This window comes from Monodon monoceros, unplaced genomic scaffold (genome assembly GCF_005190385.1).
Source record: "Monodon monoceros isolate NGI ecotype Baffin Bay Population unplaced genomic scaffold, NGI_Narwhal_1 Super_Scaffold_5, whole genome shotgun sequence".
Classification (NCBI taxonomy): Eukaryota; Metazoa; Chordata; class Mammalia; order Artiodactyla; family Monodontidae; genus Monodon; species Monodon monoceros.
Genome location: NW_021703782.1, coordinates 74197072 through 74341250, shown reverse-complemented (window position 1 = coordinate 74341250; position 144179 = coordinate 74197072).

Genomic DNA, 144179 nt, shown 5'->3' with positions numbered 1-144179 from the left:
TCTAACTGTAGTTAGTAGTGCTGAATATGGAAATATTTCTTTAGCTGGAAAGTTAGGGATGACTTTGTGGAGAAGACACCCTTTGAGCTCCTCCATTGTGAATAGGAATTAGGTGGCCCTGGGTTGGGAAGGGCAGGGGAAAACCAAAGTATGGGAAAATTAAGCAGATTAGGAAGTATTTGAATGGCTCAAGAATTGCACATGGTTCCATTTGACTACTGTTAATGGTGCACAGAGTTCAACAGCTGGATTGTTAGTGCAAGGCTGGCTCCCACAGGGTCTTTGATGTCAGGCAGAAGAACCTGGACTTTAATACAAAAGCATTAGGAGGGTTTCAAAAGGTTTTGATGAAAAAAGAAAAACCAGAGCCACTCTAAAGAAAGTCAGTCTGGTAGTATTGGAGAAACTTGGTTGGAAAAGGCAGATGCTGTTATCTAACAGTCATTTGGATCATATTGTGAAGGGCTGGGTGAGAGGTACAGAAGGCTTCCCCTTGGTGGTAGGAAAGGAAAGGAGACCCAAGTATGGCATTAATGTACTGAATTTACAGAACTCGTCAACTGGAAGAATTTGAGCAGTGGGGGAAAGGGAGAAACCAAACTACTGTGGAAGTTTTGAGCTGGGTTAGCCATAGGGATAAAAGTTGCACTGACAGAAATATACAACATGGAGGAAGAACAGGAGATTCTTTCAGCGGGAAGCTGGGCTTGATGAATTAAAGTGTCTATAGGACATTAAGGAAGAATTGTCTTACTTGCTTTGGGATATAGGACTGTAGACTGGGAGGGAAGTCAGGGGTTGAGGTGCAGATTTGGGTGTCTCTGAAATATAAGTGGTAGGTGAGTCACATAATTGGATGAGATTGACAAAGGAGGGAACATAGAAGAGAGACAAGGGACAGATCCAAGTACACTGGCATTTAGAACAGGGATTGACACACTACAGCCTGTGGGTCATAGGTAGCTTACCTCCTTTTTGTGTAAATAAAGTTTTATTGGAACACAGCCATGCTCTTGTATTTACATACTGTCAGTGCTGCATTTGCACTACAAGGACAGAGTCCAGTATTTGTGAAAGCAGACACTGAGTGGCCCTCAATGTCTAAAATATTTCCTATCTACCCTTTACAGGAAACATTGACTAAGCTCTGATTTAGACAGTGGGGAAAGGAAGGAATTAGAATCCAGAGAAAGACTAGTCAAATATTAGAAGTTAAAAAAAAAAAGATGTGTCACGAAAGGCAAAGACGAGTTTCTGAGGGAAAACCGAAGAAATCAACAATATCAAATCCAGTAACAGCATTTCCCGAAAGATATGCCGAGAAAATGAGTTATAGGTATTTGAAGAGATATTGATCTCCTTAGCCTGTCCCAGGCCAGAGTGGGCCTGGGGTGACCAGAGTCTTCAGGATTTCGAGTGGGGTTGCCAGGTTTAGCAAATAATAATACATGATACTCAATTAAATTTGAATTTCATATAAAAAACAAATACATATTTTTAGTACAAGTAAGTTCCCTGCAATGTTTGGGACATAGTTTTTCTTAAAAGTGGTTTGTTCTTTATCTGAAATTGAAATTTAACTGGGTGTCCTGCATTTTTTCTGGCAAAGTGAGCTCGAGCAAGCTCATCTAGGGCTTGCAGGGGACTGCCTGGCGAGGGGGTCTGATCATTAATCCAGTAGTCAAAACAGGTAGCAAAGGTGGTGGGCATAACTGGGCATTTGCCATTCTACTGGGAATCTCTGACCACTGCTAAGAAGGGGCCTTATCGTTGAGCAGCTGTCTCACGTGCCATGTCTGAGTTGCTGAAAGGGTTCATGTTCCATGAGCCTAAAGAGGGTGCAGCAGGTCAGGGGTGGGGTCTTCTGACTAGTGCAGCTATCAGGGTCCGCCCTGAACCTCTGATTTCACACCAAAGACTTTTATCCTTTGTGCAGCTGCTGTTTACTTTTAGTAATGCTGAATTGAGCTAATGATGACAGCTCCAACAATATGTGTGCAGTCTGTAAATAATTATTTGCAATTATTTGTAAATTATTGTAATTATTATTTTTCAATTATTTAGAAAGAATTATCTGATTGGATACAAAATATTTCATAAGCTATTTCAATATTACTTACAGAAATGAAAGAAAAGGAAAAGGTACCTTTTTAAAATTAATTAATTAATTTTTGGTTGCTTTGTGCCTTCATTTCTGCACACGGTCTTTCTCTAGTTGTGGCGAGCGGGGGCTTGCCTTCGTTGCGGTGTGTGGGCTTCTCATTGTGGTGGCTTCTCTTGTCGCAGAGCAGGGGCTCTAGGCGCACGGGCTTCAGTAGTTGTGGCATGCCGGCTCAGTAGTTGTGGTTCGCGGGCTCTAGAGCGTAGGTTCAGTAGTTGTGGCACACGGGCTTAGTTGCCCCGTGGCACGTGGGATCTTCTGGGTCCAGGGCTCGAACCTGTGTCCCCTGCAGTGGCACACGATTCTTAACCACTACGCCACCAGGGAAGTCCCATACTCTTTTTCTAAAAAGCAGATTTTTCAACCGTTGCACATTTTTGGATGGTGGTAAAATTTGGTTTAAAAAATTTTATTCCCGTATATGAACAAAGTGTCTTGTAGATGGGGATCCACAAGTATTTGAAGGGCTAATTATTAAAGTCTGATAAAAAATTACAAGTAGCCATCTCAAACAAAAACCATGATAGAAAAGTTGAAATCAAAAAGGTGATACAAGGAAATCAAACTCAAGTTTCTTAATTAAACATTTTGAAAAGGTTGTTTGGAAGTTTCATGCAAGTGAGTTTTGAATACTGTTGCAGGTTTGGTTCCTCAGAAACAGTCGCAGAAATGGAGTTTGGGGGCAGGGTATTTATTAGGGATCCACCCCTGTGGAGAGAAGTGGGTGGAGGTGGGATTGGGCAGCGGTGATTGTATTATGATGAATTCAGAGTCTGGGCCAAGGTCCCTCTTCCCCCACAGGCAGCTCTGGAGCGTTCAAGGCCCCACAGAGGTGTTCCCTGTCGGGCCAATATGGTTGGGTCCTTAGACTCTTACCTGATTGGTTACTCCATACGGGCTGTCCCACAACAGGTGAGTTCTTGGGCAAGGTAAGGCGATCCCTGTAGGGCTGAGGGATTGGAATGTGCATTCCCTGCCCCTACAGACACTACATTGAAACTCTGTTTTATTTTTACTTTCAAATTATTTGATGTGAAGAAAATGTAATGCATTTTTTTCACCATGTCTATACAGAGGGTCCTAAATCCCCTGCCATTTATTCAGTGTGCTGTACAAACATAATCATTTCCTAGGTGTGCCAGTGATACATACATGGCACTGTGGGCTACAGCAGTTGAGAAGGAAAGACCATGAATCATTTTAGTTTTTATCCTTTCAGTGTCCTGCTAGAAGTAGATATGACTTGGAGTGCATACATTTGATCTCATAGAAATATGAATTCCAAAGGACCCTTGCTGTTTGTTTTGGTGTTATTCTGATGCTTAAAAGCCACTAGTGACACGTATATTCATGGCTTCCTCTTACTTTGGTGGTTCTTGGCAGTAGCAAAAAGTGTTAAAAACAGTTGAGTTTCAAACGAAAGCAACAGGTTTCCAGCGTTGCTCTTACTTGGCTGCAACTTTTACTGGGTTTATGTAACTCTGACCTGCTATTATTCAAAGCATTTTTCTCATCACCTGTGTTTTAGAATCTGACACCTGGATATTGAAAAGTGCCAGTTGTTTTAAGATTGTAAATCATTATTTTCTAAACGTGGGTAAATATCAAAATTACCTTGGGGTGTGTGTGTATGTGTGACCTGTTAAACGGTTGGAACCTGTTCGAAGAAGGTCATAAGTGACAATCATAGAGCATTTACTTCCCCATCCCTTCCCCCTCCCCAGATTTATTAAGTTAGAATCTCCAGGATGAAACTTGTATTTTTATCAAATGCCCAGATTTGGAAAACGCTGACTAGTGTAGCATTTAAAGGTTTTTATAGTCTTCCTTATCCTGTGCGTCCGGCCAGATTTCCCACTGTTTACCTTTAATGCATTCCTTACTAGCAAATCGAGCTGCTCACCACACAGAGCCCTTGGGGGCTGAGCTGGGACTTGGGCAGAGGGCATCCCTCTACGAGACAAGGCAGGAGGAAAAGGCATCTCACTTTGGTCATCCTCCCAGCCTCTCAGGTCCTGGAGAGTTCTGCATAGGGCAAGCTGATGTTTCTAGTTTATTGAGTCCCATGACTCGTCTGTCTCCGGGTGGTCGCTCTTTTTAGGGTGTTTATTTTTAATAAAGAATTCTGTTTCATAGTCGTAGGTTTGAGGACTGTTAAACTGATCCATGCTCTTTTGTTTGTTCTTTATCTGCTATTCTTAGCTCATTTCAGCACTTTGCTAACTTTTCAAGTTTCCTGCATCTAATGTCTTCCTGTATTTCCTGAAAATTGTATTTATGTTATCTTCTAATTCTTGTCCCTAATATTTTATCCTGTTAACTCTCATTAGCTTCTTTGTTTTTTATTTTGCCAGTTTTACCTTTTATCATTTATATTAATTGCTCATTTTTTATTTATAATTCAAAAACTCTTCTCTTCCTAACTTCTTACTTTGAAATCTAGGTTTATTTTTATGAATTTATATTGTCCTTACTATGAACTTACTTTGAATTTTATTATCTGTATTATCTTAAACATATTTAATTTCTGTTAAGGTCATTTTTTATATTCATGCTTTACGTTTAAAATTATTTATTGTTTTTAAAGACTTTCTTGATTGTTCGGCATTTATATTTAAAATATTTATTGTTTTTAAAGGCTTTGTTACTTGTTTTTTGTTAATGTTAATAAAAATTTATATTTCCTTTTTTACTACATATTTTTATCCATGCATAATTTAAAAATACCTATTATGTACCTTTTTTTTAACATCTTTATTGGAGTGTAATTACTTTACAATGGTGTGTTAGTTTCTGCTTTATAACAAGGTGAATCAGCTATACATATACATGTATCCCCATATCTCCTCCCTCTTGCGTCTCCCTCCCACCCTCCCTATCCCACCCCACTAGGTGGTCACAAAGTACTGAGCTGATCTCCCTGTGCTATGTGGCTGCTTCCCACTAGCTATCTATTTTACATGTGATAGTGTATATATGTCCATGCCACTCTCACTTCGTCCCAGTTTACCCTTCCCCCTCCCCGTGTCAAGTCCATTCTCTATGTCTGCATCTTTCTTCTTGTCCTGCCCCTAGGTTCTTCAGAGCCATTTTTTTTTTTTTTTTTTAGATTCCATATATATGTGTTAGCATACGGTATTTGTTTTTCTCTTTCTGACTTACTTCACTCCGTATGACAGACTCTAGGTCCATCCACCTCACTACAAATAACTCAGTTTCATTTCTTTTTATGGCTGAGTAATATTCTATTGTATATAGGTGCCATATCTTCTTTATCCATTCATCTGTCGATGGACACTTAGGTTGCTTCCATGTCCTGGCTGTTGTAAATAGAGCTGCAGTGGACATTGTGGTACATGACTCTATTATGTACTTTTAATAACAACTTTCATTAGATTTTTGTAGTTGTTGTTTTAGGTTAGTCCTTGATTTTTGTATAATGGCTGGCAAGAATGGATGCAGCAGAGGGGAAGCTCATCATAAACAGGGGAAACCCTGTTCACCGCCCCCTACACACATTTAATCTCAGATTGTAAGAAGATATATATGAGAAGCCTTCCAACATCAATAATGATTTTATCTGGAGAAAAGCATACTTGTTCCGTGAGAATATTTCCTTTGATGTCATGCACTATGCAGTCCTAATATGCCTGTTATATAATCCATTCTATAGCCGTTAGGTTTGTACTCTTTACATCACTCCACTTTTCTTAGAGACAGTCTTAAGACTGCTCATTTGGCTGATTAAATTAGTGTGTTTAACTTGAACCCCAAAGTCAGAAGACACTTCCACTTTTTAGGACTGGTATAATATGTGCTATATTCTTGACTCTGGGTGAGGGCGATTCGCCAGATATGGGGAAACATGCCAAAGAGACATCATGCCAAACACCTCCAATGGTTAAGATATTTTAAATTTATTTATTTTTAAAGATTTTCTTTTTTGATGTGGACCACTTTTCTAAAGCCTTTACTGAATTTGTTACAATATTGCTTCTGTTTTATGTTTTCTCGTTTTTTGGCCGTGAGGCACGTGGGATCTTAGCTCCCTAACCAGGGACCGAACCCGCACCCCCTGCGCTGGAAGGCAAAGTCCTAACCATTGGACCGCCAGGGAAGTCCCGGTTAAGATTTTAGATTAGCCAATGTTTCATTGTTTTAGAGCTGGCAAATGCCTTGAAGTGGACCTAAGTTTCCTCTCTGGGATGTTGCTAGAGGGAGTATAAAAGCCCAAGCTTTTCTGATGGGTTTAATATCCAGTCTGCAGAAGAAATGCATTTTATTTTTTTAATATTTGAAATATTTTTCGTCTCCTTAATTTTAAGCAACAAACCAAAAGCTTTGAACAGGCTGTAGTGGATTGGCTGCCCAGTGTGGGTTGTGTGAAGAGGGCCTGGTTTTCCCAGTTTTGCCTCAGTTAGCTTCAGGTTCGGTGTGATTTGCTTCAACATATTTATCTTTATTGAGGCACATGCTTTCCGCTTGGGTATCAGTTTTCATTTTGAAAATCTTCTTTAACTTGGATTTGCTCAAAGCATAGTAATTATTCCTAGGGACCCATAGACGAGATTGAAAATAAAATTGCTAGAAATCTTTGTGGAATGATTGAGAAGTGGCATGGTTGGCTTTCTGTAGACCAGGGCTCAGCAAACTGTTGCTGTAAAGGGTCAGATAGTAAACATTTTAATTTTCGAAGGCCATGAAGCCTATTGCAATTATTTAACTCTGCCCTTAAAGCAGAAAAGCAGCCATAGGCAGGCAATATGTAAATGAATGGGTACTTCTGTGTTCCAGTATAACTATTTACAAAAGCAAAGGCGGATTAGGCCTGCTGGTTTTATTTTGCTTAGGCATAGTTTGCTGACCCCTGATGTAGACCATTGCTTTAGGTAAAGATGTGTCACCTAATTAGAAACTTTTGTACAGCTCTGAAGGATTAAGGATGGCTACAGATTTTTGCTGCTTCTGCCATTAACAGATGGGGACTAATTCTCCTCCTCTTGAATCTAGGCTGGGCTTAATGACTTACTTGTCCACTAGAAGGAGGTGGAAGTGAAATTTTGTGTCTTTTGAAGTTAGTTCTTAAGAAGCTTTGCAGTTTCCACCTGGGCTTCTGGGAACATTCTGTAAGCCCCAAGCTACCATGTAAGAAACCCATCCATTGTGATTCCATGGTACGTTCAAAGTCATTTCTTCGCTTTGTTCAAATCTCTGCTCAAAAATTGTCTTTTCAGGGACTTCCCTGGTGGTGCAGAATCCACCTGCCAATGCAGGGGGCGTGGGTTCGAGCCCTGGTCCGGGAAGATCCCACATGCCGCGGAGCAACTAAGCCCGTGTGCCACAACCACTGAGCCTGTGCTCTAGAGCCTGCAAGCCAGAACTACTGAGCCCGTGTGCCACAACTGCTGAAGCCCGTGTGCCTAGAGCCCGTACTCTGCAACAAGAGAAGCCACTGCAATGAGAAGCCCGTGCACTGTAGAGTAGCCCCCGCTCACTGCAACTAGTGAAAGCCTGCGTGCAGTAACAAAGACCCAACGCAGCCAAAAATAAAATAAATTAATTAATTAAAAAAAATTGCCTTTTCAGAAAGGAGTTCTTTGACCAATGTATCTGAAGTAGGGTAGGGAAGGGGAAAAAACTTTTCCTCTGCTCTCCTCAGTTCTCTAGCTGGGGCCATGCAATTAGACTGACAAAAGGCAGACTAACAGGAGAAAAGGTATGCAAACGTTATCTGATGTTAATTTTTTACTTGACATCTTGGCCTACCTAGAAATGAAATGAAGACCAAAGAAGCAGTTAGGCCTGAGGGCTTATATACAATACCATTTTTTTTTAGACTTTTCAAAAAATATATTTTTATTTATTTAGTCTGCGCTGGGTCTTAGTTGCAGCACGCAGAGATCTTCGTTGTGTCATGTGAACTTCTTAGTTGTGGCACGTGGATTCTTAGTTGCAGCACGTGGGCTTCTTAGTTGCAGCGTGTATGCAGGATCTAGTTCCCTGACCAGGGATCGAAGCTGGGCCCCCTGCATTGGGAACGTGGAGTCTTACCCACTGGACCACCAGGGAAGTCCCTACAATACCATTTTTAAGAAAGAGAAGTAAATTGTGGAAATGTGACAAGACAAAGGAAAAGGGTTTCAGGATTCCAAGTGTGGCAAACTATGGGAAGGTAAGTATATGGGGGAAACTGATGGAAGATAAGGGTCATTTTAGTATGATTTGTTTGTGCATGTCTATCTTGATGCCAACTTCCCGTCTTCTTCATGATCGTAAAACTTTCCTGGGAGAGGAGATTTATGGCAGTCCTCTTTCTCAGAAGTTTCTGCTTTTAGCCAGATATGGGAAACTCCAGGAAGACTCCTTTCTGTATCTCTTGATTCTCAGTTGCCTTCAACTCAAAATAATCTATATGTAAAGGTGCCATATTTGGGGGTAGCATCTTCTGATCCCCTTCACTAGTAGTCTTCTTTCTTTTTTCCTGCTTTCTATTTTTTCACAGCATTACAGATTTATTTTTCTATGTTTATTTTTCTTTGTTGAGTCTCTCATACTAGATTGTAAACCCCACGAAGGCAGGGATTTGTTTTTTTCCTACTAGCCTGGCACATGTGAGGTACTCAATAAACCTTTATTTTTAAATGCATAAATCTTCTAATTCTTGTTTTATTAATTTCATGTGCATTTATTTGAATTACCTCTAGTATTTTAGAGAATGAGTTGATGTATGAATAACAAATAAATGAATTTACAACTTCTATTAAGTATCTCTTATTTCTCTGTTGCAGACATTTTTGTAAGGTAAGAGTATTATTTTCCCTTCTCTTCCTATAACCTCTGTTTCTGGACCCCTAAATGCTTATCACTAGAGTGAATACCACCTCCTCCTTGAACTTGACTCTGATTCATTTCAGGAATCCTTTACATTGTTCCCTTGTGCTCTCAGGAAATATTCCCCCCCCCACACACACCCCGGAGCCATGGAAAAATCTCATTTATATCCCACCTTCTAAAAAATCTGTGTTAAAATCAATTATCAACACTTCTTATTTCCCTTACTGCAGTAATACATGACTTGAAGGTAAAAACCTATATCTATGGGAAGGTTTTACAGCCATGAAGGAGATGGAAAGTTGGCACCAAGATAGACATGCACAAACAAACCTTACCAAAATGACCTTTATCTTCCATCAGTTTCCCCCATATACTTACCTTCCCATAGTTTGCCACCCTTGGAAGCCTGAAACCCTTTTCATTTTGTTTTGTCTCATTTCCACAATTTATCTGTGTGTGTGTGTGTGTGTGTGTGTGTGTGTGTATGTGTGTATGAAAACTGGAAAAAATGCAGGCATGTATTAATAAATGCAAAACAGAGTCTTGAAAATAGGCTGAAAATTTGTTGGCTTTTCAGTATACTTTATTTCTTGTTGCCTCTAAATTTCTTCCTTTCTGGTACTCCAAGATATGAAAATCATCTTCCAAGAAATAGAGTAAAAAATATTTCAGTGAAAAATTTATGCAAATTAGGCCAAAGAATAAAGGGTTAAAAAAAATCCTAGCATCATCATTTACTTTCTTATCTACTCTGATATTTTGTGGACCTGCTGGTTGATTTCTGATAGATTCATCCTGATTTTTTTTTTTTTTTTTTTGGTCAGACTCAAATAGTTTTTATTTTATGAGCATATGGAATGGCCCTCTTGCACTGTAGATATTCATTCCACAACCTTACCATGGCACACATATTTTCTGCAATAAGATTATGTTCTACAGTGGATCTGATTGTTCAAAATTTTTCGTAGATCTATGCTAAATCTGGGGAAAGTGTAAATCATTATCAAAAATTAATTTTCTCCTTTGTGTGAAAAAAAATGAAATCATTATAATTCCAATAGTGTTGTGTTATCAGTGTCAACAGAAAAATCATTATTGAGATTACTTTAAATTCATTAACGAAAGGAAATTTATTATGAAGGTAGTCTGGTCTTAGCCATATTGAAAATAATGTGCCCATGCTTTTATTCTCTAATTAGAGTTTTAACCACCAATGCAGGCAGGTTGGAGAAAGCAATATCAAGAAAAGAAAGAGGGGATAAAAACTTAATATTAATCTCTGAGCCAAAATATTAAAAATAATCTGAAATAAATGAGGTTTTGAACCTTCTGAAATTAAACTAAAACAGAATGTTAAAATCATTTATATTGTGCAACTTTTTGAGCCTGACTTCCATTTGTACTCTCCTGACAGCATGAGTGTATAGCTAGGAGTGAGAGAACTAAGGTGTCACCCACAGGAGAATTCTGGGACCATGGATACGGGAGCATGTGGTCTTTTACTGACAATGTTTTATGCTGAATTCAGAATTTACCAGGGCTGGAAAACAACAGATACTTTCCATGGACTTCCTCATTGGGAACCTTATAGCAGTGGTCATTCATTGTCAGTCAGACAGTCCACAAGTAGTATTTAGCCTTCGTTTGCCTGAAGAACCCCATGCTTGATATGATACTTCAGGCTGCTTGAGTACAAAAGGAATTGGAGTAGTTACTTCCTTGAGGAGTTTACAGTCTTCTTAAGGACCTAGAAACGAATGAAAAACTCTGGGGACGGTGATGGGTTAAGGAAAAGCCAAAAAGACCCTAGAGATGAGGTGACATTTAAACCAAAGAACAAGAAGTAATCAATTGGGGCAGGTGGAGAAGGGGAGAAAAAATATTTTGGGTTAAAGGTCTGGTACTTAGTAAAGCATAGGAAGTAAATATGTATTATTTGTATCCCACTGTATTTCACATTGCGTTGAACAATGCTCCTAGGAACAACTGTAATGTGGTAGTTGTTTTTTGGAAAAACTAAAGAATTAGTGAAAATTAAAATGTGGATAAAATAATAGATGAATGCAAGTTTGAGGTTAGAACAAGAAAGCTGCCAAGTGCAAGGCAACCTCTGTTCATAGGGAGATCAGCCAACTCTCCAGAAATAAGCCAACAAAACCCCCAAAAACCCAGAAAAAGAAAAGAGGCTTTGAGTGGTTGCAGTAGTTGTCAGAAAAGCACGACACTAAAGTCTCTCCATTTCACATCTTGTGAAAACCTTCCACGTATGTTCTGTATGATATGATAGCCGCTTGCCACATGTGACTGTTGAGTACTTGAAATGTGACTAGCCTGGGTGAGTCATCATGTAAAACACACACTGTTTTGAAGACTATGGAAAAATGACTGAAAAATATCTCATTAAAAGTTTTATAATGATTATATGTTGAAATGATAGCATTTTGGATATATTGGGTTAAATTATTAAAATTAATTTCTACTGTTTCCTTTTTTAAGTAGCTAGTAGAAAATTTAAAATTCCATATTTGGCTCACATCGCATCTTTACTGGACAGTACTGCTTCAGACTCTCTTATGACCTATTTTATCCTTATTCTTCACACAAATCTAACATGTTCATACATATTTAAAAATTGCCCAGCAATTAGAATCACCAAAAAAAGAAGGTTGGTATTGGGATAAGTATAGTGTTGGGGGTCTGGTAGAGACTTCCATGTTGATAGTAGTGATAATTTATTGTTCTTGAGAAGTTTATAATCAGTCAGTGAGATGAAACCTAAAGATTTGAGGGCACTGTGTTATTTAGCTACTGCTACAAGAAAGTTGCGTTAACAACCCCCAATCTAATGGCTTCTAAATATAATCATTTATTTTTAACTTACCCTTCTGCATGTTGGTTTGGGTTCAGCTGACCTCAGCCATGTTTGGCTCCAAGGCGCTCGTTGGGTAAAGGTTTGCACCTTGTTTGTCTCGTCCTCACTGGACTAGTGGCTACCTGGATCTTTTTCTTTACAGAGTCAAGTGAACAGGTTGAGCTGCACTAGTCCATTTCAAACCTCTGCTTGCAGAATTCTGCTAATATCCCACTAGCCAAAGAAGATCATGTGGTGACATTGAAAGTCACAGGGTGGGAAGTACCTCCTCCACCGTGAGGCCGTGGCAGGGACATGTGTGCATATCCTCTAGTGAAGACTTGAGACAAAGAATATAATCTACCTTAAGCACCTACACAGCAATACACAAACAGGCAGCTGGTACTTGGGCATGAAAGAGAAAATAGAAAATCATTAAAAAACAGACACCAAAGCAAACCAAGAAGACAATTCTAGAGCTATTTGGTATAAACATAAATAGTTCTGAATACCTCAGGAGCATCTGAAACCTTACAATAATACTTTCTGTTTTTATTGATAGTCTTTTAAATGTTTTAATAGGCCCAGCGCAGGAATGGATCATGTGACCAAGACCTAATCAATCACTATATCATGTCTTCTAGTTATCTTTTTTTTTTAATGATATAAGCACTGTCTTTATAGTCTTAATGAGCATTTCTGGGAAGAAAACATATTGCTCTGCTTTTCAGATTAACATTCTATAGCCTCAGAGGAGTTAAGAAACATGTTCAGGGTCACAAAGCCACAAGGAGTTCCAGAATGCCACTCAGGCCTGTATGGCTCTGAATCCTGTATTCTTTGTTTTCCAACACTGTTTCTATGAAAATGAAGAAGTAAGTAGTCGGAGCTAATCTATATTGTCATATTAATTGGTGTTCCTAGTGATGACCTTGTTTTTAGGAAAAGATTAAATTATATTTTCTATGGGTAAAGCATACTTTGGAAAGATGTTTGAAGGGAATCAGGCTGTGCTATGCCAAACAGGCCACTTTGGCATGTGGATTATTTGTGCTGAAGACAATTGAGAACCAACAGATGCAGGAAGAGTTCTCTGCCCTCCCCTTTTCTGCCTAAAAGCAGGACATAAATTTCCCTTTGTGAAAGTGATCTTCCCCTGTACCGAGAAAAGAAGCGTGACTCTCACCACAGAGGCAGGTAGTCAGCACTGAGATGAGTATGCATAAACAAACCACTAAAATAACCCTACCTTCCATTAGTTTCCCCAATATATTTTCTAGCCACTTGCCCACGATATATCATCCTTTGAAGCCCAAACCCCCTTTCCTTTGTTAGAATGGTATATAAGCTTATGAGTTTAGCGACTTTGAGTTTCACTTCTTTTCTGGGGACTCCTGTACATATAGTACATTAATAAAAATTGTGTGTCTTTTCTCTTGTTAATCTCTTTTCTTTCTTTTTTTTTTTTTTAAATGTTTCCATGTTTTACTTATACTCAAACCAGAATTATAATTTTATTTCCCTGGCTTTAATGGAAGCAAACTCATGAATAATATTTTCAAAACGTGCTTCTTTGCTTAGTTCATTTTCTATTGATAGATTGAATGTTTGACAATTTCTCTTGACCAAGTGACATTCTTAAGTAATTTTTAAATGCAGCTTACTGAGACTTCTATTGCAGGATGCCACCATAACTAGTACAGCTAAAAATTTTTTTCAAGGCTGTTCCCAAATTTGGATACGATTCCACTAAGCAAACTTTGTGAATCAACTTTAGAAGATCCAAACACAATGCAGATTTTATATTACAAAGCATCAGTGTTACATGTTTCTTGAAACCGTCAGTTGGAATTTCTATATGACTTAAAATTTCAGAATATGTAACAGGCAAGTCAGTGGCTGCTTTTGACAAATCAGATGTATTCATAGAACGTAACTTTTCTCCAGTTAATTCAAAATCCGAAGACTCTTTGTTTAAATTTTTATACCTCCATTTTAGACGTGAAATTAGGACACCTATAATCTGCTTAGTATCTATTTGATATGCACTTTCCCATAGTAACTGATATTCCCATTAGGTGGTTTGTATGTTTCCAATTTCTCTCTCTCATTTTGTTGGTCCGAAAATGTATTTACTTTCCTTTTTTTTTTTAACATCTTTATTGGAGTATAATTGCTTTACAGTGGTGTGTTAGTTTCTGCTTTATAACAAAGTGAACCCGTTATACATATACACGTATCTCCATATCTCTTCCCTCTTGCGTCTCCCTCCCTCCCACCCTCCCTATCCCACCCCTCTAGCTGGTCACAAAGCGCCGAGCTGATCTCCCTGTGCTATGTGACTGCGTCCCACTAGCTATCTGTTTTACATTTGGTAGTGTATATATGTCCATGCCACTCTCTCGCTTTGTCCCAGCTTACCCTTCCCCCTCCCTGTATCCTCAAGTCCATTCTCCGGTAGGTCTGCGTCTTTATTCCCGTCTTGCCCCTAGGTTCTTCATGCCCATTTTTTTTTGTTTGTTTTTTAGATTCCATATATATGTGTTAGCATACGGCATTTGTTTTTCTCTTTCTGACTTACTTCACTCTGTATGACAGACTCTAGGTCCATCCACCTCACTACAGATAACTCAGTTTTGTTTCTTTTTATGGCTGAATCTCTCTTTTCTTAGTCTAATTCACAGGTCCCCAGTCAGTGAACATAAGAGAGTAGTGCCACAGTTTTTCCTCCCTGGCATTTTCTTCTCAAGAAGTTAAAATAACATTGTTTTATTTCTGCTTAAAAGAATAAGATTTGATATAATTTGTGTATTCCTTTGGGGTCCTTTTTCCCTTGGTATAGCACAGAAATGATTTTTTAATTGATTAATGAAAAAATTAATTTAGAAATTTCAGTTCTATGACCTCCCATCTCCCAGGTCACCATAAAAATGAGTTGTCTATAAAACTGTGTAGGTGTTGAGTAAAGTAGCTATGGTAGGTATTAATTAGTAAAGAGATTCTGGGAGGAGATGAGTTTTTTGTTTGAGAGTTTGTTTTCCTAGAGAGAAGGGACAGGGACTGATAGGAAGAAGGAGGAGTATCCTGTTTATAGAAATATATAAGTGGGAAGTGAGTTCTGTTTGGAGATTTCAAGATCACCTATTTCGAGCAAGGAACCCTGTTTTGGATTTTTGAGACAAGAATTACTGAAATGGTAGAGACATAACCTTAACTCCCATTTACCTTGAGATGGCCCAAATTTGGATCACACTTAGAGCATTTTGGGATTCCCTAAGGATCTGATGGACTTCAGGTTCTTTATCACGTGGCATTAGAATAAAGACAGGCAGTGCCTTTACTTCCTTGGCTTGTGACAGGAGTAATATGGAAACGTTTCCAGGCACTAGAACGTGGGAGCTCATGAAAAAACAACAGGCTTGGTGCATCTCCTTCCATTCCCACTAAGGTGTTATAGACATGCTGAGCTCCAATTCTGAGATCCGGGAAAAATGGCTCTGCTCCCCCTTGTTTTTCTTTCTTCCTCTGTTTTTGTCTACTTATGACCTAGTACCGTGAAGGAAATGAGGCACTGTACTCTTATAGAATAAGATGAGATGAAGTTGGGCCATGAAGGAGGAAGTATGCCCTCCCCTGCCAGAGGTCACCCATAGCTCTCCATGCATCTATCGACTTTTCCTAGAAATATGCCACCTGCTGCCCCCCACTTCTTACTGTGTTCATTTTTATCAGACTGCTCTTCTTTTCTCCCTATTTCTCTTTTTAAAGATAGAGCCAGTGTTTTTCTCTGGTGATGAATATAGGGTGAAAGATGTGAAACCTTAAAACCAAAAAAGATATATATGTATGTTTTTTTGGTTTTAAACCCAATGTAACTGTGGAAATGCCTGCTTTTTAAAAATGAATAAGGGAATAATAGGAACGGAAACCCAGGCAACAACATAGGGTCAGAGTTTGGTTAAGCATTGTGTTTTTAAAGGAATAGTGAGCTGTTGTTGACTGAGTTTCTAGAGACATTGGGTCCTTCAGGGACTTGCCTCTGGATACTCTGAATTTTTAGTTTAGCACATTTTTTATACTGTTGTCTAGTTATTGTAGAAATGATGGCTGAAGGGAAAGAAGGGAGGTTAGATGTGAAAACCTGACTGAATGTGACTGACACAGAAAAAGCAGCTCCTCTAAGCAGATGTTTTCATGCCAGCATCTCACACTTGCTCTCATACAGGTGCTTTTTGAACTGCCCACCAATTTATTTATTTTTGTAACTTGCGTCCAATAAAGTTCACTTTTTTTGATGATACAGATCTATGAGTTTTAACGAATGCAGAGTTGTAAAAGTATCACCATGAAATAGATACAGAACTGTTTCTTCACCCCTAAAATTCTTTTGTGCTCTTTTCTTGGTAATTAACCCTTTCTCCACCCATACCGCTGATCTCTTTTCTCTCCCTGTAGTATTGCCTTTTCCAAAATGTCATACAAACATAATTGTAAAGTATGTACCATTTTGAATTTAGCTTCCTTCACTTAACATAATACATTCATGCTTCACCCATTTGTTGCATACATCAGTAGTTCATTTTTTAAAAATTTTTTATTGGAGTAGAGTTGATTTACAATGTTGTGTTAGTTTCTGCTGTACAGCAAAGCGAATCAGTTATACGTATACAAATATCCACTCATTTTTAGATTCTTTTCCCATATAGGTCATTACAGAGTATTTAGCAAAGTTACCTGTGCTATACAGTAGGTCCTTATTAGTTATCTGTTTTATATATGGTAGTGTGTATATGTCAATCCCAATCTCCCAATTTATTCCTCTCATTTTTTGATGGGTAGTATTCCATTGAGTTCCATACTATCCAGTTAATTTATTCATTTGCCAGTTGAAGAACATTCAGGATGTTTTCAGTGTTTGCAATAATGATTAAACCTGCCATAAACATTTGAATACAGGTTTTTCTGTATCAGTTTTCATTTTTCTTCAGTAAAATATCTGGAAGTGGGATTGCTAGGTTATTAGATTTCTCTTGCTGTAACTAATTACTACAGATTTAGTCTCGTAAAACAACATAATGATATAGATTTATTCTCTTACAGTTCTGGAGGTCAGAAGTCTAGACTGGGTTGGCAGGGCTGTGTTTCTTCCAGAGGCTCTAGGGAAGAATCCACTTCCTTGCCTGTTCCAGCTTCTAGAAGCCAACCATCTTCCTTAGCCAGTGGTCCTGCATCATTCTGACCTCTGCTTCTGTGGTCACATCTCCTTCTGTGACTCTGTCCTTGCCTCCCTTATAATTACAGTGGGCCCACGTGGATAATATCCCCATCTCAAGATCCTTAACTTAATCACAGCTTCAAGTTTCCTTCCAAGTCCTCTTTTACCAGATAAGGTAATATTACTCACAGGTTCTGGGGATTTGGATGTGGATGTCTTTGGAGTGGGGCAGGGGTGGGGCATCATCCTGCCTACCAAAACTGGGACATATAACAAGTGTATATTTAACTTTATAAGAAATTGCCAAAATGATGCTTTCAAAAGTATTATCATGCTATAAAGTTTTGCTAATATTTCCAGTTGGGTTAATACAGTGAGCTTGTTAATCAGGGTATGTTTCTGCGTCTGTTTGAATTTTTCTGCTGTATGTCAGAGAAAACCTAACACAAATCGGCTTACAGAAAAAGGAAAGTTATTGGCTTACATAAATAAAAGGTCTAAGGCTGAAGTTGTGCTCTTGGCATTTCTGAATTCAGGACTCAAACATTGTCATCATTATTTAGTTTTTCTCTCTCTATTGGATTTGCATCATTTACAGGCTCCATGCAGTGGCAAGGAGATGACAGTAGCTCCAGATCTTATATTTTCTTTGGCTCAAGTCCCAGGGAACAAATGCCCAATTATGTCTCAGTATTTTCAGCAAAGGTCTGGCTGCTTCTTATTGTTGCCAGTGGATCACAAGACAATCCTGTGAACCAATCACTGTGGCCAGAGGATAGGATATGCAGACTGGTCTTGGTTACATGATCTCTGGAGCAGGGCAAGGAGCTTAATCTGAGGACTGTGGACTGAAAATGAGAGAGGGATGGAGCCCAAACATAAAACAGAGGCTCTTTCTAGAAGAAGATATGGATGTTGGAGACACATTCTACAAATGTCCATTTTAATTTCTTGAACTTTAACTAGAGCTCTAGAATTAATTCTCCTCTAAGGAGGTTACTCTTTTGAGTGTAACGCACTTTTGCACAATAAGGAAAGTAAGGAACCATGTTAACTGCAGTTATACCACCAGGGATTGCTTATAGACTCAACAGGGAGACAGGGAACTAGGGCTATGCTAAAACCAACCTGTTCTGGCTCACACGCACTCCTCTTGTATGGATCTCTTCCCAGTGCTACATCTGGTCATTTCATGTTGATAGCTTGAAAGAGGCCATGGTGAAGTATTTACACCACAGAAATTGGCAAATGTTACATATCAGGGCTTTATCCTCTAGAGTGCAGGTTGCTAAATATTTACCAGTACATCACTGCTGGCAGCCAATAGATAGCTGTATACAATACATATGATGGCACTGTGTGACAATTTTAAATTAATTCAGGCTTTAATTGCAACAGGAGTTGAGAGAAGGGAAGTATCACTGTGTGTGTGTGTGTGTGTGTGTGTGTGTGTGTGTGTGTGTGTGTATGCCCGCCCGCCAAAAAAAAGAGACTTCGTGGAGAAGAGGAGAGCTTCAATTGGACATTGCATTGGAGAGAATACACTTAAGTTTGAGTCTGTGGCTTGTGCTTTCATGGTTTGTACTTTGGTCTCCTATCCAAGAAAAATTTTCATTTTTCACAAAATATTCTGTTTTCTTCAAAAAACATCATAGTTTCTTAAATTAACTTTTGGGTATGGTGTGAGCTATAGGCCGAGGTTCATTTTTTTTTCTCCAATGCCTTGAGAATATCAAGAACTCTCTTCTGACTATCATCAAGACATTATCACTGAATACTGCATATTCCCCATTCCTTTTTTTTCTCTGGTTCTCAATTCCCAGCACTAGTTCTTTTAAATTCGTGAGGCTTCAGCCTACATAAGAACAGAGGTCTAATGTTCAAAACCACCTGCGAGTCTGGTCTGACGGTGAATCTTGCTCTGTAGTCTGTTCTACCACGAGCTGCTCTGATCTGGGCACCATTTCCCCCATGAGGGACATGTAGGCGCTCCTGAAATATTAGCTGAACAAGAAGCATTCATTTTAACTTCAGCAGATTCTATGCAGATGTTCAATGTTTTTAATATATCTTGCTGTCACTCCTGCTGCACCAAAACCCTACCTCAGTTCCTCAGGTTGTCATCTGCAGGTTTATTCCACCCCTTCTCTTCATGGGGTCAGCTGAAGATGAAAGATGATGTTCTTCCCAAGAAGAACTTCAGTGTCTTGAGCCTCATAACTTCTTGTGTAATTTCCTGTCCGTTTTCTCTTAGGGCACAGACTCCAAGAGCTCATTGATGTGGATAAGTTTCCTGCAGTTGAGATGCTCACTAACAAGTTGCTGCCCAGCTCTACCGTATTCTTTTCACTTGAGTTTTCAGGGGAAAAGATCTTTTTCTTGAGCTTACTTGCACTCTAATGATTTCTTTCTGGTGAAGCCTATTTGAAAAAATAATTTCATGGTTAGAATAAAAATGCACATTTTAATTTAAAACACAGGTCTTTTTTTCCTGATTATGAGCCCACTTTTACATGCTAGAGTTCTAGATAGGTCTGGGGGGACACTTTGAAGACAAGTCGTAGGCATTTGGCATCTTAAGGGATAAAATAAGAGTAGTCTTTGAGAAGATTTAGCCTTCATTTTATGTACTTTCAGGCCACATACTGCAGTTTATATGGAAGTTCAGTGAAAACATTAAGTGCCGGCGCTAAGGGTTTTTAAGGATGTTTTTCAAGGAAGGTTAAAAACACCATTGCTTAGAGTGCTTTAATAGTAGAGTAACCATTTGTGTGAAGTGGGTTAAAAGCTTTTGGTCTGGAGTTGAGCGAAGATCTTCAGAGGAGAGAAATCCTGGAATAGGGGAATAGGCCTAATTTTTCAGGCCATATAAATCTAGGTCTGAATTCTGACGTTGCTTGTGACGTATGCATTTGACTTACACTCTTTGGGTCTCAGACTTTATTTGTCAAATGGACATACTGAAGCTACCTCAAGGTGTCATTATTATGAATGAAATGAAATGAATGAAATAAAGGTATGTGAAGTTGTTAGCCTGTTGCCTGGTACTCAACAAATATTGCTCATTATCCTTTTTCCTTAAGAGGAAGACAGTAGGTATGGGAAAAGTTTGGAAAAATTCCCAAATGGGGCTTGTTATGCCCTAATAGGACTAAGTAACACCTTTTTTTCTTTTGGGGGAACTGATGGGACTAATGTTACGATGCCTCTTCCATCTGCCCAGTCATGGAGGGAATAACACATGCTGTGACGCTCAGGGATGCTTAGACTATGGAAGAGTCTCATAGAGGATGAAAGTAGGCCAGGCTAAATGTAGATATATTGGCATATTGGCATTAAATTTTAGAGGATAAATACTACGTGAAATTCTCTCTTTGTGTTTAACATTTCCATGTCATTACAATCAAACAACTCAAAGAAAGACCTGACAGAGAAAGAAGAAACCCAAAGTTTCCGAAGACCTGAAAAAAGGCCCCCACTTTACAAAGGAATCCTATCTATAGCAGACCCAGTGGATCTGCTTGAACAAATTTGGTTACAAGGAGTAGACCACCCTTAAGGCATCCTATTTCATTTCTGAACAGCTGTAACTATTAGAAATGCCTTTATATTTAGTCAAACCCAACACCTTTGTGCTGCAATGTTTGTAGCACTTTTGCACAATGTGCTACAAATGTGCTGCAAATGTGCACAGTGTTTGCACACAACCCCTTTGAGCTGCATTTCAGTACTAGAGTCAATTTCAACTGTCTTCTATTTCTTTTTCTCCCCAAGTTTTACTGAGATATGATTGGCATATAACATTGCATTAGTTAAGGGGTACAACATAGTGAATATTATATATATTATATATATATATATATATATATATAAATGATTAACACAGTTTAGTTAGCATTCATCACCTCACAGACTTATAATTTTTTCCTTGTGATGAGAACTTTTAAGATCTACTCTCAGCAACTTAAAAATATAGAATACAGTATTAACTAAATTCACCAAGCTGTACATTACATCCCCAGAGCTTATTTATCTTATACCTGGAAGTTTGTACCTTTTGCTCACCTTCACCCATTTTGCCCACCCCTCATTTCTGGCAACCACCAATCCTCTGTGTAATTGGGTTCATTTTTTTTAGATTCCACATATTAAGTGAGATCATACATAATTTGTCTTTCTCTGACTTACCTCATTTAGCATAATGCCCTCAAAGGGCATCCATGTCACAAATGGCAGGATTTCATTCTTTTCTGTGGCTGAATAATATTCCATTATATATATGTATATGTGTATAATATATATTTTAATATAATATAATATATCACATTTTCTTTGTTTATCCCTTGATGGACACTTTAAGTTGTTTGCATATATGGCTATGGTAACTAATGCTGCTATGAACATGGGGGCGCAGATATCTTTTTGAGACAGTGATTTCATTTTCCTTCTGATAAATACCCAGAAATAGAATTTCTGGATCATATGGTAGTTCTATTTTTAATTTTTTGAAGAACCTCCATACGATTTTCCATAGTGGCTGCACCAATTTACATTCCCACCGACAGTGCACAAGTGTTCTCTTTTCTCCACACCCTCATCATCACTTGTTATTTCTTGTCTTGATAATAGCCATCCTAACAGGTATAAGGTGAGAGCTCATTGTAATTTGATTTGCATTTTCCTCATGATTAGTGATGTTGAGCACCTTTTCACGTAATACCTTGATCACGTTTCATGGCCATATGTATGTTTTTCTTCGAAAGATATCCATTCAGTTTCTTTGCCCATTTTTCAGTCGGATTATTTGTTTTTATTTGTTTTTGTTTCATTTTTTGCTGTTGAGTTGTATGTCTTCTTTATTTATTTTACACATTAACCAGATATATGACTTGCAGATATTTTCTTCCATTCCATAGGTTGCCTTTTCATTTTGTTGATAGTTTCCTTTGCTGTGCAGAAGCTTCTTAGTTGGATGTAGTCCCATTTGTTTAGTTTTGCTTTTGTCGCCTCAACTGTCTTGTATTTCTTCAGAGGAGTGCCCAGGGAATGTTTGTAGGCTTAATTCCCCTTTGCATGCACCAGAAAGAACTCTTTCATGACCGTGGGCTGTTGTCCTGAGCAACAGTGTTGTACAGAGTATTTTGCAGTTAACGTGAGTATGAGGATGGGGCAGAGGGATAACGAGGCAGCCCTGGGAAGCTCATTCAGTACAAAGTCATCACCACTATTGGAATAGCTACGCAAAGTCCAGGCAGCCCACTTGGTAGCTTGAACACCTAATTCTTTCGAAGCACCTAAGATTCAGTGATATTTTCTCAGAAGATCTCAGTAGAGGTAACTTTTTTTTTCAGTTAATTATCTGTAGGAGAATATGGTAATTGCATTTCCGAAGGTCTCCTGTATTTCTGCATTTAGATCCTTGATGTTGCTCTTTGAAACTTCAAATACTGATAAAGGAAATGTGCTCGAAAGAAATGCCGTTTGAATTGGGGCCTGTTAAAAGCCTGGCTGTGAGAGGACTAACTCTTCAAATAATACTGATTTATTAATGTACTGTATCTGTTACCTGCCCTTTGTCAGAAGTCCCAAAAGGAAGCAGGAATCTTAAGGAAATGTTTGCAGCTTACTTAATAAAAACAAAAATAATAAAAGTCATCTTTCTGAGGACAAAGTTTTCTGAGAAGCAAATTTATTAAATGCCACTCTTGAATGGGTGCTGAATTTTGACCCTCGCTAGTTGGGGGAGGCACTTCCAATGGTTTTTTTCCATAAAATAATTAGCTTCAAATGTAATTAAGTTTTATAATTGGAAGGAACCTTAAAGATAGTTTTGTTCAATCTCCTTCATTTTCCAGGTAAGAAAACTAAAATAATTTTTTAATGGGTAATTGTTGCATGACTATTGTATTCCAGGCACTGTGGTAGGAACTGGGGATGTTGTGGACAAGGCAAGGTTGACTAGTTGACTAATAAGAGAAGTCATGGATTAGTTAGTGCAGACAGAGCTAGACTGGCCCTCAACCCGCAGTTGCCTTGCCCATTGGTCTTGCCTCCAACCCTCACCAACTCCTCCAACATCTTGAGTTGCTTATTCCCATTTGCTTTTCCACCCTCTCACTTCTGCTTTCATATTGTCTGAGAAGAACGGTGGTTCTCAACACTTGGTCTTCTCTCCTCTCCCTCAAATGCACATGCGAGTGCACACATGTGATTTTCCCTGCCATCTCAGGGCATGTACAGTGCTCTTGAAGTCCACAGGCATCAGAACAGGAAACTCTGTATCTTGGTGATATATGCTAGAACAGTAGCCAAACAAAGAGAACTTTATGGGCCATCTGCTTTGTACTGGGGAATTTTGTGGGGTCTGCCGTAGTTTTACTACTGGTGAGAATTTTATCAATCACTCAATAAATCAGTCAAATCAAGAAGTAATTGACAAACCATTTTCCAAGCACTGTGCAAAGATACAGAATTTTAAAATATGGTCCTTGTTTTACTTATGAGGAAATTACGTTTTAGAGATGTTAAAGAGATGTAAGTAACAAGTGCCCACAGCCTCTAGGTAGGGAGACCAGGGTTTGAACCCAGGGTTTCAAACTCTACTTCTAGGGCTTTTCCCTCCGCACAGTAGGTACTTTGAAGTGTCAGAAATACCTCCAGAGTGGAGACACTTTTTTTTTTAAACTAACAGGCCACAGGTGTTTTAGGAGTCTGGAAGTGAGGGAGATATCAGTAAGGGCTGGAGAACACAGAGGGAACTTCCCACATAGACAGTCCATCAAAGGATGAGTAAGATGTAGATAAGTGGAATAGGATCAAAATGGTTAATATTAATTTCACTCAGATGTTTTTAGAAGGATAGGAATTAGTTTGAAGCAGAAAGAGCAACTTGCTAATATAATAATTTCTGTGACTTCAAACCCAGTTTTAAATACAGGTGTGTTTATTTAGGTAATCAGTGATTTTCTTTTCTGCTTACATCTGATATTTTAAGATGGAGAAAAAAAGATATCTGGTCAATTCACCACACATTTAATTATTTGTTACTTAGAAATAATAGAGGATAATTAACAATAAATAGTCCTTACTCTCAGGAAACTTAGATTCTGATTGGGGAACAGTGATTTCAGCTATACCTGAAGAATTTAAAATAGAAAAATTCTTGACAATTTTTGATCCTTTTAATACTTTTTTTTTTCAGACTTTGGTTAGGAAGTAAAATAAGCAAAATTAAACCACTATTTTTACAATGGCTCCCAAATACATTTTCACTTAAAACAGGCAAATATCACTCAGAAATTTTAAGAGGCTAACAGCATGGTATACATCTTTTAAGGTGCTATACTATATGCGGTTCTTATTTTATCTGAAGCAATTAAATTGGTCTATAACTTATGATGATCCCACTGAGAGAACTTTTAAGCTCTTAACTTGCCTTGATCCGAAGCGCTGTTGCCTGAATGTTCAGGGTATAAAAAATAATTAGAGCCTATGCTGGAGTACCATGCTAAGTGCTTTATAAGAAGTATCTTGTTTGATCTATATAATGGTGGTATGCTGCACTGCTATTGCTCCTGTTCTACAGATGAGAAAATCAAGAAAGGAAGCTGTTAGGATAGTCGCGTTAGGGGCAAAAAGGCTTGAGGAATTTTACGCTCCAGATATTCAAGTACAGAGAGTTTGTAGTAATGACAAATAATTTCATCTTACCATTTAATCTAATAATCTTTTATTTGCTCATAATTAAAAGAAAGAAGAATTGAAATTGCCGCAGTGCCTTTGGTTCACCCTTACATTTGAACCTACAAATCTAGAACTTCTAAGCTAGAAATTCTAGTATGTCCGTGTTTTTGCAGATTGTAGACTCTATGATAAGAAGCCATTCCACTATATAATAATTAAAAAATAATAATTAAAATACATTGTAATATTTTGTATCTTAATTACTCGCAATATTATATGCACTGTGTGGAAATGCATTATATACATTATATGGAAACTATGCATTGCATTGTCATCACACTTTGTTAGCTAGTTGTGAACCTGTTTCCCTCGTTTGAATGCAGCTTGCTTTCTTGGCAGCTCAGAGAGGTTAAATAAGTTGCTCAACTTGACACACTGGTTAGTGAAGAACCAGGATTCAAATCCAGGCCTGAATGACTCCAGAAGCATATGCCCTTCACTGTGCTTTGCTTTTCACCCTGACTCAAAATTTACTTTTTATCCCACTAGTTTTATCCAAGTTTGAATTGTAAATATTACAAATACGTTGGAATCATTGTATATGTAAGACCATAAAGAGCATACCTTGGGAAGTTATGGGCCAGAATAAACTGTATGTACATGACTTACCATCATTAGCTAGAGAACCATCACCCTGTGCTGTGGTCATATGAAATTATTTATGGAAACTCAGCCAAACAGAACACAGCAGAAGCTATCCATTGTGTATGCAATAACATGTTAAATGAGATAATCTGTTTTGTTTTGGTCAAATACTCAAGAAAACTGAAGGCTCAAATTCTCACTTTCCAAAGTGAGGTTGGAATCTACTTAACCTGAACCACTAAAGAAGAAGGTCAAAAAACCGACTGGAGTCTTCATCTTCCTGCCAAGATGGAATAACAGGTGTTAGTTTTACTCTCCCTCCTGGGAGGCTGGAAATAGTGCTGTTCCCACCAACCACCTTGAAAAACTTCATGATATACGAGACTTTAAATAGAGCCTTCCGAAGGGTTTAGTCTCAGTATTGGGGAATGATTAGCCGGAGACTGACTACTACCCTGGTCCCATCTTTAAAAAAATTTTTTTTTCTATTGAAGTATAGTTGATTTACGATGTGTTTCAGGTGTACAGCAAAGTGATTCAGTTATACATACATATATATTTATTTTTTTCAGATTCTTTTCCCTTAGAGGTTATTACAAAATATTGAGTATAGCTCCTTGTGCTATACAGTAGGTCCTTGTTGGTTATCTATTTTATATATAGTATTGTGTGTATGTTAATCCCAAACTCCTAATTTATCCCTTCCTCCCTTTCCCCTTTGGTAGCCGTAAGTTCCCACCTAACAAATCTTAAAAGTAAGACCTGAAAGCGTTAAACTGTTTCTAAGTGATTTAACCACAGTGAGATGCCACTATACAACTATTTGAGTTGCTAGAAGAAATATCTGACCATACCAGGTATTAGCAAGGATGTGTAGGAACTGGAGTGCTCATATACCATAGGCGGGAATGTAAGATGCTATACCCACTTTGAAAAACAGGCAGTTTCTTATAAAGTTAAACATAGCCCAGTCATTCCACCCCTAGGCACTTGCCCAGGAGAGATGGAAAGTTGTCTTTACAAAGATTTGTACATGAATATTCACAGCAGCTTTATTTACAAACAGCCTCAAACTGGTAGCAATCAAACTGTCCGTCAGTAGGTGAATAAACAAATCATGGGATAGCCATACAATGGAAAGTATGGTGATACTAAAGGAGTGAACTATTGCACATGAGTGAATCTCAAAACACTATGCTGAATGAAAGAAGTCAAAAAAGAGCACACACGTCGCACAACAATGTGCGTGTACACTCAGAAAGGGTTAAAATGGTAAATTTTATGTCATGCTTATTTTGCCACAAAAGGTACATACTCTGTGATTCTTTCATACAAAAGTCTAGAAAATCACCTAATCTATAGTGACAGAAAGCAGACCAGTGGTTTCTGAAGGGGTCAGGCGGGAGAAGGAATGATTACAAAGGGGGATGAGCACACTTTTGGGAGTGATAGACACCAATCCCATTTCTCCAACAGCATATGCTCACTCTGTGTCTTTGTGTCCCATTTTGGTAATTCTCACAATATTTCAGATGATTTCATTATTACTGTACTTGTTTGGTGATCTGTGATCAGTCAGTGACTTTTGATGTCGCTATTGCAAACAAGATTGACTCGCTGAAGGCTCAGATGATGGTTAGGATTTTTTAGCAATGAAGTTTGTTTTTTTTTTTTTTTTTTTTGCAGTACGCGGGCCTCTCACTGCTGTGGCCTCTCCCGTTGCGGAGCACAGGCTCCGGACGCGCAGGCTCAGCAGCCATGGCTCATGGGCCCAGCCGCTCTGCGGCATGTGGGATCTTCCCAGACCGGGGCACAAACCCGTGTCCCCTGCATCGGCAGGCGGACTCCCAACCACTGCGCCACCAGGGAAGCCCGATAAAGTATTTTTTATTTAAGGTATGTACCCTTTTTAAGACAAAATGCTATTGCACACTTAATAGACTACAGCATAGTGTAAACCTAGCTTTTATATGCACTGGGAAATCAAAAACTTTGTGCGACTCTATTGTGATATTTGCTTAATTGCGGTGGTTTGGAACCAAACCTGCATTATCGCTGAGGTATGCCTATATTAACTGCTTTAAAATGTGTTCAGGATTTGTTTTAATCAGGCTTGGTAAGGCATGCAGACATGGAAAATGTTGTCATGAAGGAAGAAATGTTTGTACTCACAGATCCCTGGAAACAGAAGGCATGTTATGCCTCACAGGGTGACATGGGAAAGCAACTGAGTCAATCAGAAGGCAGAGAGAGTGAGGGGAAAACGTGGGCAAGAGCCTTTTTGGTGATTTCTGTGGGAAAAGCAAGGCAAGGCAGAGAAGATGGGTTTAGGATTAGCTAGTTTGAATAATCTCAACAGGCTCTGGGGTGTAAGGGCTTCTCCTACTTGTCTGATACCTGGCACTGGGGTGATTAGGACAGGTGGAGAGTGGCTTGGCATATGAGAGCACTGTGAGGGTCCGATAAAGGAGATGGTGGTGGAGGTAGGGGTTCTGGATTGGCTGGTTTGCTTTTGAAGAGCATGCTCTTGGGCACATGTTCGCTGCTCTAGGAATTAGCCAACCTTGGGAGGGGTAGTCCCTTCCTGTGTCAGCAAGACCTCAAGATGTCAAAACAGCAGGAAATACAGAAAATGAAAACCATGACTGATACAGTAACTAAGAGTGAGAAGATGAATCATGTATCTTGCCCAGGGTTTAGACTAAGCCCAGGGATAGAATGGACCATGGAGCAGGTTTAATGGGCAGTAGTGCTTTTGGGATAATTAAAACATAGATTTTTATAAGATAGGGTCTCTGAAATTTTCCTGTGCATACAGATCACCAGGGATTTTGTTAAACTGCAGATTCTCATTTCAAAAGTCTGGAGTGAGACCTGAGAACCTGCATTTCTAATATGCTACAGTGCTGCTGGTGTAAGGTAACCCATTATACAGCAAGGTAGTAAGTGGTTGAATGAACAATGGGTAGGGATCTGGGTTGAAGTTTTGGTTCTGCTACTTGGTAGTTGGATGATTCTGGATAGAGTTACTTAAGATGTGGAAGCCTTATACTCCTTACACATAAGTTGGGAGTAATAATAATATCTACCTCAGAAGATTGTTGTGTTGGTTAAATGAAGTATTACTTAATGGTGCGTAATGAAAGGCAGTCAAAAGTAAGAAGAGTGGGGGTGGATTTCTAAGATAATTTAGTGTTTCCTAAGTTGCGAGAGTGGGACAATTTACAGATCTTATTCTTGCAAGGATCTCCTTTGCCATCTGTCTGATGAGAAGATTTTTAGCTTCTGTGTTTGCAGGGATGGGAAGAATTCACTTGGAGGCCATTTTGTTTGTAGACTGCTCTGTTCATTTCAAAGGATTTCTGCTATTTGGAGATAAAATTAGCTGCTATCAAGTAGTTACAGGTCTGTCCCCTGAGGCAACACAAAAGAAGAAATCTTCACCCTTCCGATCCCCTCTCACTTTTCTGATACCTCCAGAGTTTCCCACTTAACCAAGCCCACTCAGTTATGCACAATTTCCTTGTTTCCTGTGGTTGATACAACCTTGTGTGATAAGAGGTAAGTGTCTGTTATAGTTCATCCCCCCCACCAAACTCATTACAGTGAGACACTCAGACAGAAGTATAAACACATTTTTAACCAAGCATGCACAAAAACAGTCACACAGTCTACAGCAAACTCAATACATTCTTGACTCTCAGTCCTTGTAAGGGCTCCAACAGCACTTTGTATGAAAGAGTCACTTAGTAAGGACAGTATCCCAGTGGTAGGAATCATTTAATCTTCTAGGTAAAGACTAATTCCTCTGAGAAGCAGCCAGGACACAGAGGATGAGAAGTCTGTGCCCAGGATGCTGTTCTGAAGAGTGTAGGCTCTTGAGCTCTTATATCTTGTTTCCTCCTACAAAGGGAGCAGGATTTAAAAATATTCATGAATTTGAATAAAGCTTTGGTTGGTTGTTCATAAGGAACAGAACTTCCCCACTCAGTTTAGGTGAGGGAAGATAAAGGATCAGGGAACAGGGATGTTTCATAGAATTCAAGGGCAGAAATCACAGCTAAGGCTGATGAGAGACTGGAGCTGGAAGTGTAACCTTCAGTGACCAAGGCCTTCCCATCTCCCTTGGTCTGGTATCCTACGACCTCTTGCCTACCCTTCCCTGAAGTTTGCTTCACATTTTCCTTTTTCTATAGAATATATCTTCCATTTCGCTGTCGTAAGACCCATCCTGGTCATCTTCAAACTCTGCCTTCAGCCCCTGGGTCTGTGTTACTTCGAGACCAAGATACTCAGCCTACCAACTATGGTCTCTATCCCAGTTCCAAGTTGTGAGTACAGAAGTGGATTGACCCAGCCTGAATCAGCTGTCTCCCCTTGCTCCAACCAGCAGTGGGTAGGGCAAAGGGACTCGAATAGCCCCAGGGCCAGTTCCCAGTTGGTAAGAGCACAGTACATGGGCAGGAAATTTTTTTCTTTTTGTATAGACTTTATTTTTTTTAACATCTTTATTGGAGTATAATTGCTTTACAATGGTGTGTTAGTTTCTGTTTTATAACAAAGTGAATCAGCTATACATATACATATATCCCCATAAACCCTCCCTCTTGCTTTTCCCTCCCACCCTCCCTATCCCACCCCTCTAGGTGGTCACAAAGCACCGAGCTGATCTCCCTGTGCTGTGTGGTTGCTTCCCACTAGCTATCTATTTTACATTCAGTAGTGTATATACGTCCATGCCACTCTCTCACTTCGTCCCAGCTTCCCCTTCCCCCTCCCCGTGTCCTCAAGTCCATTGTCTACCTCTGTGTCTTTATTCCTGTCCTGATGGGCAGGAAATTTGAATGCCGTGTCTGCTCTGGTTGTGCCACTAATCTATCAACCATCAGCACTGTTTTGTTAACCAAGAAACTCAGTGAGCATACATTTTGTGTGTTCCTCACAAACAGCTGGTAAGTATGAATCAGGACTTTGGCAGAGGGGGCCCTCTTGTTTGTCATTGATTGATTGCAGTTGATGCCTCTTAATCAGTCATCTTTGAAGGGGGCTGTAGAGTCATCTGTAAATTATACTATCTGTATCCTTACCCACGTATTTCTACTTTGTCTATAAAGCTCTAATGAATGTCACTGATACTCTCTCTCTTTTTAAAAACATTATTTATGTATTTATTTACTTATTTTTGGCTGCATTGGGTCTTCGTTGCTGCACGTGGGCTTTCTCTAGTTGCGGGGAGCGGGGGCTGCTCTTCGTTGTGGTGCGTGGCCTTCTCATTGTGGTGGCTTCTCTTGTCGCGGAGCACGGGTTCTAGACGTGGGACTTAAGTAGTTGTGGTGCACGGGCTCAGTAGTTGTGGCTCGCGGACTCTAGAGCGCAGGCTCAGTAGTCGTGGTGCACGGGCTTAGTTGATCCGCGGCATGTGGGATCTTCCCAGACCAGGGCTCGAACCCGTGTCCCCTGCATTGGCAGGCGGATTTTTTTAACCAGTGTGCCACCAGGGAAGTCCCAGTGATACGCTCTTAGTGTTAAAGTCATGTGGAAAAGAAAATTAGATCAACAGGTGTGAGCATCAGAAAGAGTCCTTGGAACAACAGAATGAACCCTGTGTTTAAAATCAAGTCTCTTTCTCTCTGACACTTATTGGGTAGTTGACCTTCTTATACTCTCTTCCAGTCTAATTTTTAAATCTGTAAACCAGGAATTATAGTTCTTATTTCCAAGTCATAGATATTAAATGAGATAGTTATGAGGTTATTTATGTCTTCTAAGGTGAACTCTTAAAGTAGGAAACTGAAGAAATTGAGTATGGTCTTACTGGGGTTTCTTCCATCACATTCACTCCTCTTTTGTGGACTGTGACGCTGAGATATGCAAAAAGATGTTGAAGAAATTATATTCCCTCCCACCACCATATCTCTCCAGGGACACAGACTCTTCCAGGGATGGGGAAGGCCACATTCTATTTAATTTTTTGATCTTTCACATTTTTAGCTTATAAATTGTGTGGGATTTTTTAAGAGGAGAGCAAAATGGTGTGTTTTGGGTAAAGCGGGACATCAAGGGAGTCTGAGAAAGGGGCTACAGTTGGGATGACGGTGATTGATTTTATGTGCTCAGAATCTCCGAGGGCCTTAGCGCAACTGCTAAAAAACAGATCCCAAAGCAAGGTCCTAATATTTCCCATATTTTGTTCTTGAAAGACTGATAAAATTACCTCAAGGTGAGGTGTTTTCATTGTTTTCCCTGAATTGAAGCTCTTACACCTTCAATCTTGTACATGTCATAGACAACAAAGACCATTAGTTTAAATGTTACAAAAACTACATGCCATTTAAAGCAAGCACTTGGACTTGAAATGAGCTCCATTGCATTTAATGCATCTTTTCTAGAGACATTTTATTGACCAGACAGCCAGGTTTGTAAAGTAATGTCAAGAAGATCTGCCTTATATGTCCTCTCTTAATAGCCCTACTACTCCATTAAATTTGCTCTTTTTTTTTTAAACATCTTTATTAGAGTATAATTGCTTTACAATGGTGTGTTCATTTCTGCTGTATAACAAAGTGAATCAGCTATACATATACGTATATCCCCACATCTCCTCCCTCTTGCGTCTCCCTCCCACCCTCCCTGTCCCACACCTCTAGGTGGTCACAGGAGTTACTGCTTACATGGAGAGAACAGGAATTCATATATTGCACGTATAGAACCGTTGCTTTCAAGCCTATCTTCCAGAATACTTAAAGGCATAGCAGGTGTCAACATAGCTCTTTGATAAAGCCATTTTCTTTAGTCAGTCCTCTCCTTTCTAGAACTCCGGTATTTGAACAGGGTATTATTGGGCCATCTTGAAAATCTGCCTGAATCATTTGGAAAGGAAACGTGTTTCAGCACTGACTTCAATAGAAACGCAAAGTTCCTACATGAAGGGCTTTTGCTGTTAGCTTGCACAGCCATAGGGAGACTGAAACGGTGGCTGATTACTCTCAGAGCTGGTAGAGCATTCAAAGGATATCTGTCAAAAAAGCAGGCAGTGTGTTTGGGTGTGTGATGTCACCTGGGGTAGCCTTGTTCGGCATCCCGGATATTGAGTCCTTTACCTCTGCCCTCTGCTGCAGGCTCCAGAGCCTGGCGCACAAAGTGTTTGGCCCAAGGTCTTCAGCCTTTTTAACAAGCAGCAACTGAATGAGAAGAGATGCTGCTGGAGGTGTGATGTTTTAAGATTCTTCGGTGGCAGGTTTCAGAAAATACCTACTGAAATGACTTTGTGTTAGTTCAGGTAAAGCTTGATGTTGTGTCACTTAGAGCCTGTAAAGTCTTAACATAAGAGAAATCTATTTCTTGAGTTTGTAAAGTCTGCTTGGTGAGCGTGGCATGGCTGCTCCAAACGTTCTTTCAGGACCTTAGGCTGAGGAGGTGCTGACATCTTCAACACATTACTTTCACCATTGTCCCTGGTGTTGACCTTTAACTGGCCTATGAGGAGAGAGAACTAGTGGAGAATCATATGGGAGGTTTTTTTAGCCAAGTCTGAAAGTAGAGAATATCACTTCCTCTCATCTTATTGGTCAAGGCCCAGTCACATGACCACAGCTAACTGCAGTGAAGCCTGGGGATGTAGTTTGGCTGTGTGCCCAGAAGGAAGGGGAATGGCTTGGTAAACATCTGGCCAGTCTGCCACCTAGCTTAAACCAAATGGCGTTTATGACAAGAGCATGGGGGTTCTCACAGAATCCTAGGCCTTCAGGAAGGGAGTGAGCCTAGAAATAGGACAGTACTCTCTGTCTCTGTCTCTCTTTCTCTTGATATCTTTCTTTTTGTTTTTGTGCCACTGCTTCATTCCACTCTCTCTGTGTCTCTCTGTGCACTTTTTAAAAGGCTGCTCCTTTATCCACAAAGCAGAATATGGCTGTCCCACAGCCCAGTTCTCACATTATGGTCTTGACTGCACGCAGAGCTTAACTACCTTCTGAATTCCAATTACAAATTTCTAGGCAAGAGAATTTGATTGGCCCAGGCTACCTCAGTTCCACTAACTGAGACCAACAGTCAGGGACCGAAAGTGCAGACCTGGCTTCTAGATCCCCAGCCCACTACCACTGTGACCCTGTGGAAGAAGGAGATGGTGTTCAGAAGTGGATGGTTTTGAGCTGGACCACTCAGACTATCCACATGTTAAAATGGCAGGTTTCAGAAGTGACTCAGGAGTTTGTAGCCACAGACTGCACTGCAAGAAGGCAAGAGGTGACATTCTCTTGGCTGACCTCTGATATCTCCACTTCTCTATCACCCATATCTTTGCATTTGTCATTTTGTGACATTATATACATCCCAGCTAAGCTAGTCATACCACCACTTCTCTGTCTTGGGAAGGAAAGAGTCACTTCCATGTATATAGACATGCAGCCGGCCTAGTTTTTATTTAGAGGGTTTTTCATTTTCTATAGGACCGGCTCCTTCAGGCCTATAAAACCAGTGACCTAAATATCAAATTAACGAAGCATGCAAGAGAATGGAGAAGGTAGGAAGGATTTCCCTTATCCTGGAGTCTGTGGTATTCTGTCACTGTTATGGAATGTTCTGTTCTAAGATTCATCATGTTTTTAAGGTGAAGGAAAAATACATCTAGATATAAGTCTGACTCATTTTGGTTTTCACTGTGGTCTTACAAAGTGCTTATTGTAGGTTGGAGAATCAAGGCTCAGTATGGTGATTCACTTAATGCCTTTGAGCCTCCCTCATTTGTAAAATGGAGATAATAATACATTACTCAGGGATGCTGGGAAGATTAAATACAATAATCGATGTTAAAAAGCTTTGTAGAGTCTTCAGCATAGAATGGAATTAGCATATGAATTAGCATATGACCCAGCAATTCCACTCCTAGATATGTACCCAAATTAGTAGAAAACAAGTGTTCAAACAAAAACTTGTACGTGAATGTTTGGCTATTCACAATAGCCAAAAGTGGAAACAACCCAAATGTCCATCAAGTGATAAGTAAATAAATTATGATATATCCATACTATACAATATTGTCCAGCCCTGAAAACAAATGAAGTGCTAATACATGGATAAGTCTTGAAAACATGCTAAATGAAAGAAGCCAGAATTATATCATCTGGGCCACATATTATATCATCCCATTTCTGTGAAATATCCAAAATAGGAAAATCCATAGGGATAGAAGGAAGATTAGGGTTTTCAGGGGATGGGGAGGGGAAATGGGCAGTGATTGCTTAATGGATAGAGGGTTCCATTTGGGTTGATGAAAAAGTTCTGAAACTAGATAGTGGTGGGATTGTTCAGTATCTTGAGGGTACTTAATACTACTACATTGTACACTTTAAGATGGTTGAAGTAGTAAATTTTATGTTACTTCTATCTTATCACAATAAAAAAGATCACCTAATGGCCCCACTCCCTTTTAAAAAAAGCTTTGTAAGTGCTAAAGTGCTATACAAGATTAGATCACCCATGGGTTTTTTTGTTTGTTTTTTTTTGCCTTTTATTAAGGTGGCTGTCTTTGGTGGCTCCAAGCATTTCATTTCTCCATGATGCTTGTTTTCTCATAACTTCTCAACGCCCCAGTCAAGGACCAGTTCCAATCCTTAACTCAAGGTTTTTCTCCTTGGTCCTATGAGGAAATGTTCATCATAGTAGTTTATTCAAGAAGGAAGAGAGGTAGATAGATGCTGCTTCTAAGTTTTCCAAGAAATAATCAATGAATCTTTCTTCAGCTGGTGGCTACCTAGCTTTCTGCAAAGTAATCTAAAGATTAGGTTGCACAGTAAAAAGAAACAAAGCAAGGAAAGGTTTAGATTCTGGATAGTGGCGGGGTTCATTAGTGCTGGTTACCCATTTCCAGTTTTTCTCTTCTTTGTGGGCACATAGGAAGGCTAGACTTCCCAGCTCCCTTCGTGCCTAGGTAGGTTGATTTGACTAATGCTAACAAATGACATGGAGACATTTAAGAGACAGTGTGCCACCTCCTGCTCCCTTTTCCTCTGCTGCAATGACCCTTCCACGGGGTACCAAAGGGGAACGGAAAAGCCTTGCTAGTGTAGGGATATCAAGGGGAGTGATTTAGACTGATCTTTGAGCCTGAGCAGAAAAGAAGGGGTCTGCCTGTCTAGGACCAAACAGGATCCCTAGGGGAGAAGGCTTCCAGGAGATTCTAGTATCCAGACCACCCCTTTCCCCAACCTCCTTGGAACCTTCATCCCTGTTAAGACCAGTCAGTTGGAGGTGGTGCATTGCTAGACAGGTCACTGGCGACCAAAGAATGAATAGCACAGTCTCTGCCATCAGGAAGCACACAATCCAGTGGAAGAGACAGAAAAGGGAGAGGTGCTTATAATACAGCGGCTAAGTGTGGCAACAGAGGTAAATCCAGAGAGCTGTGGAGGGCAAAGGTGGACCCTGCAACCCAGTCTGATGAGCAGGGGGTTAGGGAAGGCTTCTAGAGAGAGATGGCTACTGAGCTGAGACTGGGATGGGTTGGGCTGTGAGGAATTTGGAAGAGAGGTTTTGTTCTCACTCTAGAGATGACATCAGAAAAACGTGGGGCTTGGGCATTTCGATGTGGAAATCAATTCATTTCTCATCACACATCCTTATATGTGGTGAAAGCTCTAGTCCTGTTGGGAGGGTAGTTTTCTTAGTAGTAATTCTAAGAGAGGGTAGAGCATGGTGCTTATTAGTTCTGCTACAGGATCAGAGAGCCCCTTCAATGTTGGCTTAGTCTTTTTTTAACTGTGTGACTTTGGGAAAATTACTTCTTTATGTCTCAGCATTTGCTTTTTTTTTTTTTAATATGAAAATGTGGGTAATAATCTGTTGTTAGGATTGAAGATTAATCCTCAAAGCTTGTTAGCGTTTACAATGATATGGTTAAATGCATGACGGCAAGTTGTTTTAAGACCTTAAGTAACATACTGACACAGTTTTACTGGAAAAGTACTTTCCAATTCCAAATGACTGACCCAAAAGAAACATGGGGGGACCCAAACTACTTAGGTGGGAGACTACAACTTCATTTTAGCAGTGTTAAATTTTTATGGTCATTTTCTGGCTCCCACTGAAGAGGAAGCTTGTCAGTGGGATACAAGGTATGCTTTGTAGATAGGGATATAGAGCTTCTCTTATAGGCCTCTGTCCTCATTTACCCTGTTTAGAAATTCATAACCAGTTGAGTTACATCTGTCCTCTGTCTTTGATCTTTGGCTTTGACTAATAGGAACATCCTTGGGACGTAGTTCCGGATAAGGATTCTGTGCACATGGTTCCTTCATGGGCCTCTCCGTGGAGCCCTCCTCTTCTGTCCAGTCCTCAGAAGCCCTTGTGGAGAGGTGACACTGGGCAGACACCCAGGTGCTCCTGGAGAGGAAGCTTAAGGGCAGAAACTGTTGCTTCTAGAACTTGTATGCAGGGGCTGAGAACTGACTGTCCTTAAATCCGAAACCTCTGTACCTCTGGGTATTAGACAGGATATTGCAATGGGCAGGGGGAGGGAGATTCTACTCCTGAGACTCCCAGGACTCAAGAATCTTCCAAAACTGTATAATCAAGCCCTTCAATAAGCTCTTAATGAGGCTGTCAATCTGTAGACCACATACCTTGGCAGAAATTGGGACACGCTAAGTGGAAGGAATTAATCAAGGTTTGTGGACTGGATGGTGGGTCACTTGCCTCCTAATGTTTGAAAAGGAATGGGGCGCTGAAAGTATCTTTTGAATTACTTTGGTATCAAGGTAAGTGGATATTAAAATGTGGGACCCTCCTTGACAGCTTCAGGCTGCTTTTCAGAGAGCTAAACTTACAGGATGGCATGTAATTAACGTCAGGAAGCTGTTATAAGTTGACATCATTCTGAAAAGCACAGAGTCTGAAAGGACTGAGTATATTTCTGGGAAAGATATTTTTCAGGAGGTTATAGTGGGCTGAGGTGTTCTTTCCGGGTGGTGATTTATGATGTCACATTAATCAAGCAGGGTCATTGTGCATCCACAAGTGTGAGGACAGTCAGTTGCAGGTCTGTCCTCTCCTCCCTGGTAGAGCCCTGGGCATAAGGAACATGCAAGTGTCTAGTGAATTCCAACTACAGAAAGGCATCCCAGGTTGGTTGTTAAGGTGGTGCTTACAAAATAGATGACAGAAGGTGTGTAATACTTCAGTCTTCAGTGTTCTTAGGTTTTAATTTCTGAAAGGGAAAAAACTAATCCAGTCAGTGACAGAATGAAGTCCTATGTTTACATTTTCAAATTAAGAAATAAGTAACGCTTTCTTTTTTAGAACTCTTGAACTTCTTCTTCAATTCTTTTTCTTTTTTTCCTCTTCCCAGCCCCTTTTTGCCTTACCCTCCAGTGACTTCTTAATGAGGAGAAGAAAACCTAGTCCAGTCCCTGCCTCCTGGCTTCTTTAGTGCCCAAGCTCATAATTACCCAGACTTTCTTCCTCCCTCTGCTTTGCCGGAGCTCTGGCAGTAGATGTTCTGGGCACAAGTGCAGATCCCATTTTCAGTCAGTATACTCCCTGTTGCTTCAAGTGCCGAGACTAATGGTAAACATCAGCCAGCCTGCTCAAGGGGACTGCCTGCTCCCTATTCAGAATCCTGGGGTTGATACCCTTTCCATCTGATGCTGATGCTGGTAGAGGGTACAAAGCTTCTCCTCCCGGCCTTAAGGCGGGACAGTGCTGGATTCGGCCATGACTAGTCATTACCTAAAAGCCTTTCTTTTTTTTTTTTTTTTGCGGTACGCGGGTCTCTCACTGTTGTGGCCTCTCCCGTTGCGGAGCACAGGCTCCGGACGCGCAGGCTCAGCGGCCATGGCTCACGGGCCCAGCCGCTCCGCGGCATGTGGGATCCTCCCGGACCGGGGCACAAACCCGCGTCCCCTGCATCGGCAGGCGGACTCTCAACCACTGCGCCACCAGGGAAGCCCTAAAAGCCTTTCTTTTCTTGCTTATTCTGCTTCCCTCACTCCTTTGTAGGGCTCTCCTGAGAAACACATCCTCACAGAATTACATGTGTCTGAGGCTCTCACCTGTTTCTGGGGAACTCAACCTAAACAAGTCTGTGGTCCAATTGGGTCTTTTGAGAATATTTATCTCAGTAAAGTGATCTCACATAAATAAGAGTTCACAATTCACTTTAAAAGAAGCTGCTTATCAGCAGCTGTTCCTCCCAAATTGGTGAAATTTCATTTATTACAATAACAGACTAAACATTTTTAGACAGTGTGGAAGATAATTCTCAGGGGAATTGTTATGATCCTACTTATCTTTTTAGAGCAACCGATTATATGCTTTGTTGAGGCCACAAAACGGTTGATGCCATAAGTATGTGTATCATAAAAATTTTAAAAAGAAAAGAATTCTTAAAAGGCACAAGAGAATGTAGTTATGAGGAATTATCCTTTAAGACCCTAGGGCAGGTTAATGCTCACTATGTAATAAAGATAATCTTGCTCCCAGGTGAGGACTAGGTGGGGTTTCCCATCAGTCTCTGGCAGTCTGTCCTTTGTAAATCATATGCAGCATTGCAAAGTTACTGCTGGTTGTTCAATGGAAAACAACAATGATCACAATAGGAATGAGAAATATGCCATATGAAAAAAGATAGCGTGACAATTAAATAACAGTTTTCACAGACAAATGTAGTTTTCAATGTTATGGTCAGTGTTGGAACATGTACTTTTTGCAACACAAGAAACTTAGATGAACCATATGGAATGGTAGTTTATCATTAAATCGGATGACTGAGGGAACGTTCCTTTTTTTTTTCCTATTAGACAAAAGAACAGAATTGTTAAAAAAAGGATGCAAACAATTTAGAAGACTAAAAAAGTAAAATCAGAAAACGTCCTTGCCTTTTACTTCCTATGCCTACTCTGATTTTCCAGAGATAAGCACCATTTGCTGTATACATTATATATACTTCCAAATATTATTCTTCGTACTCAGAAATATATAATTATATGTATATATTTTCACATTACCACAAAGGCACATTTAAAGATTTTCTAAACCTCTAAATGGAAGCATTGTAATTTTGTTCTTCAACAACATTCTTTCTTTACTCAACACTGTATCATTTATGTTCTTCTGTGTTAGTACATACAGAGCTACCAACTTATATTTTAAATTGCTGTATACAGCATTACAGAATAATGTACCATTATTTAACCATTTGGAAGGGGAGGTACTGATTTATGTTTCTGTGAAGGTCTTTGGCAATAGGAAAGTGGTTATTGGCTAACTTAATTAAAATCTTAGTCATATTTCTAGAGAGAGTCAGCACAGAAACCAAATTACCAACTCAACTTACAAATGTTTGTTCTTTGTTGCAAAGCACCAGATGACATTCAAAGGGGTTTGTTTGTTTTCATGTTTTTCTAAAATCGTGTTCTCTAATCTAAACTGGAGATCAGTATTTACCTGCACTGCGCAATATTCTACAAAATTTGAGAAAGTAATAAGAATCGTAGAGTCAGACTAGACCAGACTCTAAATCCTGGTTCTATCTATTTTGAACTATATGATCTTGGCAAATTATGTAAACCCCTTTAGCCTCAGTTCCTTTGTTTGTAAAATGGAGACAACAATCCTTAACGCATTAGACTATCTTCACTATTTTTTTTTAAATAAACATCAGAGTAGACTCTTAGGATTCTAGCCTAAACATATACACTAACAATAGGGTAGATATTTTTCAGTTGTGCAAATACGGTTCCTTTAAGCTATCTTGTGAAATAAATGACACAAACTCATCAATTATCAGCTATTACCTCTATTATTCTCACTTTTCAGAATTTTTCTCTTATTGAAGGAACCACAGAGAAGTAGTTCATAAGGATTATTTAGAAATACAGACATAGCAGATTTTATTTCTGGCTATTATTGTCCCGAACTTCAAAACAAGGCATATTTTTCCTACATGAGAAAGAAAGAACAATTTACCTCTTCTTTATGCAGAGGTCCCACTAGCATGGGAATATTTAATTTAGGGTTAAATTAGATTGGTTTCAGCAGCTGTACTTGTGATACTTAAGGACCTGACTTTCAGAAAAGATCTCCTTGCCTAGTCACATGTGTCCTGTTATTATTATTATTTTTAATGTTTATTTAAAATTTGCTCTGCAAACCAGTTCATCTGTACCATTTTCTAGGTTCCACATACATGCGTTAATATACGGTATTTGTTTTTCTCTTTCTGACTTACTTCACACTGTATGACACTCTCTAGATGCATCCACGTCTCTAAAAATGACCCAATTTCATTCCTTTTTATGGCTTGAGTAATATTCCATTGTATATATGTACCATATCTTCTTTATCCATTCGTCTGTCGATGGGCATTTAGGTTGCTTCCATGACCTGGCTATTGTAAATAGTGCTGCAGTGAACATTGGGGTGCATGTGTCTTTTTGAATTATGGTTTTCTCTGGGTATATGCCCAGTAGTGGGATTGCTGTGTCTATGGTAATTCCAATTTTAGTTCTTTAAGGAACCTACATAGTGTTCTCCATAGTGGCTGTATCAATTTACATTCCCAGCAACAGTGCAAGAGGGTTGCCTTTTCTCCACGCTCTCTCCAGCATTTGTTGTTTGTAGATTTTCTGATGATGCCCATTCTAACTGGTGTGAGGTGATACCTCATTGTAGTTTTGATTTGCATTTCTCTAATAATTAGTGATGTTGAGCAGCTTTTCATGTGCTTCTTGGCTATCTGTATGTCCTCTTTGGAGAAATGTCTATTTAGATCTTCTGCCCATTTTTGGATTGGGTTGTTTGTTTTTCTAATATTGAGCTGCATGAGCTATTTATATATTTTGGAGATTAATTCTTTGTCCGTTGATTCATTTGCAAATATTTTTTCCCTTTCTGACGGTTGTCTTTTCATCTTGTTTTTAGTTTCCTTTGCTTTGCAAAAGCTTTTAAGTTTCATTAGGTCCCATTTGTTTATTTTGGTTTTTATTTCCATTACTCTCGGAGGTGGATCAAAAAAGATTGTGCTGTGATTTATGTCATGGATTGTTCTGCCTATGTGTTCCTCTAAGAGTTTTATGGTGTCTGGTCTTACATTTAGGTCTCAAATCCATTTTGAGTTTATTTTTGTGCATGGTGTTAGGGAGTGTTCTAATTTCATTCTTTTACATGTAGCTGTCCAGTTTTCCCAGCACCACTTATTGAAGAGACTGTCTTTTCTCCATTGTAAATCCTTGCCTCCTTTGTCATAGATTAGTTGACCATAGGTGCGTGGATTTATCTCTGGGCTTGCTATCCTGTTCCATTGATCTATATTTCTGTTTTTGTGCCAGTACCACACAGTCTTGATTACTGTAGCTTTGTAGTATAGTCTGAAGTCAGGGAGCCTGATTCCTCCAGCTCTGTTTGTTTCCCTCAAGACTGCTTTGGCTATTTGGGGTCTTTTGTGTCTCCATACACATTTTTAGATTTTTTGTTCTAATTCTGTAAAAAATGCCATTGGTAATTTGATAGGGATTGCATTGAATCTGTAGATTGCTTTGGGTAGTATAGTCATTTTCACAATATTGTTCCAATCTCAGAACATGGTATATCTCTCCATCTGTTGGTATCATCTTTAATTTCTTTCATCAGTGTCTTATAGTTTTCTGCATACAGGTCTTTTGTCTCCCTAGGTAGGCTTATTCCTAGGTATTTTATTCTTTTTGTTGCAGTGACAAATGGGAGTGTTTCCTTAATTTATCTTTCAGATTTTTCATCATTAGTATATACGAATGCAAGAGATTTCTGTGCATTAATTTTGTATCCTGCAACTTTACCAAATTCATTGATTAGTTCTCGTAGTTTTCTGGTGGCATCTTTAGGGTTCTCTATGTATAGTGTCATGTCATCTGCAAACAGTGACAGTTTTACTTCTTTTCCAATTTGTATTCCTTTTATTTCTTTTTCTTCTCTGATTGCTGTGGCTAGGACTTACAAAACATTTTGAATAATAGTGGTGAGAATGGACATCCTTGTCTTGTTCCTGATCTTAGAGGAAATGCTTTCCAGTTTTTCACCATTGAGAATGATGTTGGATGTGGGTTTGTTGTATATGGCCTTTATTATGTTGAAGTAAGTTCTCTCTATGCCCACTTTCTGAGAGTTTTTATCATAAATGGGTGTTGAATTTTGCCAGAAGCTTTTTCTGCATCTATTGAGATAATCATATGTTTTTTCTTCTTCAATTTGTTAATATGGTGTATCACATTGATTGATTTGCATATATTGAAGAATCCTTGCATCCCTGGGATAAATCCCACCTGATCATGGTGTATGATCCTTTTAATGTGTTGTTGGATTCTGTGTGCTAGTATTTTGTTGAGGATTTCTGTATCTATATTCATTAGTGATATTGGTCTGTAATTTTCTTTTTTTGTAGTATCTTTGTCTGGTTTTTGTATCAGGGTGATGGTGGCCTCATAGAATGAGTTTGGGAGTGTTCCTTCCTCTGCAATTTTTTGGAAGAGTTTGAGAAGGATGGGTGTTAGCTCTTCTCTAAATGTTTGATAGAATTCACCTGTGAAGCCATCTGGCCCTGGACTTTTATTTGTTGGAAGATTTTTAAACACAGCTTCAATTTCATTACTTGTGATTGGTCTGTTCATATTTTCTATTTCTTCCTGGTTCAGTCTTGGAAGGTTATACCTTTCTAAGAATTTGTCCATTTCTTCCAGGTTGTCCATTTTATTGGCATAGAGTTGCTTGTAGTAGTCTCTTAGGATTCTTTGTATTTCTGTGGTGTCTGTTGTAATTTCTCCTTTTTCATTTCTAATTTTATTGATTTTAGTCCTTTCCCTGTTTTTTGTGATGAGTCTGGCTAATGGTTTATCAATTTTGTTTATCTTCTCAAAGAACCAGGTTTTAGTTTTGTTGATCTTTGCTATTGTTTTATTTATTTTTATTTCATTTATTTCTCCCTTGATCTTTATGATTTCTTTCCTTCTGCTAACTTTGGGTTTTGTTTGTTCTTTTTTCACTAGTTCCTTTAGGTGTAAGGTTAGATTGTTTATTTGAGATTTTTCTTGTTTCTTGAGGTAGGCTTGTATAGCTATAAATTCCCTCTTAGAACTGCTTTTGCTGCATCCCATAGGTTTTGGATCGTCGTGTTTTCATTGTCATTTGTCTCTAGGTATTTTTTGATTTCCTCTTTGATTTCTTCAGTGATCTCTTGGTTATTTAGTAATGTATTGTTTAGCCTCCATGTGTTTGTCTTTTTTACGTTGTTTTCCCTGTAATTAATTTCTAATCTCATAGCGTTGTGGTCAGAAAAGATGCTTGATATAATTTCAGTTTTCTTAAATTTACTGAAGCTTGATTTGTGACCCGAGATGTGGTCTATCCTGGAGAATGTTCTGTGTGCACCTGAGAAGAAAGTGTTCTCTGCTGTTTTTGGATGGAATGTCCTATAAATATCAGTTAAATCTCTCTGGTCTATTGTGTCATTTACAGCTTGCGTTTCCTTGTTAATTTTCGGTTTGGATGATCTGTCCATTGGTGTAAGTGAGGTGTTAAAGTCCCCCACTATTATTGTGTTACTGTCAATTTCCTGTTTTATAGCTGTTAGCAGTTGCCTTATGTATTGAGGTGCTCCTATGTTGGGTGCATATATATTTATAATTGTTATATCTTCTTGGGTTGATCCCTTGATCATTATGTAGAGTCCTTCCTTGTCTCTTGTAACATTCTTTATTTTAAAGTCTGTTTTATCTGTTATGAGTATTGCTACTCCAGCTTTCTTTTGATTTCCATTTGTATGGGATATCTTTTTCCATTCCCTCACTTTCAGTCTGTATATGTCCCTAGGTCTGAAATGGGTCTCTTGTAGGCAGCATGTATATGGGTCTTGTTTTTGTATCCATTCAGCAAGCCTGTGTCTTTTGGTTGGAGCATTTAATCCATTCATGTTTAAGGTAATTATCGATATGCATGTTCCTTTGACCATTTCCTGAATTGTTTGGGGTTTGTTTTTGTAGGTCCTTTTCTTCTCTTGTGTTTCCCAGTTAGAGAAGTTCCTTTAGCATTTGTTGTAGAGCTGGTTTGGTGGTTCTCAATTCTCTTAGCTTTTACTTATCTGTAAAGCCTTTTGGTTTCTCCATTGAATCTGAATGAGATCCTTGCTGGGTAGAGTAATCTTGGTTGTACATTCTTCCCTTTCATCACTTTAAGTATATCATGCCACTCCCTTCTGGCTTGTAGAGTTTCTGCTGAGAAATCAGCTGTTAACCTTACGGGAGTTCCCTTGTATGTTATTTGTCATTTTTCCCTTGCTGCTTTCGATAATTTTTCTTTGTCTTTAATTTTTGCCAATTTGATTACTATGTGTCTTGGCGTGTTTCTCCTTGGGTTTATCCTTTATGGGACTCTCTGTGCTTCCTGAACTTGTGTGGCTATTTCCTTTCCCACGTTAGGGAAGTTTTCGACTATAATCTGTTCAGATATTTTCTCTGGTCCGTTATCTCTCTCTTCTCCTACTGGGACCCCTATAATGCGAACTTCGTTGCGTTTAATGTTGTCCCAGAGGTCTCTTAGGCTGTCTTCATTTCTTTTCATTCTTTTTTCTTTGTTCTATTCCGCAGCAGTGAATTCCACCTTTCTGTCTTCCAGGTCACTTATCTGTTCTTCTGCCTCAGTTATTCTGCTGTTGATTCCTTCTAGTGTAGTTTTCATTTCAGTTATTGTATTCTTCATCTCTGTTTGTTTGTTCTTTAATTCTTCTAGATCTTTGGTAAACATTTCTTGCATCTTTTCCATCTTTGCCTACATTCTTTTTCCGAGGTCGTGGATCATCTTCACTCTCATTATTCTGAATTCTTTTTCTGGGAGGTTGCAAATCTCCATTTCATTTAGTTTTTTTTCTGGGGTTATATCTTGTTTTTTTCATCTGGTACGTAGCCCTCTGCCTTTATCTTGTCTGTCTTTCTGTGAATGTGGTTTCTGTTCCACAGGCTGCAGGATTGTAGATCTTCTTGCTTCTGCTGTCGGCCCTCTGGTGGATGAAGCTATATAAGAGGCTTGTTGAAGTTTCCTGATGGGAGGGACTGGTGGTGGATAGAGCTGGCTGTTGTTCTGGTGGGCAGAACTCAGTAAAACTTTAATCCACTTGTCTGCTGATGGGTGTGGCTGTGTTCCCTCCCTGCTGGTTGTTTGGCCTGAGGCGACCCAACACTGGAGCCTACCGGGGCTCTTTGGTGGGGCTAATGGTGGACTGTGGGAGGGCGCACGCCAAGGAGTACTTCCCAGAACTTGTGCTGCGAGTGTCCTTGTCCCTTGCTGAGCCACAGCTGCCCCCTGCCTCTGCAGGAGACCTTCCAACACTAGGAGGTAGGTCTGTTCAGCCTCCTATGGGATCACTGCTCCTTTTCCTGGGTCCTGATGCGCACACTTCTTTGTGTGTGCCCTCCAGGAGTGGAGTCTCTGTTTCCCCCAGTCCTGCTGAAGTCCTGCAATCAAATCAAATCCCACTACCCTTCAAAGTCTGATTCTCCAGGAATTACTCCACCCGCTGCCAGACCCCCGGGTTGGGAAGCCTGATGTGTGGCTCAGAACTTTCACTCCAGTGGGTGGACCTCTGTGGTATAAGTGTTTGTGAGTCATCCACCCAGCAGTTATGGGATTTGATTTTGTTGTGATAGCGCCCCTCCTACTGTCTCATTGCGGCTTCTCCTTTGTCTTTGCATGTGGAGTATCTTTTTTGGTGAGTTCCAGTGTCTTACTGTCGATGATTTTTCAGCAGTTAGTCGTGATTCTGGTGTTCTTGAAAGAGGGAGTGAGAGCATGTCCTTCTGCTCCACCATCTTGAACCAATCTCTCTATCTTCACTATTAAATGAAACACTGTATATGACAATAGCATGTCTTATTGTAGGTGTTCAGTAGAGTTTTAATTAAGTAACATTTATATATTAGGTTGAAAAAATGAAGTAGTTGATGTTTAATCTTTTTACTTACAAAAAAGGCAATTTCATATAGTTTAACATTATATATTGATCATTCACTTCAAAGAATATTCATTGATGAGACAATATACTTAGATACATTCTTGAATGGCTTTTTAAAGGCTAAATGATCAATATGAGACATGACTCTGTGAGAAATTATAATATGGAGAAATAAATGTTGGGTGCAATAATTTGGGATGACTTAATGGAGGTGTGAGATCTGATATTGACCTTGAAAGATGGGTAGGATTGGATGACTGGAGAAGCAATAGAATATTCCAAAAGTTCAGATTGATTAAACTTTCTCTTTCAGAGATAGATGAGTGACATAGTCAACATTTAGAATTTTGAATTTAATTTCAGGTGGGACCTGTAAAAATTTAGTTCAACCATTTGATATTACAGATAAGGAAAGAGGCCTACAGGATTTAAATGACTAGCCCAACATCATAGAAGTGATTAGCTACAAAACCGCTGGAAAAAAATGACAGGTACCATTATTACTCACAAGAAAGAAGTGGGGATAATTTTAGAGTTATGAATAAATGCTCATCAAGATTATTGTTAAAACTTTGAAGAATAATATTTTAAAAAACACTGCCAATGGAATCAATCTTTTAAAGAATATGGGCTGTGATGATTGAGAACAAATAAGACATGTCGATGGAAGTAAAGGATGCAGAGGGAAATGGCAAGCATTTGAACAAAAATTAATATATGCCCAGGGGCTATGCAAATCATTGAATGATAAACACAATACAGGCTTTACAGAGACCATGTAAATGAAGGAGCAGGGCTGAGAGTAATCAGGGTTGAACAAGAGGCATATGCAAGATAGAAAACATTTGGGACAGAAGAGGCTGGAAAAGATTAAAGAATAAATTTAGAGAGTGTACAAAAGCTCAGGCAAATCAAAGATGGAAAATGAAGGGAAGATTGCACAAGAGGATTGATAATAAGATGTGTTTCAAGTACATGGAAACAAGATGTCTCTACAGAAGGCAAGAGTTATCACAGGTGGCAAGGGTTATTTACTGAGAGAAGACGTAGAATTTCTGAATAAGATAATTAAATGACTCAGATTTCCTAAGCATTAGTGATGTCAGGAGTGGACATATCTAGTAGGAAAAACAGAGAAATCTGGCTGGTATTAGCATAGCTGGAAAGGAAATGGAGTGAGGAGTTTGGTGAATTATTTAAGGCTGAATGAAGCACGATTGCTATATGGAGATCTGACAAGCTTCGTGGTATTGAGTTGGTTGTTGAACTTCTCAAGATCTCAGATTTCTTAGCTGTAAATTGAAGGGTTTGGACAAAATGAGCTTTAAGGCAGTTTTACTCGAAGTGTGGCCCATGGACCAGCAGGTCCGGTACTGTTTGTTACCAGTTTGTGGAAATACTTTGTACAGACTTCGAGAATGTTTAGGAACTTTTATAGCAGTTTGACATTGCTACAACATCTAGGCATGTGATTTTTGTATTTTACAAATTATTGGTTTACAATGAACTTGAAATTAAAGAAAAAAAGGGTCCTTCACTGTGGGTAACTTGAGAATTATTGTTATAAGGTATTTTGGAACTTTAAAGTTATGATTACATATTTTCAGTGATTAAAATTTCTCTGGGCTATGGATAGGTCTGATTCATCCTTGTGTTAGCTTGCTAGGGCTGCCATAACAAAATACCACAAACTTGGTGGCTTAAACACAGAAATTTATTTTCTCACAGTTCTGGGGACTAAAAGTTCAAGACAGGTGTCAGCAGGTTTGGTTCCTCCAGAGGCCTCTCTCCGTGGCTTACAAACAGTAGCCTTCTTGCTGTGTCCTCACGTGGTCTTTCCTCTGTGTCTGTGCATCCGTGGTGTCTCCACATGTTCTAGTCTCTTCTTCCTCTAAGGATTCCAGTTGCATTGGGTTTGAGCCCACCTTAAGCCTCATTTTAACTTATTCACGTCTTCAAAGGCCCTATCTCCAAATACAGTTACATGCTGAGGTATGAGGCATTAGGGCTTCAACATATGAATTTGGGAAAAACAATTCAGCCCATAATCATGCTAGAGAAAGCTTGTTTTTCAAAGCATCATTTTATGACAACCTAACCAACTGATGGGTATTTTGGGGTTTGGTTTGTATGTTTGTTTTTGTCAAATGACCACAAATATAAGAATTAGTTACAGTATATTTTCACTTGATTTTAGTGTATGTACATTTCCCCCCAAATAATTCCCTTATTCCAATCAGTTAAGATCAAAATAAATAAATTTCAGTTGTTGGAATCTCAGAAGTGTTTGGATGAGCAAGTAGCAGTGCTATAACAGATGATTCAATAAATCCATGAACCTTCCTCCATTTCTGAACTATCTTTTTTTTTTTTTTTTAAGATATTGGGGGGTAGGAGTTTATTTATTTATTTTTGCTGTGTTGGGTCTTCGTTTCTGTGCGAGGGCTTTCTCTAGTTGTGGCAAGCGGAGGCCACTCTTCATTGCGGTGCGCAGGCCTCTCACTATCGCGGCCTCTCTTGTTGCGGAGCACAGGCTCCAGACGCGCAGGCTCAGTAGTTGTGGCTCACGGGCCTAGTTGCTCCGCGGCATGTGGGATCCTCCAAGACCAGGGCTCGAACCCGTGTCCCCTGCATTAGCAGGCAGATTCTCAACCACTGCACCACCAGGGAAGCCCCTGAACTATCATTTAAAAAAAGTTATTAAAGTCACAGTAAACTCTTAGAAACTTAATAGGACATAAAGCAATCTTTATTCAAATTTTTACCTAAAATTTGTACCTAAAATTTTTTACTGAAAATTTTTGATGCATTTGATTTTTTTCCATGGCTCCCGTTATATAAAAGTTTACCTGTGTGCTGTTATTCAGATGCCCTGTATCCTGTCATTTTTTCTTCTTTAATTTAAGTCAATCTTTGGACATAATGCAGATTAATCCCTTGGGTTAAATTTCTAGAATTACACCTACTGGGTGAAGAAATAGAGTATTTCTAAGGCTCTTCTTATCTACTGCCAAGTTGCTCTCCGTCAGAAGTATAAATTGCCCTTGTCACTAGTAGTGTGGGAGAATATTTGTTTTGCTGTATTCTTGCCGGAATTTATGATTATCATTAAGCAAATTCTTTTGTAAGTTTGAAACATGAAATGTGATACGTTATTTTCCTTTGTATGTTTTCTTATTACAGATGAAGTTGCATCGTTTTTCACGTTATTGGCCACCTGTATTTCTTTGTGAACTGCCATTCAGTTGAGCATGATGTTCTTTGAAAGACAGCAGAGGACGTACTGCCTTATAATAATTTCACTTCGTATTCAGAAATGGGCATAAATTCAAAGTACTGTAAAGCTTTACAGACTTGTTTTCATTCTTTTTCCTCCCCAACCTTCCCTGCTTTCCATTAGTCTGCTTTATTAAATAACTTCTCTGTATTTGCCCATGGAGGTGCTAGAATGCAGTGTGTTGAGGAACTCAGAGTTTGATACCCACTCTATTTTCAGTCTAGATCCAAAAGGAAACAAATTTCTAAGTTCATCAGAAAGAATAGGAACTGAACCAGAATTTTCACTTTGCTCAAATCTTACCTGTACGGTGCAGATAATATGTCTCTGTGTTAACATTTTTGCTCATCAAGAAATAGACATGGAGGCCCAGAAACTCAGAGGACCAAGGTTGAAATGTGCCTTGATTTTCTTTGGCTTCTTATATATTTTGCCTGTGTGGTAATTAATACTTTAGTTTACCTTGCACAGTCTGTCTTGTGCATGATTTTATGTCAGGCAGATGGACTGAAACTGCCTTTTCTTGCATTGCCAGGCCTTCAGAGGCTGCTCTGTGAAACTACACATAAACCTCCACTTTCCTGAAAAGCCAGCACTGAATCTGTCTTACGTTACACAAAGGAGGGCTGAATTTCTGAGGACGTTTTTCATTATGTGAATAAACTACTTCTTCACATATGACCAGGAGAACTTTGTGCAGAGGGTAGAGAGGGGAAGGATTAAAGGTTTGGTAGAAGTAAGAGGGAGGAAAAAGGAGGAGCTGGAGCCTAATTACAGGTAGAGAGTTATTTAAATAATAGATGGTAAATTCACAGTTCTCTGCCTGAATTCATATTGTAAATATTTTTGGACAGCAAGGTTTCCATTTTTAACATTTTTTAAATTGTTATAAAATATACATAATATAAAATTTACCCATTGTGACCATTTTCAAGTTCAGTGGTATTAAGTACATTCATATGGTTGTGCAACCATCACCACCCTTCATCTCTAGAAGTTTTTTCATCATGCAAAACTGAAATTCTATAGCCATTAAACAATATTTCCCAATTCCCCACCCCCTCCAGCCCCTGTAAGCTACCATTCTTTCTGTCTATAATTTTGACTACTCTAGGTCCTTCACGTAAGTGGAATCATAATATATTATTCTTTTTTGTAATGGCTTATTTCAATTAGCATAAAGTCCTCAGGGTTTATCGATGCTGTAGCATATGTCAGAATTTCCTTCTCTTTTATGACTGAATAATATTCCATTTTGCTTATCAAGTCTTCTGTCAGTGAACACTTATGTTCCTTCCATGTTTTAGCTACTGTGAATAATACTGCTATGAATATGGGTATACAAATATTTCTTTGAGACCCTGCTTTCAAGTTTGGGTATATACCCAGAAGTGGAATCACTAGATCATATTTTCAGTTTTTCAGTTTTTCGAAACTATCATGCTGGTTTCCACAGCAGCTGTATCATTTTACATTCCTACCAACCATGTCCAAGGGTTCCAGTTTCTCTACATCCTTGCTAACATTTGTTATTTCTGTTTTTTCTTTTTTTTTTTTTTTTAAAGTAGCCATCCTAATGGTTGTGAGGTGATATCGCACTGTGGTTTTGATTTGATTTTCCTAATGATCAATGATTTGAGCAGTTTTTTCATGTGCTTATTTTCCATTCATATATCTTCTTTAGAGAAATGTCTATTTAAGTCCTTTGCCCATTTTTAAATTGAATTGATTTTTTTTGTTGGTGACTTTCAGGAGTTCTCTGTATATTCTGGATATTAATCCCTTATCAGATATCTGCAAATATGTTCTTCCATTCTGTGGGTTACTTTTTCACTCTGTTGATAATGTCCTTTGAATGCACAAAATTTAAAAATTTTCATGAAGTCCAATTTGTCTATTTTTTCTTGTGCTGCCTGTGCCTTTGTTGTCATATCCAAGAAATCTTTGCTAAATCCAGTGTTCTGAAGTATCTGCCTTAAGCCTTCTTCTAAGTGTTTTATAGTTTTAGCTCTTATGTTTAAATGTTTGATCCATTTTGAGTTAACTTTTGTATATGGTGTTAGGTTAAGGCCAACTTCATTCTTTTGCATGTAGATATTAAGTTTTTCCAGCACCACTTGCTAAAAAGACTGTTCTTTTCCCACACTGAATGGCTTTGGCACCCTTGTAAAAAATAATTTGCCCATATATGCAAATGTTTGTTTCTGGGCGTAGTTGTAAGCAGTTAGTGATCTTTTAGTGAAAAACTGCTGTGTCATGGCAGAAGAGCTGTTAACAGATTTATAAGCTATCAATTATTAATATTTCTCTAGTGGTTGGAGTTGCCTGATGTATTTTTCTTCTGCCATGTAAACTGAAATGGTCACTGGGTTTCTTAGTGTTAAAAATAATCAGTTTCTTCAAAAAGTCAATATCTTCTTGTTCTTTAATTGTAGGATATTCGCCATATATTCCACAACATATAATATGATGTAAAGATATGTTTGATTGGTGTTCTGAAAAAATTGTGTTTTTGATCCAGAAACTGATTGGTATTTGCAACATGAGAATGAGTTTCCTTCTTTTGGCTTGATAGTGAATTTTTCTGAATGTGTGTAATGTGTGAATGCATGCACGTGTCATGTGTGAGCCAAATAGGCATATGTAATTAAGGTAGCACAGGGTCATCTGGTTGTGGGGAAGGGCACACAAGTACATTCCCAAAGTAACAGAAGCTTATACACTTAAATGCCCAAATCTTGGACATGTAAAGGCATTTACTTTCTCAAACGCATCACAGTTGATTTGAATTTCTTTAACTGAAATATTAAACCACAAGTTTTACTGTTTTTTGGGGATATTTCAGCATTTTCTTTAAGTGTAAAGTGTTATGTTCCCTCAATATTCCTTTTTTTTTGAATTCTTAAATTTGAGTTTTTTCAAGTATTTTTCTGACGTCTTTGCTCAGGCTCTAAGTGACTGTTTTTCCCCAGCAGGTATCATCTCCTAATGGTACACATTCCTCTTTCTAATTTGTTGCATTTACTCTGCTATGGGCCAGCTTAGAATTGTGTGTAAAATAAAAGTAACCTTCCTTCTCTAAAAAAAAAGTGGAAAGAGTTCTCTCAAAAATTTAAAGACTTTCGACTTTGGAATATGTGCTTTATGAGAGAATATGACTCCTATTACTGTAGTATCGGTTGTATTCTGAATGATTTAGGTTAGAACTGCTTTTTGTGTTTAAATTTGATTTGTTATTAATTAAAGGCTCTTTAATTACCGCCAGGAGGAATTTATTGGTTAACTGCAGTTTGTACAGATTTTTCCTGTGCTGTGTGTATAGTCTGCTAAATACTCAATGTGAAGAGAGATGTCCCGTTTTCAGTCATTACGTGTTAGCCTGACTTGTTTGCCTCAAGACTTAACACAAGGTTACTGCTCAATCCAGTTTTGAAAGTTGTACTTTAGGGGTGTTAGTAAGCTAATTTTCATCCCTTTTAGTTATAATTGCCCACATTTCAACTTACTGTATATCAGTTCCTTGGAAATTCTGCTTTTAATCCTTTGCAGATGTCTGCTGGGAGGAATAGTACTGCTGTTAGTATTGGTTGATTAGCTGTGACAGCGCTCCTTCATTGGTTATTTTTACTCAAAAGAAACTTTTGTCTTTTATATTTTCCCTCATATTAACTATTCATAATGCCTTTTTTTCCTTTCTGTATATTCGAGTATCCATCTAGTATCATTTCCCTTCAGCCTAAAGTTCTCCCTTTGAAATTGTGGCAAATTTTATCAGATGTCATTTTCCCAAAAATGCCTTTATTCACCATCTTTTCTGAAAGATGAGTTCACTGGAGAAAGAGTTTTTGGTTGGTGGTTTTCATTACCTTTCAGCATTTTAAAGATGCAAATCCATTTTTATCTGACTTTCATTGTATCTGATGAGAAGACTTAGAAAATTTATATCATTGTCACCTATATACAGTGTGTCATTTTTCTCTGGCTGCTTTCAGGATTTCCTTCTTTACCTTCAGTTTTCAGCAGTTTGACTAAGATGTGTTTAGGAAAGGGTTGCCTAGCAGGCCTAGGCTGCTCAAACCCCACACATTCCCAAGAGAGACCTATCTTCAGAACTGCCCCTTGGCTGGTTTCTGGGAGGTAAGATAACTGACCATGCGTGTAACAACTTTTGTGAGTCCTGTGAGTCCTCTCAGCCAATCACTGAGCCTGAAGGTGGCCTTGGGGACTCCTGACACAGTGTGCTAGGTGTGGTTTGTATTGAAACTATTTGGATTTTTCTGAGTTTTTTGAATCTGCAGGTTGACATTTCTACAACAAATATTGGAAATTTTCAATAATTATTCAACAAAATTTGCCCCCATTTTTGTTTCTCTGGTGATCTGATTATACATTCATTAGATTGCTTAAAGTTATTCCACAAGTCACTAATGCTCTCTCTCTCTTTTTTTGTTTTTTTTTTTTTACCGTGTACCTGATTTTATTTTTTTAACATCTTAATTGGAGTATAATTGCTTTACAGTGTTGTGTTAGGTTCTGCGGTATAGCAAAGTGAATCAGCTACATGTATACATATATCCCCATATCCCTCCTTCTTGAGTCTCCCTCCCACCCTCCCTATCCCACCCCTCTAGCTGGTCACAAAGTAGGAGCCAATCTCCCTGTGCTATGCAGCTGCTTCCCACTAGCTATCTATTTTACGTTTGGTAGTGTATATATGTCCATGTCACTCTCTCACTTTGTCCCAGCTTCCCCTTCCCCCTTCCCTGTGTCCTCAAGTCCATTCTCTACGTCTGTGTCTTTATTCCTGTCCTGCCCCTAGGTTCTTGAGAATCATCTATTTTCTTTAGATTCCATATATATGCGTTAGCATATGGTATTTGTTTTTCTCTTTCTCACTTACTTCACTCTGTATGACAGACTCTAGGTCCATCCACCTCACTACAGATAACTCAATTTCGTTTCTTTTTATGGCTGAGTAATATTCCATTGTGTATATGTGCCACATCTTCTTTATCCATTCATCTGTCGATGGACACTTAGGTTGCTTCCATGTCCTGGCTATTGTAAATAGTGCTGCAGTGAACATTGTGGTACATGAGTCTTTTTGAATTATGGTTTTCTCAGGGTATATGTCCAGTAGTGGGATTGCTGGGTGGTATGGTAGTTCTAATTTTACTTTTTAAGGAACCTCCATACTGTTCTCCATAGTGGCTGTATCAATTTACATTCCCACCAACAGTGCAAGAGGGTTCCCTTTTCACCACACCCTCTTCAGCATTTATTGTCTGTAGAGGTTTTGATGATGGCCATTCTGACTGGTGTGAGGTGATACCTCATTGTGGTTTTGATTTGCATTTCTCTAATGATTAGTAATATTGAGCATCCTTTCAGGTGTTTGTTGGCAATCTGTATATCTTCTTTGGGGAAGTGTCTATTTAGGTCTTCTGCCCATTTTTGGATTGGGTTGTTTGTTTCTTTTGATACGGAGCTGCATGAGCTGCTTGTATATTTTGGAGATTAATCCTTTGTCAGTTGCTTCATTTGCAAATATTTTCTCCCATTATGAGGGTTATCTTTTCTTCTTGTTTATGGTTTCCTTTGCTGTGCAAAAACTTTTAAGTTTCATTAGGTCCCATTTGTTTATTTTTGCTTTTATTTCCATTTCTCTAGGAGGTGGGTCAAAAAGGATCTTGCTGTGATTTATGTCATAGATTGTTCTGCCTATGTTTTCCTCTAAGAGTTTTATGGTGTCCGGTCTTAAATTTAGGTCTCAAATCCATTTTGAGTTTATTTTCGTGCATGGTGTTGGGGAATGTTCTAATTTCATTCTTTTACATGTAGCTGTCCCGTTTTCCCAGCATCACTTATTGAAGAGGCTGTCTTTCCTCCGTTGTATATTCTTGCCCCTTTATCAAATATAAGGTAGCCGTATATGCATGGGTTTATCTCTGGGCTTTCTGTCCTGTTCCGTTTATCTACATTTCTGTTTTTGTGCCAGTACCATTACTGTCTTGATTACTGTAGCTTTGTAGTATAGTCTGAAGTCAGGGAGCCTGATTCCTCCAGCTCCGTTTTTTGTTCTCAAGATTGCTTTGGCTATTCGGGGTCTTTTGTGTTTCCATACAAATTGTGAAATTTTTTGTTCTAGTTCTGTGAAAAATGCCAGTGGTAGTTTGATAGGGCTTGCATTGAATCTCTAGATTGCTTTGGGTAGTAGAGTCATTTTCACAATGTTGATTCTTCCAATCCCAGAACATGGTATATCTCTCCATCTGTTTGTGTCATCTTTAATTTCTTTCATCAGTGTCTTATAGCTTTCTGCATACAGGTCTTTTGTCTCCCTAGGTAGGTTTATTCCTAGGTATTTTGTTCTTTTTGTTGCACTGGTAAGTGGGAGGGTTTACTTAGTTTCTCTTTCAGATTTTTCATCATTAGTGTATAGGAATGCAGGAGATTTCTGTGCATTAATTTTGTATCCTGCTACTCTACCAAATTCATTGATTAGCTCTAGTAGTTTTCTGGTAGCATCTTTAGGATTCTCTATGTATAGTGTCATGTCATCTGCAAACAGTGACAGCTTTACTTCTTCTTTTCCAATTTTGATTCCTTTCATTTCTTTTTCTTCTCTGATTGCTGTGGCTGAAACTTCCAAAACTATGTTGAATAATAGTGGTGAGAGTGTGCAACCTTGCCTTTTTCCTGATCTTAGTGGAAATAGTTTTCAGTTTTTCACCACAGAGAGCGATGTTGGCTGTGGGTTTGTCATATATGGCCTTTATTATGTTGAGGTAGGTTCCTTCTATGCCTTCTTTCTGGAAGGTGTTTATTGTAAATGTGTTGAATTTTGTTAAAAGCTTTTTCTGCATCTATTGAGATTACCATATGGTTTTTATCCTTCAATTTGTTAATATGGTGTATCACATTAATTGATCTGTGTATACTGAAGATTCCTTGCTTTCCCAGGACAAACTCCACTTAGTCATGGTGTATGATTCTATTAATGTGCTGTTGGATTCTGTTTGCTAGTATTTTGTTGAGGATTTTTGCATGTATGTTCATCAGGGATATTGGCCTGTAGTTTTCTATTTTTGTGACTTCTTTGGTTTTGCTGTCAGGGTGATGGTAGCCTTGTAGAATGAATTTGGGAGTGTTCCTCCCTCTGCTATATTTTGGAAGAGTTTGAGAAGGATAGGTGTTAGCTCTTCTCTAAATGTTTGATAGAATTCGCCTGTGAAGCCATCTTGTCTTGGGCTTTTGTTTGTTGGAAGATTTTTAATCAGTTTCAATTTCAGTGCTTGTGATTGGTGTGTTTATATTTTCTATTTCTTCCTAATTCAGTCTCAGAAGGTTGTGCTTTTCTAAGTATTTGTCCGTTTCTTCCAGGTCGTCCATTTTATTGGCACAGAGTTGCCTGTAGAAATGTCTCATGAGCCTTTATATTCCTGCAGTTTCAGTTGTTACTTCTTTTTCATTTCTAATTCTGTTGATTTGAGTCTTTTCCCTTTTTTTCTTGATGAGTCTGGCTAATGGTTTATCAATTTTGTTTATCTTCTCACCGAAACAGCTTTTAGTTTTATTCATCTTTGCTATTGTTTTTTTCATTTCTTTTTCATTTATTTCTGATCTGATCTTTATGATTTCTTTTCTTCTGCTAACTTTGGGGGGGTTTTTTGTTCCTCTTTAATTGCCCTAGTTGTAAGGTTAGGTTGTTTATTTGAGATGTTTCTTGTTTCTTGAAGTAGGATTGTATTGCTATAAACTTCCCTCTTAGAACTGCTTTTGCTGCATCCCATAGGTTTTGGGTCGTTGTGTTTTCATTGTCATTTATTTCTAGGTATTTTTTCATTTCCTCTTTGATTTCTTAAGTGATCTCTTGGTTATTTAGTAGTGTATCGTTTAGCTTCCATGTGTTTGTACTTTTTTACAGTTTTTTCCTGTAATTGATACCTAGTCTCATAGTGTTGTGGTCGGAAAAGATACTTTATACAATTTCAGTTTTCTTAAATTTACCAAGGCTTGATTTGTGACCCAGGATATGATCTGTCCTGGAGAATGTTCCATGAGCACTTGAGAAGAAAGTGTATTCTATTGTTTTTGGATGGAATGTCCTATAAATATCAATTAAGTCCATCTTGTTTAATGTGTCATTGAAAGTCTGTGTTTCCTTATTTATTTTCACTTTGGATGATCTATCCATTGGTGAAAGTAGGGTGTTAAAGTCCCCTACTATTATCGTGTTACTGTCGATTTCTCTCTTTTTTTTAATTGAAGTATGCTTAATTTACAAAATTGTGTTAGTCTATTGTGTGTAACAGAGTGATTCAGTTATACATATTATATTCTTTCTCAGATTCTTTCCCATTATAGTTTATTGTAAGATATTGAATATAGTTCCCTATGCTATACAGTGGGACCTTGTTATTTATCTATTTTATACATGGTAGTTTGTATCTGCTAATTCCAAACTCGAATTTATCCCTCCCCCCACCCCATCCCTTTCCCCTTTGGGAACCATAGTTTGTTTTCAAAGTCTGTGAGCCTGTTTCTCTCTTGTAGATACGTTCATTTGTATCGTTTTTTTAAGATTCCACGTATAAGTGTTATCATATGATGTTTGTCTTTGTCTGTCTGTCTTCACTTAGTATGATAATCTCTAGGTCCACCCATGCTGTTTCAAATGGCATTATTTCATTCTTAATACTATATGTAAATTTGGATCCATACAAAAGAATAAAGTGCATTTGAACTAGTAAATATGAGGGTAAATATGAAAGCTTTTTTTCTCATTGCTTTCAAGCTCCTTGAAAGATTTTGAGTATTTAAAGCAAAAATAATAATAATGTGGGTGTTATAATATACATAGAGAAAAAGTGTATGATTACAGTACCACAAAGAAAGGAAGTGGGATAAAATAAGTTTACTGTTCAACACTTCCTATACTTACCATATGATGTCATATAACTTTTGAAGATAGACAAGTTAAGAACACATTTGTAAATCCTAGAGAAACATCTAAAAAATGTCAAAACAAAGAAGTATAACTAGTAAGAAAATAATGGAGAGAAAATAGAAAAATAAAATTACATAGTTGATTCCAAAGAAGGCAGACAAAAGAACAAAGAACAGATGGGATGCAGAAAAAACAGTAACACATGGTAGATTTAAACTCAATCTTAATTACATATAAGTGGTCTAGACATTCCAATAAAAAGACAGAGATTGCCATATGAAGATTCTTCTATATGCTGTCTAAAAGCAAGCCATTTTTAAATGTAAAGACCCAGGTAGGATTGAAGTAAAAAAAAAAAAATGGTTAAAGATATACAAACACCGATCAAATGAAAGTTAGTCTGGCTATATTTATAACAAATTTCAAAGCAAAGAATATTACTAGGCATAAAGAGAGAATTTGTGTATGCACCCAATTACAGAATTTCAAAATACATGAAATAAACCAGATAGAACTGAAAGGAGAAATAGAAAAATGTATAATTATTTAAAATTCAACATTTCTTTTTTAGTAATTGAGTTAAGCATAAAGAAAATATGTAAAGATATAGAAAACTTGAACAACATCAAGTAATCTGACCTAACTGACATTTACGTAACACTCTGCTTACAAACAACGGAATACATAATTCTTTTCAAATGTATATGTAACATTTACCAAGATATAAAGGCCATAAAGCAAGTTTCAGTAAAGGCATGGATTGAAATGGTACAACATATTTCTTTTATTAAAATAAATAAATTAGAAATAAATTATAGATATCTGGAAAATCCCAAATACTTTGAAATTTAATAACTCTCTTCTAAATAACCATGGATCAAAGATGGACTTACAAGAGAACTTAGAAAATATTTTGAACCTCATAAAAATCTAAATAGTAAAATATCAAAATTTGTGGCAAATGGCTAAAGCAGTGCCTAGAAGGAAAAATTTATAGCATTGATTATGTTATTAAAAAAAAAAATATCCCAAACGCATAATCTAGATGGTGCTGAAATAATTTGATTCCATATGCAAAAAAAACCCCAAAGAATATGAACACTTCTTTAAACTACTATATAAATTTTGTATAAATAAACATTAACTCAAAATTGATCAAGAACCTAAATGGAAGAGCTATAAATATAATATTTTTTAAATAAGAGAAAATATTTATAACCTTGTGTTAGGCAGAGATTTCTTAAATTGAACATAAAAAATATGAACTGTAAAAGAAAAAAACGGGTGAATTATGCTTCATCAAAACTGTAAACCTTTGGGACTTTCCTGGTGGTCCAGTGGTAAAGAATCTGCCTTCCAATGCAGGGGATGCAGGTTCGATCCCTGGTCGGGGAACTAAGATTCCACAGGCCGTGGGGCAACTAAGCCCACGCGCCAAAGCTACTGAGCTTGCGTGCTCTCAGCTAGAGAGCCCAAGTGCCACAAACTACAGAGCCAACGTGCTCTGGAGCCCACACGCCATAACTAGAGAAGAGAAAACCCGCATGCCGCAATTAGAGAGAAGCCCACATGCTGCATTGAAAGATCCTGTGTGCCCCAACGAAGATCCTGCTTATGGCAACTAAGACCTGATGCAGCCAAAAAAATTTTTTTAATAAATTAAAAAAAAAAAAAAAACCCCAAAACTGTCTAAAAAAGGGGGGGGGGGGGGAACACCCCCCCCCCCAAAAAAATATAAAGGTTTGCTCTTCAAAAGACTTACCAAAAAAAAAATGTCAAAGCACTGGAGGAAAGCAAATATTTTACAAAACATACATCTGATCAAAGCTTATGTCCGGAGTATATAAAGAACAGTTACAACTCCATAATAAAAAGAAAGCTTATTAAAAAAACAATGGGGCAAAGAAATGTGGGGAGGGAGGGAAGATGGCGGAAGAGTAAGACACGGAGATCACCTTCCTCCCCACAGATATATCAGAAATACATCTACACGTTGAACAACTCCTACAGAACACCTACTGAATGCTGGCAGAAGACGTCAGACCTCTCAAAAGGCAAGAAACCCCCCATGTAACTGGGTAGGGCAAAGGAAAAAAGAATAAACAGAGACAAAAGAATAGGGATGGGAACTGCACCAGTGGGAGGAAGCTGTGAAGGAGGAAAGGTTTCCACACACTAGGAAGCCCCTTCGTGGGTGGAGACGGGTGCAGAGGGCAAAGCGGAGAGATTTCCGCACAGAGGATCAGTGCCGACCAGCACTCACCAGCCTGAGAGGCTTGTTTGCTCACCCACTGGGGCGGGCGGGGCTGGGAGCTGAGGCTCGGGCTTTGGTCGGATCAGGAAGAGGACTGGCGGCGTGAACACATCCTGAAGGGGTTAGTGCACCACGCCTAGCCGTGAGGGAGTCTAGGAAAAAGTCTGAACCTGCCAAAGAGGCAAGAGACTTTTCTTCCCTCTGTTTCCTGGTGTGTGAGGAGAGGGGATTAAGAGCGCTGCTTAAAGGAGCTCCAGAGACGGGTGCGAGCCGCGGCTAAAAGCGTGGACCCCAGAGACGGGCATGAGACGCTAAGGCTGCTGCCGCTGCCACCAAGAAGTCTGTGTGTGAGCATAGGTAACTCTCCACACCACCCTTCCGGGGAGGCTGTGCAGCCTGCCCCTGCCAGTGTCCCGGGATCCAGGGACAACTTCCCTGGGAGAACGCACAGTGCGCCTCAGGCTGGTGCAACGTCATGCTGGCCTCTGCTGCTGCAGGCTCGCCCCGCACTCCGTGCCCCTCCCTCCCCCCGGCGTGAGTGAGCCAGAGCCCCTGAATCAGCGGCTCCTTTAACCCCGACCTGTCTGAGCGAAGAACAGACACCGGCGACCTACGCGCAGAGGAGGGGCCAAATCCAAAGCTGAGTCCCGGGAGCTGTGCGAACAAACCAGAGGAAGGGAAATCTCTCCCAGGAGGCTCAGGAGCAGCGGATTAAAGCTCCACAGTCAACTTCATGTACCCTGCATCTGTAGAATACATGAATAGACAACGAATCATCCCAAATTGAGGAGGTGGCCTTCGAGAGCAAGATAGATTATTTTTTCCTCTTTTTGTGAGTGTGTATGTGTATGCTTCTGTGTGAGATTTTGTCTGTATAGCTTTGCTTTCACCATTTGTCCTAGGGTTCTATCTGTCTGTTTTGGTTTTTTTACTTTTTTAAAAAATTTTTTTCTTAATAATTATTTTTTTATTTTAATAACGTTATTTTATTTTAACTTACTTTATTTTATTTTATCGTCTTTCTTTCTTTCTACTTTTTCTCCCTGTTATTCTTGGCAGTGTGGATGAAAGGTTCTTGGTGCTGCAGCCAGGAGTCAGTGCTGTGCCTCTGAGGTGGGAGAGCCAACTTCAGGACACTGGTCCACAAGAGACCTCCCAGCTCCATGTAATATCAAACAGCAAAAATCTCTGAGAGATCTCCATCTCAACACCAACACCCAGCTTCACTCAACGACCAGGAAGCTACAGTGCTGGACACCCTATGCCAAACAACTAGCAAGACAGGACAACAACCCCACCCATTAGCAGAGAGCGTGCCTAAAACCATAATAAGTCCACAGACACCTCAAAACACACCACCAGACGTGGACCTGCCCACCAGAAAGACAAGATCCAGCTTCATCCACCAGAACACAAGCACTAGTCCCCTCCACCAGGAAGCCTACGCAACCCGCTGAACCAATTTTAGCCACTGGGGACAGACACCAAAAACAACGGGAACTACGAACCTGCAGCCTGCAAAAAGGAGACCCCAAACACAGTAAGAAAAGCAAAATGAGAAGACAGAAAAACACACAGCAAATGAAGGAGCAAGATGAAAACCCACCAGACCTAACAAATGAAGAGGAAATAGGCAGTCTACCTGAAAAAGAATTCAGAATAACGATAGTAAAGATGATCCAAAATCTTGGAAATAGAATAGATAAAATGCAATAAACATTTAATAAGGACCTAGAAAAACTAAAGATGAAACAAGCAACGATGAACAGCACAATAAATGAAATTAAAAATACTCTAGAAGGGATCAATAGCAGAATATCTAAGGCAGAAGAACGGATAAGTGACCTGGAAGATAAAATAGTGGAAATAACTACTGCAGAGCAGAATAAAGAAAAAAGAATGAAAAGAACTGAGGACAGTCTCAAAGACCTCTGGGACAACATTAAATGCACCAACATTTGAATTATAGGGGTTCCAGAAGAAGAAGAGAAAAGGAAAGGGACTGAGGAAATATTTGAAGAGATTATAGTTGAAAACTTCCCTAATACGGGAAAGGAAATAGTTAATCAAGTCCAGGAAGCACAGAGAGTCCCATACAGGATAAATCCAAGGAGAAACACGCCAAGACACATATTAATCAAACTGTCAAAAATTAAATACAAAGAAAACATTAAAAGCAGCATGGGAAAAACAACAAATAACACACAAGGGAATCCCCATAAGGTTAACAGCTGATCTTTCAGCAGAAACGCTGCAAGCCAGAAGGGACTGGCAGGACATTTAAAGTGATGAAGGAGAAAAACCTACAACCAAGTTTACTCTACGCAGCAAGAATCTCATTCAGATTTGATGGAGGAATTAAAACCTTTACAGACAAGCAAAAGCTGAGAGAGTTCAGCACCACCGAACCAGCTTTACAACAAATGCTAAAGGATCTTCTCTAGGCAAGAAACACAAGAGGAGGAAAAGACCTATAATAACAAACCCAAAACAATTAAGAAAATGGGAATAGGAGCATACATATCGATAATTACCCTAAATGTAAATGGATTAAATGCTCCCACCAAAAGACACAGACTGGCTGAATGGATACAAAAACAAGACCCAAATATATGCTGTCTACAAGAGACCCACTTCAGACCTAGAGACACATACAGACTGAAAGTGAGGGGATGGAAAAAGATATTCCATGCAAATGGAAACCAAAAGAAAGCTGGAGTAGCAATTTTCATATCAGACAAAATAGACTTTAAAGACTATTAGAAGAGACAAAGGACACTTCATAATGATCAAGGGATTGATCCAAGAAGAAGATACAACAATTGTAAATATGCACCTAACATAGGAGCACCTCAATACATAAGGCAAATACTAATAGCCATAAAAGGGGAAATCGACAGTAACACATTCATAGTAGGGGACTTTAACACCCCACTTTCACAAATGGACAAATCATCCAAAATAAAATAAATAAGGAAACACAAGCTTTAAATGATACATTAAACAAGATGGACTTAATATTTATAGGACATTGCATCCAAAAACAACAGAATACACATTTTTCTCAAGTGCTCATGGAACATTCTCCAAGATAGATCATATCTTGGGTCACAAATCAAGCCTTGGTAAATTTAAGAAAATTGAAATTGTATCAAGTATCTTTTCTGACCACAATGCTATGAGACTAGATATCAATTACAGGAAAAGATCTGTAAAAAATACCAACACAGGGAGGCTAAACAATACACTACTTAATAACGAAGTGATCACTGAAGAAATCAAAGAGGAAGTAAAAAAATACCTAGAAACAAATGACAATGGAGACACGATGACCCAAAACCTATGGGATGCAGCAAAAGCAGTTCTAAGAGGGAAGTTTATAGCAATACAATCCTACCTTAAGAAATAGGAAACATTTCAGATAAACAGCCTAACGTTGCACCTAAAGCAATTAGAGAAAGAAGAACAAAAACACCCCAAAGTTAGCAGAAGGAAAGAAATCATAAAGATTAGATCAGAAATAAATGAAAAAGAAATGAAGGAAACGATAGCAAAGATCAATAAAACTAAAAGCTGGTTCTTTGAGAAGATAAACAAAATTGATAAACCATTAGCCAGACTCATCAAGAAAAATAGGGAAAAGACTCAAATCAGTAGAATTAGAAATGAAAAAGGAGAAGTAACAACTGACACTGCAGAAATACAAAAGATCATGAGAGATTACTACAAGCAACTCTATGCCAATCAAATGGACAACCTGGAAGAAATGGACAAATTCTTAGAAATGCACAACCTGCCAAGACTGAATCAGGAAGAAATAGAAAATATGAAGAGACCAATCACAAGCACTGAAATTGAAACTGTGATTAAAAATCTTCCAACAAACAAAAGCCAGATGGCTTCACAGGCGAATTCTATCAAACATTTAGAGAAGAGCTAACACCTATCCTTCTCAAACTCTTCCAAAATATAGCAGAGGGAGGAACACTCCCAAACTCATTCTACGAGGCCACCATCACCCTGATACCAAAACCAGACAAGGATGTCACACAAAGAAAACTACAGGCCAATATCACTGATGAACATAGATGCAAAAATCCTCAACAAAATACTAGCAAACAGAATCCAATAGCACGTTAAAAGGATCATACACCATGATCAAGTGGGGTTTATTCCAGGAATGCAAGGATTCTTCAATATACGCAAATCAATCAATGTGAAGCACCATATTAACAAATTGAAGGAGAAAAACCATATGGTCATCTCAATGGATGCAGAGAAAGCTTTCGACAAAATTCAATACCCATTTATGATAAAAACCCTGCAGAAAGTAGGCATAGAGGGAACTTTCCTCAACATAATAAAGGCCATATATGACAAACCCACAGCCAACATCGTCCTCAATGGTGACAAACTGAAAGCATTTCCACTAAGATCAGGAACAAGACAAGGATGTCCACTCTCACCACTCTTATTCAACATAGTTTTGGAAGCTTTAGCCACAGCGATCAGATAAGAAAAGGAAAAAAAAGGAATACAAATCGGAAAAGAATAAGTAAAGCTGTCACTGTTTGCAGATGACATGACACTATACATAGAGAACCCTAAAGATGCTACCAGAAAACTACTAGAGCTAATCAATGAATTTGGTAAAGTAGCAGGATACAAAATTAATGCACAGAAATCTCCTGCATTCCTATACACTAATGATGAAAAATCTGAAAGTGAAATCAAGAAAACACTCCCATTTACCATTGCAACAAAAAGAATAAAATATCTAGGAATAAACTTACCTAAGGAGACAAAAGACCTGTCTGCAGAAAATTATAAGACACTGATGAAAGAAATTAAAGATGATACAAATAGATGGAGAGATATACTATGTTATTGGTTTGGAAGAATCAACATTGTGAAAATGACTCTTCTACCGAAAGCAATCTACAGATTCAATGCAATCCCTGTCAAGCTACTGCTGGCATTTTTCACAGAACTAGAACAAAAAATCTTTAAATTTGTATGGAAACACAAAAGACCCTGAATAGCCAAAGCAATCTTGAGAACGAAAAATGGAGCTGGAGGAATCAGGCTCCCTGACTTCAGACTATACTACAAAGCTACAGTAATCAAGACAGTAATGGTACTGGCACAAAAACAGAAATATAGATCAATGGAACAGTATAGAAAGCCCAGAGGTAAACCCACGCACATATGGTCACCTTATCTTTGATAAAGGAGGCAGGAATGTACAGTGGAGAAAGGACAGCCTCTTCAATAAGTGGTGCTGCAGGGAGATCAGCTCGGTGCTTTGTGACCGCCTGGAGGGGTGGGATAGGGAGGGTGGGAGGGAGGGAGACACAGAGGGAAGAGGTATGGGAACATATGTATATGTATAACTGACTCACTTTGTTATAAAGCAGAAACTAACACACCATTTTAAAGCAATTATACTCCAATAAAGATGTAAAAAAAAAAACAATGTGGCAAAAGTTTGCACAGACATTTTATAGATGGCCAAAAACATATAAAAGAATGCTCACCATCATGAATCAATAAGAAAATGCAAATAAAAACCCACAGTGAGATAGCTCTGTACACGTACCAGAATAGCTTCTATCTGAAAGACTGACAGTGCCAAGTATTGGTGAGGAGGTATAACAACCTCATACACTGCTAGTGGGAATGAAGAATAATACAGTTGCTTTGGAAAACAGTGTGGCAGTTTCTTATAAACCTACGACCCAGCAATCCTCCTAGAGTTTTACCCAAAAGAAATAAAAACATACATCTGTCCAAAAAACCAGGAGAGAAATGTTCATAGCAGTTTTATTTACAATAGTTTCAAACTTGGAGTAAATCAGATTTTCATCAAAAGGCAAATGGATAAACAGATTGTGGTATGACCAGACAGTTGATGCTACTCATTAATAAAAGGAATAAACTAACACATACAACATGGATGAAGCTAAAAGCACTTTTCCTAGCGAAAGAGGCCAGTCATAAAGGAATACATGCTATATGCATCCATTTGTATGAACTTCATCAAAGGGCAAAACTAGAGTGGTAGCAATCAGATGTATTTACTGCAAAGGAATAAAGTGTGGGTAGAGTAAAGGAAATCATGCTTGTTCCATACCATGCTTGTGGTGGTGGTACACATTTGTCAAAACTCATTGAAATGTGTATTTCAAATTGGTGACTTTTACTGTATACAAATTATGCGTCAGCAAAACTGACAAAAATCAACCACCCATACTGGGGTAATTTTTCTCAGGAAGCAAAAAATAATCTTTTTGTTATTTTGCCTTTCTTCCTTTTCACTGACATTAATGCTAGTGTTGTATCTTATTCATGTTTTGTTGAAATCTAACATTCACCAGTAGTGAAGAGGAGGAACATGTTAATAAACAGAAACACTCTTTGGGAGGATGGTGTAAGCTTCTATTGGTAGAATGAAGTGACAGGAAAAGTAAATAATAATCAGTCATAACCTCATTAATTGCTAAGTGGTAGAACGCAATGTGAAAAACTCCATGGAGTTGAGGACAACTCCTTTGGCTTAAAAGTGCTTTAATGCCTCTTGAATCCCCGGTGTGGAAAGAAAGAGGAAGAAGGAAAAAAAAAATCCATCAGCAAAGCTTTCAGATACTTTGGGTCTTCGGCTGTTAGAAAGAAAGGTCATTGCTGCCGTTTCCAAAATGCTCACAGTAATCTTTCTTAGGCAGTAGCAGTAGTTCTGTTATCAGCTGAGCAAGTGCCAATGTCAGTGATTGACAGGGTTTCCACCTCCAGATTTCTTTCACAGCTGTGCTTAACAACTCAGGGCTTGCAATCTCCTGCTCGCGACAAGGACTCAGCAGGGCTCAGGGAGGCAGAATCCCAGCATGGGATTCATGTGGCACACACTCCGTCTCGTTGCACTTCGCTGTGGGATGTTCTGATTAGCCAGGCAGGCTGCCGAAGACAGTGAGAAGTTTGGAACTAGGCATATGCTCAGCATGGCCCAAACACTGCTCAGCCCTAATGTGGCAGTCTGCCGCAAGTCCAGTGTGAGTGGATGATGACATCTGCATCTGAAAGGGAATATGAGGAGGTAGGTTGAAAGTCTGTTTTGATAGAAACGTGGGAAATCAACATGGTTCTGTCAGCTTGTAATGAGATGGCTCAGAGGACTTCACCTGCAAGCCATGAGCTCATATTGTGAGAGCGGGAACCGGTCAATCAGGTACAGGGGTGCGTGGCTCAGTAGGGTCCATGGTTGGTTGAATGCTCTGGTGTTACCATCTTGAAATTATTGATAGTTTTATCTTTGAACTTGTGTTTGGTAAGTGAAACCTAATTAGCCAGTGGGACGCCACTGTCTGCCATTATGTCCACATGGCAGGTATGTATCTGCCATTTGTTGTTGCCCCATTCATGTATAATGTACACAAGTGGCCCATGAGCACAGAATTCCAGTGGACCCTCAATGCACAGGAGTTCAGGGAGACTTAACAGTGAGCACGTAGTAAGCGTGTTATGTCTAAGATGGAGTAAGTGGTCCATAGACAGTCCCCAGGGACCATGCTTTCCATTTGCTTCAAAAATAGCAAGAAGGCAATGACATTCTAAGGGTGAGGAACAACCAAGAAACCTTATCATATGCTTTCTTGCTTATGTTACTTGCTTGTATACAACCACTTACGCTGAAAAATATGAGGAAAAAGGAAAGATAGAGCAACTCATAGTTATTTTTGACTTTTCGTCCTTTATTATTCATCAGTAAGCTGAAAATAGAGCATGTTGGTAGAATCTGTACATACCAAAAATTGAAATGAAAACAGTTGAGTTAGTTTTGTTCTTTGTTTCCCGTTTTGGTAAGAATGAAATACATAGGCATGTATGAGTTACAAAGTACAGATTGTGTAATTTTTTTTTTTTTTTTTTTTTTTGCGGTACGCGGGCCTCTCACTGTTGTGGCCTCTCCCGTTGCGGAGCACAGGCTCCGGACGCGCAGGCTCAGCGGCCATGGCTCACGGGCCCAGCCGCTCCGCGGCACGTGGGATCCTCCCGGGCCGGGGCACGAACCCGTGTCCCCTGCATCGGCAGGCGGACTCTCAACCACTGCGCCACCAGGGAAGCCCCCAGATTGTGTAATTTTGATGATTTTACTTGAGTTAAATTCTTTTATACCTGCACTCAAAACTAGCCTTGCACAGTATAATGATAAATGGTAAAATTTATTCCAATAATTAAAAATTTTCAGTTTTCTTTACTTGGAATTATATTAAAAAGCAAATAAAAAACACCATGGTGAATAGAGAAAGGCTGCAGAAGAAAAGAAAAAGCTTTATATTTTAGTACTTTTAGTGGCACTTTTTTTTCCTGCTTTTGAACAAGGGGCACCACCTTGTCATTTTGAGCTGGGCCTCACAAACTGTGTCGTCAGGGCCCTGCTGGCAAAACTGGTTTCTCTCCCGAGTGAAATGCATTAGTGCTATCTTGCATGTCAAAAATTGGCTATTAAAGGTGGCCACCCCTTTTATTAATTTTGTGCCTCTTACTACTCTGCCTTCTAACATATGCTGAGCGATCAAATAGACTTTTTCTACATATTTTAGGTAAGGCTGTGTTGTTCTATTTAGTGCATCAGGCAGTCCATCAGGTAATTATGAAATACCTACTAGATGCCACTTACTTATTATAAAACTTTATAACTTAGTTGAGGGAACAGATATTTACATAGCAAAGTGATGTGTGCTATCTAACACAGACATGAAAACACACAGGTGAGAGTGATGTAATTGTGCCTGGCAGGACAGTAGGGGATGACACATCAGACTTTACTGAGCTGTATTGTTTCAGCTCAGTTGTTGAGAAAAGAGTTTTTGTAGGTAGTTGAATTGATGGGAGGACATTCCAGGCTGAGGAATATTTTATTCCCATAACTAAATTCACTGCAGTGCACTCTGCTTTTGTGCTTTAGAATTGGTTGTTTGCATCCCTTTTTTTCCTGTTGAGTTTAAAATTGTGAATACACTGACATATTTTTTACACTGACATATTGTTAGAGTTTTTTGGGTTTTTTTTTTTGGATAAGGTAGGGCTAATTTTTTGTTTGTGGCAATGTACGTGTACATTTCTTTTTAAATTTTGGTTCCTTTTTTCCCTTGTTGGGGTATGAAGTGATATTTTTTAAGTTAAATGTGTTGCCATTATCTCACCCATCATGGTTTTGAAAAAGTGTTTTTTTATTTTGAAAAATAACCTGGAACATTTTGCCTTCTTTCTTACCATCACCAGTGAGAGAAGGTGTATAAGAGTTGTGGTGATGGTAGCGGGGAGAAAAAAACATCACTCAGGAGTCCTGGAGAAATTCACTGAGGACATGGCTCCATGAGTAACACCACCAACAAAATGAGGGGATTAGGGTTACAACTCAAGATCTGCTTAACACCTGGGATGCTTTTGAAATCTGATGTGATGATGACATGCCAGTGTATCAATGGGGAGCAATATCCCATAGGAATCAAAGAACACATCTGAAATTTCCTTAAAGCTATTGTAATGATGTTTGTGGTAACTGCAAATCCTTCTCAACCCTTGCAGGGTGGGTGGGACGTGATGGAGGTCACTATTTTGTCACTATTTTGACTAAATGGGAAGATAGGTACTGGAATGCAGGGCAACATGATTTTATAGTCTGTGCCACTTTTCTATTCCCTGTGATAGCAAGAGAATTATGGAAGTGAGGTGGAGAAATCTGTCAGGAGTGTGGTGTGGCTGAAGGGCAGTAGTACAGACAGCAGTTTCAGGCTCTCATTTTCTACCTCCCTTTTTCCATCGATTCAAATGACTATGAGCCTGGCCCTCCCTTCTCACCTGGGGAAGAAGTACTGGCCACAGAGCAGGAATCAATGCTCACCACTGAAGAATGGGAAATGAAAGTCTGCCTGGAGCTCCGGTGGCTAAAGGTTATAGTTAAACCATGTTTACCTATAAACCTATCCATTTTGGAGGCCAAGGTATGCGCTTTGAGAGATTGTTTTCCTCCAGAGATAAATGTCTTGTAGACACTCAGTCCCATCCTGACACTCTCTAAAGAGGCTTTTATAAATGATGTTCTCTCACTTGCCTTTGTTTGGCTTTTAGCAGCAGGAAGCCAAGAAAAGGCCCAACTCTGGTTTTGAGGGCCCTGGGGAAGAGTTGCAAAAATAACACCTGCAGGTGTGGAAAGCTGTTCAGTGACCCCCAGTGTGCAGAAGGCCATGAAGAAATTATGAGATTAGAGGATCAGGAGAGTGACAGCAGCTGCCTTTCAGCAGCTTTCTGCTGTTGCCTTGAGGAAGAGTCAACTCTAGCGGACTTATTTAGGGCCTGGGAAAATAGTGCAAAGTGAAGAAAGAGCTAGAAATGATAGTTGTCCACCTTCGGGTGAGAAGAGATGTTTGAGCTTGCCCCAGGATGTTGAGAAGTGGAATGACAAAGCAAGTCATGTTAAAGGAGTAAGAGAACACACTCTTCTGTTGTGCATTTTCGTAGGAGAAAAAATGGCTCTATCTAAATACTGAGAACATCTTAGATGATTTACAGGGAGCATTAGTAAAGCCAGGAAAGCTTGTGATCCAGACTAATCCTCCAAGTCGTAATAGTGAGCAGAGAATACAGTGAAGAAATAATAAATGAAGATTAAGCAGCTTTCAGTTTAAAATTGCATCAGGCTAACAGTCCCTTATACAACCTCTTTTAACTTTCTGTTGAACTGCCATTGAAGACAGAGAAAGACCCAAACTCGTAACACAACCAAAATTGGAAGTTTCAACGTATTTCCATAATCTTGGCAGTTATGATTACTGGAAGTGTATTGAAAAGTGTACTTAAATGTTTCCCCCAGCTTTGTTGAGATATAATTGAATATAATATGGAGTAAGTTTAAGTTACACAACATGATGATTTGATAGATGTATATGTTGTGAAATGATTACCACATAAGTTTAGTTAACACATCCGTCACTTCACATATTTACCTTTCTTGTTGCGAGAACGTTTAAGATCTACTCTTAGCAACTTTGTGCACTGTTGGTGGGAATGTAAATTTGTGCGGCCACTATGGAAAACAGTATTGAAGTTCCTTAAAAAATTAAAAATAGAACTACTATACAATTTAGCGATCCTACTTCTGATACTTATTATCAAAAAGACAAGAGATAACCGTGCTGTGCTGGCCATTTGTTTCTTCAGTGGTGAAAGCTGCTGGGGTGATCTGCAGAGCAGGTCCCTGGGAACCACCACTTTTCCCATTGTATGGTTAATGCTGGTAGCTCCTGTTCATCTTCTTTGTTTCTCACCATCTCCATACACCTCAACTTGGCTGGACTCTGGGAGGGGTGAAACTGAGGTGAGTCCTTACTGTGGTGCCTCAAAAGGCTTGGGAAGCTTGTTGCTCACCCTGTTCTCTCTTCCCCTGTGAGGAGAACTCTTTCTAGTTGTGGGTTCCCTTTTGATGCTGAGCAGAGCAGGCCTGGGGGATGGGTTGTTGTAGGCAAAGTGAAGCTGTTTTCCTTCTCTTTTCGTGCAGTTATTCTCAGGTTTTTCCTTCCACTGTGCTGCTGCTTAAGTTTCTTAAGTGGACCCCTGAGCGCTCCCTGAGCTATTTTTTGTTCATGGATAGCTGTCTAGTTGTTGGTTTTTGTAGGGGGATGGTGGCTGGGATCTTTTACTTCACCATCTTCACCTTTTGTGAGCTTTTCAAGAGCCCAGTCCTCTGAGGGTAGGTTCTTCTGTCCATCAGTGACTCATCTCGGTTTAGAAATGCCAAGTTGTCACCAACCAAATAAATGCAGAGGCCAACTTACTACTTTAGGGTCGCTGCTGTTTTAAGTAAGTAGAGTTTCATTTTCCTTTCTTCCTCATGTCCTGTCAAGAGCCTTTCTCCTACACCCACTTAGAGACCACAATTCCGAAACAAAATCCAACAAACAAATTAGCAGGAGGGAGGAAGGAAGGAGTGATTCAGGAAACTGAATTGTATCCTGGAGGGGTAGTCAGCGAGTGCCATGGTAGGGAGTATGGTGAGGAGGATCCCTGGCAGCATTTCATCTGTTTATAATGTTAGAACGATAGGCTGTGGGAGTTGGGAAAGATCTCATATTAGTCTGCAAGAGCCACAGTAGGTAGGAGAAGGAATGTCGTTGAACTATTTAGATTTGATATGCACCACTTCACTTGTTACTTTGATGTCTTCTTTTTACTGGGGAATGGTATCTAAAACACCAGTTTGGGGCTGTAGGTTTGCTTATCGCTAAAGGGTCCTTTTAGTGGACAGTGCTAGAAAAAAGTATGTGTGTGTGTATCCATGCACACACATCCATGCATATAATAAAGGAATCAGGAGTTTATACTGATACTTCAACTGCTATCCTATAGGAATCCTTATTGCCTCTCTTTCTCCATATTACTGTATTGTGAGAATTGGGATTCTCAACATCAATATATTTATTCATTTGTTCAATCCTGTAATATACCCAAAATAATTTTAGAATTTTTATATCTATACTATTAAAAAATAAACCTACTAATAATGGTTCACTATATATTTTCAGTTTTTGTTTCCTTAGACTGAGTATATAGTCAAATTATACTGTTCAAAAGTGCTTGGGTAAATTGTTTTCTGCCCTTCAGTTGAAATACAGATGTGTTTATTTCTCTTGGCATTCAGTTTTAGAGTTCCTTCTATTTTTGTGGTTTAAATTTAGTTTTTGCATATGTAGAGCATTAATATAATTCCAAGTGTTAAAAGTATATACTCCTTCCCTTATCCCTCCCTGTCCCCCACCCCAGGTAATCAAATTCATTAGTTTCTGATTCAAACTTGAAGTGTGTCTGTTTGCAAAAATAAGCAAATACCCCTATGGGTTCTGTACAAAAGGTAGCATACTATATATAGGATTTTGCACTTTTTTTTTACTTAACAATATATCCTAGAAGTTATTTCACATCCGCAGGGCCAAATATACCTCCAAAAGGTAGAGTGAATATCAAAATAGGATTTGTAACAGAAAAAAAGCAAGAACCATGAATAACAATATTCTAAAGCCACAGTTTTCCCAACTTGAAATTAAAGGAGACACGAATATGTAACTGGGGCCACAATGTGTTTTAATTAATTAATTTTTGGCTGTGTTGGGTCTTTGTTGCTGTGTGCAGGCTTTTCTCTAGTTGCAGCGAGTGGGGGCTACTGTTTGTTGCAGTGCGTGGGCTTCTCATTGTGGTGGCTTCTCTTGTTGCGGAGCATGGGCTCTAGGCACATGGGCTTCAGTAGTTGTGGCACGCAGGCTCAGTAGTTGTGGCACATGGGCATAGTTGCTCCACGGCTTGTGTGATCTTCCCGGACCAGCACTCGAACCTATGCCCCCTGCATTGACAGGTGGATTCTTAACCACTGCACCACCAAGGAAGTCCCCACAATGCGTTTTAAAAGGAAAAAAAATCATCAAGGATGATCAACATGAAAACTTAAGCTGATAAAACTTATACAGTTGAAAGAAAAGGAAAGAACCCTATGGTTATCCAGGGAGATGATAAAAAGTCATCTTTATGAAAGGAAAATAAGGCTGGCTAAGCATCCTTCAGTACCAGAAGACAGTGAAGCAAGATCTATAGATTTTGGAAGAGAAAATACAGGACCAAAGACTATTATACCCAACTAAGATGTCATCCTCCAGAAAGGCAACAGAGAGATTTTCAAATGTGCAGGAACTCAAGGACTACAGCATACATGAAATGCCTTTGAATCTATTACTTGTTAATAAAATCAAGTCAACCAAGAGAATAATCACAACAAGGAACACAGGAATGTGAAAGGCATTATATGAAAAGAATCGTGATTATTGAACCTAATTAAATGTAGAACCGAAGCTAAACAATTTTGGAATTATTGCTGTGCAACAAAATTTCAATGTTACAAATGTTGAAAGAAATCTACATCACATAAAACAATATTAATTATAATGGACTAACACAAAAGTCCCATTGTGATAATTTTTTTACCTTCAAAAAAGTGAGTCAGTTGATCCTAGTTCACTTTTAAAGTTGGTGAAAAGAAATGGGGGTGTGAAGGTTAAGTTTAATAACTGAATATATGCTTTATAAATTTGGGGGAGAGAGTAAGAGGAAGGAAGTTGCATACCAGAGATCAAATAATAAAATTATAGAACACAGCAAGAAAAAAATAAAATGCCAAATTAAGCCAAGCATGCTATTGCAACAGTGATTAATGGGATAAGATTTTAATTTTTAATCAACCAAATGATTTATCATGAGAAAATAGCAAATCAGAAATATTATCATCCTGTATCTCTCATCATATGGCAACCTACATAGAAATTATAAAAAGAATAGCAACAAAAACATCATAAATATTTTGTAATTTACAAAATCTCCTCTGTTTAATTACTTTTAGATAATTAAAAAAGTAGAGTTAAAAACGAAAATTACAAAGTAATAAGGAAATAATCATAATGAAAATAGTACTTTCAAGACCTATGGCGTGTGGGCAAAGCTTTGATTAGAGAAAAATGCAAAACCTTTAATATTTATCTTGCTGAACAAAAAATGATAAAATAAGTGAATTACGTTTTACATGAGAAATTAGGAAACGAACAACAAACCAAAGGAAAGTGGAAGGAAGGAAATAAGATAAAAGCAGAAAATAATTTAACTCAATGTCAAAATTGATAATCCATGAAGGGACTCTTTAGGGGAAAAGTCAATAAAATAAATAATCCATTAGCTAGCTCAATAAAGAAAATCCACAGAGAGCACAATATACTAAATCAAAAGGAAAGATGATGAAATAACCAGAGATACAATTTTTTTCCTGCATAACTCTATTAAGATACATTTGAGATCCTGGAATGAATGATTTTCTGGGAAAATAGAAATTACCAAATTGTAGAAAGGGCAAATCTAAACAGGTCAGTAACCATGAAAAAAAAAATGATAGAATTATAAACAACATTTCTTCCCAGACAGCATCAAGCTTGGATCGTTTAACGAGGGCATTCTTTAAAATAGGTTAAAATTATTGTTCTTGGGAGGCTCGAGAAAGGAGGAGAGCTTTAAGTTAGATGTTAAAGGGTGGTAGGGAAGAATTCTGAACAAAGACACAGAGCTTGAATATCCTGAGGTGTCACTGAGGGACAGTGACTGGATGTCTTGGAATCTCATTAACAATATGAGTATCGACTACATGAATATATGCACTTTGGCTTTCCTGGGAAACTTCACACGTACTCGTCACCGGACACTGGCAAGGTCTTGGGTCTCTCTTCAGCTGCAGGCAGTCCCTGAAGAGAGACTCAGCTGAGAGCTGTCAGCTGCTACTCTCAGCAGCTGAGAAAAGCAATGCTTGAATCTCAGAGTGGGGAGGTCTCCACAGCACTCCACAGCATCGATTGCAGTCTACACCTTGCACTGCTTGGATCCACTTTTTTTTTTTGCTAAAAATTCTGGGAGAATCTCTTCCTGGATTTTGGTGGACCTCTTTTATTTTATTTTTAAATTATAGTACAGTTGATTTACAATGTTGTGTTAATGTCTGCTGTACAGCAAAGTGGTTCAGTTATATACATATTCTTTTTTATATTCTTTTCCATTATGATGTATCACAGGATATTGAATATAGTTCTCTGTGCTATACAGTAGAACCTTGTTCTTTGTCTATTCTATATATATATACTAGTCGGCATCTGCTAATCCCCAAACTCCTACTCAATCCCTCCCTCACCTCCCCTCCCCCTTGGCAACCACAAGCTGTTCTCTATGTCCATGAGTCTATTTCTGTTTTGTAGATAAGTTAGTGTCATATTTTAGATTCCATGTATAGTGATACCATACAGTATTTGTCTTTTTCTGACTTCACTTAGTATGGTAATCTCTAGGTCCATCTATGTTGCTGCAAATGGCATTATTTCATTCTTCTTTATGGCTGCATAGTATTCCAGTGTGCGTGTGTGTGTGTGTGTGTGTGTGTGTGTGTGTGTGTGTAGCAGTTGTCCATTTTCAGTTTGCATCCACATACTGGGCTAAGGAGCCCATGTTCCAAGCTTGAACGTTTTACTCCTCCTTCAGCTGATCATAAGAGTGACGTAGAATAAGAGGTGCTGGTTCAATAGTAATGGATGATAGGGGATCTGGCCATCTGCTTATGCAGCTAACTTTTGCCGTTTGGCGCTGCTTATGCCCAAATCTGGATCTGCCACTTTCATCTTACAATGGATAGGTATTAGGCTCACCTGACCTTGTGTCTTGGTGAGTCTGATAGGACCCTGATCATGATCAACAGTTCTGGTCAGCTTCCTTATCATCTACACTAGATTTCCTTTGTTGTACTCAAGACTGAGTAACACGTTTGTTGGTTGCCCGTGGCTCTTTCTCCTATCAGATTAGACTCCACTTCCTGGCATCCAAACTTGCTGCTCATTTTAATAATTATACCACCTCGTTTCTGAGGACTGAGTTGCTGCCACCTGGCCTCTTTTATATTTGCAATCCTAGAATCCCCCATTGCTGTCAGAGGGCCAAGTTCTGTAATGGTATCTTCTTCTGTCAGCCTTGGTCTTCAAAGGAGAGCTACCACCGGGCTTTTCAGTGTTGCTGGTGCCCCTCTCACCTGCACATTCCTTATTGCTCTGGTAAATGGAGCACCTCTGGGTCTGCCCTTGAAACATGGTAATCGGGTGGCTTTCTGGCCTTAAGTAGTATTTCCATCTCAGCAAGCCCACTTCTCTTCTTCCACCATCTGGCAATTTTGACATTTCTGCCTCACTCAGTATGGGCTACTGCTTTTGCCAAGCTATTAAGAGCAACATGCTATCATCTTTTCATAAAGTCCTTATAAGGTTTTAAGCCTTGTCACATGAAGATTTCACATATCCATACACTCTCCCTGTTTCAACTTAATGTTTTACCCCTTTGATCCAGCACCCTTAAGATCTAGTCATATAACCGCTCTCCCAGATCCTGCCTTAGCATATTAATTCCATCCTGCAGCAATTTTTAAGACACAGTCCCTTTCCTCTCATAGTGGTCCCAGCACGTCCATGGCCAGATTATGTTGTGCCTTAAATTTAATACCTAAGCCACTTTTTGACATTTGTTGTTAAAAGACTTTCGAAGTGATGCTAATTTTTTTTCTTTGTAGGTAACAGATTTTCCCCCATGGAAGCTTGTTAATTTCTCCTCCCTCCCTCCCTCCCTCCCTCCCTCCCTCCCTCCCTCCCTCTCTCCCTCTCTCCCTCTCTCCCTCTCTCCCTCTCTCCTCTTCTCTCCCACTTCCCTCTCTCCCTCCCTCCCTTACTCCTCCCTCCCTTCTTTCTTTCTTTTTTTTCATTGAGTAAATAATATATTCTCATTGTAAAAATTTGAATGGTAGCAAAAAGTACAAAATGAAATCAGGAATTCTCCGTACCACTGGTCACTACCATGTGCTCTATCTTATTGCTCAAAAGTAAGCATTGTTAATAATTTCTTATGAATTCCAAAGGATATTTTTTCCATGTAATCTCCCTATCTATCTATCTGTCTATTCATTTGTTGTTTATATGTGCACAGATGATATCATAGTCTTTGTACAGTCCTATAAATTACTTTTTTTTCCCCATCAGGGTATTTTGTGTTTATTTCCATGCTACCATGTTTCCTGATGCTAGCTTCACTGACTCTGTAGTTGAAGTAATAATGCCATATTTATTTTATAGGAAGTTGAGAATGAAAGAAGTAATTTGATTAAAATACTAAGATATAGGGACCTAAGTAAATCAGGCAAGTAATATTTCATGCTATTTCAACTATATTAATGATTCCTGAACAGAATTCTCTATAATAATGGCACATGACTATAAACATAGTACCAGAGAGAGAGAGTCAAACGCTCTGATTATGTTCATAGAGATAAATGCCATTTCCACATTTAGGCATATGACTCACCTTTAAAGCTGATGGTTTTCTTTTTCCTGTCCTCACATTTAAATCTCGCCTTGCTCTTTTAGACTAGCTTAATCATCTAACCTACTGATATTTTAGAAATTCTGTGTTGTATTTAACATTTTTCTTTCCCTATTAGACTTTTCATTAGTCCTCTGTTTCAAATTGTATATGTAATTCAAATTATATATATAATTTGAATTACATATATAATTTGATTTTTTTTAAGTTTAGGACCAGAAGGTTCTTTTTTATCTTAGACTCTTAAAATAGCTTTGATTTGCAATTTGCTTTTTCACAGGACTTCTCTTTTGACATCATTTTCATAACATTATTGTTAGAAATGATTTTCTTTCTTCTTTATTTTCAATTTTTTTTTTTTTACCTATTATCCAGTTTTCTTTTGACATATTCTGAGGAAGATAACATGAATATTTTATTTGTTTCTTTCTGATTACAAGTAAAATGAACTAGACCCAGGCAAGTTGTTCCAGTGTCTACAGATAAAATGTCTTTGCAGAGAGAGAGTATCATCCATGATATACCTTAGTGCTAGAGGACGTGAATGGGTATAGTGTTACGTTCAGTTGATTTATTCATATACAAAATTTTAAATGAGTGAGTACTGCATGTGAGATACTAGGGAATTCTAGGACATATTTGTGTTGGGGGTCACCAAGACCACCACTGGATTTGGTGATTTGCTAAAAGGACCAACAGGACTTAGAAGTCATTATGTGAACATTTATGGTATACTAGAGTTAAAGGATACAGAGCAAAGTCAACAAAATGAAAAAGCGCATAGGGAGGAAAACAGGGAAAACCAGGCAACAAGGGTGTTGCATTTGTGTACAGCATACTGCAACATGAAACTCTTATATTTTATATATTACACATATTATGTATTATAGGCAGGAAGATTTTTAAGCATTTGGTCACCAAGGTTAATATTTATACAGTGATCAGTCTGCCAGGAGTTGTACACCACATGGTTTGATGACCATCAGAGAGTAATTCCTGGAAATTCCTTCCTAAATGATATCTTACGTAGTAGATATACTTGAAAAGTAAGGATCAAAAGAGACTAACACATTACCAGAGTTCCTTTCAGTTGTTAACAATTGGTGCTACTCATCATCATAGCCTATGACCAGAATGTATCCCATTGTGATGCCACTCCAGTTTTCACGTTTCCACTCAGCATTGTCAGTTTCTGAAAGTGGAGGTGGTCTTGGCAAACATACAGCTTCACCATTTGGTCTAATTATGCTAAGAGATAAAAATTATCCTCTTGCTCTGAGCCTCTCTCAGGGCAGCAGTGTAATGTGTTTTCCTCATTGCATAACCCATTTTTTCATTCCTTTACTTTCAGCTACTATTTTCTTTTCTTTTTTTTTCTTTTCATTGTATTAGTTTACTTTTTTAATAGCCTTACTATTTTGCAAAGACTCATAGATGCTTGTTACAAATAAAATTAAGCAGTATAGAAAATTATAAAGAAGGTAAAAAATATCACCCTAAATTCCACTACCCAGAGATAACCATTATTAATATTTTAATAAATACGTCTTATATCTCTCCATTTGTATAATTTGCCTAAATGGTATCATACTGTTCCTGCCTATAATATATATGATGAGCATGATTGCTTTTTGTTGAAAACATCAGCTCCTATTCCTCTTTTTCTCAACTTGTCTTTGATCTTAACTCACACTGTCCCACTTTTGGAAGGGGTGTCAGATTTAGCTCTAGTGTTGGCCCAGGTTTCCGACAGCAGTAAGCAGTATGAGTCTAGCAAGTGCCTCATTCCCCTTCACTCCCTTCCCATTTATCTAGGGCACAAAGATACAAAACTAGTGAGCTGTCTCGGCCACTGAGCAATACAGCTGCAGTCACTAGGAATCCCAATTTTGCAAAGAACCCATATATTGTATGATTCTATTTATGTGAAATTTCCAGATTAGGTAATCTGGAAATCTACAGAAAGTAGATTGGTGGTTGCCTAGGGCTGAGAGGGTTGGGGATAATGAGGAGTGACTGCTAATGGATACGGAGTTTCTTTTGGGGGTGATGAAAATGTTCTAAAATTGATTGTGGTGATGGTTTCTTTTGTTGCATGTGCTTTTGATGTCTTACCTAAGAAATCATTGCTTAAATCAAGGTCATGAAGATGTATGCCTACAATTTTTTCCTTAAGAATTTCGTTCTTTTAGCTTCTACATTTAGATCTTTGATTCCAATTTGAGTTAATTTTTACATATGATGTGATGTAGGGGGTCCAACTTTTTTTTTCTTTTGCATGTGGATGGGCAGTTGTCATAACACCATTTATTGTAAAGATTTTCTTTCCCCATTTAATTGTCATGGCACACTTGTTGAAAATCAATTGACCATAAAATCAATTGAGGAGTACTGCCATCTTAACAATAGCGAGTCTTCCTATCCATGAACATGAGATGTCTTCCATATGTCAGGTCTTCTCTACTTTTTCTCAACAATATTTTTTAGTTTTCAGAGTATAAGTTTTACACTACTTTTGTTAAATCAGTGGTTATCTTTCTGTTGTTGCTTTCATTAAAAAAATATTTTTGTGATTCTTTTCTATTGTTTGTTGTCCTGTTTCATTAATTCCTATGTTTATTAATTCTTTTCTATTACTTTCCTTAGGTTTACTTTTTATTTACTTTTCAAACTTCTTGTGTTGGTAATTTAATATTTAATCTTATTAATATGTATTATCAAAATTATAAATATTCTGCTAAATATGACTTTAGCTCCTTCCCACAAATTTTGATATTACTCCCATTGTAATTCAGTAGTGTGTTTCATAATTCACAATATAACTTATTCTGACATATCCATGCAGGTGGGGGTTATTTTAGTGGCAAGCTCTTCATAGTGGTTCTATTTCAAGTCTAATCATTCCTTTATTATATTGTCCTAATCTTATGCTTTCTATTTTTTCATTTATCTCTTGTTTTTTAACATCTTTATTGGAGTATAATTGCTTTACAGTGGTGTGTTAGTTTCTGCTTTATAACAGTGAATCAGTTATACATATACATATGTCTGCATATCTCTTCCCTCTTGCATCTCCCTCCCTCACACCCTTCCTATCCCACCCTCCCTATCCCACCCCTCTAGGTGGTCACAAAGCACCGAGCTGATCTCCCTGTGCTATGTGGCTGCTTCCCACTAGCTATCTATTTTACGTTTGGTAGTGTATATATGTCCATGCCATTCTCTCACTTTGTCCCAGCTTACCCTTCCCCCTCCCCATGTCCTCAAGTCCATTTTCTAGTAGGTCTGTGTCTTTATTCCCATCTTGCCCCTAGGTTCTTCATGACCATTTTTTTTTTTTAGATTCCATATATATGTGTTAGCATATGGTATTTGTTTTTCTCTTTCTGACTTACTTCACTCTGTAGGACAGTCTCTAGGTCCATCCACCTTATTACAAATAACTCAGTTTCATTCCTTTTTATGGCTGAGTAATATTCCATTGTATATATGTGCCACATCTTCTTTATCTATTCATCTGTTGATGGACACTTAGGTTGCTTCCATGTCCTGGCTATTGTAAATAGAGCTGCAATGAACATTTTGGTACATGACTTTTTGAATTATGGGTTTTTTCTCAGGGTATATCTACCTATATATCTTTACAATCACTTTTCCAATTACTCTTTTTTTCAAATACTTGAGGGTACTTATTTTTCTGTTTTAGGTATTGACTGATGTTCCCTCATAGTGCTTTTCCTTGGTAGTTTGTAAATTTTTATTGATTACAATTCTGCAAGTGGGGTAACAATTCTGGAGGAATCCCATGAACTCTAAGATGTGAAAGGGTTTCTCCAGAGAAGGTTGGTTTTGCTTTTGTCAGGACTGCAGGCATTCCAATGGCCCTGGACAAAGTGTTATGTTAATGTTACAGCTTGTTTTTTTTTTTTTTTTTTTTTTTTGCGGTACACGGGCCTCTCACCGTTGTGGCCTCTCCTGTTGCGGAGCACAGGCTGTGGACACGCAGGCTCAGTGGCCATGGCTCATGGGCCCAGCCGCTCCACAGCATGTGGGATCTTCCCAGACCAGGGCATGAACCCGTGTCCCCTGCATCAGCAGGTGGACTCTCAACCACTGCGTCACCAGAGAAGCCCTACAGCTTGTATTTTACAGAGCGAATGAGTGTTGTAAATTCAAACTTAATTCCCAAACTGGGAATAGACTTTGGGTTTTGATTAATCCCTGAAGATTTTTCCTCATTCCATTCCTAAGATAAATGGCCTTTTTTTTTTTGCTGCTTTAGGCTAGTGTCAAGGAGAATTTTTGTATACCTCCTCTTAAATGATATTTAAAAATTGGATATAATTTGTAGATGTAACTCTCTTCATTTCAGAAACAGAGAAACTAAAGCATTAGAGATGTTACCAAATTCTTCTTAGCCATCTTTACCTGCTTTTCCCTTAGGAATTTCAAAGTCATACTTTTGAAAACCAGGCTTATTACATTTCTTTTCCCCTCCAAGGCATTTCCTCCTTACGTATTTCCTTTTTTCTTTGTGGTACATGGGCCTCTCCCTGTTGTGGAGCACAGGCTCCGGAAGCCCAGGCTCGGCGGCCATGACTCATGGGCCCAGCTGCTCCGCGGCATGTGGGATCTTCCCAGACCAGGGCACGAACCCGTGTCCCCTGCATCGGCAGGCGGACTGTCAACCACTGCGCCACCAGGGAAGCCCTGTATTTACTTTCTGATTTAAGATACAATCTTTTTAGTCCTTTAATTAGCAAGTTGGAATCATCAGTTCTTGCTCCCTGCATCAGCTATCACCACACACCATCAATTCTACCTTTAAATAGCTCCCGTACTTCTGTACTCATCCCCAATTCCAGTATCGCTGCCCCAGTTTACATCCTCACTGTATCTTACCTGGACTCTGGTGGTCTCTCCCTAAGTAACCATGCTGCATTCACATTTTCCCTCAGATTAGCGTCCAGTGTTATTTAAGACAGAGATGGGGTCATGTCATTAGCTTGCTTCAAAAAATTTTTGGCAGTTCCCCCTTACCTAAAGATTAAATGGACACACATTTTATTTTTTCAACTTCTTCCTTTCCTATTGTCCACTACATTTTACATATTGCAGTCAAACCAGCCTATTGGATTTTCCCAGGATACCCTATATATAATCATACCTCTTTGTTTTTTCTTTGGCAGGATAACCTCCTCCAATCCATGGGTAGTTTCTACTAATTATTTAAAACCCAAATCCAGTGCCGTTGCTTCTGCATATCTTCCCTGTCATATAATTAGAACTAATCACTTTCTTCTTTATGTTTCCACTCACTTTTCTCATGCCTCCGTTTCAGCAGTATCTTATTATAGTGTCAACTTTTACATGCCTGTTTTGCTCTTTCGACTGTGAGCTCCTGCAGGGTAGAGACAATTTTTCATTCATCTTTATCATCTCTCTGCCTAGCTAGCATGTTGCCTAGAACACAACAGATGCTCAATAAATGCTTTTAATAAATTAATGAAATAATGAAGCTATATTACTATATCAAAATAGCAACAGGGAAATGTTTTCAATTTTAGATAATATGTATCTTCTCATCTAGTATCTGCTGCACAGACCAAGAATTCAGTGGGGGACCTAATTCTAAATGATACCTGCTGGTATGGAAGCAAAATTAGATTCTTTGAACCTTATTATCTTTTTCCTTAAAATATAGCTAGAAATTCCTGGCCCTTAGTTGCTATAGGACCAGATAAGCCAATATAACCAGTAAATTATTTATGTTAACTAATATTGGTAGGGATTTTAAAAAGTGCTTTTCTTCTTATTTCAATTACAATACCTATTCACAATAGTAAATTTAGAATACATAGACACACAAATAAAAAAATCACATATCATATCACTATCGCTCTGTAAGATAATCAATATTTTGGATTATATTTATATAACTGATAACACAAGTAAAGCCAGAGGGTATGTACTGTTTTGCATTCTTGGCATTGAAAGCAATATATTAAAAATAGTTTATTATTGAGGATGCATTCAGCTGTTACATGTTTTATAGCAGAAATATGTTTATGCTATTATAAACATATGATAATCTGTTGAAAGCAGAAAGCTTCAAGTCAAACTGTCCTAAGCAGTAAAGAAATCTACTTCTCTCATCATTGACAAAGGTCAGGAGGTGACTCTGGTTGGCTTATACTAATGAGCATGATCACTCCCTGAGACTGGACAAAGGGTCACCTTTTCTGAGTCACATGGGGGAGCGGTGGCTGGATTAAGAAATTCAAGAGCTTATTCCAGAGGAAGATGGAGGTGAGATGATGTTGATATTGGGTGACCTGCAGAGTCAATCAGAGTGGCTATAGATTTTTCCTCTTTTTTAAATAAGAGTTGAAGCTTATTGCACTTAAAATCGCTCTCTTCCCTGATGTTGACATTTAGGTATTGTTCCTTCAATTTTTCAATATTATAAACAGCACACCTGTGAACAATCTTATGGTTGCATCATTGTGAAATCCGTGTTTATATGTACAATTTCAGAGTCATATTAAGCAACCTATTAAAGCTTTGTGAGATGTTGCCTATGGAAAAGTCACACTGTTCCCACCAGCAGCATGGGACAAAGGCTGCTTCTTTTACCTTCAACAACATTGGGAATTTTAAATAGTCTACCCTGGCCAGGGGCTCTTAAACTGTGCTTTTGCAGAATCCAGCTTAAGCCAGTGTGGGTTATTTCACAAGCTGACTTAGGCTCCCAGTGCTTGATACTATTCATGTTGAGTCTGTATCAGCTTATTGTTTTCTCAGTCCATTGTATTTTAATTCGCATGTGTTGCACATGTGCTTTTAGGATTGATCATGAGCTGAGTAGCAAAAAAGCAAAAACAAACACAAAACACAATACAAACTACTTGCACATGAGCAAATTTTGGAAAAGCTAAAGACCATCTGAGAAAGGATGCATTTTAAGGCCCAACCTCTTTTCTCTAACTCTCAAAACACCTTTCTCCTATAAGGTATAATTGGGCCCAAACCCAGTATATATATATACACACACACATACGTGCATACACGTACACACACACTTATTAACAATTTATCCATTGATCATTTTAAAGATTCCATTATTTCACAATAGGTTTATAATCCCTAGGCCAGGTACTGAGTTCATGTGAGACCAAGAGCTTTTTACCTTGTGCAAAGTTGTTAAGGCATTTAGGTGTCCCGGTGGTGATGATTTATTTTTATTTCTCTAAGAGGTCACTCTGATTTAGGAATGGGTAACTATGGGAGTGGAACATTGTATCTCTTCTCAAGCCAATTTTCCAGTTCTGCATAAACTTGGAATGTTTGTAAGCTTTCCTGCCAAGTATATGATATCATTAAATGTAATAGGTCTGTACATTGCAAGTGTTACATTTTGGTTTCAGTGTGTAAGACTTACTGTAATCCATAGCATAAAACACTCTTCGGAATTCCTGCATCTCTAACAGAAATGTGTTTAAAAGCACATACAGTGTTCTTTGTGTAGGTGGTTGCCACGTGCATTATTTCATTTTCAGAAAGAAACACCAATAGAACCTGTAACTTTAAAAACGTATGCGTAAAAATTTTACAGTCTTTCTTTTAACTTCCTTTCTTTGTTTCCTTTCTTTCTTCAATTTTGTTCTTTTCTCTCAACTCTCATTGAGACCTCAGGACTCCATGTAGATCCTGCTCTACTAAGGCCAATTGGCCGATAGGCTGGGAGGCCCGTGAAAGCCTCGGGTAAATTAATAGCAGAGTCGGTGCCTGAGAACCATGCCTGGCTGCTCTTGAAATCCTTCTGAAGCCTGAATTATTTGTATTAAGATAGGCCAGCGCTCAGGCCCCTATGAGTCAATTCTTTGTAACAGTTGCCAATATTTTTATACCTGAGAGAGCGGCTTCATTCTTTATTATTGCTCAGGAATCAATACTCCCATTGCCCTCACAAAATGCTATACAAGCATTATTGGCATTTCACTTGGCAGTGAAGAGTATCGACATCAATCTCGCCAACTGCACACCTCGCTAACCCTGCTCCACTTCTCCTGTGCCTATTTGTATTCCATCTGGGCTGTCCTCGGCTGCTGGATTTGAATGGGAATCCTTAGCACTGCCCTGACAGGTCCTGCGATAAGGAAATGGAAAGGCATCATTTAACCACTCACAGAAACAGTCCCTTTCTCCCCACCCCTGCCCATTTGTGCTTGGAGGTTTTTCAGCATTTAATAAAATACCATTTCCCACCACCCTGTGGTTTTCCAAAATTGGCATCTCGGAGCTCTTCATTAATAACCAAATGGCTGCTTCTAATCTACTGTGAATTTTAAAGTAATTTCTGGGCACTCAAAGTAGCAGATCTTAAAAAATGAAAACTCACACACATGGAGGTACAATGTGCACAAAGAGGCAGGGTGGGAACTGCAGCTGCGTTTGCTCTGAATACTGAACGTGGATGCTGGTCTGGTTGTTTAGTAAACTTAGTAAAAATGCTTTTCACCCCACATGTAAATTCCCCTTTAAACATGCAATTCTTTGGTAATATCTCAATGGAAGCCATTATAGGGGATTCTGTCATATGTGAATCTCATGCTGGGCATTATCAATTTGTAACAGATGTTGTTTGATCCAAAGGAATATCTAGAATATATAGAGAACTCTTGCAACTCAACAGTAAAAAGAAAAATGACCTAATTAAAAATGGGCAATGACCGCAGTGGGATACCACTTCATGCCCATCAGGATTGCTCTTATCAAAAAAAAAAAAAAAAAACCAGAAAATACAAGTGTTGGAGAGGATGTGGAGAAATTGGAACCCTTGTGCACTGCTGGTGGGAATGTAAAATGGTGCAGCTGCTGTGGAAAACAGTTTGGCAGTTCTTCTAAGAGTTCAACATAGAGCTACTATATGATCCAGCAATTCCACTGCTAGATATATACTCAAAAGAATTGAAAGCAGGGACTCAAACAGATGCTTGTATACTAATCTTCACAGGAGCTTTAGTCACAGTAGCTAAGAGGTGGAAACAACCCACTTGTTGGCAGAGTGACTTTGAGTTACGTGTATGATTGCTCTGAGACTCAGTCTCTTTCTCTGTCCCGTGGCAGTGATACGATAGTGGTGATGGTGTGGTGATGTTGATAGTGTAATAATGGTGATGGTGATATAATGATGACATTTCACAGGATTATTGTCAAGATTAAGATACAGTATGAATAAGATGATTGAGATTTGTGATAATATCTAAAACTGTAATACACCATCATTCTTTATTTTAAATTTTAAATCCAAGAATCAGAATATTTGTATGCTTTATGTCAAGGAGATACATTAAAGAGGCTAATATTTGCCTCAGAGGACAGACAGATATTTGGAAATTACATATTCTGTGTTTGTAGTCATGCATTTCTGTGAGCCTAGATTATGAAATCTTGTCAATAATCTTTAATTTCAGAATTGCATTAGCTTTGGTGGAGATAAAATGGCAAAGCTATTAATTGTTTCCTAGGAGAAAAAGAGTTGGTTTTCGTTTGTATCACTTGCAAAAACTTTCTGCAGGAGGTCTATTTTCTGAGCCTGTCTTTGTGCCAGGTAAAAGGGAAAATGACTTTGAAAAGATTAATTCTTCACTAGATTTGTTTTTTGGCTATCAAAAGGCAAGGTAAGAATTTTTATATATTATAGATGTTCTCCTCACTAGATCTTAATTTACCTAAATATGTCCAGGAAAAAACAAATGAATCCATCATTTTTTTAAATAGAAAAAGCCCTGGAATAGGAGTCAGGAGTCTTTGATTGTAGTTTCAGTTTTGCCACGTGTTAAACATGTGACCATAAGCAAATTAATTAGTTATCGAGCATTAGTTTTCTCCTCTGTTAAATGGTTGTAAAAAAGACCACCTATTTCATGTAGATGTTGAGGTCAACTAAAATGATATTTGTGAGAATGCTTTGTAAATTATAAAGTTCTGTATAAATAAAAAGTGCCATATTTTCTTAAATCTAAAATTATCAATCATAAGATGTATCATTAGTTACATGTCACTAAGAACAAAAATGCTGCCAAGTAAACTATGATACAGTGCCTTAGTATGCTGTTTGATACATGAAGGGATCATACCAGCCTCTCTTTGTTTTGAATACCCTTTCATCTATTCTAAGAAATATTGCGGTACATCTTGCTTTCAATTGTGTCGCTTAGCAGGAGATAGGCAAATTTTTGCATGTAAATCAGTTACAAAACATAGCAGCATGCCTTGTGTTTTCCTAAGTGTAGTAAAGAATTTCATTGATCCATTGCAAGAAAACACAGAATTGCAATCATGCCTCCCATGATTAATTAATATTTCCTCCTCAAACATACACATTTTTGCCCTGTTCCCATTTCTTTTCTTCATATGCAAGAGTTTCATTTCATCACTAAATCAAAGTACAGTATTTTTGAAGACATTTTGAATGGCAGTTAAACTCAACAGGTGATGCCCCAGCAATGCACATTACTCAACTGAAGTGACAAAAATGTGAATGGCTATGTCCAAGCTTCTTCATGCACTGTTGGTGAAAAGTCCTTTATGACTGCCACCTGGCAGTCCCTGATTATAAGACCATTGCTGATTTCAGGGATGTTAGAATGTGGGGAAAAGTGTATCTCAGAATTAATTGAATATTGCATTTATGTCATTAGCCACCATGTGACACTTTTATCCTTAATAGAAACTGCAGGTAGCTCATTGCTTGATGCATCTTAGTAATAGGAGCGTGAGGCTCCTTGAAACTAGTGAGGCCTCCTGAGGTTACGGAGAAACCATCCAGTGCTTCTTCAGTATTTGTAGGCCGTGTGGTGTCTGCTTTGAGTTATCTCTTCTCCACACTAAACTCTGACACTTTGTCACTTTCTTTACACTTTGATATGGCATGGTTTTGAGAACTCTTCTTTTGATCGCTTTCCTCTGAACTAGGCCTCATTATTCACGCTTCTTTAATGCACTGTATTTGGAATTAAGCATTCTATGCCAGTTATGCTTATTAAAATGATGGAAAGATCCATCATTAACTTTCTAAGAGCAACAGTGATTTGTCTTGAATCTCTGGGTAAGTAAAAATTTGGAAACATAAATAAATTCTGCATGTACTTGTGTAGTTTTATTTTTAAATGATGTTAAAACTACATTAAGCTAGTTATTCAATATATATTATTATTTTGAATTAAGTACATTTTTATTCTTACAATACGTGTTCCTAGTTTTTTAGCATGTCTGTTGTAACTTCACAATTCTTTTTAGAATGCTGAATGGGCAGAGTCAGAATCAGGCTCCTGATTCTAGGATATACCTGGGATAGTTTCCTAGGGATGCTGTAGCAAAATACTGCCAACTGGGTGACAAACAGCAGAAGTGTATCCTCTCACAGTCCTGGAGATTAGAGGTCTGAAATTACATTTTTGACTGGGCCATGCTCCCTCAGAAACTGAAAGGGAAGATTCCTTCCTTGCCTCTTCCTAGTTTCTGGTGGTTTGCAGGCAAACCTTGGCATTCCTTGCCTTTGCAGCTGTAACACTTCAGTCTCTGCCTCCACTGTCACATGGTTTTCGTCCTGTGTGTCTTTGTCTTCACATGGTATTTTTCTCTTCTCATAAGGACAACAGTCATATTGTATTATGGCTTTCTCTAATGACCTCATATTAACTTGATTACATTTGCAAAGACCCTCTTTCCAAATAAGTTTACATTCCTAGGTACCTCCAGCTCCTAATCTGATCATCTTTCTTAGCATTCAATTCATATTTCTCCATTCTGTACAAAAGGATCTAAAAAGTAAACTATCTGACTGTTAGGAACTTGCTGAAGTTCCTATAAGCTTTGTGTCCTGGATTCTCATATTAGACAATTCCTGTAATCCTCTCAGAGAGCAAACCGTAAGTGGAGTTGTGACAAGACATTCTTAGACACTTTATGATGGCTGCCCTCTCCTCTAGGTACTCACCATCCATTCCTTTAGCAATCCATCCTTGTGTCCAGTGGTTTGTTTGCCAGACCTATCATTTTCTACTTGAAAGTGAGACTGACATTGGCTTCCTTCCAGTTTTTAGTTTCCTTTGCCCTTCTCTAAGATTTCTCATAAAACAAGGATCGTTGTTGAGTGATTTTATTTATAAGTTCTCTTAGAGCCTTGGGATATAACTCATCTAAGCCAAATGACTTGAATTCATATAAAACAACTTTACTACCCTTGGATTTTGTATTCCCTATGAATTCTTGCTCTATACTTGGCAGAGAAATCAGAAGCAAAAACAGGAAGTTAGATGTTCTGTTTTCTTCCAAACCAAACTTCTATTTAACACCTTTGGTCCCATTCAGTGGTCATGACCTTCTTTTGTTTACCTTCTTATTTGTGAAATAATATTTATTTATTTATTTTTTGCTGTACGCGGGCCTCTCACTGTTGTGGCCTCTCCCGTTGCGGAGCACAGGCTCTGGGCGCGCAGGCTCAGCGGCCATGGCTCACGGGCCCAGCCGCTCCGCGTCATGTGGGACCTTCCCAGACCAGGGCACGAACCCGTGTCCCCTGCATCGGCAGGTGGACTCTCAACCACTGCGCCACCAGGGAAGCCCTGTGAAATAATATTTTTGAAAGACTTTTGTCCTTAGCACTCAACAACTCGAAGTCCATTCATTTCGGACTTAGGCTCCCTGATACCATGGCTTCATACACATCCTCAATTATTCTTTTTTGCATTCTTGGGGCATATACTTATTTTATGCATTTCCTCCTTGTTGCTTTTACCTAAGATGATTTGCCATTCCATAACTGGAATTGTATCAGTAAGAGCTTCCCGACTCTCTTGAGTCCAGCCATTCAAGAGTCATGCTTGGAACCACATACAATGGAACCATGAATTATATATATTTTTGATATATACATGTTTAAATGTCTCAGCAAGATATTTTTGGCAGGCTTTTCCCAACATCGTCTACTGTAGGTATTGCGATCTAAGATGATAGGACTGATTTTTTCCAAGTCTTTCATCATTTCCCCATCATGAACTCCTCTCCTGGTTGGAATTAGGTCTAGAATAGTAGTTCTTAAAGTCATTGTTTTCAATCATTGGAGAATTGAGATTATCAAAAAGGCTAGACAATAATTTTTCAGAACTGTTACTTTTAACAAGATGAGATTTGTTGCCTTTTCCTGAACAAATGAAATCCTTATTATTGTTATATTTTTCTTGCCTCTGTGATAAGGAGGGATGCACTATTTAGCCTCTTCACACAGTAAGGTGACCTGTATTTTCACAGCAATATCACTTACATTTCTTTCTTATAAGTTATACACCATGTTTTCCAACACTTCTATCAATGCTTTAGGTATTTCTAAATGGGAATATATGAAGTGGAATGTTTAAATGAGATACTACCTCTCCTAGGTTTGACTACATTACTAGTACTATAGATTTTAAGTTCAAAAGTACATGAGAGGGCTTCCCTGGTGGCGCAGTGGTTGAGAGTCCGCCTGCCGATGCAGGGGACACGGGTTCATGCCCCGGTCCGGGAAGATCCCACATGCCGCAGAGCGGCTGGGCCCGTGAGCCATGGCCGCTGAGCCTGCGTGACTGGAGCCTGTGCTCCACAACGGGAGAGGCCACAACAGTGAGAGGCCCGCGTACCGCAAAAAAAAAAAAAAAAAAAAAGTACATGAGAGAGAAAAATCCTTCATGCAAAATTATAAATTTCCAAGAATTTTTCAAGAATCAATTCCATGTCTCATATTACTCAGCCGAATCAAGAATAGAAAAAGCTGTCAGTGATACTCCTTGTAATTAAGTTCTTACTGGAGAGTAGTCTGAATTTGGGGGGAAAGAAAAGGATATCATGGGGGGTCAGATTCTATTTTATGGCATTTAGCCTGAGGGCAGGCTATAATCACATTTGAACAAGGTGGCTAAAAATCTTGTAAAAACCATAGTTCTCTGGCTTGAGGAATCAGAGAGCAGAGATTGGGGTAACTACAACCAGTGGAATATTAGGGGAGAATACTAGGAAAGAGAAATCTGGAAAAAGGAAACCTCCAAATCTGTGGGCAAACTTTGCCCAAATCTCTGGATGATTCCAGAACTACTGTTGTGTGGGATGGAATTCAGATGCAGATAAAATAATTGACTGACTTTTCAGATGCTAATCAGAAAACAGAGTTGGCAGTTTTGAGTTCAACCAAGTTAACTAACTGGCTGCTTAAAAAGCTTAGCACTTTTTCAGGATTAAAATAGAATTCACATAACATTCACAGTGTCCAAAATACAATCCCAAATTACTTGAAATACAAAGAACTAGGAAAATATGACTCACTATTAAGAGAAAAAACAGTCAAAGAAGAACTCCAAGCTGACTCAGAAGTTGGACTAGCAAGAATTTTAAAGCAGCCATTATAGCTGTGCTCAAAGAGGTAAAGGAAAATATACTCAGGGTGAATGAGAAGATAAAAAATCTCATCAGACAAAAAATATAAAAAAGAACAAAGTATAAATTCCAGACTTGAAGAATAAAATATCTGAAATGGAAACTTTACTTAACCAGAAAGTGGAGTTGACAAAAGAAAAGAGTCAGTGATTCTTGAAGATAGTTTAATAGAAATTATCCAATTTGTAGGACAGAGAGAAAAAGAAAATACACAGGGCCTCAGTGACCTGTTGGACATTATCAGGAAGACAGGAGGGAGAAAATGAGGGGAAAATATTTGACGAAACAGTGGCCAAAAATTCCCCCAGTTGGTGAAAGGCAAAATTTTATAGATTCAAGCACCTCTGAAACTCAAAGAGGATAAACACAAAGAACAAAATGCCTGGGCAGTTACAGTCACCCTGCTGAAAACTCAAATATAAAAAAATCTTGAAAGCATCCAGCAAAAAAACATGACAGATTTTATACAGAGGAAAAATGACTTAAGTGCTGACTTCTTGTCAAAAACTATAGAGGCCGAAAGAAAATGAAAGAAAATCTTTAAAGTGCTGAAAACAAATAAGTTATCAACCCAGAATTCTGGGTGAGAATATGTATTTTGAACAGAGGTGTGTATGCATCAGAGTGGGAAATTATTGGGACATCTTGCCAAGAACTCTATGACAGTCCTAATACTTTTTAAACATATTTAAGAGGGAATGAATATAAGCAGTGCTTTACCTAGTGCTACATCATAAGAAAGTTTGAATTCTTGCCTCTTAGTATATCTTTGTTTTCTGTTGTATCCCCATTATCAGAAATGCCCCAAGGCAAGAACAGAGTAGTTATTTGTTAATAAAATAATATTTTCCAGATCGTAAAGCAGGTGGCCTCTCAGTGTTTAAACGTAAAGTAAAAGTTGTAATTAGAAATCATTCCTGTCAATCATCTCGTGTATGAAAGTGAGAAGTAAGACACGTCAAGTGAGAAAGGCATTATCTGGGAGCTTGTCTGTAGATGAACATACTTTGTTGAACTTCACCTCACATTAGAAGTGTGTGTGTGTGTGTGTGTGTGTGTGTTCATTTCTAATTTTCATTTGAAATGATCCAAGGAGGAAGGCTTTTCAAACAGAATACTAAAAACCCAATGAGGATAATATATGATTTTTTTTTGAAACCTTCATTCATTTATTATTTTTTTAAACACAGACTGGATGACTTTATTTATTGTTAAAATTTTTATTTATTTATTTATTTTTGGCTGCATTGGGTCTTCATTGCTGCGCGCGGGCTTTCTCTAGTTGCGGTGAGCAGGGGGTTACTCTCTTCGTTGCAGTGCGCGGGCTTCTCATTGCCGTGGCTTCTGTTGCGGAGCACGGGCTCTAGGCACGCGGGCTTCAGTAGTTGTGGCTCGTGGGTTCTAGAGCGCAGGCTCAGTAGTTGTGGTGCATGGGCTTAGTTGCCCCACGGCATGTGGAATCTTCCCAGACCAGGGATCGAACCCACGTCCCCTGCATTGGCAGGCGGATTCTTAACCACTGCGCCACCAGGGAAATCCCTATGATAATTTTTAAATGCTATTCTAGAGGAGGAAAATTCTCTACTGTCTTAGAGCCTCCAGCTGGGCCCGTGATTAGATTAAACTGACTCAACAGATTAATGAGAGGAAAGCATACGTGTTTTATTAAATTTTTACATATACATGGGGACTTTTATAAGAGAATGAAGACCTGAAAAAGTGCAGTGCAGAAAGTTTTTATATCTTTTAGATAAAGAAATGATAAATTTGTGAAGAAATGACAAGACAGGTTTGGGCTAGGTAGGGGCAACAAATTGTGGGGAAGTGACTAGGAGATACATATGAAGGGCAAGGCAAAAGTAATGGAATATCAAGGTTATTTTAGTAGGTTTGTCTGTGCAGAGCCATTTTGGCATCTGTTCTGGTGACAAGGAACTTGCTTTCTTTCTGGTACAGGGAAGGCATCTTGCTTGTGGGAAATTTTATGGCCTACTTTTGGTAGGAAGGGTAAGTCAGAGATCTCTTCCTGCATCTGCTATTTCTCAAGTGCCTTCAACTCAAAATAATCAATATGCCAAAGTGGCATATCCTAAACCCCTTCATTATCTTTAGTATGAAATAAATGGACTTAGTTGAAAGCCCTAATGACTTATGTTAAACTCTTAGAGAACTGAGTCTTTCATTCATTGACATTAAATTTTGAGCTTAGCAAATTGGGTTTCCAAATGTTTAGTAAATTTTACCCCTAAATTATATCTCAGAATTTATGTGTGTTTTAATATTCACATAGAATCTTTAGCTATGGTATTTAAACATTTTATAGCTAAATATTTTCATCTTTTTTCTTCTTAATTCTCTTGTGTCAGTTCTCAAAATATTTTATATATGCTTTAAAATTTTTAAACACAAATGATGTATGAATAATTTCTCCTTATAAAATATCAAAAAAAAAAAAACAAACAGAAACATAGCTCCTCTGAAACCATTCTTACAACCTGATCTTTTCCTTCTGCTTGAAAGTAATGAGAGTTATGAGTTTAGCCTATCATGCCAAACATATTCCCTATACCTATGGCTCTCTTTATTTATCCTGTAGAAAATATATACTATTATTTTATGCATTGTCAGCATAAAATTATTTTATGTGTCTTTAGTATGTTGTATAATTTGCTTTTGACAGTTATCATATGTCTTCAGCAATGCTCCATATTTGTGTAGTGCTGGTATATTTAGAAAAATAATACAAATATATCACAGTTAGATTATTCAGCCATTTTCTGCTGATGGACATTTAGATTTTTCCAGTATTTTGTAAAATAAACCATGATGCATTTTGTATGTGTTTTCTTGTGTGTATGTGCAAGTGTTTCTCTAGGAGCAATATCAAATAGTGAAAATATTGGGTTATGGGCTGTGAACATTTTCATTTTTCATAGATGATACCATATCACTCTCCACAGTGGTTGCACCAGTAAACCTTCCCACTTGCAGGGCACTATTTTTAGTTACATTTCATCATCACTTACTGTTACTAAGTTTTTAAAATTTTGTTTGTCTAATGGAGGAGTTGACCCACTATCACCTTTTATAAACCTGTAAACTATAATAATGGTTTAAAAATTTTTAAATGGTTACATTTAAGATGGTTTACATACCTACAAAATAGTCTTCATTTTGCCACAAAGCCTAAAATATTTACTATCTGGCACTTTAACAAAAAGTGTGTTAACTCCTGATCTAATGGAAATGGAATGGCATGTCATTGTATTAATTTGCATTTCTATAACCACTTAGTAAAATTGACCATGTTTTCATATGTTTATTTATTTGTATTTCCTTGTTTGTAAATTGCCTGTTTGTATTTTTTGCTCATGTTTCTAAATGTTAAATTGATTGAATGAATTCTGTGTGTATTCTGAATACCTGTTTTACAAGACAGTGTTGTTTGCCTACCCAGTGGTCATCTTCCCCATTTATTGTGTTTTGCTAATAGAACTTCAGTTCATTCAGGTTCTGGGCAATGATGTACTTCTGGAGTTTTGAATACCACCCAAATCCTAAGGTTGGGGAGCTGTAAAATTATAATTATTCTAAATAATTGTACCAACTGCATTCCTGCTTGCCTGTAATTAGTTTAGTATTGAACGTGTGATGAAATGTGTCCAGTGAGATGTGAAGTCCTCTGGGTATTTGCCCTCATTTTAAGAATGAATAGTGGGATTTTTTTTTTTTTTTTTACCCCTTTACAGCCTCTGTTTGCTTTCTTCTCATGTGACTTCTGGGAATGTTATGCTCTTTTGAACATAACCATAGCCAGATTAAATGGACAAGTAAGGATATGAGAGTAACAGAACAGTATTATAAACAGAGGGTGGGATATACATTTTGAGGCTCTTTATAGTTTAGACTTTTTTATGTGGGTTTTCTGTTACTTGCAGCCAAGTACATCCTAACTAATGTGTTTAACATCTGGCACTCTTCCATGTGAATTTTAGAGCCATATTTTCATATTCTAGTCATTTGAAATGATTAGAACTATTTTGCCTCTAGAGATCAATTTGAGCTTAAATGATACCTATAAAACGTTGAGTTTTTCCTTATACTTTCCATTATTCATGTCTTCTGTTTAGGTCTTTAAATAAAATTTTTTCTAGGAAGATTTTGCAAATTCTTATTAGATATATTACTAGATACTTTACAGTTCTTAAGAAGTGGCTTTTATTTTTTATTGCATTATATAATTGTTTTTTGTTAGTGGAAAGAAACATCATAGATTTTAAAATATTGCTATTGTACACTACTAACTTGCTACATTTCTTCTTTTGATTTTTAATCCTGTATCTGTGGGCTTTCTTGACCTTTTTATGAATCCAGCCATATCATTTACTAATTACAGTTTTGTGCCTTGCATCCATTACCTTATAATTTATACATCTTCAGTCGTTATCTTATTGCATTGTTTGGGATAATTACAGTGTTCAGTAGAAGGTATGAAAGGAGTTATGCATGTATTATTTCTGCTTTGTTTCTGAATTTAGTGAGAAATGCTTTAAATATGTCATCTGAAGTAGGATGCTTGCTGTAAGTTTACTGTGGATATACTTTACAGCAAATAAGCCCCTCTTTTTCTCTTTTTATTTATTTATTTTTACTAATTTTCCAGGTCTTCTTTCTTATTAATATGAATGAGTGTTGAAGATTATAGAAGAACATTTTAGCCTCTATTCAGATGACACATATTTTTCTCCTTTAATATGTATCAATGCACTGAATTACATTGGTGAATCTATTAATTAACAATTATTGTATTCCTACAAAAATACCTACCTTGTTCTGAGTAGATACAGGTAGGTGCTCCAATATAATCTTTCAGAATTCTATTTGCATATTGTTTATTTTTTCCCGAAATAACTAACTCTTGGATCTGCTTAATCCTTTGTCTTTCTATTTTCTTTTTCTTTCTGCCTTCATTTTGCCTTTATTATTATTTTCTCAGATTTCTTTTTTTAAAATAAATTACTTAATTGGATGCATAATGCAACTTCAGTCTCTCCATTTTTTTTTCTTATAAGAACATTCAACGTGATGAGTTTAACTCTGAGAATTATTTTGTCTTGGTTATATAATTATTATCAACTTCTCATGAAAAGTGCTAGTTTAGATTCATTCACTTATTTGTTAACCTTTAGGCATCGTATATCAAGTGCTTCTTCTATTCCAGACTTTTCACATATACTATCTAGTTTAATCCTCAAACAACCCTGTGAATTTTCCTAATTTCCCTGATGAGAAAATGGATTCTGAGAGTTTAACTGACTTGGCTACTGTCCCTCAGCTTGTGACTGGTGGAATCTCTGGCTTATCTCTGCCACAGTGAGTCTTTAAAAGCATAATTTAAGCAGGACTGTGCTAGCAGCATGGTATCTTTCATAGGATTTTCATCAGCTATATGTTTCCTCAGTGTGTGTTTGGATTTGATGGGTAGGATGGAATATAGGGACAGGAATGAAAAAATGTTCATATTATGGAATGTTCCATATCTTCTGTTATTGGTTCTTTGAGCTTCTTCAGTAATGAAGAAATTTGAAAAGAGCGTGGATTTTTCTTGGAGAAGGTTAACATTGAAGCCATGAGCTAGTTTAAGGAAGTTTCATGGAAAGGAATTATTTCAGAATTATTGTTGTTGGAGCAAGGAAGATTAAGTTTTGCAATCCACTTCCTTTAACCTTATTTCAAAATGCTCCTTGTTGTGATAGCATCACCACACATGAAGGTTATAAATGAAAATTACTGGACTATTTTCTGAAAGGACATTTTTCTCAAAGTCCATCTTTAACTAGTAGAACCAGTAGTATTAAAATTGGACACATGACCTTCTTCAGGATTAGGAACTAATTTTTTCTGTAAGACAGAGAAAGGTGTGACCACGTGTTTGCCTTTATTGGTCTTAATGGAACAGCCTAATTAGACATTTAGGAATATGACATAACTCCTCTTCCAACATGCTGAATCACCAAACTGGCATCGTTTTAAGATGTGAGTGAAACATGTAAATAAGACTTTTTTTGACTCTTAATGGTCAGCTTATCCACAGATATTTTAATTGCTGGACTTGTGTTTATGGTGATGACAGTGGTAAACATCATTTCTGAGAGGATCTGATGACGTAATTCAGAGAAACCAACAGTTCAGTGATCTCACAACTTTCATTAAAGAAAAGGCTCTCTAAAAACTTTGCAGTGTGATTACATTGATTACGTTTTAGCAACTGATTACAATTTCACTTTATTTTTCTCTGAGGCAAGACACGTGGTATTTTTTACATTGCTTTTGATGTTTTCATTAGGCTAGCAATGTATTAGAATCCTGACTTATTGCTTCGGTGAATGTCAGGGCCAGACATTTTCTGTTGTCATTTTTAAAGTAAGAAATGTACTTTTTCTTGTCTTTAATATTTGAGTTGGGTGATGAGAAAAAATTTAATTTTGCCAAGAAAATCTGCCATATACATAACACATTCATTTCAGTGAAATTAGGAAGTTGTTTTTCATTTGCTTTGATTTTTCTTTGCTTTTACTATTTTCACATTACAAGAAGGAACATTTGTGTTATCCACTGTGCCTTGGTGAAGTTTATTAAATTATATTGTGGGCCCACCAACAAATGAACTATTTTACTCCAGGCAATGGACCCACCCTAATTATAGGTAGATCTTGATTTTTAACAAGGAATACAGGTTATCAACATGTGGACTCTTATTTCTTTGTCTTTTTTCTTTTTTCTGATGGGAGAATATAATTAGGAGTTAAGACACTTGACATAGTATTTTGGTGAGTGATTTAGTTTGAGCCCTTCCTCCCTGGGCACAGCAGAGGGAAACCATGTGGAAGCAGTCTGGGACCATGGAGGTCACTCTTCATCTCCTCAGGTTTATTATCCAGATGCAGTACTATTTGTGCTTTTGCTTCATTTCACTCAGCTGAGCATGGCTGCTTTCTTGATCCTTTACATTTCACACCACTGAGCTTGATTGTTCTTGGGTCCATGGTTGCTCAGTTGTAGCATTACTCACGCTAATAGTCTAGGCTTCAAATCCCAGCTAACGCCAAACCCTCAAGATTCACAGGTGATGAATCATTAGAGGGCGTGCAGAATATCCAGAGTGCTAAAGGCTCACTGAAGCTATTTCTGTGTCATATAACAGGCTGCACCATTAGGTTTTGGAGTTAGAGTATCGAAATCCTCAGTTCAGCAATCTGATTGATGAATTGTCGCAGTGATTATGCTGGAGAGAGAGGTCCACAGAAAGTTCTGGCATATTGCCCCAGGGTCTTTTTTTGACATATTGGCTTTATTTGAGAAAATAAGCCCATTTCTTTTGAATACTGACAAATTGACAACCTGACTTAGCTCTCACTTTTTGCAATATTTTTTTATTTTCCTTTCTGATAGTCAATCTGATCTTGTCATCTGCATTAATAAACCTTTCTGTGTAACTCAGACTGCTCCTTTGGAGAGTCATGAATAAACTATGAAAATCCAACCTCTATCAATATATTGCTTGCCTTGTGGAAAAAAATGGAATTAAAAGACTCATCAGTTAATACAAATTTCATTGCATTAGTGATGCCAGATAGATTTATAAGTGGATTCCCCAGCACTCCAGTGCATCCAGGTAAAAGAGAATCTATGTGTTCACTGGCGGTAGATTCATGAAGTTTTCGGGTTCCCAAGATGAACCCTTGTGTTTGATAGGAACTGTTAGTTGGGACTTGGATCTACAAGGGCTTATAAGAAAGATTAGACCTTAAAATTATTCTAGGTGTCCAAAATCTAGACTACCTGCAATGCTTGTTGTTTAGGGTGGACAGAACACTGAAAATATTAGAAATCTTCATTCATTTATTAATATATCTTGGATACCTACTGTGTACTAGAGATGCTGTTATACACCAGAAATAAAAAGTTGAAATAAACTGGTGTCTCCTTCAAGGAATGTTTGCTTAGTTTATTGCAGCATCACAGGATGTGGAGTTTGCACAACAGTTAAACATGTATTTGTATAATTCTTTTTTTTTCTTTTATATTGGAGTATAGTTGATATACAATGTTATGTTAGTTTCAGGTATATAGCAAAGTGACTCAGTTATACATATACCTATATCCATTCTTTTTCAGATTCTTTTCCCAAATAGGTTATTACAGAATATTGAGCAGAGTTCCCTGTGCTGTATACAGTAAGACCTTGTTGGTTATATATATTCTATATAGTAGTGTGTATAAGTAAATCCCAAACTCCTAATTTATCCCCCCTCCAACCTTTCCTCTTTGGTAACTGTAAGTTCGTTTCCTATGTTTGTGAGTCAGTTTCTGTTTTGTAAATAAGCTCATTTGTACATCTTTTTAGATTCCACGTGTAAGGGGTATCATGTGATATTAGTCTTTCTCTGTCTGACTTATTTAATTCAGTGTGACAATCTGTAGGTCCATCCATGTTACTGCAAATGGCATTATTTCATTCTTTTCTATGGCTGAGTCATATTCCACTGTATGTATGTGCCACAACTTCGTTTTCTTTTCTTGCGGTACGCGGGCCTCTCACTGTCGTGGCCTCTCCCATTGCAGAGCACAGGCTCCGGATGCGCAGGCTCAGCGGCCATGGCTCACTGTCCCAGCCGCTCCGAGGCATGTGGGATCTTCCCGGACCGGGGCACGAACCCGTGTCCCCTGCATCGGCAGGCGGACTCTCAACCACTGCACCACCAGGGAAGCCCGCCACAACTTCTTTATCCATTACTTTGTTGATGGACATTTAGGTTGCTTCCATGTCCTGGCTATTGTAAATAGTTCTGCTATGAACATTGGGGTGCATGTATCTTTTCGGATTATGGTTTTCTCTGGATATATGCCCGGGAGTGGGATTGCTAGATCATACGGTAGCTCTACTTTTAGTTTTTTTAAAATAAATTTATTTATTTATTTATTTATGGCTGTGTTGGGTCTTCGTTTCTGTGCGAGGGCTTTCTCTAGCTGTGGCGAGCAGGGGCTACTCTTCATCGCGGTGTGTGGGCCTCTCACTGTTGCGGCCTCTCTTGTTGCAGAGCACAGGCTCCAGATGTGCAGGCTCAGTAGTTGTGGCTCATGGGCCCAGTTGCTCCACGGCATGTGGGATCTTCCCAGACCAGGGCTCGAACCCGTGTCCCCTGCATTGGCAGACAGAGTCTCAACCACTGCGCCACCAGGGAAGCCCTATTTTTAGTTTCTTAAGGAACCTCTGTACTGTTCTCCATAGTGGCTGTATCAACTTACATTCTCATCAACAGTGTAAAAGGGTTCCCTTTTCTCTGTACCCTGTCCAGCATTTATTGTTAGTAGATTTTCTGATGATGGCCACTGTGACCAGTGTGAGGTGATACCTCATTGTAGTTTTGGGTTCTTTTGTTAATTTATTTTTTTATACAGCAGATTCTTATTAGTCATCAATTTTATACACATCAGTGTATGCATGTCAATCCCAATTGTCCAGTTCAGCACACCACCATCCCCACCCCCCTGAGGCTTTCCCCCCTTGGTGTCCATACATTTGTTCTCTACATCTCTGTCTCAACTTCTGCCCTGTAAACTGGTTCATCTGTACCATTCTTCTAGGTTCCACATACATGCGTTAATATATGATATTTGTTTTTCTCTCTGACTTCACTCTGTATGACAGCCTCTAGATGCATCCACATCTCAACAAATGACTCATTTGAGTTCCTTTTTATGGCTGAGTAATATTCCATTGTATATATGTACCACATTTTCTTTATCCATTTTTCTGTCGATGGGCATTTAGGTTGCTTCCATGACCTGGCTGTTGTAAATAGTGCTGCAATGAACATTGGGGTGCATATGTCTTTTTGAAATATGGTTTTCTCACGGTATATGCCCAGTAGTGGGATTGCTGGATCATATGGTAATTCTACTTTTAGTTTTTTAAGGAACCTCCATACTGTTCTCCATAGTGTCTGTATCAATTTACATTCCCACCAGCAGGGCAAGAGGGTTCCCTTTTCTCCACATCCTCTCCAGCATTTGTTGTTTGTATATTTTCTGATGATGCCCATTCTAACTGGTGTGAGCTGATACCTCATTGTAGTTTTGATTTGCATTTCTCTAATAATTAGTGATGTTGAGCAGCTTTTCATGTGCTTCTTGGCCATCTGTATGTCCTCTTTGGAGAAATGTCTATTTTGGTCTCCTGCCCATTTTTGGATTGGGTTGTTTGTTTCTTTAATATTGAGCTGCATGAGCTGTTTATATATTTTGGAGATAAATCCTTTGTCCGTTGATTCATTTGCAAATACTTTCTCCCATTCTGAGGATTGTCTTTTCGTCTTGTTTATGGTTTCCTATGCTGTGCAAAAGCTTTGAAGTTTCATTAGGTCCCATTTGTTTATTTTTGTTTTTATTTCCATTATTCTAGGAGGTGGATCAAAAAAGATCTTTCTGTGATTTATGTCAAAGAGTGTACTTCCTATGTTTTCCTCTAAGAGTTTTATAGTTCCCGATCTTACATTTAGGTCTCAAATCCATTTTGAGTTTATTTTTGTGTATGGTGTTAGGGAGTGTTCTAATTTCATTCTTTTACATGTAGCTGTCCAGTTATCCCAGCACCACTTATTGAGGAGACTGTCTTTTCTCCATTGTATATCCTTGCCTCCTTTGTCATAGATTAGTTGATCATAGGTGCGTGGGTTTGTCTCTTGGCTTTCTATCTTGTTCCATTGATCTGTGTTTCTGTTTTTGTGCCAGTACCATATTGTCTTGATTACTGTAGCTTTGTAGTATAGTCTGAAGTCAGGGAGTCTGATTCCTCCAGCTCCGCTTTTTCCCTCAAGACTGCTTTGGCTATTCGGAGTCTTTTGTGTCTCCATAGAAATTTTAAGATTTTTTGTTCTAGTTCTGTAAAAAATGCCATTGGTAATTTGATAGGGACTGCTTTGAATCTTTAGATTGCTTTGGGTAGTATAGTCATTTTCACAATATTGATACTTCCAATCCAAGGACATGGTATATCTCTCCATCTGTTGGTATCATCTTTAATTTCTTTCATCAGTGTCTTATAGTTTTCTGCATACAGGTCTTTTGTCTCCCTAGGTAGGTTTATTCCTAGGTATTTTATTCTTTTTGATGCAATGGTACATGGGATTGTTTCTTTAATTTCTCTTTCTGATCTTTCATTGTTAGTGTATAGAATTGTGACAGTTTTCTGTGTATTAATTTTGTATCCTGCAAATTTACCAGATTCATTCATGAGCTCTAGTAGTTTTCTGGTAGCATGTTTAGGATTTTCACTGTGTAATATCATGTCATCTGCAAACAGTGACAGTTTTACTTCTTTTCCAATTTGGATTCCCTTTATTTCTTTTCCTTCTCTGATTGACGTGGCTAGGACTTCCAAAGCTATATTGAATAAAAGTGGCAAGGGTTAACATCCTTGTCTTGTTCCTGATCTTAGAGGAAATGCTGTCAGCTTTTCACCATTGAGTATGATGTTGACTGTGGGTTTGTCATATATGGACTTTATTACGTTGAGGTAGGTTCCATCTATTCCCACTTTCTGGAGAGTTTTTAATCATGAATAGGTGTTGAATTTTGTCAAAATCTTTTTCTGCATCTGAGATGATCATGTGGTTTTTATTCTTCAATTTGTTGATGTGGTGTATCACACTGATTGATTTGTGGATATTGAAAAATCCTTGCATCCCTGGGATAAATCCCACTTAATTGTAGTGTATGATCCTTTTAATGTATTGTAGGGTTTGGTTTGCTATTATTTTGTTGAGGATTTTTGCATCTATGTTCGTGTTGTTGTTCTTGTTGTATCTTTGCCTGGTTTTGGTAACAGGGAGATGCTGGACTCAATTAGTTTGAGATTGTTCCTTCCTCTGCAATTTTTGGGAACAGTTTCAAAAGGATAGGTGTTAACTATTCTCTAAATATTTGATAGAATTCACCAGTGAAGCCATCTGGTCTTGAACTTTTGTTTGTTGGGAGTTTTATTTATTTATTTATTTACTTATTTATTTATTTATTTTTGGCTGCACTGGGTCTTTATTGCTGTGCACAGGCTTCCTCAAGTTGTGGTGAGTGGCAGCTGCTCTTTGTTGCGGTGCGTGGGCTTCTCATTGCAGTAGCTCCTCTTGTTGCAGAGCATGGGCTCTAGGCATTCCGGCTTCAGTAGTTGTGGTGCACGGGCTTAGTTGCTCCGTGGCACGTGGGATCTTCCTGAACCAGGGCTCAAACCCATGTCCCCTGCATTGACAGGCATATTCTTAACCACTGCGCCACCAGTGAAGCCCAGTGAGTTTTTTAATCACAGTTTCAATTTCATTACTTGTGATTGGTCTGTTCATATTTTCCATCTTTTCCTGGTTCATCCTTGGGAGATAGTACCTTTCTAAGAATTTGTCTATTTCTTCTTGGTTGTCCATTTTATTGGCATTTAGTTGCTTATAGTAGTCTCTTATGATCCTTTGTATTTCTGTGATGTCCATTTTAACTTCTTTTTCATTTCTGATTTGATTGATTTGAGCCGTCTCCCTTTTTTTCTTGGTAAGTCTGACTAAAGGTTTATCAATTTTGTTTATCTTTTCCAAGAACCAGCTTTTAGTTTCATTTCTTTTTCTCTATTTCATTTGTTTCTGCTCTCATCTTTATAAGTTCTTTTCATTCTACTAACTTTGGGTTTTGTTTGTTCTTCTTTCTCTAATTGCTTTAGGTGTAAGTTTAAATTTTTTAATTGCGTTTTTTTCTTGTTTTCTGAGGTAAGATTGTATTGCTGTAAACTTCCTTCTTAGAATATGCTTTTGCTGCATCCCATAGGTTTTGGATAGTCATGCTTTCATTTTCATTTGTCTGTAGGTACTTTTTGATTTCTTCAGTGATCCATTGGTTGTTTGGTAGCATATTGTTTAGCCTCCACGTATTTGTGTTTTTTACACTTTTTTTCTTATAGTTGATTTCTAATCTCATAGCATTATGGTCAGAAAAGATGCTTGATATGATTTCAGTTTTCTTAAATTTACCAAGGCTTGATTTGTGGCCCAGTGTGATCTCTCTGGAGAATGTTCCATGGACACTTGAAAAGAATGTGTATTCTGCTACTTTCGGATGGAATGCTCTATAAAATATTAAGTCTGTCTGGCCTAATGTGTCATTTAAGGCCTGTGTTTCCTTATTGATTTTCTGTCTGGATGATCTGTCCATTGATGTTAAGTGGGGTGTTAAAGTCCCCCACTATTATTGTGTCACTGTAGATTTTCCCTTCTATGGCTTTTAGCATTTGCCTTATATATCGAGGTGATCCTATGGTGGGTGCATATATATTTGCAATTGTTATATCTTCTACTTGGATTGGTCCATTGATCATTACTCAGTGTCCTTCTGTGTCTCTTGTAACAGTCTTTATTTTAAAATCTATTTTGTCTGATATGAGTATTGCTACTCCAGCTTTCTTTTGATTTCCACTTGCATGGAATACCTCTTTCCATCCCCTCACTTGCAGTCTGTATGTGTCCCTAGATCTGAAGTGGGTCTCTTGTAGACAGAATATATTTGGGTCTTGTTTTTGTATCCATTCAGCCAGTCTGTTTCTTTTGGTTGGAGCAATTAATCTGTTTATGTTTAAGGTAATTATTGATATGTATATTCATATTGCCATTTTGTTACTTGTTTTGGACCTGTTTTTGTTCAAAAGAAGAAAGTCTTTTTTTCTTCTTTTCCTCTTTTGTTCTCCTTTTGTGATTGGATTACTATCTTTAGTGTTCTGTTTGGATTTTTTTTTTCTTTTTGTGTGTGTGCATGTGTGTCTATTGTAGATTTTTGTTTTGTGGTTACCATAAGGTTTTGATATATAGCCTATGAATAAACAAGATTGTTTTACTTTGCTGTTCTCTTAATTTCAAACTCATTTCCAATATCCTACATGTGTACTGCCCTCTTCTCATGATTGCTGGTTTTGATGATATATTCGTGTGTGGATGATTTCCTATCTACTGTATGTTTATTTATTTTTATTTTTTTTTACATCTTTATTGGAGTATAATTGCTTTACAATGGTGTGTTAGTTTCTGCTTTATAACAAAGTCAATCAGTTATACATATACATATGTTCCCATATCTCTTTCCTCTTGCATCTCCCTCCCTCCCACCCTCCCTATCCCACCCCTCTAGGTGGTCACAAAGCACCAAGTTGATCTCCCTGTGCTATGTGGCTGCTTCCCACTGGCTATTTATTTTACGTTTGGTAGTGTATATATGTCCATGCCACTCTCTCACTTTGTCCCAGCTTACCCTTCCCCCTCCCCATATCCTCAAGTCCATTCTCTAGTAGATCTGTGTCTTTATTACTGTCTTACCCCTAGGTTCTTCATGACATTTTTTTTTCTTAAATTCCATATATGTGTGTTAGCATATGGTATTTGTCTTTCTGTTTCTGACTTACTTCACTCTGTATGACAGACTCTAGGTCTATCCACCTCATTGCAAATAGCTCAATTTCGTTTCTTTTTATGGTTGAGTAATATTCCATTGTATATATGTGCCACATCTTCTTTATCCATTCATCTCATGATGGACACTTAGGTTGTTTCCATCTCCGGGCTATTGTAAGTAGAGCTGCAATGAACATTTTGGTACATGACTCTTTTTGAATTATGGTTTTGTCAGGGTATATGCCCAGTAGTGGGATTGCTGGGTCATATGGTAGTTCTATCTTTAGTTTTTTAAGCAACCTCCATACTGTTCTCCATAGTGCCTGTACCAATACACATTTCCACCAGCAGTGCAAGAGTGTTCCCTTTTCTCCACACCCTCTCCAGCATTTATTGTTTCTAGATTTTTTGATGATGGCCATTCTGACTGGTGTGAGATGATATCTCATTGTAGTTTTGAGTTGCATTTCTCTAATGATTAATGATGTTGAGCATTCTTTCATGTGTTTGTTGGCAGTCTGTATACCTTCTTTGGAGAAATGTCTATTTAGGTCTTTTGCCCATTTTTGGATTGGGTTGTTTGTTTTTCTGTATGTTTATTTTTATGGGTGAGCTTTCCCATTCATAATTTTTTTGTTTTCTTGTTTTCTTTTCTGCCTAGAGAAATTCATTTAGCATTTGTTGGAAAGCTGGCCTGGTGGTGCTGAATTCTCTTAGCTTTTGCTTGTCTGTGAAGCTTTTGATTTCTCCATCAAACCTGAATGAGAGCCTTGCTGGTTAGAATATTCTTGGTTGTAGGTTTTTCTGTTTCATCACTTTAAATATATCATGCCATTCCTTTCTGTCCTGCAGAGTTTCTGTTGGAAAATCAGTTGATAACCTTATGGGGACTCCCTTGTATGTTATTTGTTGCTTTTAATATTTTCTTTTAGTCTTTAGTTTTTGTCAATTTGATTAATATGTATCTCGGCATGTTCTTCCTTGGGTTTATCCTGTTTGGGACTCTCTGTGCTTCCTGGACTTGGGTGACTGTCTCCTTTCCCATGTTAGGGAATTTTTCAGCTATTATCCCTCAAATATTTTCTTGGGTCCTTTCTCTCTCTCTCTTCTCCTTCTGGAACCCCTATGATGTGAATGTTGGTGTGTTTATGTTGTCCTAGAGGTCTCTTAAGCTGTCCTCATTTCTTCTTTTCTTTGTTTTGTGGTAGTGATTTCCACCATTCCACCTTTCCCGCTCACTGATCCATTCTTCTGCCTCATCTATTCTGCTATTGATTTCTTCAGTGTATTTTTCATTTCTGTTATTGTATTCTGCAGCTCTGTTTTTTTGTTCTTTAAATATTCTAGCTCTTTTTAAAGATTTCTTGTATTCTGGTCTGTGCCTCCATTCTTTTTCCAAGATCTTGGATCATCTTTACTACCATTTCTTTACTACCATTACGCTGAATTCTTTTTTGGGTTGATTGCCTGTCTCCACTTGACTTAGTTCTTCTTCTGGGGTTTTATCTTGTTCCTTCGTCTGGAACATATTCCTCTGCTGTCTCATTTTGTCTAACTTTGTGATCTCCAGTCTGCTGGCTGCAGGGTTTTAGTTCCTCTTGCTTTGGGTGTCTGTGCCCTGGTTGGTGAGCCTGTTCTAGAGGTTTGTGCAGGCTTCCTGGTGGGAGGGACTGATGCCTGCCTAGTGGTGGGTGGAGCTGGATCTTGTCCGTCTGTTGGGCAGGGCCATGTCAAGGGGTGTGTTTAGAGGTGGCTGTGGGCTCAGGAGTTCCTACCAGGAAGCAAATGGAAAGTGTACAGGGATTAAGGAGAACTGCAGAAAATCCTTTGTCATATGATAGTGACCTTGTGGGCTTGCCGGACCTGAGAGCATGTGTGTGGCTTGTCCTCAGCAGACAGTCAGGAGTTCTCTGTGGGAAAGTGGATAGGAGCTCACGGAGCTGCTCTGCCTCTGCTTCACTGTACACTGCTCCACCTGTATAATTCTTAAATATATTTAAGCACCAGTGTTGATCTGGTGATAGGAAGTATACTAAATGTCCTTAGCATCCACCCTAAATTTTTATACCACTTTATCTGCCCACCTCTTTTATGATTTGCCTTTGTAATATTTAGTATATTCATGAAGAAACATACCTACAGTGTTCTCCTACAACACCCTAAGGTTCATAAGGCAAAGGCAATAGCTGATTAATGTATAATCCATACACTGAATATTTCTTGAGTAAATTCTGGGGGGTGGCAACTTACAGTTTACAGCCCTGACACAGGTAAGAAAGAGTCACTAATTACTTAATTCTTCAAGCAATTAGTTTTCTAGTTTGCTTGCTCTAGCACACTCATTTGACTAATTTTTTCTCATGATGAGAGTCAGGAGACTTTGGTTTTTAGTCTGGCTTTATCACTGGCTGTGTTAGCTTTAGCAAATTATATAACCTTTCTGCACCTCAGTTTCCCCATCAGTTTCTAAAAATACTGACCAACTTAATCCAGATTCCGTAGATAAACGTTTGTGTTCTTCTTTAGAAAGTATAACCAAAACAGACCATTTGCAGCCTACTTGGTTTAGAGTGTATTATTAGAAACAGATGCTATTAGGATTTCTCTAGTTTTAATGTTGAGAACTTAGGAATTCCTTTCCCGGACAGATTCTCAAAGCAAAATTTATTGTGTTCATTGCCATGATCATTAGGCTTTTAACTTGTAGACCACAGAGGAACACAAAAGTAAAAGAGAAAAGTGGGAAAAGGATTCATGAGTTAGATGAAAATTGTAGTTACATTTACCAGAGAGAAATCTTGCTATGGAATGAAGATTCATCCAACCCTGGTGGTTCTGAATGACATTCTATTTCCTAAGGTCAGAGTGACCTCGACTTTCTCTGTAGTGAGGAGGAATGCATTTTACTTTTCCCTAAGTTGTGGCTTTAAAAATACATTCTCAGAAACCTTTTTTTTTCTTTCAGGAGAAAAAAAGTGTAAGTTTTTAAATAAAAATTTATTTTCATATGTAGAAACCACATTTGAAAACTTTGTGCGCTAAGATACATACATTCATTAAACATTTATATATGTATTTATGAGCACCTTTCATTATGAAGTATTTGAAAACATTATGATAAAAAGATCTTTTCTTTTTTCTTTTTTGCCACACAACATGGAAATGAATCTTCATGGGCTCTGTCCTGCTTGGTAGAATAGACACCTCCAACTCTTTAGATCAACTGAATGAGGGTCTCAGGTGAATGTCATGAATTTCATCCATCACAATGCATATTATGTCAACATGAGGCCATCTGAGGTGAATTTTCATTCTTCAGAATTTCTTTGCTCTTATTACTCTCATTTTAATAATGAATTCATGGAGGGAAACATGCTTTTAAATTTAATGCACCTGGAGACAAAAATATTAAATATTCATTTTATTTTAAGGCTCTAAATTGCTAATAATTATATTATTATTGCTTATAATTGCTTATAACTTAGCATATGTGCCTTAACTATGGTACATTTGTTTGCATGTTCAGGTTCTTGTAATTCCTGATTTTTATAGCAGATCCATGGGAAGTAGGCAGAAGTTCACTATCATTGGCTTGGCTGAGAGGCTAAGTGATTAGTCTAGGATTTCCCAAGCTAGATGCAGATTCTAAAATAAATACAGCATGTTCCTGTTTGATACCTTGAACTTATATTTTAAAAAAGTGATGAAATTGACATCCATATAAATCAACTGTTAAAGAGGAAAATTTTTATCTGATGAAATAATGTCTTTTAAAATTTTTATTTACTTATTGAAGTATAGTTGATTTACTCAATGTGTCTTTGAAAGACATTGTCCCCAAGTGTTAAGATTTGAGAAATTAACATATAAAAGAGGAAAAGAGTAGTACAAATCTAAAAATTAATCCAGAAGACCAGCATAAACCAGTAAGGGTAATGTAAGAAAGGAGTATTCCTAGCATTCAAAAGGATAAGTACAGTAGTAGGTTCTGTGAAGGTGATACCTCAGAATAACAGTAGGGACAGTGTAGAACCAGTAAGGAGAGTGCTCAAGGATCTTAAAAATCAATGGAAGACAAAAGAAAACATACAGAAAAAGATGCTTAACACCACTAGATATCAAGAAAATGCAAATTAAAATCATGAGATACTTCTATGCACTCATTAGAATGGCTGAAATTAAAAGGACTGAGAATACCAAGTGTTGTCAAGGATTTGGAACAACTGGAATTCTCATAAACTACTGATGATTAATATAAAATGCTACAACCACTTCTGAAAGCTACTTGGAAGTTTCTTAAAGGTTAGACATACACTTAACCTGTCACTCAGTCATCCCACTCTTATGTGTACACTCAAGGGAAATGAAAGCATACATGTCCTTACAAAAACTTGTATGTCAACATTCATATGAGTATTATTCACAGTATACAAAACAGCCCAGTCACACTGTTTGAGTCTATTTATATACAATTCTAGAACATTTAGTTTTTCTGGTGATACAAGTCAGATTGGTGCTTGCCTGGGGCCAGGGCACAAAAAGATGGACTGCAGAGGGGCCTAAGGAAACTGAGTTTAATGCAAATGCTCCATATCTGATTGTGGTTTCATGGGTGCATACGTGTGAAATGGATGCATACATGTGTCAGAACTCACAAAACTGTACATTTTACATAGATGCCACTTCTTGTACATAAATTGAACTTTAAAAATATTGACAAAAAGGTGACAGACCCTGGATAGAGAACTATGAGCAAAGAAAATCAGGATACAAGTGAGAAATTATCCTAGAGTGAGAAATAAAGACCCGCAAAATCTAGATAGGACAGAAGCTCAGCTGGTTATTTCCAGCTTTCAACTAACCTCTTCCTTTGCTTGAGTAAAGGATGCAAAACTGTGGAATTAACTGATAACTGAGTCTGGGTTAATAATAATGACAACACTTTAAATTGTAGTTGTATCTACAGTTTAGAGTCTCCTTATTATATGACAGGATATACTATTAGATGCTCTAAAATGTACACTCCATGTTCTTAGACTTAATTAAAAATTGGGGGGTCACAGGAAGGTCTGCCATAATTCCTGACTCTTCTTCCTCTCATTTCCTTTTTCTTGCTCTCCTTTCTGCTACCCTTAAGGAACAATTCTTTGTCTTTCTTACAGTGTGATGTCTATTCATTCAAGCTTTTTTGGGGGTCTTATCTGTTATTCCAATCAGCTTTGAAAGAAATTGCCTGGGAAAAAAAAATCTTACCTGCTTAAAGGGGCTTCTAGAGGATACAATTTTGTCCATCTGGAGAAATATGCAGGCAGACCAAAAATTAGGATTCCTTTGTAATATCCACAGTAGCCCCATGGTATGGAGACAATAGTCTTAATTTCCTTATGAGGCAACTGAGGTGGTAAAGAGACTCTGTCTGAATTCACACAAATAAGAAGTTGTAAATCTAGGATTTGGTTCCAGGCCCTTCTGGTTGCAAACAAGGCACTTTCTACCCCCTAACCTTGGTCGTCAAATGGAGATTGGGGTTTTGCCCAGCTTGAGTTAGAAGTCACCCAAGGTATCTGAAGCCAATGATTGACAGAGAGGTAGCATACTTGGATTGTAATGTGCTGGAAAATCTAGGAATCAGAGCACAGGGAGAGGGGTGATATGATATATGAAGCAAAACACAAGGTGAGGTTGGCATTCATTGATTCGATGATTATATATTCCTATAATGTGTCAAGTACCTTATCACACCCTGCAGGTCCAGCCTCAAGTACAACATAGCTCCTGCCTCCTGTGAGATTCTACTGTGAAAGTGGGGAGACAGGCCTTTGGATCACTGCTTGTAATTCAGTAATTTGTGATACAGGAATGCACATACTGCTGTGAGGCTTACATGTAGGGGCATCTTGGTGAAGCCAGAGAAAGCATTTCAGAAAAGATGGGGTTTAAAGCACATGTAGTCAGGTGAAGAGTGATTTAAGACATTCCAGGGAAATTCAGCCGTTCCTGCTTGTGCAGAGACATGACATAAAACAGTTATCTAGGGACATTGACATTATTTGTCAGAGCTGGAGTGGGGAGTGAGTGTGAGTGAGGCATGTGTTATGATCTCAGTGAGGGAGGGTGGAGTAACAACTCTAAAGTGTGTTACATTAAGGAGTTTCAACTTTTTCCTTAAAACTTTGGGGACCATAGAAGGACCCTCAGCAGAGGAAGGTTATGCTGTACATTTGTGACATTGGTGATCTGAAAGATGGCCTGCAGATTGTCACAGGGATGCAGTTACCATTTTCAGCCTGCCTCTTTCCGGTGCCCTGAGCAAGATGTTAGGGTGCTTGGGCTGCAGTATTTAGGAGCACATAGGTTTCTGGGGTTGGTTCTGTTGGATTGGTGAAGTTCACCTTTGAGATTGGAGGTACGAAAAAGAGACTAACAATTTTTGAATTCTAAGTGTATGCCAGACTCCAGGCTAGGTTCTTACTATAAGCTATTTAATGTAATTCTCACAGTCACCCCCATGGTATCAATGCTATACTCAGACATTTAGGCACCCAGGCAGGTAGATACTATGACTTCTGAGGCCCAGTGAAGTGTACCTTACATTTCCCAGTTAGGTTGATTCCTACCAATGTTTTGTCCAAGAGACTGAAAGCAGAAATAAGGAATGCCACTTTAAGACGAGGCAGGCAAATGCCAGTGTGTATCTTCTTCTCTTTATTTCCTTACCATAGTAAACTTGGAAATACCAAGTATTCCATAAGTGACATAAGTTCAAGTTGGAGAACAGTCAACCAACCTACATAAAACACCACATAAGACATAAACCCTTATTTTTTGAGCCACTGGCCTTTCAGAATTACTACTGCACTATATATATATATAGTGTCCCTTCAAACAGATATTATTTATATGTACATTTATTTGGAGTGAAATATATATATATTTTATATATATATATATATATATATATAATATTTTTAAAATGTCTACCAGAGGACTCTGTTTTGGTCAAAAGGGAACCAAGGACATGTCACCAGTTTCACTAGAAGCCGTATTTGGAAACTCGAGTCAACTAGCACCAAGTTTTCCATTTAATTCACTGACCTTCCAGCACTGCCATAGATGAACACCTTGGGTAGTAGCATGACTAGCCTTCCCCTTAATCTAATTTTGGCAGTATGAGCCCTGGTGTATAGATGAGAAAACTGAGACTAAGAGAAGTTAACTTGCTCAAGGTCAAATGTTTAGTAAATGATAGAGACTATATTTGAATTAGTTTGTTTAATTATCACAACTTATGTGACTTCAGAGGTCATTGTCTTTCCAATACTCCAGAGTCTTATTTATATTATTGAGTTGTTCAACAAAGAAAGTTTCTTAATGTGCCATTGTGTTGGTATTGAATTTTTTCCTCTGTGCTATGTTTCTTTTATATCATCTCGTCCTCACACCCACCCTCCTTCACCCCAACTTAAAGGCAGATAAGCTGGGTAGCCAGGGTCCATAGAGAAACAATGACTGGCTGAAGGAGGCACACAGCCAGTTAGAGATCAAACCACGACCATAAAGTCTGTGCCTGTCATCTTAACAGGAATTTTTCTACTGCAGGAAGGTAGTATCAGAATGTTTCCCTCTCTCTCTCTTTTTTCTGTCCTGCAAGGCAGTCTGTGTGTTGGATTCTGTGAGCTTGTTTGTAGAATTGAACTCAACTGCATTTTTTTTTTACCCCCAATTAATAAATAGCTTCGGGTTATTTACTAACAGGTCACATTCTGGTTTGCACAAATATTCTTTCAGACTAGAAACCGTGGGAGAATGAGAGGCCTTGTAAACTGCCTACCGGGCACCTTTTTAATCTTACTTGATGAGCTGTGTCTGTGAGGATGAGAGAAGACATTTAGGCTACTCTTTCCACAAGTCCAGTCTGCCCAGAACTGATTTACCTACAGTTATCGTGGATTTGATAAGACAATGAAACAGAGTAAAAAGAATATCAGTTTGGGAATTTGAAAATGCTGTTTGTATTTCATGTTCCCTGCGTGATCTTAGGCAGCTCACTTAAATTCTCTTCGCCTCTGTTTTCTTAGCTCTAAAATGAAGATAGAGTAATATGTGAATGTTCTCCTAAAGCAAATATCAGTCAACTCAGTAATTCATTCTGGAGCAAGAGTCGTGTAGCCTTTGGTAGTAGGAGAGGTATGAACTTCTTCAATCTTAAGAGCTTGAAATGGGGTGGGCGGGTGTTGGGAAAGGCCTACATCTTGACACAGAAACTGGCCAAGTTCGTAGCGCCTTATGACGCTGGCATCATGGTCATACTCGGGAAAATGCTTCTGCTCGTGCTTAAAAAAAGCTGTGTATAGACAGTGGGCTCCAGGACTCAGCATGACAATGGGGAGAGGAACATCATTTTTTTGTATCTTAATGAACATTGAAAATTCAAAATCACAGTGAGCTTCATCACTGAGAGTGGTAGGACATCATTGGAAGAAACTGAGACCACGACATTGGCTGTCCAAAGACTAGCCGTCATGGTGACTGGTCCTATTGTCTGTGAATGAATTTCAGGCCCCTCTTGGCCAAAGGCGGGAGGCAAGAGGCAAAGAGGGGGAATAATTTATAATCTACGTAATCATTCCTTGGGTTCTGAGTAATCCCTTAAGAGTGGGGAAGCTTGAAGAATAAAATTTTCATTATAGGGATCGGGGTTGGAGTTTTGTTTTTTTTTTTGCGGTACGCGGGCCTCTCACTGTTGTGGCATCTCCCGTTGCGGAGCACAGGCTCTGGACGTGCAGGCTCAGTGGCCATGGCCCACGGGCCCAGCCGCTCCGCAGCATGTGGGATCTTCCCGGACCGGGGCACGAACCCGTGTCCCCTGCATCAGCAGGCGGACTCTCAACCACTGCACCACCAGGGAAGCCCTGAAATATTTTAATTTAAATATTACTGTCCTTTTGTAGCCTTATTTTTATTCCAAGATGGCCAGGTTAGGCCTATGGCTACAAAAAATACCTTCTATTTATTAGGTTTGTTGTAAGGATTGGAAATGATATAGCCCATAACATAGCATAGTTATAGCTATATCCTAGCAGAGTTAGGTAATACTGTCCATAGCCTAACACCTAGTAAGGCAGTCAATAAGTGATAGCAATCAACATTAACATTATTATTTTAATTAATTTTATCAGGTACTACAGCTTATGATAATTGGGGCAGTAAATTGTAAGCCTACAAAGCCTAAATTTTATGTAATATTATTCTTTTTAAAAACTGAGTTTATTTCTTTTTAGAAACATTTTTTTCTACTTTTTCTGCTAACATTACCAGTATGTCTCTGTGATCTTCCCTCTCTCAATCTTCTGACTCTAACGTACCACTTACTGCCTTGATCATTTTAACTGTGTAGCTGTCTTATCTCTCCAACTAGACTATAAGCTCATGGAAGACTGAGAACCATATCTTTTGTTCAGTGTGATGTTCAAAATATTTATAACTAGTGTGGTATAGACTCCACTAATCATAGTGGAGGCTGCACATGGACAGTCTGGTTGGTCATACTGGCACGTACTAGAGGAATACTGACCCAGCTTATATTTCTTAGAATCCTTCATAATGCCTCCCACATAAAAGAAGTTCAACAAATATTCATTTGTGATTAAAGTTGGAAAGTTCCTATAAAATGATATCAGGAGAGGCTGAGTGGCTGCCAGGTATCTTCCCAAGATTATGATTACCTTGAGGAATTTATCCCAGTTAGGTCTTCAGCTTTGTTCATTCAGAAACTCAGGTTAACCGAACTTGAAACTTATTTATGAATTGGAATTCCAGTTCATTTATTTAAAGTGAGAAATATGCATTGCTATTCACACTGGCCTCAGCAGTGCATTCCTTTGATAAAGGCTAGTTTGTGTGGGGAGTCAAGTTATCATGAGAGGATACTCTGATTTGCATCACGTTAAGGGAGAAATCCTTACATTTATGGTCAGCTGGTTTTCAACAAAGGTGCCAAAGCAATTCAATGAAGAAGTAGATAGTCTTGTTATCTGGGAAAAGTGGATATCCCACAGGCAAAAAAATGAGGCTACCCCCTGATCTCTACAGTCCAAGAAAGAGAGAAAGATAAAATTCCAGGTGTTCTTTTTCACTTAATTTTGCAAATTTTGTAAAAGATTTAAAAAAAAAAAAACACAAAACAACCCAAACTGCTCTCAGGGTGGTGGAACAGCTGACAGAGTTTGGGAAGTTTGGCCTGTTTTGTTCTCTCAAGGAAGTCTGCATTTGTATTCTGTCCTGCCTGCCTGGGTGGCTGGTCTGAGTAATCCCGGTCCCATGGCTGTCCCCAGTAGGTAAGGGGGTAGGCTCAGTTAATTCAAAATGAGCCATATTCCTAAATTTAAGAGCTAAACCGTAAAACTTCTGGAAGAAAAGAGAAATCATTGTGACTTGAGTTAGGCGTCAATTGCTTAGATCGATAAAATGAATAATTAATTTGACCTTATCAAAATTAAAACAATTTTGCTCTTCTAAAGAAAGTGAAAAGACCGTAACAGTCTGGGAGAAAATATTTGCAAAACATATATCTGATAAAGGTATTGTACCAGAATATATATAGAATATTTACTGCTCAACAATAAGAAGACAAACAACCTAATTAAAAACTGGGCAACGTACTTGAATAGACATGTCACAAAGAAGATATACAAATTGTCAATAAGCACCTGAAAAGATGTTTAATGTCATTAGTCATTAGAGAAAATGCTAATTAAAATCACAATGAGATACTTCTACACACCCTCTAGAATGGCTGTAATCCAAAAGCCTTAAAATACTAAGCATTGGTGAGGATTTGGAGAAACTGAAATCCTCTTACATTGCTGGTGGGTATGTAAAATGGGGTACACTTACATATACTTATATCCAACCTAGAAATTCCATGCCTAAGTCATCTACTCAAGAGAAATTAAGACATATGTCCACACAAAGACTTGTTTGTTCATGGCTGCTTCTTCATGCACTCCAGATATCCTCAGACTGGTAAATAAACAAAATGTAGAGCCATTCAAGGGGGTGCTATTCGTCAGTTTAGAAAATGATTTACTGATATCTACAGTAACATGGGTGAATTTCAAATGAACATCAGTTCATCATGCTAAAAGAAAGAAGCCCAACGCAAAAGAACATATTTATGACTCCACTTCTATGAAATTTCCAGAAAAGGTGAATCTGTAGAGACAGAAGGCAGGTTTATGATTATCTGGGTCTGGGAGTGTGAGTGGGAATTGATTGCACATGGGTAGAAGGGAACTTTTTGGGTGATGCAAATGTTCTAAAACTGGATTGTGGCCATGATTACACAACTATATAAATTTACTAAAAATCATTCAACTGTACACTTACAGTGGGTGCCTATCATGATACGTAAATTATACTTCAAAAAAGCTGTAAAGAAAATTCAAGGATGGGAGATTTGGCTGCTGGATAAAATCTTTCAGACGTCAAGCTCTATAGATTGGCTGTGCCTCTCCCTGCAACAGAAACATTTACCTCCCAGAGAAACTTGCCTGGCTACAGCCATATTGAACAGTGAAGAAAGGAATTAAAAATATATTTCTGTGATTCTATTTATTGAAAATTCTTCACTGACCAAAAGACCATTTTATTTATTAAAAAAGTTTTTTATTGAAGTATAGTTGATTTACAATGTTTTGTTAGTTTCAGGTGTACAGCAAAGTAATTCAGATATATATATATATATATATTCTTTTTCAGATTCTTTTCCATTATAGGTTATTACAAGAAATTGAATATAGTTTCCTATGTTATTCAGTACGCCCTTACTGGTTAGCTGTTTTATATATAGTAATGTGTATTTGTTAATCCCAAACTCCTTATTTATACACCCTCCCCCCTTTCCCCTTTGGTAACCATAGGTTTATTTTATATGTCTGTGAATCTGTTTATGTCCAAAATCCATTTTAACATATATTTTTTTATTATGTTCATATAATCAGTTCTGGTCTGAGAATCGTTTCATCTGTGAAATGATTTAGCAAATTTCTGCTCAGATTCATTTTTGCCCATTTTACAGTTTAACAATAAGAGGATACTCTTAATTCTGGTAGTTTGTAGCTTAAATTATATCCAAAGAGGCCAAGTCATTTCTAAATTCCTTTTCTCCAAGTTACTGGAAAATATTTAACTGTGGTCCCACATACAACATACAACTACACACATACAAATTATCACTTCATAAATAACCTACAAGCTCCTTTTTTCCTAAAGAAATATTACCTGGCTTCCCCACAAACTTACAAATAAATCTTTACCATATTTGAGTTTTGTAGACATGGAAAATAGTCCTTAAATGGGGGAATATATGCAATAGTGGTCCTTACGGGTATTCATAAATTTCTCCAAGTAGAGGTGGAACACTGAGATATATATTACTCATTCTTTAAAACCAGAAAGGGTGGGGAAAAGATGGAAAACACAAATATACGTGCAAAGTAGGGTATTCGCTTCTCCAAAATGTAAATAAAGTATTTTGGAGGAAAGGATTTAAAGAGTAAGAATTTCTAAATGTCTGTTGGTTGTTCATGAATTTATCTTCCAAATCAACCAAATGATTCAAGGCAACACTCTAATGAATGAAACACTACTTTCCAATTAATAGATTCAGGATGTGGTTGCAATTGCCTTTTCAGAAGTGACTTCTTTTACCCAAAAATGGCAGTAGAGATAGTGAGTGGGTTCTTTTCTGACGCTCTCTTTATCATTCTGCTGTTACTACTGTGGAAGTCTTGAGTCCGTACAACCAGTTCTGGTCTGAGGAGGGTGACATTGACAAACGGATTGGGTTCAGACACACCGTAAGTATCACCCAATGCCTTACGCAACAGACCAAGGCAAAGCCTGATGAACCAATACAATCATCCCAAGCACGATCCATATGGAGAATGTTCAGAGAGGCTGCTGATTGCTGTGGCCCCAGCAGAACTTGTTTTTCCCATTAATGATGGGCCTCAAGTCAACGTTATTCTTTCCAGCTTCTCTCCTGCTCATGTGTGTGGGCCCACGAGCATATGGCACACTTAGAACTTATTTACTTGTATGATTCAGGACTTCTTCAGTTTGAGATTCTTGTCAGATAACTTCTTTTAAGTGGACTCCTGGAAGATTATTTGTATTGTTTCCAAAACATTTTTGTTGCTGTTACAGTGTGTATTACGGGTAAAGCATCATGTCAGTAGTCTCTAAAGAGGGATGGGAGAGTGCAGCTAACGGAGTGAGCAGGAGGATCCATTGGGGATGAGGACAAAATGCTAAGACTTCTATTTCAATTGTTATCTAATATTAAAAGTAACTGAAGGGCTTCCCTGGTGGCGCAGTGGTTGAGAGTCCGCCTGCCGACGCAGGGGACACGGGTTCGTGCCCCGGTCCGGGGAGATCCCACATGCCGCGGAGCGGCTGGGCCCGTGAGCCATGGCCGCTGAGCCTGCGCGTCCGGAGCCTGTGCTCCGCAACGGGAGAGGCCACAACAGTGAGAGGCCCACATACCGCAAAAAAAACAAAAAACAAACAAACAAAAAAAACCCTTAAGATTCATCAGTATGTAGTATATGGATTGGAAGTGGCACACTCATCTGGTCACTGTGTGAGCTTGTCGCATATGGTCTGTGAGTTACCCTGAAGGAAGACAGAAGTCCCACATTTTGGAGTGATTGACTCAACCATTCCTGCATGTTTATTAACTTAAAATACACTATACTTCACAAAATAAAAAATGGTCTTAAATCCATGGATTGAAAAATAATAGAAAAATACAAATAATAAAAAAATAAAACATGGCAGCTGTAGTTCTAGGAATAGCTCTTTGGCAACCATACCATGAAGTCTCAACAATGGTTACCTAATCATATCTGTCAAGAAGATGGCCAGTTACTGTCTTCTTTTGGATAATAGGAGGATTTAGCAACACTGAGCTGGAATTTCTGTGTGCCATCAATTGGATTAAACCAATGAGTGGCTCCCCAGTTTCCATCAATACCAGACTCCATGCTTTCCTCCACCATCTTCTGCCTGACCCTCTTCACGCCTTTATGTTTGACTCCAGGCCTCTGTAAGCATTTAAGTTTTCTTATCTGATTTCTTTGTCTGATAATTATTTTTGAATTTTATTTAATATTTTGTAACTAAACTAGCAAAATAAATGTCTTATTCCTCAGAAAAGAAAAGAAGATGGCCAATTAATTTTTTAAAATCATACAGAAAATTTATTGAAATTAAGTTTTACATCCAGCTTTGTTAAATAAGAAGTAATGTGTGTTGAAGCTTAGTTGGTGATAGTAGTACATACAGCATTTGTTGACATTGCTTTTTCTAATTGGATATGCAATCAAGCCATTTGGAGACCACCCAGTAAGAAATATCACTTGGAATTTGTGTACATGATCGTTGATGTTTCTGGTTGAGAAGTCATGTACTGGGAGGGACAGGAAATATGTGAATTCAGAGTGGCAGCAAGGAAACTGGCAAACATCAAATATCAGAAGTAGGTGAATTCTGTGGTTTAATTGTACATTTGATACTCTGGACGTGTGAACCTTGATACTACGTTGGTTGCTAAGTGTCTGGGCATTCTTGTCAAAACTCGGACCACTGTCCCTGTGTTCCACTTGACCAAGAGTTGTAGTAGCATGACGTTCTGCTTCTCCAGGCACTGGGTCAGGCTCTTGAAAATGGTAAGTAACACAATGTTGCAAGCAGAATAAAAATTTCAACTTAGGTGTCATGAGGTAAAAGGCTAGCCATGAAAGCGTAAAATATATGTTATTCATAACAACTGACCTTTATGTCTGGAGAAAAGACATTTATTTGGATTAGCTCGGATATTCTACTAGTAATCGTCTGCCTAGAGACTCCAACTTAATTTACATCACATTGAATTAATTAGTATTTATTGAATGCCTACTAAGTGCTGAGTGTTAGAAATAACTGATGCCACTTACTGAGCATGTTTTTGGCCAGGCTGTGGGCTAAACCTCTTAAATATAGCATTATGATTCATCCTTACAACAGTTTTTAAATTAGGTGTTATAATCCCAGTTATAGAAATAAGGAAATCAGAGGACAACGAGGCAAATTATTTGGCCCAATTCTAAACAGGGATTTCTGGGCAACCTCAGATCCCTGATGCTCTTTAGTCCTCTTGATGGATGGACAACTATAGGGAGAGTGGAATGATAGGGAAAGGAGGAAAGAAGAACCTTGGAATGTGGGAGAGCAGCAACCTCTCTCTCGGAGCTACTTTCTCATGGAAACTGCTTGGTACCTTGCCTTCAAATTCCTCTAGCTGTGTTATTTGAAACTTTCATCAAGCTCTAAACCCAGTCTGGCACCTATGACGGGGAAATAGAAGACTTCTAGAGCTATAGCTCTATGTTAGTGTTTCAGGATCAGGTCAGTTTTGCAGCTCTTCCCTCTCTGGTCTTGATTTCATGGCATCCCAGCATCTGGCCCTTCTGCTCAGTCTCCTATGGCTGCTCCCCCTCAGGACCTCGCAGAGACTGAGGTCTGTGACATCTGTTGCCAGATGTTCCTCAGGCTACCCATAGGCTTTTTGGTCTTTGCTTATGGCTGATATCAGCATCCTCCAAACCCTGTCAACTGCCCTGTTCTTGTTTGAATAAACTCTCCGGGTATCAACTCTTTTTAATTAGAAGGCACTGGTATTGTTACATCCAACTTCCTGAGAAGTTTGTTTACTCTTTGAATTGCAGATCAGCTTGCTCTGCTGCCTTGCTTAGAAGTTTTTCTTTTAGGCTGATCCAACTGCTCTACTTGAAGTCTTCCTTCTTGCGTTCATAAATCTGGCTTCCTTCCCATGCCTGAGCCTCAATTAAAACAAGGCAGACCTCTTTCAAAATTGTGATGTTTGTGTTGACTCCTTCCCAGGTTCCCCATTGTGTTGCTTCTACTCTTTGACATTCAGGATTTAAAATTGTCATCATTAACATCATCATCACTTTCATCATGTTTGTCTTTTGGTTTCATATATTTGTTTTGTTTTAATAAAAGATACTGAATAAAGGTGAAGTTACTGTTTTCCTACTCAACCTCTCTGCTCTCTTTCTCCCTAAAGGCATCCAATATCATGAGTTTCAGTTAATATTATTATACTTTTCTACATATATGTGCCCATAAATAATTAATAACCAATGTTTATTGAGCACTTAGTATACACCTAGCAGTGTTTTAAGTTGTTTATGTGTATTCCTTCCTTGGCTCTGAAAACATCCCTATGAAATAGGTACTGTTATTATTGCCATTTTAAACTTGAGACACCAAGAGCTTAAGTAGCTTGCACAGCTATTAAGTGCTGGAGCTGGGATTCAAAGGCAGACGTCTGACTCCAAAACCAGTGGGTTCATCATATACTAATGCTTTTTTAAAATAATTGGGGATTTTATTTAATTTAAAAATTTTAATCATTTTCAAATAGAAGTATAGTTTAATATTTACAGTGTTATGTTAGTTTCAGGTGTACAGCAAAGTAATTCAGTTATATATATATATATATTTTTTTTCCAGATTGTTTTCCATTATAGGTTATTACAAGATACTGAATATAGTTCCCTGTGCTCTACAGTAGGTCCTTGTTTATCTATTTTATATATAGTAGTATGTATATGTTAATCGCAAACTCTTAAAACTCCTAATTTATCTCCCCCCCACCATCTCCTTTGGTAACCATAAGTTTGTTTTCTGTGTCGGTGAGGAGTCTGTTTCTGTTGTGTAAACAAGCTCATTTGTATCATTTTTTTAGATTCCACATGTAAGTGATACCATATGATATTTGTCTTTGTCTGACTTCACTTAGATAATCTCTAGGTCCATCCATGTAGCTGCAAATGGCATTATTTCACTCTTTTTTATGGCTGAGTAATAGTCCACTGTATATATGTACCACATCTTCTTTATCCATTCATCATTTAAGTTCCTTCTATGTCTTTGCTATTGTAAATAGTGCTGCTATGAACATTGGGGTGCATGTATCTTTTTTGAATTAGAGTTTTCTCCACGTATATGCCCAGGAATGGGATTGCAGGACCATACGGCAACTATATTTTTAGTTTTGTAAGGAGCCTCCATACTGTCCTGCATAGTGGCTGCACCAATTTATATTCCCACCAACGGTGTAGGAGGGCTCCTTTTCCTCCACTCTCTCAAGCATTTATTATTTGTAGACTTTTTAATAATGGCCATTCTGACTGGTGTGAGGTGATACCTTACTGTAGCTTTGATTTGCATTTCTCTAATAATTAGTGATGTTGAGCATCTTTTCATGTGCCTGTTGACCATCTGTGTGTGTTCTTTGGAGAAATGTCTATTTAGGTCTTCTGCCCATTTTTTGATTGAGTTGTTTGTGTCTTTGATATTAAGCTGTATGAGCTGTTTGTTATATGCTAAGGTTTTTAACCACTGTAATGTTTTACAGCCTTTTGTGGTATTGCTTATGTTTTAAAACTCAAAAATGCATTTTAAAAATTTCCCTCGACTTATTTTTCTCTAAACATTGTAATTTTGATACACATTTTAATCCAATCATTGATAATTACTGCTATATAATATTCTGTAAGGAATAGCCATCATAATGTACTGTATTCTCCTCATGGGCATCTAGAGTATATCTGATTTTTCACTACTACAAACTATGCTGCAATGAACATTGTTGTGCATGTCTCCTTGTTAACAGGCACTTTCCCCTCCGACTCAAATATGTCTGTTTCACCAGTGCCCCTGCCAATTGATGGGATGACATGGTTAATTTAAATGATTCCTACCAACGTCTGACTGATGGATAAAACATGAATCCTTTGTGGACTTTGCGTTTTAAGAGACCCACTTATTAGCTGAAAACATTTAACCTATAATGGTTGATGTAATGCTGTGAAAGCTTTCAGAAATTAGGAAGAAAGGGTGGATTTGAAGGCTGTATATGGGGGGAGATAATCCTAGTGCCTTCAGGACTCATGCTATCTATCCAGTAAGGCTGACCTTCTCTTCCTTATCCTGGAAATCTGGGTCTCCATGGGAATCTGTTTCAGCACCAGTATTCCACAGTGGTTCAGATCCTATCTGAATCAGTGCTCCTTTTCCTACCTTATAAATTGTAAATGTAAAGACAGAGTATTTACTGTATTAAAAAATACTCTGCAGTATAATAGCAATGTGACTTTAAGATATAAGAAAACCTATTTCTAAATCTTGATAACTGTGGGGTGAATATATTTGCATACCAAATGGAATTTCCTCTGCAGTCCAAGCTGCCTTGCTCTTCAGTAGCTTAAGTTGAATGCCTTTTGAATGGAGATGGTCCAAGTGGAAGCATCAGAAAGCTATCTGCCAGAATATTTCATATTGTGACAACCTCACTCTTTTATTCATGGAGAAGCTTTACCAGAATTGAGTTTTTGCTGGACAAACTCATTGTGAATGAACTCAGTTGTTTTTTTGTTATTTTATGATTTTATATGTGTGTGGCTCTCCGTACACATCTTGGTGCATGGCACAGATGTTATCTTGAAATAGAACACCCACTGGACCTGAACTTTAGTAACAAGAAAAGTAGAATTTCCCATTAACAGTACCTCATCGAGGAAGAACATGGGGCATGGAATTAGAACACCTGGTTCTAATTCTAACACTTATTGGCTTGGTAGTATCGGGCAAGTTATTGTAAATGGGAATCATAACATTACTGATCTCATGTTGTAAGATGATTATAATAATATCTTCTAAATTAGTATAATTTAGCCAAATGAATTTCAAAAATCTAACCTGTTGATAAACACTGAGTGGTACGCCTAAGGCACTAGTGATATACATTGAAATATTCTTAACAAATTTACTATAAAACAGACTTACTAACATCTCATTCCTAGAGTTGCTGTGAGAAGAAGAATGGCTTGCTATGTGTAGGAGGGCACTATGTGTAAGAAAAAACCCTGGCCACGTGGTAAGCCTTCTATTACTGTGATTCTCTGTTCCAGGGATCACTCAACCAGTGGCTACAAGTGAGAATAACGGGCACTAGTTACCTTAAAATTTAAGTGCAACACATCTCAATCTATGAATCCAGCTACTTCTCAGGAAAGCTTAAAATCAACAGTTTAATGAAATGAGCCCACTTACCCCTCCCTTACCCCAGGTATAGAAAATAGATCTGCAGAGAGGATGAGATATCATCTCTTAGGGAAGTATGGATTGTATAGAGTAGTAACCATTCCATCCCCGAAAAGAAAGGGTTATATGATTTGTTCTCTGACTTTCCCACAAGACTGAGAGTGCCTAAATTGCCTTCCCCAGCCCTGTATGTAAGTCACAGACTAGGAATGATTTGTTAGAAAATGCAGAGCAACTGATCTGATGGATCATTGGTTCTTTAGGCTTGAGCATGGAGAAAGGGGCCAGAGAGATGTGACAGAGTTGAAAGAGAACATCCCAGGGTGGAGCCTGCATGGCTGTGTTTGGTATGACAAAGATGTGTGAGTGGAGTCTGGCTGAAGTGAGAAGGGGACTGAGTATTAAGATTTTTTTCAATCACAGCTCTCACCCAGGTGCCACCCCTTGGTTAAAGGAAGTAAGGGGATGTGGAGTGGGTCACCCGGGATGAGCCTCAGGTGAGGAGGAAGAAGCTGAGCCTCTGACAGAAACCCCGCGTTGGGCAGCGAGAACCCCCTGGAGGTCCCACCTGAGGATCCATAAATGCCTCCCATGTGCAAGTCAGCATTTGATGAAGGGGAAAATGAGGCCAGACAGTGGTCTGTTGACAAGGAAGTGAGGCCGATTTACCATATGCAGTCACTTGCAGAATGTCTGCCTTCCTCCCCTTCGTCCTTGCTCCAGTCCCAGAAGAGGACTTTGACAGCAAAGAAGGTGAGAAATGGCATGAGAGAGAAGACCCAAACCCCACCCATGCCCACTTCACCTCCTACTCCAAGCCTCCGAGACATCTGTCCAGCCCATCGTAGATGGTAGAGGAAGAGAGCTGTGAATCGAATATGAGATTAAGCTTTTTAAATGAAGAGCATCAAAACTAGTTTGAAAATTTATGAAATTGGACCTAAATATCACCAGGGAGCCTGAAATCCAATGGGAATGGAGGCTTGACAAATAATTTTTTATTCAAAAAATTAAAACCTTTTAATGGTTATACCACAGGTTGGCCCATCTCAATGAAATCAGTTAAATTAGTTATTAATTATTCATTATAAATGCTTCTATCTTTATAGGACAAATGTCCTGAGAAGTTGTTCCTCCAGATGGATCTTATGAGATTTTTACTCAGTCTCGACAGAGGTGAAACTTGGCTTGCTTTCTATGTGGCTAAACTTAAATTGTTCATGCATTTGTTCATTTATTCAAACTACATTTATTGGGCATTCAGTGTGCCAGACCCTGAACTACTGAACCAGACTCTTGGGATAATTAAGCAGGCCAGATACTCAGTTCACATGCTTTCACATGGAATAAAAAAGACTTTTTTTCTGAAGCTTTTGAGGCATTGGCAGACATTGCACATAATAAAATGTGGGCTTTACAACCAAAATAGCATCCTGAACTGCGTGATAGAAATAATGGTGACCATGCATCCTGGGTTTTCCAGGGACAGCCTTGGTTTCTGATAATCTCTTTTTTTTTTCAATAAAGTAAATTTATACAATGTGTAGCTAAATGCAATGTATTTTTTATGACTTTGTAACACTTTGCATTTAAATTTATAAATGATTAAACGTCCTTTGTCAGACCACATGCCCCAATTTTTTATTTGAAAAATGTGAATGCTTAATGCGTGGATTTTTTCAAAAGTGAATTTAGATCTAGATTATGATAATGAAAATATGAAAGTTATTGTTTCCTGGAAACCCAGCTTTCCTGGCTATTGTATCTCTTGGCATCTGACAGATTTTAAAGGTGTAACAAGCTGAGCTAAAGCAACAGTTTGCTTTATGCCAATTTTAACCCACAGTGATGTGAGGTCCACTTATTTCCTGTGCTTTCAAAGGTAATAAATTGAGGCACCTGAGTCTTCACTCAGGTCCTACTTCCTGTAAGGTAAAATGAAAGATATCAGAGGGAGAGCCTTGAGAGACAGAGACAAAGAAAGAAAGAGACCTAGAAAAGCATAGAGGAGAGAGAGCCAGGGAGAGATAGTTTGTAACCATCTCAGCTCTCAAATAATTTCTTGCACAAGCTATTCAAGAAGCATGAAGAGGATAATAAGCAACTCTTGTTTTCAGATCCTTTTAGTTTTACTGTAGAATAATTGAATTAAAATACATTTTTATTACCATTTTACAGCCTCTGTCTGCTCTCCCTACTGCTGTAATTTCCTGAAAGGAGATGTATGACATCCTGTGGGCATCCCTGGTAGCTTTTCAATCAGTTCATGTCTTCTGAGTTAGTTTCATTTTGCCAAAGGAATCCTTTTCTTATTTAGGATTCTTGTCACTGAAAATGAGTGGTCTGATTATCTGATATACTACACAGTTACGGGGGAAAAAAATCCCTTAAATTTTTTAATCTCCACTTTGAATATGATAGGCTTCGAAAACAGAAACCTGGCGATAATACATTTCTTTTAAAGACATACCTGGGACTTCCCTGGCAGTCCAGTGGTTAAGACTTTGCACTTCCACCGCAGGGGATGTGGGTGTGATCCCTGGTCGGGGAACTAAGATCCTGCATGCCCTGCTGTGCGGCCAAAAAAATAAATAAATAAAGACATGCCTTTCTGCTTTCCCAAGTGTGGTAGGCAGAATAATGGCCCCCCCCCAAATGCCAACATTCTAATCCCCGGAACCTGTGAATATGGTACCTTACATGGCAAAAGGGACTTTGCATGTGCGATTAATTTAAGGACCTTGAGATGGGAGATTATCCTGTATAATACAGGTAGGTCTATCGTAATCACAGGGTTCCTAAAAGTGAAAGAGGAAGGCAGAAGTGAGGTATAGAAAAAGATGTGATGATGGAATCAGTCAGAAAGATGCTATGTTGCTGGCTTTGAAGATGGGTGGAGGGGCCATGAGCCAAGGAATATGGGCTGCCTCTAGAAGGTGGAAAAAGTAAGGAAACAAATTGTTCCCTCAGAACCTCCAGAAGGAACACAGTCCCGTTGACATTGGTTTTAGCCCAATGAAACCCGTGTTAGACTTTTAAACTACACAACTGTAAGATAATAAATTTGTGTTGTTTTAAGTTATAGCAGCAATAGAAAACCAATACACTAAATATCCTTTTTGTGCATAGGTTGAATCCTAAATTATTAGCTTTTAATTGTATTATTTAATAAAAGTCTTCCTAACCTCACTAACCTTTCATTGCAATATTTTATATAATTGAAGATGCAACATAGGCAGCAGATTTCTCACCTCTCTACATTTCCTTTCTAATCGATGCCCTTTTTAGAAACTAATTTTTAGTGGCAACACACTTATGCTTGGACAGTTCCATTACTACTTATTCTCAAGTCTAATTTTAATCAAATTTGTCAGTAGATGGAAGACCCAAGCCAGACAGGGCTTCATGAATTTTATAACAGTTGATAAGACAAGAAGGAACACTCTCCTTCCTTTTTTAAATATTTGGAAGATTTCCCTTAATTTGAATTCTAGGAGTGAAATCTGCCAAGATCACTTTCATGTTGCACTGTCATGGTGAATATTCTATGGCCAGTAATGTTATCTAGAAAGGAAGTCGTTTCTTTGGAGCAAATATTAGCGCCTGAGACAAGGAGAATCTTGGTGTAATTCAGTTGGTCACTTCACTAATTGGAAGCTACAAATCAATGTGAACCTGAGATTCATGTTTTTCAAGTACTTCATTTTACCTGTCATGGGTTTTTTCAAACAATCTCTATTACTCTGTAACATATTGAGTTTTAAACAACTCTCACCTAGGTTTCTTGACCACTCACACCAGATGAATGGAAAAGTAAGAAAAGAAGAATTTGTGTCAGCCTTTTTTTCTTTGTAGTTTTAAAAGGGGCTTTGTAAAGGCTGTACAGGCTTTGGATTAAGGCAGTGCCTCTGCTACAAGTTCAATTGTGATAAACAGAGACAACACACTCCAGGGATGTCTTTGTACAGATCTAACGAATGTCAGGCAGTGTTTTTTAACGTTCTTGATAGTGGGTAGCTGAATTCCACTGTGATTGTTAGCTGTAAAATTTGTGTCAGTAGATTGATTTTGAACAATATTCATATGGCATTAAGTTTTTCAAAGAGTTGAATGGTGTAATGGTGTGTGTTAAGGGTGTGTGTGTGTGCGTGTGTGTGTGTGTGTGAGAGAGAGAGAGAGAGAGAGAGAGAGAGAAAGCCATAATAGGACACAAAGTAATTTTTCCAAAGGACCGTGATACTATTTCATGGAAATACTTTCCAATTTGAAGTCGGTATACAGCACATAGGAAGTGAAGTTATACGATCATTGAAAACTTGAGTTGGAAATGTCCTGCCCTTCTGCTTCCTGCTTCCCTTCATTTTCCAGGCCTTCTCATCTCCCAAGCTGTTTTTCCCTCTCTCCCCAGGAAGAGAACGTTGACTTTGCAGAGAAATTAAAAGCCTTCACGAGACAATTCTATCATCTCCTCAATAACAACAAAGCATCTGCCAAGTAACAAACAAGCATGAATTTGCATCTTCCCTGTCCTTCCTCCTTCTCTTTATGATGATGTCCCTACTACGTAACACTTTGAATTTTACCCACTCTGGCTTGCTCCAGAACTTTACACCGTTGCTTGTTTATTCTTGATGTTATATGGTAAAACTTCCCCTCTAAATTGGATACTTGCCATCAACTCTTAAGCATGCTTATATCTTTTATTTTTTAAGAACAACAAAAAGAATCCTCTTTACCCTTCACATATTGCATTCTCTTTTCCTCCTTTCTACAGGCAAATTTCTTCCAATTTCTTCTGAGTTCACCTCAGTTTGGCATTTGATCCCCTGACTCCACCAAAGTTGCTCTCATTTATGTCATCAGTACTGTCCATTTCACTAAATTGAATGGACTCTTTCACTTCTCCTCTTCCTGACCTCGCAGCAACTTTCAACACATCCTCTTCTCAAAACACTTTGTGTGAATTCTGTGATCTAACGCTTGCTTGGCATTTCTCCTGCCTCTCTGTTCATTCTTTTCCTATTTCTGTTTTAGGCTCAACCTCTAGTAACTAATCATTGGCTGATGAGATTACTCACAGTTCCATTATTGGTCCTCTTTTCTCTCTACCCTCCATTCTTCTTCTAGGCAATCTAACTCTTGCCCAAAACTTCAATGACAATCTCTAAGGTGATGAATCCCAAATATCTTGTTCTAGTCAAGACTGTTCCTTTGTTTCACTCCCGAATATCCACCTGCCTACTTGGCACTTTCTCTTACGTAGCTCAAGTTACCTGAATCAAATATGTCCAGAAATATACTCCCAGTTACCCTGTATCCTGTCCTTTCACCTTGGTCTCTTTCAAGCAGATGCCATCAGTGATGCCATCAGTGAAGGCGCCAACCCATGGATCCTTGACGAATCCCTCTAATTCACTACGCCAATCCCACTCAGCACTAAGTCCTGTTATTTTAGTTTCCTAAAACTCACTCAAATATATCTACTACTCATTTTCTCTATCAACTATAACCTAAGCTAAGCTACCAGAGTAGCTACTTCCCTTCTAATTCATTTTCTGTAGCATAGCTAGTGATCTTTTCATAGTGCAAATCTGAACATGTTACTTTCCAGGTCAAAACCCTTTGATGGCTTCCCACTGCTCTATGGGTAAAAACAGTTTATTTCACAAGCCCTATGGTCATTCGTATTCTGGTCCCTAACTGCTTCTGTAGTGTCCATGTGCACCATGCTCCCATCCTCTTTAATTGGCTCCAGGCACATTGTCCTTTCAGCCTCATATACATGTCACATACCTCCAGCCACAGGGCTTCTGTATATGCTTGGACATTCTCCTCTCATCTCATTCCCTGTCGAACGCCTACATATCAAGGATCATCTCCTCATGGACTCCTTAACTGACTCCCGGAACTAGACCAAATGCCCACATGAAATCATACATTTCTCCTTCATAGCACTTAGTTACAATTTATTATACATTTGTCTGTTTGATTAATAACCATAGCATTTGGCTTCATGAAATATACCTGGGCTGCATTGATAAATTATTATATTCTTTGTGCTTAGCTAAAGTCAGTTAGCAAAGGAGACTGGGGAAAATATTTTTTGAACAAATACATGGAAAGGACTTACAAATTATTTTAATCTGTTTTAGAGAACAGTAGACTGAATCTCAGAGAGGTGAGTCACTGAAACTGAAACTCAGGTTCTGTAATACTAATATTAGGGCAATTTGTGGTATAATACTATATTTTAAGTATGTTTTATGCTCTCTTTATACATTAATACAAATCTCAGTGGGGTTGGTGTCAATTATTTTAATAGTGGTGGCATTGGGAGAATTAGAGGTGAAGTCTGTATTCAACACCTATTACACATAGTTAACTTTTATAGACAATGACCCATTCCCAACTTTCTTGTCTAAATTCCTGTAGCTGATGAAGCTTCTTGTGTGAAATCAAACTTTCTACCCTGGATTGAACTAGAAATATATGCATGACAGAGAAAATGACTCTATAGGAAGTAGGTACAAGGAACTCTAGCTACTTGAGAGTTGCCCTGGCTAAAACTCCAAATGGAATGGTGGCAGATTCTTGCCATTACTCTTTGTGAAAGCAAGCCAGTCATTTGCTTATTTATCCTCAGATCAATTTATTGCATATTTTTATTCTCAGATCAATTTACTGAATATTCCCATTTTGATTCTATATTGCAAGGGACTACTAACTAGCTATTAGGTGGGGTCAGCCAATGGGAAGCAAGGGTGAAATACAAGAGAAAGGGGGAATCTAAGGTTATGTCTCCTCTCATGTTGACTTAGACAGCATCCCTGGCAGAAGCTGCATCTCCTTAACTCCAACTCCTGGCAGATAACCCCTCATTCAGTGGTCCCAGCTCCCCCAGGCAGCTCCCCCAGTGATATTTGCCCCCATTACATACTCCTGGCTTTCCGGCTTCAGTAAAATCACTTCTGCTTCCTGTAGCCCTATGGGGTAGTACTGGCTTTCCTGCTGTTGCCAGTGTGTGGATCGCTTCATGATCTCCTATTAAGTTTCTCAGTGCTCTCAACACGTGTATAACCATTTGTCTGTATTAAATTTCCTTTATTTGAAATACGTACATTGATTTATATTTTCCTTGTTAGACCTTTACTGATATAGTCTTTAGTGGGGAGGTATCAGGATAAGTTCCAGGAACCAGATCCTCAAGAGAGAATTTTGAACTTCGATTGCTTGCTTCTTTTAGCTTGAACACAGTACAGAACTTCTCTCAGGTGAAAAATGGAATACTATAATTAATCTGTCTTATCAAATGACATCACAGTTACTTTAAATTATAACCTGGTTTGTTTGGGATGATGTGACAATTGAACACTAGACTTTGGGAAAACAAGTAGCTGTTGCATTTGACAATAAAAATGGGATCTCTAGTTTTGATTGTGCCGAACTGCTCACAAACAGAAAATGATAAGTCTAGAGGTTTAAACTCTTAGCTCAAGGGACGACCAAGGAATCAGAGGGCTGCCATGGCGTTCTTAGAATTTTTTGTATCAGGAGGGAAATGATTGTTGAGCATCAGAATCATGTGTAGTTTGCAGGGTTACCATGCAAGTTGAAAACACAGGCTCATCAGTTTATTATGTTAGTATTAAGGCATTAATTTTGAAGAATGAATCTCTTTATTCTTTACTGAAGAGTTTGGGGTGGGGAGCGTTGCTATTTGAACAGTTACAGTTGAATCTGAGAACCATGATCACAGTATATCCCGAGTTTCCTTTACCAGCAGATGCAACTATGTCTGATGAGGGTAGTCTTCCCTTACTTAAAGAGCTTATAATTTTTTCACCTGAAAAAAGTTGTCTTGAAAGGAGATGCTTATTTTCCTAAAGACTCATCAGAAGTATCTCTTATTGATAGCTCAGGTGAAGTGCAAAGCCTTATCCCAGAATAAATATTTTTTACATCCAAAGAACTGCAAATATTTGCTAATTTTTATTAGCAGACCCCTGAAAAACATGTGTGGAGATGGAATCTATATGAGCAAGTCTAAGAAAGGCAGAATATAATGTAGGATTGGTCAATATTTATTAATATAGGTATATTTACCTAAGTATCCATATTAAAGTTCTTTGAGTACTAGCTCAATCAGCTGAAAATTTCACTAAAACATTGTTTGATTGGTTTTACTGAAACATGGACTTGAAAGTGGCCTATGAGAAATGAGGATAAAATGCCAGAACTTCCCTGGAATAAAGCTTAAGAAGAGTTCAAAAGCATAAGGAGATGAGAATGTTGGAATGAATTTATTATATGCATCCTACTCATTTTCCTCATGACAATCTCTTGTAAGAGAAATCTAGAGGACTCTTCTTTTATTAAACCATCAGTAATTGCGTTAATGAGAGGAGCTTCAGTATCCTTAAATGTATATGGTGACTTTCCTCTGCAGGCTGTGGATGACAGTAAGAGATGATGCCTTTGAAGTGAACTGATTTTAATACGAAGATGAGATCTTAGGATGTCTGGGATCAGGTTGCAGTATCACTTTACTAATAGAGACAAGGTGACCCAATTACTGTAATGAGCAGAAAGGGTTGAGTGGCAACCAGGATGTTTTTACCTTCAGGGATCTATGATGATAACTAATTAAGCATAGTTTCCCTAGGAGTTAAATAGAAGCCTAACAAAGAATTGCTTGACCTAACACAACCAGGAAACATTAGGTGTGGTGATCAGAAAATACCTTGAATAAATGCAATAGGAAGTCACAACTGCTCTTCTTCTTCCCAGATGTGGGCCAGTTCACAGATCCAAAGCCTAAGGAGGAGGCCAGCATCCCTTGAAGAAGGATTGCGAAACACTGCCACGAGTATATACTGTAAGTCAACTGCCAAGTCTTTAAAGGAATCTGAATTTAACAGAATAACTGTGCAAAGAGAAAAGGAAAATATCCAGGAATTTGGAGATTTTTAGACATGGATTCTTAGTTGAGGCTAATACCTGGTCACAAAATGAAACTCTGATCCAGTGATGTCAGTAGGAGCTTATAGATATGATGGTAAATGGAGTTTGGCCCCAATGAATCCCGCAGTGAACCCAGCTTGTGTGTGGTTATTTCTCCACCTTCTGAATGTAGAGTTAGAATAGACATAGTGGAAACTGGCTGAATCCCCATATTGGCTCCCTGACTCATGGAATGGGGGCTATCATGTTATGAAGAGCCGAGTCAAAGCCCGTGGAAGTGCACCTCTCAACTGAGATAGTAAATGAAAAGCAATATCTGTAGGAATTTAGAGACTGAAGTGTTACCATCTAAGGTTTGCAGGATACAGGTTATGACTACTATCATGTTCATATATAACTTGCCTGCTTCTTCTGGGTTAAAGCTGACGTATCTTTAAAAATAATTGAGAATTAGAAAAATTTCATCCAGTAGTAATTCCAACTGTAACATGTTTCAGGTCTGATACATTTGCTGGAGCAAGTCATCGTAACACCTGGATCTCAACTGTTGCTCTGGTATGTAATTTATTTCCCCTACAAATGAACATAGATGATCAATAACAATTTGTTTTACTTGGAAGGGGCAGTAGTATACCTTCCCTCTCTCACCTCAGGGCCATGCCAACTCAATTTTCTCTGTCATAATATAGTACAGAGACACTGATGATCTGTATATCTCACAGAATATCATACTGTCACTATATCAGAGGCATTATACTTACTGATTCTGGTGAGCAGCAAGTAGCAAGAGTTGTGTGCTAGAGTGTGGAAGGAAAACCCCAGTGACCTGGCATCTTATTTAAAAACTTTAATGTGAATGACAAGTTGCTGTGCCTTACATTTCCTGCCATGAAGAAAGAGGTATAGTAAACCTTGTGGGTCTTTATGGAATTTGGAGGAAACATAAGCCATAATTGATGTATTGTTCTGATTCATTTACTGAGTATCTCATATAATCCTTACTTTTTAGTAAGACCCAGCGAAAAAGAAGGCTTTGCCTAAGGTCTAGACTTTCATACAAGCTCTCTTGTTATTTGGAATTTATGATCTAGCAGCTGCCGTTGTAGCCTCTAATAGAAAAATCACAGTACAGGCCATTAGGGTTTTGGAGCAAAACCATTTCTTCCTCTACTGATGCAGCTGGCTTACACACTGCGTTCTGAAAACTGACTGCTTGATTGTGGGACACCAGATGACTATGCCTTCTGAGCTGCCCATCATGAACTAGGTTCTATCTGATTTATCAAGCCATAAGGTTGTATTTGTTCAGTAGCCATCCATCGTCAAATAAACATGTATGTGAGATTGGGCTTAACAAAGGTCTGGAAGACACAGGTAGGGAGAATTTGCTGGTGTTGCAGATTCTCATAACATCCATTTGGTCTCATAGGGAGTTTCCATTACTAACTGATGGAAGACAAAAGAATTCAAGTCTGGTTTACAGATAAGTCTGTAAAATTTGCTGGAAGAAACCCCAAATCATGCGTGCTATATTACAGAACCACTGAAGTAGCCCTTAAAGAAAATTGTCAAGGAAAATCCCATCTTCAGACAGTACATCTGGGGCTATCTCTTTTTCTAGGACGTAGGTATGTCCTGAGGTATGGGTCTACAGTATCTTGTTAGCAGTGGCTAATCATTCAGCTTGCTGTTCAGGAACCGAGAACAAACACGGTTGGGAGATTAGTGACAATAAGGTTTGGGAGAAGGTCTATAGATAGACTCGGTGTAACAGCGTGAGCATATTGATGCTCCATGTGAACGCTCCTCAAAGGATATCCATGGAGAGGTATCTTTCAATAACATGGTGGATAAGATTATGCATTCTGTGGCTGTCAGTTTGTCTCTTAGCCATCCTCATGCTTGTGCAACAAAATGGCTCTAATGGCAGGAAAGATATGGACTTCCCCTCATTAAGGCTGGTATTTCTACCTGGCTCCTGAATACCTAATGTATCAGCAGTAAAAGCCAATCCTGAGCCCCTGATATGGCACTATTCCACCACCAGGGGTTCAGTTAGACACCTAGTAGACGTTTGATTATATTTGACTCCTTTTCCGTCATTGGTTAGGGGCAGCAATTTGTACTTAATGGAGTGAACCCTAATTAGTTTATAGTTGTAGTGCATGCCTAAAACATGTTGCATGCACCATCATCCATGGACTCATTACCCTACTCATCATGACGGTACCCCATACAACATTGCTTCTAACATCAAGAGAAGGGTTCATGAAATTCCTTAGTCTTATACTTCAGCTTTCAGAAGTGGATGGCCTGATAGAACGGTGGATTATCAACTGAAGACTCAGTATCAACACTGGTGAGGAGGCAGCATTCTGTGAGATTAAGTTGCTCCCTCCAGGATGCAGCATTTGCTTTGAACTAGCGACCAAGTACATGCCACTTTTTCTCCCATGGCTAGAATTTGCAAGTCTTGATACCAAAGTATAAGTAGGAGTGGACTCTCTCCTTATTACACCTAATGGCACATTTACAAAATTTTTGTTTCCTATCTCTATTCCCATTTAGAGGCCTTAGTTTCTAAAGGAGGATGAATTCCACCAGGGAAGACATCACTGGTTCCATTGGATTGGAGCTTTTTTGGGCTCCTCATGCCATTGATCCAATAGCCAGAAAAGGATAATTGGGTATGTCTGGGTGGTTAAAGCCGAGTGTTAAGGGTAAATTGGGTTGCTTCTACACAATGAGAGTAAGCATTCTGAGCGTGTTTAAGGCAGGCTAGGCTAAGGTATGATGTTCAGAAGGTCAGGTGTATTCAAAGCATTTTTGACTCTCAATGTTTTTGACTTATGGTGTGTTTACTGGAACATAACTCCATCATAAGTTGAGTTCCTAGGGGCAGTGTGAAAGGGGAGGACTGCATGTCACATGGAGATTCTTTACTTCAGTATAGTCATGGTGATTTTTGATGGGTCTTTACATCTCCCAGTTTGAGAAGAGGGTGAGAACATTTTCATTTTATGCAGGACAGTTATTCTGTGGATTCTGTAAATAATATTCCAAGACAAAAGGGAATAAAGTTGTTATGAGCAGAGGGGTGTAATGAATGCTGAGGAGCAAAAAAAGGTGGACTGTGTAGGTCATATGCTGTTTTCTCTCATGTTCATTCTCTACGTTTTCTGCACTGCTCTGGGTCACGAGTCAATACACTTCCCACATTTTCTTGCCTACTAGTTTGTAGATTTGCTTGGTCGATGAGAAGCTCGAGGGGAAAAGAAGAGAAAAAGGGAGAAGCCAGTATATTTCTTCCTTCCTCATTCTTTCTGGTGGCATCTCAAAGTAGGTGCCTTTCCTCTGTTGTTCTAGCACCTGCCAGGGAGCCCATCACTTTATCGTCTAGATCTGTGAGGAGAAGCTCCTGCCGTGGTCCTAGTTCCAGCCGGACATCCTCAGCTTCTGGGTTTCTGTAACATCACATAGTGCAGTTGTCCCTTAGTATCTGCAGGAGATTGGTTCTAGGACCCTCCTCGGATACCAAACTCCAAGGATGATCAAGTCCCTTAAATAAAATTGTGCAGTATTTACATATAACCTACACATATCCTTTCATATACTTTAAATCATCTCTAACTTACCTATACCTAATATAATGTAAATAGTCAAAAATACAATATAAATGCTATGTAAATAGTTGCCAGTGTAGTAAATTCGAATTCAGGTTTTCCTTTTTGGAACTTTCTGGATTTTTTTTTCCCCCGGATATTTTCAATCCGCACTTGGTTGAATCTGCAGATGTGGAACCCACAGGTAGAGAGGACCAACTGTAATTTTATGCCATCGCTAACTTCTAGGTTGCCTCACTGTCTCAGTTTGGCGTTTTAACTTTCCCATCATTTATGTAAACAGCGCCCTGTAATAAATTCTCTTTGTTTGAAAAATAATTCCTGTTGTTTGAAGTACATGGATCTGATTGTGAAAATACTGGGTAAACAAAGACAACATGGGTTTTTTCAGTTTCAGCTCGAGCTGTTATCTCAAGTGGTCCTGAGTAAACTTGTTGATTCTCCTTGATGTGGCCTGAAGCGGAAGTTTCTTCCAAGTCACGAAGGCCCTCCTTAATACGGCTTCTGTCTGCCTCTTTAGCCTACCTCTGACACTCCCTGCCTCACCCCACAATTCAGCCATTCAGAATCATTGGCACTTCCCCAAGTGGGTGCTCTCCTTTCATCCCTCAATGCCCCTGCCAGATACAGAAATCCACCACCTCCAAGGTCTCAGTTATTTTCTGAAGACTCAGTTCAAGTGCCTCTTGCATTGTGATACCTTTCCTAACACCTAGACTGAAATGGTTCACTCTGCTCTTTGTACCCTAACTCTATTCCACATATTCACGTGCATATTTACCCATGCAAAACACCCTGAGCCCCTGGCGTATAAGGAATTAGTCATCTCTGTATCTTTGCCCGTTGAAGACTCTCAGGTACTTGTTGAATGAACCATTGAAAAACGAACGGTGATGAGTGGTGTTGGTACTAGGCATTTCTTAAAGAGCAACCCATTATCTTCCCAGTGGTAAGGTGAACATTTTCAGTCATCGCAAGTGATTTGACAACTCACAATATTAAGTAATAGCCTATGGCCACAGCCTGCCTTCTGCATAAACAAGTAGCCTTCATTTGGAAGACAGCTGTCCATCACTTGGGCCCTCCAACTAGATGAAGAAAAATGTCACAGCCTGCCAGCAGCTTGCTTGTTTCACAGTGGCTTGTTTTCCAGCCCATAGGATATTGGCCATAATCCCGATGAACAAAGGTTGATCAGACTGAAGGAGGGGGCAGGCTGTGAAAATGGAATAGACCCTGTAACATGTTGGAATAAAGCATATTTAATACCTTTGGAACTCACATTAACAATCATTCTAGATTACTGAGCAGGCCTTCACTTTCTGTTTATTGGAGCACTGCAATTGCCTTTGGGAGATTGAAGCTACTGTCCTGGCAAAATAGTTCAATCATGCTGGCCCCTTCAGTGATAGTGACGTAACCATAGTTGTGCTCTCCAGGAAATTTTTCTCCTTTCTCCAAACCTAATGCCTCATGAGTGTGTCTCTTGGGTAAGAGGTAAAAATGATTTGTAGAAACCTGTGAAGGCTGGGGGCCCAGTTTTCTACTATTTTAGTGATGATTTATACTTCCTTATTCTGAAATGCTGCACTATGAGAAGGTTTGCAGTTTTGTGGTTCTGCTGGTTTCAAACTAACGGGCATTAAGCCTTTTGCATTAGCAGGATGGCTTTTCACCCCCACTGCCTCTAATCTCTGACAGGCAGAGGCAAGGTTGGAGGCTGTAGAGCCGTGCCCTCCCTCTTCTCTCCTCTCCTGTGCGGCCACTCCAAATAAGACACAGGTAAAAAATGCTGCATGGGAGACCTGCTTCAGGAGCAGCCTGTCAGACCTCTGATACTTATCAGCATTTCTGAGATCCAATTGAAATGTATGTTTTGGCTTTGCCAGGGGGAGAATGGGTGAATGTCCTCTCATAACATTTCTAGTGTCTGGAAAGATCCAGTCTTGTGCCTGAGGCAAAGGGCATTAAAAAGAAGAGTTCTGCTGTCACCAGCTTCAAACTGTTTTTGCCTGCAGCATGTAAGAAAAGTGTCTGTGCTGTAGAGAGAGGAGCTGGGGAGGAAGGGCTGCCTTTTCCCCAGGCAGCTGAGAGAGGCAGGAACATTTAATGTTAGGAGATGAAACCTTTGCTATTAAAATCAAGGGGTGCGGAAGTAAGTTATTTTCACCATGCTCCAGTGTCGAATACTGTCCTCTTCTGTATTTACTATTGATTTTTTCACCCTGGTCAAACATTTTATTCTCAATCTCAGTAGTCCATATCAAGATAATTATAGGGGATTGTATTATCCCAGAGTGTTCCTCAAACTGTATTCCTTGGGGTATATATTTTAGGGGATAAAAGGTTCAACTGCAAAAAAATTTAAGAGCAAAGACATACTGTGTCCTTCTGTACTAGTTTCCAGTGGTATGGTAATAAATTACTACAAATTTAGTGGCTTAAAAGAACAAACATTTATTCTCTTATAATTCTGGAGGTCAGAAGTTCAAGATGGGTGTCGTTGGGCTAGAATCAAGGTCTCGGGAGGTCTGTGTTCCTTCTAGAAACTCTAGAGTAGAATCCACTTCCTTGTCTTTTCCAGCTTGTAGAGTCTGCCCACAATCCTTCAATTACGGCCTTGGAGCACTTTGATCTCTGCTTTCACCATCATATCATCACTCTGAACACTGATGTTCCCATATTCCTCCTATAAGAACTGTTGTGATAATTAGAGGTCCACTAGTATAATCCAAGATGATCTCCCATTGCAAGATTCTTAATTTAATCACATCCGTAAAGACCCTGTTGTCTTATGAGGTGACATATTCATAGGTTTTAGGATTAGGACATAGGCATCTTAGAAGGCCATTATTTTACTTACCACACTGTCACTCGTTGAAACTCACAATGCTTAATAGCACATTAAAAGTTCTCCAAAATCTTGTAAGGAATTGTATTTTATTTTCTTTAACCCATCATCTTGTAAAGACATGTTGAAATTTTACTGGCTCTCAGAAGCTGTTTACCGAGTAATATGTGATGAAATCATTTATTTCATGTCTCTTTTTCTCTTCCCTTTCGACCCTTTGATTAAAATCTGTTTTGATTAAATAAAGCATCTCTTGGGATTGATTTATGACCAAACGGCTGCTGCCTCCACTCCTTGGTTTGGGGAACGCCAGTGGAGAGGGAAGGGGAAGAGGCTGAAAGTGCAAGCACTTCCTGCAGGGGAAGCCACACTGGTAAACCCTAAACCTGAGTGTTAATGTCAGCTATTGGAGTCATTTCTGTAATAGGGAAGAACCTTTATATTCTATTACCAGTTAATCAGTAAAGGGATGTGGCCTATAAGCTTAAATGACACATAATGGCCCATCCCTGGGAACCCTGCCTAGGTAATGAGCGTTAAGCTAAAATAACTTTGTTTAGCGCATAGGAAACATCCTGACCAGGCCCCCCTATGCATAACTGCAGGAAGGAAGAAATTAACACATCCCCTCCAGAGGCTGACTGGAACCAGGAAATGTTTGACTGTACTCCCTTCCCTTTTAGTATAAAAGAAGGCTGAATTCTAACTCAGGCAAGATGGTTCTTTGGGACACTAGTCCACCATCTTCTCAGTCTGCTGGCTTTCTGAATAAAGTTGCTATACCTTGCCCCAGCAACTCATCTCTTGATTTATTGGCCTGTTGTGCAGTGAGCAGTATGAGTTTGGACTCGGTAACATTTCCAGGAGCCACTTTGTATGGAGGTAGGGGAAGTGGCAGTGATGTCTTGGTGGGGGAGGGAGGGGCATGAGGTTGCTGGGCATCTAGACTTTCAAGAAGGTGTGATGGTAATGGCTGGGGGGCAGATAAACGATTGGAGCTCCAGAATGAGTAGGGAGAGGAAACTTGCATTCTAAAAGACAGGCTTCCTACTCTGAAAATTTGCCTAGGGCCATCCTAAGTGCCCCTGAGCAATAGCCAGATACCCAAGACAGCTCTTGATATTATAGCTTGCTTCCTCTTTAATCCTCCCTAGCCTCTCCCCGCCCTCTGTTCATTAGCAGTTCCCAAGAGACACCCTGTCTGCTTACCTGTCATGGCCGCTTTTGGGAACTAAAAAGGATTTGAAGGCAGTGGCAGTTTCTATCCTTTCTCAGTGAGGATGGCATTTTTCATCTCTGTCCTCCTTTTGTGCTTTTATTTTTTTAAATTGCATTTGGAGGCTAAGTACAGATAGTAGAAAGATGGGCTTTGGAGTCAGATGGTCAAATGTCCAGGGCTGTAGTCTCACCTCCATCAATTACTTGTGATGACAACATACTCAGAACATTTTTTAAAGGCAAATACTGCTTCTACCTCATCACATTGTATATATTGTTCAGAATAATTCTGATGGTGAATTCCTTACAAAGACATACTGAAAATTAGCTCTCGGATTTTTCTGCCAGTGACTGTTAATTTGCCAGAGAATAGGATTCAAATTCATTATACATTTTGGCTTACTGAAAAGCATCACGGCAGTATTCTAGCAATTATTTACAGGCATGTGGGTGAGGAGAGATGTGTGGGTCTCACAGTGACCCACTCTCTGTATTCCATCTACCACATGAGACCCAAATGGGACAAAACAGGTATAGGTGTGGGCTGAATTTTTTTGCAGTTGGCATCCTTTGGAGCC